At 64.0% G+C, this 137,851-nt stretch overlaps 2 protein-coding genes across 7 annotated transcripts; one reads left to right on the forward strand and one right to left on the reverse strand.

The window, feature by feature from the left end:
• The first annotated feature begins 1,830 nt into the window (after positions 1–1,830).
• LOC148109402 (maestro heat-like repeat family member 5) lies at positions 1,831–26,360 on the forward strand. The gene is given in 26 exon segments (XM_087864889.1): positions 1,831–1,918; positions 3,837–3,985; positions 5,072–5,155; positions 6,058–6,174; positions 6,398–6,501; positions 6,942–7,122; positions 7,285–7,407; positions 7,525–7,601; positions 8,488–8,623; positions 9,680–9,775; positions 10,353–10,457; positions 10,936–11,071; positions 11,151–11,245; positions 12,885–13,034; positions 13,627–13,781; positions 14,852–14,996; positions 16,126–16,310; positions 16,669–16,806; positions 16,992–17,103; positions 17,336–17,479; positions 18,010–18,186; positions 19,038–19,193; positions 20,545–20,667; positions 25,435–25,537; positions 25,717–25,791; positions 26,260–26,360. Coding segments are annotated over 26 exon segments (3,255 nt in total).
• Positions 26,361–40,773: 14,413 nt separating this feature from the next.
• On the reverse strand, positions 40,774–120,758 carry ADGRB1 (adhesion G protein-coupled receptor B1). Of its 6 annotated transcripts, none has more exons than XM_087864551.1 (31): positions 120,547–120,758; positions 107,083–108,085; positions 96,046–96,207; positions 94,598–94,708; positions 93,975–94,139; positions 93,713–93,877; positions 93,072–93,236; positions 92,659–92,823; positions 92,326–92,427; positions 91,037–91,143; positions 90,625–90,819; positions 90,076–90,144; positions 89,357–89,465; positions 87,825–87,968; positions 87,236–87,311; positions 86,988–87,090; positions 85,943–85,986; positions 69,200–69,341; positions 63,096–63,199; positions 60,661–60,763; positions 59,827–59,977; positions 59,099–59,150; positions 57,708–57,774; positions 55,454–55,539; positions 50,993–51,164; positions 47,961–48,056; positions 46,189–46,243; positions 43,358–44,025; positions 42,283–42,318; positions 42,053–42,157; positions 40,774–41,586 (listed from the first exon to the last, which is right to left on the reverse strand). In XM_087864551.1, exons 2-31 carry the CDS (start codon positions 107,876–107,878, stop codon positions 41,386–41,388), a joined length of 4,716 nt encoding a protein of 1,571 aa, XP_087720677.1. In that variant the 5' UTR covers positions 107,879–108,085; positions 120,547–120,758; the 3' UTR covers positions 40,774–41,385. The 6 variants fall into 6 exon arrangements, with proteins under 6 accessions (XP_087720677.1, XP_087720676.1, XP_087720675.1 ...); XM_087864550.1 differs by having other exon boundaries at positions 46,204–46,243; positions 59,081–59,150; XM_087864549.1 differs by having other exon boundaries at positions 40,774–41,583; positions 59,081–59,150.
• Between the last annotated feature and the right edge of the window lie 17,093 nt (positions 120,759–137,851).

Below are 137,851 nucleotides of genomic sequence, written 5' to 3' on the forward strand. Positions count from 1 at the left end.
CTGACTTTGGGGTCTCACCTCACCTTCTCCAGGAAGCCCACCCAGGCTTGTGGCCACTGTCACTGCCAGCAGCCTGGCCCCATCCCAGACTGTGGCCTTTGTCTTAATCATGAAAAGGGTTTTGGAGACCAATTTGCAGAAGGGGGTTCAACCTCCAGGGAAAACTGTCTTTCGTAAACACATCAGCATCCTCCCAGCCAGAGCCCATAGCCGGAGCGCAGTTCATGAGGGTCTCTGTGCAGGCTGCACAGTGTGTTGGGGGAACTCTCAGGAGTGTATCAGCAAGAGTGGGGCCTGCTGGGGTCGGGAAGGAGTTGCAAGGGCCCCACATGCGGGCACGGCCAGGTCAGCCTGGGACGGGGAGGGAAGGGGCAGACGTGGCCCCTGAAGGGACAGTGTGCTGGAGGGTCTGGGCAAGAAGGGTGGGTTCGATGCTGGGATTCGGGGGACGCCTGACCATGGCTGGCCCTGTGACTGATGGCAGTCCTGGGCTGTGGTCGTCAGCTGTCACATCCTCCAAGCCTGGGGCAGAAGGACCCTGGACATCTGTCGAGTGAGGCAGAAGGTGGCATGAAGCAAGGAGCAGGGAGACTTGGGGCATGAGGTCCCGAGACACAAGTCTGGCTGGGGAGGGCGGGCTTGTGGGTACCAGACTGGCGCACACGTCTTCGCTGGCCCTGTGCCGGTGGGTGTAAGAGGCCAGGTGCCCAGGGCCACTGCCTGGGGAGAGGCTGGGCGCTTCCTCGGCTCACCGTCGGTGAATCCACTAGTGGGCACGTACTCGTGGGCCTGCTTCTCTTCGTTTATCCCTGTACACTTTGGGGCCTTGGGGTGCAGACTCCTGCCTCCAGAGAGGAGGGAACCGGATTGGGGGTGGTGGGGAAGAGCCAGGACAGCCCACCGGAGACCCTGCTCTCTGGGAGGACTGGAGCAGAGGCTGGGAGGAGAGGCCAGGGCTCGGGAGACATGTGAGGGGCCTTTGGGGGCGTGACTGGTGAGTGGACAGTTTTGGGGAGCCCCTGGGAGTTAAGGTGGGGGCGGGATCAAAGAGAGGCCAGAGCCCGAGGGTGGCTGATGGTCTCAGAGGCGCCCTTTCCTGGAGGAAGAGCCCCCAGGTCAGGCCCTGGGGGAGGCGCATGTGCGAGCGTCTGCAGCGCGGCCGGCGTCCAGCGCAGAGAGGGGTCTGCACGGCAGCGTCGGGGTCACCGGGAGGCTTCCAAGAAATGCAGACTTGGCCTGTCCTGGGCCCTCTGAACCAGAAGGTGCCCCAGAACCAGGCCCCTCGCCATCTTCTCATGCATGGGAGTGTGGTGGAAGGGTGCGTGTGCGTGGACGGTCTGGGAGAGGTGAGGCCAGAGGAGGGCTCAGGCTGCCATGGGGCCGCAAGGCCTCTCAGAGCACATGACCCCTCCACCCAGGCCCAGGCCACGGAGGTAGAGCTCCTTCGGTGCCTCTGCCATGTCCCTGAGCTGTGCTGTGTGGACAGTGGGAAGCCAGCGTGGTTACTGCCACGCAGACTCAGGATACAGAACCCTAGAGCCTCTAGGGAAGGGAGCCTGGGGCCTGGTAAGGACAGGAGGGCCTTGAAAGTCAGCTCCAGGTAGGAACCTAACGTTTCCCTCTTTCCCTAGGTGCCCTAGAGCTCACGGAGCTGCATGACCAAGGGGCCCCCGGTAAGGCTGAGGTGACTGAGGTGGGGGCCCCAGTAGGGTTGGGGTGACCGACTGAGGCGGGGGGCTCCAATGTGGTCTGGCCTCTCTTGAGCAGGGCTGCCTGGTCCTGCCCTCTCTCCCCACCCCAGGACCTGGGCTCCTAGAAGTGCCGCTGTCCATGGTGGCTGCACCCAGCGATGACCCCCACGGTCCTCAGTGGAGGTCCAACCGCCTGTCGCCCACAGAGGAGCAGGAGCTGGGTGTTGGTGAGCAGGGCGGGCATGGGGCTGTGGGGAGCGGGCGTCCGGGGACTTCAAGGGCCCGCTGGGCTGTCTCTGGTCGGCACTGTCCTGGTCCCCCCAGGCTGGGAACGTACCCCTTCCCCGGGCCCTTGTTTCGGGTCCCTCAGTGTCCACTTTCTGAGTGTCCGCTCTGTGCAGGGTGTGGGAACAGTGCCCAGGGCAGCACAGAGGGTGCCAGGGTCTCATGTCTTCTGGGGGTGGAGGACAGCTCCATTCGCTTTGACAGAAACTTCTGGAAAGACACGGTCTCTGGAGCCTTACGAAGCCTGCTTTGGAGCCTTGCTCTCCCCACCCACCTGTGGTGCCACGAAGGGCCACAGATGGCCCTGCACCCAAGAAAATTGGGGTCACAGCCGTGCAGGAGGCAGGGCACCTGGCGTCCCCCCTCTGCACAGGCCCCGCCTGCCCCCCGGGGGGTCTCCCGTCTGCTCTGAGGGCACAGACCCCTCAAAAGTGTTGTGATCACGAGCATTTGGGGTCGATGTGTAGTTCCAGTGCCCGGCAAGTAGCACGTTGTCAACGAGCTTCTACTGAATGAGTGAGGAGCACAAGGCTGGACGGACGGGTCCAGCGGGCAGTGGGCAGCGGGCAGCAGCACCAGTGAGGCCGCCTTACAAGCAGCCTCAAGCCTGGGCCTGGCCCTCACTTCAAGCGGTGCCCCTGGCCGTGGGTGTCATCTGGGGCGGGGGGCCCCGAGTGGGACACGCTCGGACACACCCGCAGGCCTGAGACTGTGGGGCACGCCGGGGCCGGGAGGGCCGAGCCCACGGACGACGCTGGCTCCTGGCCCGCAGAGTGGCCGGGGGCGCAGGGCCCACCCTGCCCCTGACCCCAGACCTGACTTTGTTTCCAGTCCCAGTGGGGTGCTGGCTTTGCGTCCCCCTCTTTTTCCTGATCAAAGAAGTATCGATTATCTTTGTAAAGGTTAGACAGTTTGGAAAGCTGAACTCAAGGTAATCGTAAAGCTCCCAGGCAGTATTTTGTGTATGCAACAGGAAGCCTATTGGCCGAGTGGTTTTGAACAGGATTTTTATTTACACCTGAGACCTGTTGCTAAATTACCTCTTGAAGAGAAGGAATCCCCACCCCACCCCACCCCCACCCGTGGTGGACCGGCTCTTTCTCACGCCTGTGTCTCGCTGACGCGAAAGTCGTGTCTCCTGGTGGTTTTGATTTGCTTTTCTTTCACCAGCGCTGCGCGTCTTCTCATTTCTCTACTGGCCACCAGGGTCCCATCTGGGCACCTCTCCACCCCTCTCCCGACGGAGAAGAGTTTCTCATGTAGTAACGCTGACCTGTTGTACACACGGCAGATATCTTTTCAGGGTTCCCTGCGCGGCGGGCTGTGCCGACTGCGTGGGCCCCCGGTCCAGGCCGCTAACCCTAAAACTTGTCTCCCTTTGTTTCTGTCTTTTCGTCATATTGAGAAAGCCCTTCTCTACTCTGGGATTTCTCTAATAACAAAGCCCGGTCCGCTCAGTGTGTTTACAGGTGTCCTCTGGGAATCCCAGTGTGGTAACTGCCTGCTATTTATTTCGGTGTGAGGGGTAGAGTAGGGACCCAGGTTAATTTTTTATTCCAAACGATGAGCTTTGGGACCCCATTCTCTTGGCTGGAGTTCTGTGCTCCTGTCATGAGTCGTATTCCCTTTACCGGGCTGGCTGGCTTCTACAGGAAGCTGACCTCTGGGCTGGGTCCCAGCACCCAGCCAGCGCCCTCTGTGTTCGGTGCTTTCAGTCTCCTGGCTGCTTTCCCTGCAGACAGACGCAGACACACTGCAGAGAAAGTCGCTTGGGCCGCGTGACTTAGGCGCCCAGCCAGAGCCAGAACTAGGCTTCTCTTTGGTGCCTCCAGCACAGGGCTGCCTCTCTGTGGTCTGCAGATCCCCCAGGCAGGGCGATCTTGGAGGAGCCCCTGGATGACAGACTGTGCTGGGAGGAAGCACTCCTCGGCAAAATCAGGGCCATGTCAGTCTTGCAGAAGAACGTGGTGTTGGACACCATCCACCACTGCATCAAGGAGGACACCCAGGTGGGACTCTGGGACACCCGCCTGCCCCTACAGGACACCCCCCTCTGCCGCTCCAGGGCTCCCTGGGGCCCACACTGCCCCTCAACTCCCACTGGCCTCTGCGTCCACGAAGCCCCTGACCTTCCGGGATGTGTGGCAGAAGGTACCAGAAGGCAGGAAGGAGCTGGGGCACAAGGAGAGGGGCAGGTGGGACACAGAGACCTCACCAGCTGGTGCTCAGTGCCTGGCAGCCTGGGGTGGGCCTGGAAGCCACACGGAGCCAGGCACAGCCTGCCTCCCCCTCTAGGCCTCGAGGGCTGTAGAGCACAGGGTGGTGTCCGGCCCTCCTCTGAGCCTGGGGACCTCCCAACCTGTGGGGTGCAGGAGGCTTCCCAGCTCAGGCCTCCTGCGATTGAGGGGGGCCAGGCCCTGCTGTTCCCTGATGCCCCACAAGTTCTGGCCTTCTGTCCAGTGTTAACGCCTGAGCCGCCACCAGTGGTGGCTGAGGTCCCGGGTGAGGTGGGGCTATCCTGGTCCCTGTCCTCCACATTCCTGCTCCAGGTTCTCTGGGGGCTTAGGGCTGACAGATAGGACCCAGTAGGAGGGATAACAACAGGACAGGTGCCCACAGAGGGACACGGCTCCGAGCATCCACAGAGCTCAGCTTTGGGACCTGGAATCTGGCCGATGGCCAGCCCATGCTCAGGGACCCTGGCTCAGAGGTGGGGAGGAGGGGAAATCCAGCCAGCGGGGAAGAGTCTGTGCAAAGGCCCCGAGGCCAGCAAGGTGGTGGCAGGAGAGGATTGAGGAGCATTCTCAGGAAATGCCGGCGGGGTCAGGCCATCGAGGGCTCACCAGCCTCTGTCCTACAGGTAGGGGGTGCCAGGGATCAAGCAGAAGTAGGCATGGCCAGAATCACACTTCGAGTGAGCCCCCTGGCAGGGTGCTAGAGGGTAGCACCCCCAAACCTCTCCTTACCTTTTGGGAGTAGCTTGTCTTCTCTGCTCACCCACAGGTGAGCACCATCCCGGGGGGGTTCCTAATGGATTTGCTGTCCAGCTCCCCCGGGGGGCTGGGTGGGGCCCAAGCACTGTGTTCTGCCCGCAGCTCATCTGGAAGGAGGTGGCTAACACGGGCATCCAGGAGCTCCTGGAGCCCTTGAACCTGGAACTCAAGCAGCCCTTGGAGAAGGTCAGTGTCTGGGCGGGGCAGCCCAGGGTTTCCTGTGTGTGCTCAGAGACCCCCCCGAGGCTCTGACTCTGGCGGAGCACATGGCTGCTGAGGCCCCTCCCCACTCCCCAGGTGACTGTCATGATCCGAAGCTCTGGGTACGGGGACAGTGCCAGGAAGGCATGAGGGGTGCCATGACCACAAGGGCGCGGTGGCCTGGCAGCCGCTTCATGTCTCCTGAGCACTGTTCCAGGCCCCAGGGGTGCGGCCAAGGCCAGGACGACAGTGCCTGCGCGCACGGGCCTTGCACTCTAGTGAGGGAGCCCCACTCAACATTGGCGTCGTCAGTGAAAATCGGGAATGTCCTCTGTTCAGTCGTGCTGGTCCGTGGAGAGACTACTCACTACCATCAAAAGAAAGATAAAGGGGAATTCTGGATGACCCTGAGTGCAGTCTCCTGTACCCACAGTGAGGTTGGGGTCCGGAGGGGCACAGCTCTGCCCAGGACACCTGAGGCGAGCGGGCTGAGAAGTCCAGTGTGGCCAGAGGGCTCTGTCCAGGGCAGCACTCGGGCTCAGCTTGGGTGTGCCTGGGGGCCACGGGAACAAGACGAGGCCCAGTCCGGACACAGGGTCTGGGCACTGCCCTCCAGGAGCCACAAAGCTTGGAGCTCAGTCTCCGGCTGCAGCCCCAGGCCCAGCAAGGAAGCAACGCGAGGCGGGGGTGGGGGGTGGGGAGGAGCTGTGGGGACCCCATGTGTCTGTCTCACACAGACAGTGGGAACAGCAGCCGGGGACAGGGGCCGTGCAGCTTGGGAGGGGGCTCAGGACGAGCTCCCCAACTTGATTCACCCCTCACCCAGCGGGGGGCTGCCCCATCCCCTGCTGCCAGCCCAGCACCTGCTCCGTCCCTCCTCCTCCCAGACCTTCCTCTTCCACATTTACGGGCTGATCCTCAAAGAGTGCGCCAGTGAGGAGCTGGTGAGAAGACACGTGGCCGACCTCCTGGAGCTGTCCCACCAGTCAGCCAGCCAGCGGGAGGTGCAGCCCTCAGCCCCCAGCGCGGACCTTGCTACTTGTGGGTGGACGACCCTTCCGCCCTCTACACCCCGGCTGGCGGCCCCAGTGGGGTGCAGGCCCTTCAGGGCTGGGGTGGGCTCGCCTGCCTGCATTTGTAGGGCCCTCAGGAGGAGTGGGCAGGAGACAGCAGGCACATCCCGCACGGCCGTGTGGGGACTAACTCACAGGGTCCTTCGGCCCGCAGGGCATCGCGGCAGCCATCGGCATCGTGTCTTCCTCGCACCTGCAGGCAGTGTGGACTGTGCTGGAGCACCTGGGCCGCACCAGGTTCCTGAGGACTGCCTTCATGTCCCCAGACTGCCAGGTAGAGAGGGCAGCCTGGGGGCAGGAGGGGCCAGGGGCTTGGAGATGTCATGCGGGCGCTCAGAGCTGCAGTTTGCTCATTGGAAACGGGACCGCTGCCCTGCCCACCTCCCTGAGACCATCTCGGTTCTTGCTGGGGCCTGGCAGTTGTGAGCCTGGTCCCTGGGGCCCCACACATGTGATCCAGAGCCTCTGTGGGGTCTGACGGTCAGGACCGTGGGCTTGCCCTGACCTCAGCTTCCTCACCGGGGCACCTGCCCCGCGGGTCTGTGTTGAGCACCTCTATTGTGCTAGTCCTGGGCCCCTTGCTGGGAAGAACAGGTGCGCAGCGGACGCTCCGAGGCCCCGCCCCGCCTGGAGAGGCAGCAACTCTGGCTGGAGGGGCGGGAGAGCAGAGGGCTTTCTGGAGGAGGGGCTGGCGCCAGTGCGCAGGGCTGACCCGCTCCCTGTCCGCAGCAGCCGGACCCCGACGGGCACTGGAGATGGGTCGGCAGCACCTCCCTGCTCTGCTATGGGCAGATGGCCCTGCACGCCGGGGAGCAGATTCTGCCCTGGGTGGACAACATCATCTCCAGGATGGTCTACTACTTCTCCTGCAGCTGCTACGTGAGCCCCGCCCCGGCGCGGGCCGCAGGGGGGCACGGGCCGTCCGCGTGCGTGCTCGGGAGCCTCCGGGCCTCCGGTCGGGCAGGCGCTCAGGCTGTGCGTGGGGGGGGGGGGGGGGAGCGGGGACTGCCCGCTGACGCCGCCCTGACTCTGCATGGACAGGACAATATCCTGAAAACCAGCTTCCTCTCGGCGGCCGTCAGGCTTACGAAGGCTCTCAAGCAGGAGAACAGAAGCCAGAGCTACAAATTCACTCAGATCCCAGAGCTTATCCAGTGCCTTCTGGTGAGCGACCCCCTGGGGACCTGCCGGCAGCTGCTCCCAGGGCCAGCCCCCAGGACGCAGAGGACGAGCGAACTGGGCCAGAAGTGCCCGCCAAGCACCTCTCGCTTTGACCCCCAGTGCGTCCTTCAGAAGGAGCCCAACTTCCTGGCCACCCTTCACCGGCAGAAGATCATCTTGGTCATCGTGGGCCTGAGGTAACAGTCCTTCGGGGTCCAGGAACGAAGACAGGCCAGGTCCTTTGTGTGGGGGGTGGGAGTCCATGTGTGAGGAGACGGGATGTGAAGAAGGCCACAGTGGGTGGGCTGGCCCTGCTGAAGCCGAGCCACACTCCATCCAGGACTCCCCAAGACAGGTGCTAACCTTGGCACAAGTGGAGGCCTGACCTGGTCACACTCTGAGCCCTGGTCACACTCTGAGCCCTGATCCTGGTCACACTCTGGGCCCTGACCCTGGTCACACTCTGGGCCCTGATCCTGGTCACACTCTGGGCCCCGATCCTGGTCACACTCTGGGCCCCGATCCTGGTCACACTCTGAGCCCTGATCCTGGTCACACTCTGGGCCCTGATCCTGGTCACACTCTGAGCCCTGGTCACACTCTGAGCCCTGATCCTGGTCACACTCTGAGCCCTGATCCTGGTCACACTCTGAGCCCCGACCCTGGTCACACCCTGAACCCTGGTCACACTGTGAGCCCTGACACTGGTCACACTCTGAGCCCCGACCCTGGTCACACCCTGAAGCCTGGTCACACTCTGAGCCTGAACTTTTTCACAGCTGACCCCTGATTCCATTCACAGTGCTGACACTGACCGCAGAATAATTCCTACGTTTTCTCACAAATAAATGTCTGTGAACCCAAGCGAATGAATTGGGATGGCCTCCCCCAGTCCAAATGAGCTGTTTTCCCTGACAGCATCCCCCCACCAAGCCGGAGTCTAAGGCCTGTCTGGACTCCAGACCCACTTCCGACTTTCAAGTTGTGAAAGTCCCTCCCTGCGGGCAATCTGTTCCGACCGGTCTCTCATTCCAGCACCACGGGCTCTAGGAGGAAGTCCGGAATCTTGGTATTTTTTTCTAGCAAGCTGCGGCCCAGTCTCCAACCCATGGTCAAGTCCCAGATCCTGCAGACGTGCCTGTGGAGCCTGTTCACGCTCCCACCGCTGGAGAAGCTGAAGAGCTGCTTACCTCCGCTGGACCCGGCCCCGGACGTCATGGTGACTGCCTGTGCCCGGGGCCGCTCGCCCGTCCCTGGCTACTGCGTTCTGGGTGTTGGGCTGGTTTGTGTGTCAAGCCCTTGCTACGTGTGTGAGCGAGGGGTGCAGAGGAGAGAACCCTGGTCCAGCCGGCTTTCCTCCTGGCTTTGCCACAGTCCTGTCTTGACTCTGCAAAAGCCTGAGTCTTGAGGTCTGTCCCCGCGATGGGGCTCTGGTCTCCACACTGCCGCCTGATGTTCTGAGGTTCAGATGGGACAGGGGTGCAAAAGCGCTCCCCGAACGTGTGCAGCTTCCGACGGCCAGTCCGTCAGCTGCTGTCCTAGCAAACGCTTCCCCGCCAGTCAGATGCGGCGTGCCGTCCCCCCAGAGGCGGGCAGAGACACACACCCACCCACATGCCACCAGCAGCAGGTCACAAGTGCCCAGACGGCGGGCCAGCGTGCTCTTCGTCCACGGGGAAGCGGAGTCCTGGTGACCGGCCTTCCAGCGCGCACCGGCCGGGGGCTCCTGGTCTGCCGGGGAGGGCACATTGTCATTGGCCCGCGCTGCTGCGGCTTCTCGCCGGTCCTTAGACGCTTCCCGATAGGCTGAGATGTTCTCCTGTCTCTGGTTTGCGGAGCGTGTCTATCAGGATGGATGTTGGATTGTGTCAAATGCTTTTGCTGTATCTGTGGAGAGGGTCAATTCTGACATGTTGTGTTATCGTTTTCCCTCAGTGCAAAGTACTTTCTCGTTTCAGTCTCAGTGCTGGGAGGAATACCTAGGGTGCTGCCCGAACAGCCGGCCTGGGGCGCTGTGCTCACAGGAATGTCTGCGGCTCGCTGAACTCAGCTCCCTCCTGGGGTCTCGGGGATGTGGGTGCTGTCTGTCCTCACCAGGGACAGGGGAGGACAGGGCCTGGCGTGGACGTTATAATCATCTCCCCAGGCCCTGCGGGGAGGAGGGACCGAGCCCTGGCTGGGGCCAGTTTCCTGGGTCCCTGGGGAGATGGATGAGCGTGTCAGCCACGGAGGGCCAAGCCCCGCGGTCTGCTGCAGGTCGCGGCCTGTCCCGTAGGCACTCTACAAGCACTCCATGGAGGCGCTGGACCTGCTTCTCCGGAGCTTCATCTCTGAGAACAAGAGCATGGACGAGATGTGCTTCCTCCTGCAGGTGAGGGGTGGGTGGCACAGGGTGCAGAGCTCAGGGCACCCACTGCCCACCTCGATCCTGGCCTTGGCGTCTCGAAGGTCCACTCGGGGTGGGTCCCTCGTACGCAGGAGTGGCAAGAGGGCCAGGTTGGCAGGTGTGCCCCATGCCGCTGACCCAAGTGCTCCGGGGGCTGTCCCTCTCTTATGAAGGCAGAGATGGGTCTTTCAGAGGTGCTAAGGACCCTGCAAGGATCAAGGTGACCGCTGACCTCACCTTCCAGCACCCCTGAGGGCAGGGAGGGTCAGACTCAGGGATGGTCTGCGGGCTCCTGCACAGCCTGGAGACACAGGCCCTCAAACCTCCCGGCTTTTCTCTGTTCCCCCCGTGGCAGCTGAGGCCGAGCCAGGGCTTTCTAGATCACACGGTCCCAGACCTGGCCTCACCCGAGGGAGCTGGGCTGGTGGCCGGACACGGAAGTGTGAACGGTCTGGTGGGTGGCACTGGCTATCACCCGACTGTCACTGAGCCCCAGCCGCCACGTCCAAGGCCAGGTCCACGGCGCCGACTGGGGCCCTGGGCTCTCCTCTCCCCGTCGCAGCACACGGAGCCCTGGCTGCAGTCAGACAAGAGCCACGAGCGTAAGCGGGTGGCACAGACCATCTTCCTGCTGCTCAAGTATGTGGCGGACTACGTGACGCTCACTGTGAGTGGCCTCACCCAGCATCCGCGGTGGCAGGGGGCGGGGGGGGGGGGGCGAGGGAAGGGAGGAGCAAGGAGAGCCCCCAGGGCGCTCCAGCTTTGGTGCTGGACCCACCTGGCCCTGGCTCCCGGTTCTCTCAGTCAGTATTCACCGAGCGTCCAGGCTGCTAGGCACGGTGCTGGGGGATAGGACAAAGGCCCTGCGGTGCCACAGTCCTGGGGCAGAGGTCACAGTTCAAATAGGGCGGTCGGGGAGAACCTGATGGCAAGGCTGCCTGGGAGCAAAGACTTGAAGGAAGCTGGGGAGGGAGACTGGGTGGTGGAGGGAGGGCGTTCCGGCCGAGGGCAGAATGCAGGCCAACGCCTGGACAGGTCTGGCCCACGAGATGCCGGGCCCAGGACGGACGGACAGCCGGATAGCAGGGGCACGCGGGAGAACATGTGGATGCCAGGCTGGGCTTCAGTCTGCCCGGCCTCCCCAGGAAGAGGCCACACCCTCCGTGCTGGGCCACCACCTAGGGCTGCTGGCGCTGCTGTGGCGAGACAAGGACCCGGTGACACGGAGCCACTCCCGCCAGTGCATCTACCTTCTCCTCCAGCTGCTGACCCAGCAGAGGGGTGAGCGGGGGCGGGAGCGCGGAGCCCCCGGGGCACTGGCTGCTGGTCGCCCGCCTGCTGAGGTCGTGCCCCTCCGCAGGGAGCACGGAACAATTCATGCACTTGAATAAAATGAAAACCTTTGAAGCAAAGGCCCGCAGAGAGTCGGAAATGAAGTTCTACAACGTGGTGAAGGTGGGCCTCTCAGAGCCTGAGTGGGGAGGGGTGGCACCACCCCCCACAGCCCTGGAGCGCCGCCCTCCCGGGGCTCCCATCCCTGCCCATTCTACAGCCCATGCAGGGGGCAGGGCAGCTGGAGCCAGGCCACGGACACTGCACCCTCCCACCTGTGACCTGGAGACGTGGCAGGGCCCCCCAGAGTCAGAGTCTAGGGTTCTCGTTGACATCTGCCCTCTTGGCGCCCACTCCCCTGGTGGCCTCTCCTCTGTGGCTCCTCACGGGGCGACAAGTGGGTCTGCTGGGACTGGCCCGAGCTTACCTCTCCCTCCGAGTCCCGGCCTCTGCCCTCCCTGCCCTGGGTGTGTGCTTCCCAGGCTGCCCCCCCCTTCAAGGTGGACTAGGAGTCAAGGATTAGGTTCAAGTCCGAGCTCCGTCTCCAGCAGCTGGGGGGTCTTTCAACCCTTCCTTGCTTCGGTTTCCCTGCCTTTCCAAGCGAGGGTCGCTGGGCCTGCTGGGACGGGAGCCGCAGTCCCTCACCACCTCCGTGCACGTGGACGGCCCCCGGGAGCCCCTCCCTGGGAGCTGGGCATGTGGAAGCCTGCTGTCTTGGTGGGTTCCCTGGAACGGAGCCTGGAACAGGAGCAGCAGGGCAGTTACGAGGACGAAACTGTGTGCTCAGGAGGAGGCGTGAGGAAAGCAAGATGGGCAGGGAAGAGCTGAGGGGGGCGGTCCCAGCCCGACCCATGGGAGTGTGGTAGCATGAGGTGCACCCCGCACGAAGCAGGGACTGGACCCTTGTACCCCGACTCAGTCCCTGGCTACGGGCTGCAGGTGAGGGCACCTGACCCCTGGACGGAACTGCTTGCTCACATCATCATCCCTTCCAGGGCCGTGGCAGCTGGCAGCCCATAGCAGCCACGCCTGCAGCCACTGAGCCAAGCTGGGGGGCGGGTGCGCCAACGGCCCAGTGGGGGGAGGGAGAACAGGAAGGGCCCCTTGGGGGTCCCTGCAAGTCAATGCACCTGGCATTCATCCCACCTCTGAGGAAGAGCGGTGCCCCTGCCCTGGCTCCGTCTCCGAGCCCAACGCAGGAGACCTGCACAGCTGCAGGGAGGGACGGTGCTGCAGGGAGGGACGGACAGTGCTGCAGGGAGGGACGGACAGTGCTGCAGGGAGGGACGGACGGTGCTGCAGGGAGGGATGGACGGTGCTGCAGGGAGGGACGGCGCTGCAGGGAGGGACGGCGCTGCAGGGAGGGACGGACGGTGCTGCAGGGAGGGACGGACGGTGCTGCAGGGAGGGACGGACGGTGCTGCAGGGAGGGATGGACGGTGCTGCAGGGAGGGACGGCGCTGCAGGGAGGGACGGACGGCGCTGCAGGGAGGGACGGACGGCGCTGCAGGGAGGGACGGACGGTGCTGCAGGGAGGGACGGACGGTGCTGCAGGGAGGTACGGACGGTGCTGCAGGGAGGGACGGACGGTGCTGCAGGGAGGGACGGACGGTGCTGCAGGGAGGGACAGCGCTGCAGGGAGGGATGGACGGTGCTGCAGGGAGGGACGGCGCTGCAGGGAGGGACAGCGCTGCAGGGATGGACGGCGCCGCAGAGATGGATGGTGCCCCTATGGCCCCTCAACCCCGCCCCCCTGGCACAGGCCTTTAACAGGAGCCTGACCGTGGCCCAGCGCACACAGCTCATCCTCGCGCTCCTGGAAGGGCTCTGCTCACACAGCCATCCGAAGTGCGACCTGGCCTCGCAGCTGCTCCTGATGATGTTCGAGGACCGCAGCATCAAGGCAGAGCAGGTGCGCCCGGGCCCCGCGCAGGAGTCGGGGGAGGCAGCAAGCCGGCCGCACCCCCCGGGGGTCCGCGTGTGCCTGGGTGCACATCCGGTCACAGAGAGCACTGCGCCCCGGGGGCAGTGGGTCCTGAATAGGCCGGGCCCTCAGCACTATGCAGCCCTGCCTCCTGCTGCCTCCTCAAGGCCCCAGGGCCCTGCCACAGGCAATCACGGCGACAGCCTGCCCTGCTCAGTCGGTCTTACTCTGCAGGAGAGGATTCCCTGCCCATGCCCCCCGCCCCCCCCCGGGGATTTCATCACCTTGGGCCCGGCTTGCTAGTCCCCAGCCCACACAGACACTACCGTCTCTTGGGGCTGCCAGTCCCATTAACCCTCCCGGCCCCAGGGACAAGGGGAGGTGGGGTGAGGCCGTGGCAGCGGCGGGCAGCACTAGCTATGGGTCCGGCCCGCGTGCAGATGCCTTGTCGTGGGGCGGGGACCATGTGGCGGTCAGGTACCTGCTGAGGAGCCCACGACGGACTCTAGCCCCAGCCGGGCACCGAGGGGGGGTCGGGGGCTGCTCTGAGGCCCGCTCCCCGCTGCCCTTCCATGCACAGGTGGCCGAGGTCCTGCAGGGTCTCTTCCAGGAGCTGCCCTCCATCGCGTTCCAGAGCGTCCTGCAGACCGCAATGAAGGTGGTGACCGTGCTGGGGACTCAGTACACGCAGGAGACAGTCGAGGTGATACTATCCCTGTGTCACCCTTCTGACAGGTAGGTCTCCTGCATCCACAACCCGGAGGCAGACACCTGTGCCTCGTCTGTGGTGGGCACTCCCAGGCCACACTCTCCCTAGGCAGACTCTGCTCCTGGGCAGACAGCCGTGTGCACGACGCTCGCCCGACTCTCCTCTACCTCCCAGACTCCAGAACCAAGGCTGGGGGGGGGGGGGCGCTGCTGTCTCCGGAGCTGTTCCAGGCTGAGGGGTTAAGGTGGAGGCTCCAGCAGTCCCAGGAATGGGGCTTTTCAGCATGGAAGTGTCCCTCTAACTCAGAGACTCCTTAGAAGCCACACGGTAGGGGACCCGGGGTTCAGCTGGGTGACCCCAAGATCCTAACTGACGCTGAGCAGCCCCCCCAGCTGCCCAGGGCCCCAGGCCCCCCATATGGCCCCACTGCCCCTCGGGGCTAGTGTTAGGTTTCCAAGCTGCACCTGGGGACGTCAGCTGGGCCCAGCAGCAGGAGGCTGGAGGCCGGGACAAATGCGGGGGCCCCGGGCTGCTGAGAAGCCCCGGTCTGAGCAACCCTGAGCGGTGTGTGTGCATTTGGAAGTCTGAGAGGTGCTGGGAGACCAGGGTGCCCCCAGGAGCATCTTGGGGAGCACCAGCCCATCACAAGGCCACACAGAGTCCCTTTGACTGGCAGAAGGGCTTCCAGGGGTGCAGGTCCATGAGCCCGGCTTCCCCAGGGAGACACACCCATGTGGTGCCACTTTGCAGGTCCATCTGTTTGTGGGCTGCCCGAGGGGTGAGCCCCACATCCCCAGGAAGGAAGCAAGGTGGGGAAGTCACATGGCAAGGGACTGCAGCAAAGCAGGAATGAGCACCAACGTTAGGAAAAGCCAGCTTGCGCTCCAGGCTTTAAGCAGGGGCCCCCACCTCACTGGCCATCAGGACACAGTCTCCTGGACCTCTCGAGGGAAGGGTTCCCTATTCCCAAAGGGCCTGACCATCTCCACTTCCACACGGCTGGCAGGTCATCCTGCTGTCCTGAGGGTCGCGTCCCACTGGCCCCTCCACGCTGTGGGCCAGCCAGCTGGCAGGACTGGGCTCCCTGCCTCCCCAGACAGGTCCTACCCCTGTGGAAGGCCCTGGCCGGCAATACCCGGCTGGCCCGCAAGGTCCTCACCCTGCTCTACGGGAAGCTGAAGCTGCGGCCCTCCAAGGAGCTCATCAGGCTCAGCCAGCAGGCAGAGCTCATCTCCCTGCTGGTGAGTAGCACCGCACCCCTACTCTGTCCCCCCAACACCCCCTGCAATGGCATTGTCATTTAGCGGCCCTGTGGGATGCCCGGGGTCTCAGCAGAAGCAGCCAAGGACTCTTGAGGCTGAACCCCAGAATGGGGCCAGAGCCCCTGGGACCCTCTCAGCCCCAGCCAGGCATAGGCAGCAGCGGTCCAGGCCCCGGGGGGCGGGGGTTGAGTTTGCTCCACCCAGCTGCTCCACTCCCAGCTCCTCTGCTCCCAGCTCCTCTGCTCCCAGATACTCCACTCCCAGCTGCTCTGCTCCCAGCTCCTGTGCTCCCAGCTGCTTTGCTCCCAGCTCCTGTGCTCCCAGTTCCTGTGCTCCCAGCTGCTCCACTCCCAGCTCCTCTGTTCCCAGCTCCTCTGCTCCCAGATACTCTGCTCCCAGCTGCTCTACTCCCAGCTCCTCTGTTCCCAGCTCCTCTGCTCCCAGCTGCTCTGCTCCCAGCTGCTCTGCTCCCAGCTCCTGTGCTCCCAGCTCCCGTGCTCCCAGCTGCTCTGCTCCCAGCTCCCGTGCTCCCAGCTGCTCTGCTCCCAGCTCCCGTGCTCCCAGTTCCCGTGCTCCCAGCTGCTCTGTTCCCAGATCCTCTGCTCCCAGCTCCTGTGCTCCCAGCTGCTCTGCACCCAGCTGCTCTGCACCCAGCTCCTCTACTCCCAGGTACTCCGCTCCCAGCTGCTCCGTTCCCAGCTCCTCTGTTCCCAGCTCCTCTGCTCCCAGCTGCTCTGCACCCAGCTGCTCTGCACCCAGCTCCTCTACTCCCAGGTACTCCGCTCCCAGCTGCTCCGTTCCCAGCTCCTCTGTTCCCAGCTCCTCTGCTCCCAGCTGCTCTGCTCCCAGCTCCTGTGCTCCCAGCTGCTCTGCTCCCAGCTCCTGTGCTCCCAGCTGCTCTGCTCCCAGCTGCTCTGCTCCCAAATGCTTTGCTCCCAGCTCCTGTGCTCCCAGCTGCTCTGCTCCCAGCTCCTGTGCTCCCAGCTGCTCTGCTCCCAGCTCCTGTGCTCCCAGCTGCTCTGCTCCCAGCTCCTGTGCTCCCAGCTGCTCTGCTGAGTGCTCCAGTTGGATGTCGCCCATCTGAGCCCGGCTCTGTCGCCCGCTGCAGGCCCTGGGTACCATTTATGAGCTCCTGTACACTCGGGAGTACAAGCCCACGGTGCGCTGGGCCTTCGCAGGGATCCTCATGGGCCTGCTCACACAGCTCCATTACCTGTTTGAGCTGGACGCGGTGGAGGGCATCTCAGACTACCAGGAGGACATCCTGGAAATAAAGCCCCTCGGCCCCTGCAGGTGAGCTTTCCTACTGGGCCACAGGGCGCAGCCCTCTCAGGACCTCAAGCCAGGCCCTCTTTCTGGTTCCACACACCCATGGAACCCCTGGTGGGCACCAGACCCTGGGCTAAGTGCTGGGGACCCAGAAAGGAATGAACTCTGGCCCCACCTGAAGGCTTGCAGTCCAGGGTGGGGAGCGGGGGTGCAGCAACCCAAAGGCAGCAGGAGCCGGAATCCCCAGACAGAGCTCAGAAGGTGGCGGCTCACCCAGGCCGGACGGGAGAGGGAGGGCGCAGAAGAGGACCTTGTGTTCCTGGTGGAGAACCTGGCCCTGAGCCCTGGTTCACCTCCTCTAAACACCCCCACGCGCCCCTAGGACCTGCCTGGAGGCCCTGAAGGGTCTCTTCTGGACCACCAACTACTGGGAGGTGTTTGCCTACCTCAAGCTGCGGAGAGGCTGGGAGCTCTTTGAGCACTTAGAAACCTACACAGATGGAGTGACCCTCTTGGCTAGGTGAGCGCAAGCCTGGAGGGGCCTGGCCCCAGACAGCATCCCTCATGGGGCCCCTCCTGCACCCTGTCCTGGGACCTGGACCATGTCCCTGAGTGAGCAAGGTCTGTGGGGGGGGGTGTTTGGGGGGGGAACTCCTGGCCAAGGACGAAGACCTCAGGGCCCCGTGTCTGCCTCTCGTCTGACAGGGCCATGGTCCACTACGACTGTGAGCTCAAGGCTGTCTTGGGGCAGGCAGTCATCTCCCTGAAGAGCCCCGAGGAGCGGGACAACATTGTGGCCATCCTCATCATCACAGAGGTCCGCCCCTCCTTGGCTCTGCCCTGCCCCGGCTTCTCACCACTGTCCTCTGGCCCTTATGGTCAGAGGATCGGGCTTCCTCTCGTACCCTCCAGTATAGGGGCACCCTAACTTCTGCCATCCACGTCAGACTGCTCGCTGCCTGGAAGTGCTTGCTTATGCCTAATCCCCCATCCCATGCTGTGCTACAGGCCGGTTTGCCCCGGCAGCTGACCGTGCCGACCCTACTCAGTTTCTCAACAGCCGAGAGCTCACCCAGTATGTGTCTCGGAGAGCCGTGGACAACTTCCTGAGCCTGGGCCTGAGCAACCCCAACCAGCTGGTGCGGGCCGTGAGCCTGAAGGGCCTCAGCAGCATCCTGATGCACCCCAAGAAGGTGTGAGGAGGGGCTGCTCACTCCTATGCCGGGAAGACTTCAGGGAGGAGGAGGCATTTGCGAAGAGCCTCCCCCCTTGGGTCCAACTAGAAGGGGTGGACGAGGAAGGCAAGTCAGGCCTAGGCGGGAGAGGGTGGGAGTGTTTGGGAAGCCCTCCCATACTGCATAGGGCTGGGGATCCTAGGATTTCTGGGCTGCCTCTGGGGGCCAGGACTCTGGCCTCCTTACCTGACAGCCACGCTGGCCAGGAGGCCGGTTCCTGCTCCACCTGGCACATGGAGGACTCACACCTGGCTGGATGGGGATGGCGGTCCTCTGCCTGCCCTTCAGGCCTTCCAGAACATGTCCACGCCCCACAGTGCAGGCCGAGGGCCGGGGCTAAGGCCCCTGCTGCGTGTGCCAGGGAGGCGGGGTGGGCTGGGAGCGGTGACGCGGGTGGAGCGGGGGCAGGAGGTAGACAGGCCCCTGCGGGAGCAGGAGTAGGAGAGGAGCAGGCCAGGGAGTGGCTGCGTGTCCTCCCCGCCCCGCAGGTGGTGCTTCTCCGCAATCGGCTGGCCGGGCTGCTGGACGGTTTCGTGAAGCCGGAGCCCAAGGACCTCATGGGCCTGATGGAGATCCTGGGCGACATCCTACACCGCCTGGGCACCCAGGGCATCGGGCCCGCCAGCCTCAAGATGGCCCAGCACCTGCTGCCGCTGTTCGAGGATGTGAGGGCCGGGGCGGCTGCGCAGCCAATGAGAGCAGCCGAAGCTGCCCCCCAGCCAATGAGAGCAGCCGAAGCTGCGCTGCCTGCCAATCGGAACAGCTGAAGCTGCTTTCCACCCTCCCTCCAGCCTTGGGGCTTGTGGGTCAAGTCCTCTGGAGCCCTGGGGGAACCTGGCCCACAGAATGGAAGCCCCTGGGAGGCCTCTGGGCCGCCTCGACAGTGACCTTGCCCAAGCCACGTGCTCCTCCACGTGGAGGGCGGGGGCCGAGGGTGGGGGGGCACGGGGGGTTGGGGAGCCGGGCGGGGTCCGTAGTACAGGGGTTGGGGCGCAGCGTGTGAGCTGACGGCAGGAGGGGCAGGAGGGGCGGAGGCCGCGGTCTGCGAGGCTGGACCCCAGCCCGAAGCCCCAAGAGTCCCTAGCCGGCCGGGATCGCAGAGCTAGAGAGTGGCAGGTCTGGCTGCAGGGCCTGCGCCCCAGCCCCCACCCGGCGTGTTAGGGAGTGGACGTGCGGCCGCCGCGGCCCGAGGCCCGCAGACAACCCACTGGGGAGCCAAGAAGCCAGTCCAGTAGGAGGGCTGCAGCCCCTGGAGGAGGTGGCGCGAGGAGCTGGGACTGGCCGGAGAGAAGGCAGTCCCCGCTGGTGGGACGGGCCGGAGTGTCAGCGCTGGGGGGGCGGGGGGGGGGGCACCGGGACAGCAAGGTCAGCGCGGTGCCAGGGTGCGGTCGACCGTCTGGAGAGCGGGCATGAGGGCGCCTTGGCCGCCGCGAGTCTGGGGGCCAGAGAGGAAGGGGAGAGAGGGGGCGTGGTGGGCCGGGGGCAGCTGGCGGCTGAGGGCTCCCCAACCCTGCAGGAGCAGGCTCCGGTGCGCGGAGGAGCCATCTTCCTGTTCGGAGACGTCATCTACAGCGGCGGCAAGAAGTACGGGCAGGTGCTCAAGAGCTTCGCCTTCCAGGCCCTGGTGCCACTGCTCTTCCATCTGGTGGACTCCTGCCCCAAGGTGGTCATGGTGAGCGCCCTGGCCTCGGCAGCCCCCACCCCTACCCAGGCAGCCCTGCTTGCTGCCCTGTTGCTCATGGCCGCCTCCTCCCCAGCCCCTCCCGAGCCCTTAGGAAGCTGCTTCTTTCTCTCTGCCCATACCCCAGACCATCAGACCTCAGGAGCCAGCCCTCTGGACCCTTTGCTGGTGGCCTGATCGGGCTAGGAGGCCCCCAGCCCAGGGTCTGGCACCGGGCGGCTCCTGAGGACCCATGTGGCTGAGTGAAGGGGTGAGCGGAGGGGTGGTCAGGAGACAGGATAAGGCAGCGGTGCGGCCAGGTGGGAGGTGGAGGGTACAGATGGGAGTTCAGAGGACAGCATCGAGGTAAGCCAGAGAGGCTGCCTGGGGGAGGCTGGCCAGTAAAGCCTCAGGAACTGCAGTCTTGGATAAGCTGCCCTGAGGCTGGGGCCTCCTGGTAAAGGAGGCAGCGCATTCTCGGAGCCAGACAGCGGGAACCAACAGGAAGGGGAGGCTGGCCCGGCTGGGCGTAGGTGCTGGAGGAGAGCAGTCTCGGGGGGTCAGGGGAGTGAGCACCTGGAAGGTGGACTTAGGAGGAAGCGAGGGCTTTGGAGTGAAGACCAGGGGGGCCAGTCCCCCCTCAACTCAGCAAAGCAGAGAGAGGCCCGCTTGGGAACAGACCTGTCTCAGCTCAGGCCGCTGCTGGGTTTAGGGTGGGGTAGGGCTGGTCCCCTCTGAGGTCTCTCTCCTGGGTGTGTAGACCGAGTCTTCTCCCTGTGTCCTCATGTGCTCATCCCCCTGTATGTGTGTCCAAATTTCTCCTCCTCGTAAGGACACTAGTCAGATTGCCCCAGGGCCACGCAGGAAGCTCATTACCTTAATCACCTCTGTAGAGACCCCACCCCCGGACAATCACATTCTGAGGTCGAGACTTTCGGAAGGAGTTCTGAGACTAGAGGCTGTGGTGACTGGGTGATGATGAGTGAGGGGCCAGTGTTCCTTCCCTGGGTGCCTGTCCCCCAGCCCCTGAGAGAATTCCTCAGGGTCAGGAAGGAGGCCGGGGTGGCCAGAGAGACCACTGGCCTCTCGAGTTTTCCTGTGATTAGAGCAGGATGCCCATGGGGCGTGGGAGGTTGAAGACACTATTGTGGGGGCGCCCCTTGTCCCCGTGGGTGCAGCCCCCTCGAGGGTGTGGGCAGGCTCCTGGCCTGGACATGGCTGTGCGCAGGGTCCTTGCTGGGCCCGGGGCCCTCAGTGCCTCTGGGCCAGTGCGGCTGCAGAAGGCCACTCCTCTTGGGGTGAGGCCAGGAGGGCACTGCTGACGGGGAGGGCTAAGACCTCCCTCCCTGCGTGGCACCCACAGAACACAAAGCTGACTTTCCTGCGCTGTGCCATCCTGCTTAAGTGGGAGTTCCGGAAGGAGCTGTTTGGGAAGTTGGCGTGGGGCCACGGCCTGGGCGCCGAGAACGACATTTTCATCTACATGGTAAGGCTCCAGCGGGGAGGGGACCAGGGGCCGTGCACCCTCGGGGGCCTCTGGGAATTGGCTGAGCCCCAGCACCCTCTAAGGGGCACGTGGATGGGCCGGGCTTGGTGCTGGAAGCCCTTTGGGTGGCATCCGACTCGGTCCCGAGGGTGTATCCTGCAGGCCGGCTCCGTGGGGGCCCCTGCAGCCCCTGGGAGGGAGGCAGTTCCCACGGCCAACACGGATGCCCCCAGCACAAACACGGGGAGGGCCCTGGAGCTCCCAGAACCCAGGACTACCTCCCGACATTCCTGGGTCCACATCCCCTGTGGAGGAGGGATTCGAGGAGGTGGGTGAGCAAGAGACCATAGCTCTGATTTCTAGCAGTCGGTTTATTTCTGAGTCGGCCCGGCCCGGCTGGGACCCTCCCTGCTGCTCGGGGCCTGCGGTCCCAGGCTTTTCTTGGGCTTAGTGGTGAGCAGGTCGCCACACCTGGCCCACGCTGGACCTGATGGAGGTGTGCGGGTCGGGGCCCCGCCCAGGCTGGGAGACGGTGGGCATTTCCTGAGGGGGAGGGAAGGTGCCCAGAGAGAGGGAGGCCGGGCTCCTCAGGGTCCCGAGGGCAGTGCCTCCCGTGGGTGCCGCCTCCCTGGGGGGCTGGGGGGCCGGCAGGGCCTCTGTGCTGAGTTCCCTGCCCGCCGAGCGTGGGGTTGTTGGTTTTGGGCTTCGATGCGTGTGAATGATGAATTCTCTTCGGGCTCCGGGGGCAGGGCCTTGGCCAGTTATCTGTGCGGTAACTATTTTTGCCCAGTTTGTGACTTTTTGACTTCGCTCACCGTGTCTCTGTTCGTGCAGAAGTTTTGAATTTTATGTAGGCAGACGCATTACTTTGCTGTGGTTCATACTTGAGTCTGGTTGAGAAGCCCCTCTGCGGGCGCCTGGGTGGCTCAGTCGTTTAGCATCTGCCTTCGGCTCAGGGCGTGATCCCAGAGTTCTGGGATCGAGCCCCGCATCGGGCTCCTCCGCTAGGAGCCTGCTTCTTCCTCTCCCACTCCCCTGCTTGTGTTCCCTCTCTCGCTGGCTGTCTCTCTCTGTCAAATAAATAAATAAAATCTTTAAAAAAAAAAAAAAAGCCTCTCGCCGTTCCGGGACGGCGCTGGTGCGAGGAGCTAGACCTGCAGCCGGCGGGGGGAGGGGGTTGTCCGGGTTGGTTGTGTCCCCCCATCGAGTGCCGTGCCAAGTTCCCTGCCCAGGGGACGTGGGGTGCTGGTGACCCACTGTGTGCAGCGGCTCCACGTGGCACCAAGCTCTCCCCAGAGGCGCAGGCCGTGTGAGCCCGCGGGCCGGCTGCGTCTTGACGATTTCGGCTGTGATGGGGGCTCAGCATCCGTGTCCGTCCGCATCCCTTCAGGGGAAGGCTGGCAGAAAGTGGGAGGTGGGGCGAGCTCAGAGGGACGTGGGGCAGCCGGGACAGTGCAAGTACATGGCACAGTCGCATGTGTGCGGCCCTAGCAGGAGAGGGCCGCGGCCCCTGGCTGAGAAAAGTGCCCAGGGCGACCCCCGGCCCCTGAGCTGAGGGCCGGGCCTTGTGAGAGCACAAGTGCGCCGCCCAGTGAGTCAGCTGACGCCACCTGACAATGACGACACTCGGGGGCCCAGGTTGGCTCTTACAGAGCACGCAACAAGGACGGGCCGGAGCCGAGAGAAGGCGAGCTGGGCGCCAGGGCCTCCCGCATCGTGTGTACTTGGGCTTCGCAGGCCACCACCCCCGCGAGAGGCTTACTTGCCTTCTGTCCACCTCCGCCCTCCAAGGCCGCCTCTGACCCGCCCTCGGCACCCCTGCTGGCACCGTCCTCCTGCCCCCTCCACAGCTGGCCCGCCTGGCCGTCACTCCTGTGTCTGGCTGTCTTCTCATGAGCTCCCATTGTCCCCAGACGTAATCGTCACCTGGTGGGCTGGTACCTGTACCGAGTGGCTCACTTCCCTGGAATTCTAGCATCGAGTCTTGTTACGGGTGTTTTCTGACCATGGCCCGCGGTGGGCTTCCCTCTCTTGCATCTTGTCGTTCTGGACTGTGGGTCTTTCTCTGTGTGCGCCCCATTCCAGAGTCCTTCGTGCTGCCTGCCCCAGGGGTCCCAGGTCTGTAGGAGATGGCTTTGATGTCTGGGTTCTGAGTTGTCCCAGGTGCCGGCCATGTCCGTGTTCCCCAGGTCCTCACGTGTCTCTGCGCCGTGTCGCCACTTCTCAGGGACGGTCTCTCCTCCTGTTCCTCACTCAGGCCACGGGAGAGACAGACTCCCTTTCGGTTCCCCTCTGCCCTCCCTCGGGGCCTCCCGGGTCAGACTGCCGCGGTGCGTGTGCGCCGGGTCTGCGGGCTGCTCCCCCTCCCACGGACGCGTGCCCCCCGGGGGCTCCGGCTCGGGTCTGTCCTGCTGCGCGCTCTGCCCCGCGAGCTGCTGAAGAGAGGTGGGGAGTGCGTGGAGCGTTACTATTCCTCGTCGTACGGCCCGTCCGCGTCCCTAAGTCACACTCGTGGATTTCAGAGTCCGTTTCTCTGCGCGTGTGCTCGTGTCGGGTAAAGACGTCTTGAGACGCGTGTGAGTCTTCACCACGGGCCTCAGTGTGACCGCGGGGGTCCCGGGGCTGGCTCAGGCACGGGGGGAGCGACGTGGTCCCTGCTGCCTTCCACTCCAGGGCCCGCCCTCCCTGCTCTTCCCCACGGAGACGTCCCCGGGTTTGCAGCTTTTCCCATTTTCACACCTTCCAGGAGCTCTGGAGTTTTGCCCAAGAGGAAGCGGTTGTCATCTCGGGCTGGCAGGGCCCCGGGACGCAGTTGTCTCTGGACGCGTGTGGTCGGGTGGCACGGCCAGGTTTGCTGGAGGCCAGAGCTCCATCCATGGTGACGTGTCATCAGCCACCTGCCGACTTTGAGCCACTTGCTGTCACTTACTTTTCACTTTACAAAACTCTGCGCGTTTCCCAGAACTCTTCCGTGAAGTGTCTGAGGCCACCGTTCCTGTGCTGCTGGGCCGCCGTCCCGATACTTCCACCGATCCCTGGGGGTGGGACTTCTGTCACACTTGAGACACGCGGGTGACGTGTTCCCCAGTCGTGATGCTCACGGCCCTCCACGTGGCGGCTCTCCTCCTGCGTCCCTGCGGGTGCGCTGCTGGGCCCCGTCCCGCTCAGCCTGCGGGGGTCCCTTGGCCACGGGAACTGCTCCACCAGCTGGAACCACATGTCTGTTGTCTCCTGGCTCTGGAAGCCGCGGTCCCTGGGCTCGTGCGACGTCACTGCTGCCCGCGTGGTGCTCCCCCTGCGTGGCTGTGTGGGCGCCTCCCCTCCTCCCGAGGGTACCGCATGACCCCATTTAACGGCCTCGCTTCCAGGGGCCCCATCTCCATGTACAGTCCCATTCTGAGGCCTTGGGGGTTAGGACTCAGCGTATCTTTTTGGGGGACGCCGTTCAGCCCGTCCTGCGGCTCATGACAGCCCTGCTCGTTCCAGGGAGGCATCGTTACCATCGTTAGTGGCGTTGCTTTATTGCCCCAGTTGTCACACCTGGCCCGGCCGGAACTTGAGTCCTTTCTCTCATGAGCCCTGTCCCTGGACCTTTCTTTAGGCATTCTTGTTTCTGGGAGTGTTAGAATGTTCCAGACCCTTCCTAGGGATTTTCCTCTCCAAAACACGGGATCAGCTGCCTCCAGGAGGTCCCGGTGTCTGAATGGAAAGGGGTGCGAGAGCCCAGAGTCTGGCTGAGTAGGCTCGCGGCCTTGGGGGTGGGCCCCCAGAGCGGACACGGAGCAGGAAGCCGGTTGTCTTTTTAACGTCACGAGCAGATGGCCAAATTCCCAGCACGTGGGTTTGTGACCAGAAGGGGAGTCCGGTCGTAGCGGGTCCAGGGGCTGGAGGGATGACTGGTCTGTGGGGCTGCCTTGCATCTGGACCTGGAAGTCCCAGTGGCAGTGCTGGTCTGACGCTGCCTGAGGGAAGGCGGCTCTGAGGGGGCCAGAGAGAGAGGGTGGCCAGGCCGGCCAGGGGTGGCCTGGAGTTAGCGTCCCTCGGGGAAGCCTGGCCTGGCATGCACATGGCAGGGGCCCGCGGCTCTCTGTGGGAAGTGTGGGCCACAGGGTGGCCTTGGGTGCTGAGGCGAGGGGAGGGCACGTGGCAGTGTCCCTGGTAGTGCACGTGGCAGGAGAAGCCAGTTCAAGCAGGCTTAGGCGGCAAAGCCAACTGTCTCTAAACCTGGAAAGGCTCAGAGGACGTGGCCACGGAGCAGTTGGCACGAGCAGCCGGGCGGCGCGTCCCCGCCCACCTCATCAGGGTGGGCCCCCCCCCATCCAGGGCCAGCTCTCCCCCATTCAGAAGAGCAGCCGCACGCCCCGGGGCGTTCACCGCACATGTGCGGGAGAATGCGCGAGGCGGGTGGTGAGGCCGGGCCCCAGTCCTGGTACAAAGGATCCCTGCGGGCCTCCCTGCCTTCTCTTGGCTCTGACTCTGACTGGCCCTGAGCCCATTGCTGACGGTCTGGTGGGAGGGGCACAGCGGGCTTCCTGGAGGACATTGGGACGGTGTTGGGTGTGACCATGCGGAAGGTCCCAGATCCCTTGACGCAGGCTCCCACCCGAGGGGTTGGGTGTAGGAGCTGCTGCCCCAGAGCCGGGGCTCTGCCACCCCTCTCCCCCTCTCCCCTGCAGGGGGTCAGCTCCCGGGGCCCACTGGGGGCCTCGGGCAGAGCCAGGTCACGGAGGCCCGGAGCCATGGGGTCCCGTGTCTCCCCCACCCCAGGTGGAGAGCAATTTTGGCAACTACCACCAGTTCCTCATGCAGGCGTTGATGTACCTGGCCAGCCCCCACAAAAACCTGAAGCACACGGCCATGAAGTTCATCGGTAGGTGCCGGCTCGCGCTCCTGTGCCTTCGGGTCAGCCCCACAAGGGGCAGCGGTGCTGGTCCCGTAGCGTGGACAGTTCGGTCCCATCGGCCAGGCACTGACCTCCTGTCCCTGCCAAGCTGGCCTCCCTCGGGCCACAGAGGCACCCGTACCCACTGCCCTCCCTCCCTGACCCAGGGGGCATCCTGAAGGAGTACTTTACTGACCTCTGCTTTTCCCTGAAGAAGAGTGACCTGAAAGTCCTCAGGAAATGTGAGCCCCGGGGGCCAAGGACATGGGACCTTTTTGTCTCCTGATTCCTAAGAAGGCCCCTCAATCAGCCTGTCCCAAGGGCGGGGCATCATCTTGTCCTTGAGACTACGTCCCAGGACAGGGCTGTGCCCCCCACACCCCACAGGGGCTCCCGGGACAGGGCCGTGCCCCCCACACCCCACAGGGGCTCCCGGGACAGGGCCGTGCCCCCCCATACCCCACAGGGGCTCCCGGGACAGGGCCGTGCCCCCCCATACCCCACAGGGGCTCCCGGGACAGGGCCGTGCCCCCCATACCCCACAGGGGCTCCCGGGACAGGGCCGTGCCCCCCATACCCCACAGGGGCTCCCGGGACAGGGCTGTGCCCCCCACCCCACAGGGGCTCTTCCAGCGCCCACCCCAGGCTGCCCCCCACCCCCCTCCCCACCCTGGGGGGCCGTGCGTCAGACCCTGGGGTCTCTGCTGCAGACGTGGAGGTCCTGAGGCAGGACCCAGACTCCGTGAGCCGTAGATTCTACCAGAGCTTTTTGGAAGACATCAGCGAACTGTCCCACTTTGTGACGCGCTGAGCCCCGGCCGACGCCGTGCTTGTTCCTGGCATATGCTGTGTTATTTTTCTATTAAATGTGACGGAGTTCCCTTTGGCCTCCCTGGGGTCTCCCTGCCTTGGACCCTCCCACCGCGCCTCCTCTGAGGCTAGGTGGCCTCCACTCCAGACCCGGACGTGCAGGACGCAGGGTCCTTAGCAGCTCTGCTTCTGTCCTTCAGCCACATGAGCCAAAGCCTCTCCTGCTGCTGCTGAGCCCAGAGCCTTGGGGGTCGGCCTTGACCCCACCCCCGCCTCCCAGTGCTTCCCAGATCCAGTGAGCACTACTCCCCAGAGTCTGCAATCTCCCCATGTGCCCCTCCCCGATCTAGGCCCCCCAGCCTCTCCTCCTGCAGCCTTTCCTCCTGCCCCATCCGTGACCCTGAGACACTTGGGATCTGGTCCCCACCTTCCTGTGCTGCCCAGCCCGATGCCTCCTCTTGCTCGCCAGCCCGCCTGCTCAGCCCTCTCTAGCCAGTGCCCAGGTGGGCTTTGCAAAGCCTGCCCTCCTGCTCCAGACCCCAGGGAGAGGCCCTTCAGCTGTGTCCTGTGGCCCCCTTCCTCCCTGGGGCTGTTCTGGGGATGGCATCCGCGGCTGCTCAGAAAGTTCTGGACATGTGGTAGTCGCCTGGTGAACGTGAGTCAGGCCAATGAGTGAAGACGATGCCTGGGATGCGGCTCTCGTCCTCCCGAGGTGCCGCAGGCCTGCTTGTGCAGGTGCACCCTGGCAGCTGTCCGGAGGCCCAGGACCCCCCAAGACTCCATCCAGGAAAGCGAGGGCAGCGGAAGGAGAAGGGCGAGCTGGAGGCCAGCCTGGAGGACGTTGCCAGTGAGTGGTCAGGGGTGGAAGGCACTGCGCTGGAGCCCGCCTCAGCAGGGGTGCTGCGCAAACGCAGCCAGAGCCCGCCTTGTAGCCAGCTGCCAACAGGCGAGGGCCCGAGAGGAACGGCAGGAAGGATGGGCAGGGGGCAGGCTGGGGAGCTGCAGATGCCTGCGGGTCTGGGCCTGCGTCTGCTGGAAATGTGGAGCCCGTGGGGGTGTCGGGCAGGAGAGAAGCCCGCACTGTCCCCACGGCGTTTCCCAGCAGCCGGAGGCTCTTCTTGTAGCAGTGACTGTTGGGTGCTTGGCACAGCCCTGCTCCTGCCATCTGAGCTCTGCGTGGCAGTGGTGCCAAGCGGGCAGGGCAGGAAGGCGGGGCGGGCAGGAAGGCAGGGTGGGGAGCACCAGGGCCTCTGGTGGCTGGAGGAGGGCCTGGGGTGAGGAGTAGTCCGAGCTGTGGGAAGGAGTCCGCGGCACCCCGGCAGCTGGGGTCCGGGGAGGAGAAGGAAGCTGACCCTGTGTGGTTAGATGGAAGAGGGGGTCCAGCAAAGAGTCTCTAGTGTGTGTAGTAGCCAGAGAGAGGAGGCGCGGGGGTGTGGCCTTGCAGGAGGCTGGAACATGGAGCGCCCTCGGAGAGGGGATGAGGACGGTAGGAGGGATGGCATCTTGCTCCAGGGCACTTGGGGGTCGGCTGAGGGGACACAAGCCAGCCAGAGTCTGCAGGGTGCAGCCTAGTGTTCCAAAGAAGCGTCCCGTGAAAACACAAGTAGATCTTGGATAGATGATAGTAAATGTACTTTTTAATGTACTGCTGGTGCTGAAGAACGTAAGGGAAACCTCTAAAGGCTTAAAAACAAAAAGCAAAAAAGCAGAAGTATCCAAAACTGAGCTGACAACCAGAGTGGTGGGTGGAAAGCAACTGAGACCCCAGAGGCTGGGGGGCCGGGTGGGGGCTGGAGTGGGGGGCTGGGGTCACGCCCCCCAAGCTATGGAGGAGGGAGCGCTGGACCAGATGCTCTTGGCCTGGGCTCTGGAAGGGGCTGCAGTGGCAGGAGGGAGTTTGCACCTTATGCCCTCAGCATTCAGACGGGGGGCGTGAAACTGTATTTGAGCTCCTGAGAAAAGTTTGCAGATGTGAGGAAAGAAGCCCCCGAGAGAGAGCAAGCTCCGCCGTTCAGGCTCCTGGGATCTTCAGAGACTGGAATTAACGAGTACGGTTTGCGCCAAATACTCACATGTGAAATATTTGAAGAGACAAAAAGACAACCAAAAAATGACCAAAGGTAAAGACTTACCAGAAATGGCCAAACTGATCTGCAGAAGAATCAGATGGAGTTCCAGGAACGTACAGAGGCTACATCTGAATCCCTGTGGCCTTGTGGGCGACACTCCTCTCAGACACGGGCGGGGAAAGAACCGAGGGGAGAGCTGCATCGGGAATTCCTAGGACGCGCCACGTGTCGGCGCGATGGGAGGCACACGCCTTTCCCGGAGACGCGCAGGACAGAACAGGGAAGAAGGCTGTGCTGCCGGAGGGAGGGAGGCGCAGGACCCCTGGGCTGACCGCGATCCAGCGGCCCACGGACGACTGCAGAGGGCGAGGCCCTGTTAACTGTCCCCGGAGCCGTGCATGCGGCACGGCCGACGGGCAGGTGAGGGCGTGGGATTGGCACACGCTCGGACACACACGCACTGAGGGCGTAGCTCTGGGGCGGCCCCTGGCCGTCAGCCTGCAGGAGCTGGGGGAGCCCGGGACGGAGCACAGCAGACGGAGCCCCAGGGACCAAGAGCCGCGACAGCAGTCTGGTCAGCGGGCGGAAGAGACTCCAACACACAGAAACTACTCGAATGAGCCAAACTGGGTGTGGGTGGTCAGGGAGGGATAGGATGAGCTGTAACCATCAGAAACAGAAGCACCAAAAACACAGCCTCGGGATGTAGCACGCAGCCACCCGCGGACTCTTCCCAAATGTTAGGACCTGTCAAGTCATGGCGGTCAGTTTAGGATGCGGTAACAGCAGAAAACACATTAATAAAATAAAGAGCATGTGTTGCCTTGAGAAGAGATCATCCGAGCAGCAGAGACCCCGGGGCAGTTCCATATTCACACCGCGATCAGGCGGCGGAAAGACGGCGGGACGGTCCTAGAGCAAGGGTGGGCTATTTCAGTGATCGCGTTGGAGAGAAGCTAAGCCGGTTCCCTACCAGCCCTTCCCAGAAGCCGTCTCTGGAGCTAAATATGCAGGGACAGGGGTTACTGTTAATAGAGTAAAAAAGGGAACGTCTTTAGGATCCGTGGGCGATGAGGGGCCTCGAGAACCAGCTGCAGAAGACAAAAGCGCGAGGCAGAAATGGACGTACCCGATTCCATCAGCGCGGACCTGCGAACACGGGACGGCGGCCGACGCCGAAGGGAAGGCAGTGCCCGCCCCTGGAGCGGGGCTTGTGTGCGGTGGAGGGCGCTGCGGGCAAAGTGAGGAGACCGCTGAAAGCACAGGGGACTCGCAGTAGCCGCAGCTGTTATCTAGAGCAGACAGACCCGTCAGGACGAGGCAGCGGTCCCACAGGAAGACAGGCCCCAGATAGAAGCAGGAATTCACACAGGAGGGACCCCCAAAGCCAGCAGGCATTTGGAAAGAGGCAGAAATTCATCAATCATTTGGGAAACACACATTAAACAAAATGACACTTGGCTTTATGCCCTTCTGACCTACAAACACTAGCAAGCTGGTGGCTGCCCGGTGGTGGTGAGAATGTGTGCGTCCCAAGCGCGCCACCCAGGTGCGGACCTTGTGGAGAGTGCCAGGACTCTGACGGCACGCGTCCCATGACCTCGCGGTCCCCTCCTGCCTTTACGGAAGAAAGCAGTCTCTTACAGGTACAGTAGGGGCCCGTGGGAGGATGCACCCCAGAGCCCCGCTCGTGGCGATCACGTGGAAGTGGGCAAAGAAACTACGGCAGCAGAGGCCACGGGGGCCGAGAAACAGGAGGAGGAGCCGGGTCAGACCTGGTTCTGGCTCTGGGCGTCATGGGGTAAGCGTCCTCCGCTTCGCCTCTCCTCCGCTTCACTCTCCGCGGAGTGGAGCTGAGACTCGCGGACGCCGTGCGTGGAGCAGCCCCCCGCACACTTCGTAAATGCCAGCCCCCGGAGTGTAGAACGCAGAGCACCCCCGAGCTGGTGTCTCCGGGCCTGGACTCAAGACAACCCCAGGCCTGGGTGCTGAGCATGTGCAGATGGAGCCTCGAGAGAAAGACCTCTGTTCTGCCCAAGGAGCTGGAAGTGGGGGTCCTAACATGACCGGGAAGAGGGAGGGAACTCCCTTGTTTTCCTGTTTGTTTTCTGTTCTCTACTCCAGGCCCCAGCGACTCTGACAAGGAGGAGGTGGCAGCGGCCCAGCTGGTGATACAGACTCTAAGGACGAGGACGGTGGGGGGGGGGGTTTGCCGCTGCGTGTCTGTGTTTCTCCTTCTGTTGTCCTGTTACCTGGTCGGGAGACAGAAGCAGCTGGAGAAGGTGCAGAGCTGAGTGGCAAGCCACAGGCCCGACTCTGTGGCCAGAAGGCTGGGGCGGGGGGTGGAGGTCCCCTAAGAGCCAAGAAGTATTGGGAAACCACAGAGAGGAGGGAGTTTGGGAGAGCTGGCATGGGAAGTGTGTGTGCGCGCCGGGCTCACCCCGCTCTGGGCACGTTTGCCTGCAGCCCTAAACAGCACGCACGAGACGTCAGCATTGCTCTACGGGCAGACCTGCTCTGGTCCCACACTGGCCACTCGTGCCCATGCGAGACGGACCTGAATAAGGTGGGGAAGGAGTTTAAAACCCAGCTGATGTTAAGACCACTGCTCACAGAAGGTGGGACTGGCGGCACGAATCCCGCCTATCTGGTCGCCTACACAAGTCCCCAGGTCCGTACTCTTCTCGGGGTTTCAGTGGGACCCAGAGTCTCACAACCAGGTATCCACGTGCCCGGGGTGCAGTCCAAACTGGCTTGACCTGTGCAGAAACCTGATGTCTCATGTGCGGGCACAGGGGGCAAAGGTGGCTCACAGGTGGAAACCATCGGAGACTTTCCATGAGCAGCTGTCACCGTGCCTATGAGAGCGCGCGATGCGGGGAAAAGTAGAATCTTTCGGGAGCAATCGAAGACAGAAAAGGGATGAAACGTCAAGACGGGGCGGTACCTGCGAAAGAAGGCACAGATGGGTGAGGAGAACAGGACAGGGGCCCGGAAACAGACCCACCCAGTGACAGCCGACCGATGTGTCTGACGGAGAGCAAGTCCGTTCAGGGGGCGACCACGGTCTTTCCAGCAAGTGGTGCTGGAATAAGGGGACGTCATGTTCAAAAAGGAAAAGAAATCCTGACCGAGCCCTCCCACCGGTCACAGGAACTCAAGTGGATCTTAGAGCTGGACGTGAAATGCAGAACCACGAAACTCCCAGAAGACCGCCCGGGAGACAACCCAGACGGCACGGCGCACGGCGAGCGCTGGTGGGGTTGGCACCGAAAGCCCCGCGTGAAATCAAGAGGGAGCGGGTGACTTCTGTCAGGTTACAAGCTTGAGCTTTGCCAGAGCTGCTGGGGAAAGGTGAGAGGCCACAGGCAGGGGAAGGCGCCCTCAGGGCCCACGCTGACGGGGGGGGGCTCCCCGACACTGAGCAGGAAAGCCAGCGGCTCTCTGTCCCACCGCCCCGATCGCCGAGGTGCGTCCGCGGGTGTGCGGGCTCCGCAGAGCTCCTCAAACGCCCAAGGTGGGTGAGTCGTAACCACATGAATCGTACCTCAGTGACGGGGACTAAGACAGGAGATTCCGGCGCAGGTCAGTGTCAGTTACCGCGCACAGACAGGGTCGCGACGGGCCGCGTCTTGTTGCCTAGGGTATACGTTCGGGAGCATTTTTCTATCAAAATGAATCATGTGGAGAAAAAAGAAAAATGAAAACAGATCAGATACACACCTAGCAACCCAGATGGATCTTTTTTAAAAAAGTGCTTAGAGGGGAAAAAGTAAAACACAGAATGAGACATATAATTTACACACATTTAAAATCCACGCACCTTGATGAGGGTCCCGCGGCTTTAGAAGACGTTAACATGGGAGGAAGCTCGCGAAGGCGGTACAGAACCCCTGTACTATTCTTGCAACTCTTCCATATGCCTAAACTTATTTCAAAAAGTCCAAAAAAACCTACAAACTTTTTTTTTCCCCAAAAAGCACTTATAAACAAAAAAGACGCGTTACATTAGAGTGGTTGTTTATGGGCTAGTGGGAGAGTTATGGGGACAAAAGGGAAGAAAGAAACAAGACTGGGACTGTGGTGGGCCGTGGGCTGCGGGACGTGGGCTGTGGAGCAGGGGCAGCTCCGTCTTCTGCCTGTGGAAGAAGAGAGAGCATTACCGTCGACAGGACTTTGGGAGAACCTACTCCAGGGGGAAGGGAGGCATGAAATATAAGGTGGATTGGTGTGATGGGATTTAGAGGAAGCTTAGATGAAGGTCTTGGTTCTCCTGTCTGGGACAGAGCTCCTAAAACCCTTGGAATTTCCTAAGTGAGGAACACTGGAGAAGCATCTTTTGTTATGTTAATGAGACGACTCTTAGACCTCCCGTGGAGAAGGGGCTGCTGGCCCCAGGAGCCCACCCTGGGGTTAGAGGGTTGGAATTTTCAGTCCCACCTCTGACCTCTGGGGCTGGAGGTTGAATGGATCACCAATAGCCAATGATCTCATCCGTCATGCATGGAAGCCTCCATTAACACCCCGAAGGAGTGGGTTCAGAGAACATCCAGGTTGGTGAACAGGTCGGTCTTCTGGGAGAGTGGCACCCGCCCAGAGAGAGCACGGAAGCTCCGTGAACTTCCCCGCACTGGCCCCGCGCATCGCTGCCGTCTGGCTACTCGCGTTACACCCTCTTACAATCAACCAGGGACCCAGTGAGTGACGCGTCCTGAGTCTGTGAGCCGCTCGAGCAAATGAATCAAACCCGTGGTGGGGGTGGGGGTAGGCCGTGGGAACCTCCGGTCTGTCGCTGGTTGGTCAGAAGCACAGGTCACCAGATGGACTGGCAGGTGGCCTCTGAAGGGGGGCATCTGGTGGGACGGAGCCCTCTCGCTGTGGGTCTGATGCCATCTCCAGGCCCTGTCGGAGTTGGGACGATACCAGTCAGGGTCCGCTGAGAACTGGAGAGCCGCTTGGTGGTGGGACCCCCACCCCAACGCACACCCACAAATCAGAACTAAGTGCAGAACCCTCTTAAGTGGTGAGAAAAATAACTGCTCAACACATAAGTAAACGCAACCAAATATTGTCTGTTTTTTAAAAATAATAATGTCTAATTTATGGAGTTCAAAAATACAGAGCTAAAATAATAGACCATGTAAATCTAAAGAGAATGAGTAAAATGTTCTGAGGTCCTTGTATTGTTTAAAAAGGGTGTTCATATTTTGATAAATTTTAGACCCTATCAAGTTAAATAACTGGTCACATTTCAGAGGTAAGCTGCAAAGCAATAGAGCCTGTATGGTTTCTGGACCAATAAAAGGTAAGGATGGGTTAAAGATTATAAAAGTGCAAGTATTTCAGAAATCAAGAAAGACGATTTTTGAAGGGCCGTCAGAGCAGGACGAGTGTGGAGGCTCGATGAGACCGAGGAGCGGGCAGGTGCACACACAGCTGGGGCTATGCCCAGCGTGGTTACAAACCAGCTCGAGACAGAGCTTCTCTGGTGGGATTTTAAACACTGTTCAATAAAAGATAGGGTATTGATACTAGCATCAAACAAGATAGACTATATGCCAAAAGATAAAGACATTATTACGTAGAGGGATGGTCACTTCAGAACAATGGAAGACTTGATTTGCTGGGACGATGGATCAGTTCTGAACTGTGTTCCCATATAAAGGGACATATGAACAAAGCAAACTCGGCTAGACTCCAAAAAGAAAAACAGTCCGCTGTCATATAGTGAGGATTTTCAATACATCTTTCTCAGCTCTCGGTAGGTCACGCAGAGACAAAGTGCTTGGCCACAGGCACATTGGAGCAATGGGGCGGATGGGCTTCATGGAAGGACCACAGACATGATCCTGTGCTCAGCAACTAGAAAATATGTGTGGAAGATGTTTTTTAATTGGTACATACCAGCAGGTCTCCCCCGGACTACCTTCCATGACAGCATTATAATGACAGTGGAAATCACAAAAACGCAGATTTACCAAGTTCCGTGATTCAGGGCTTCCAAATCATATAAAATAACACATCAAAGAAAGTCACCATAATGGAAATTTAAAAACCATTTAAACTGGGGGCGCCTGGGTGGCTCATTTGGTTAAGCATCCGACTGTTGATTTTGGCTCAGGTCGTGGTCTCAGGGTCGTGAGATCGAGCTCCATGTTGGGCTCCACGCTGGGCATGGAGCCTCCTTAAGACCCTCCCTCTCTCTCTACCCCTCCCCCCACTCACAAGCCCGCCCCCCTCTCAATAAAATAAGTAAATAAATAAGAACCATTGAAACTGAATGATGATGGAAATGATGCATACGGACCTTGTCAGGCGGAGCTAAAGCAACACCGTGAGGGAAATGTGTAGCCCAAAGACTTATACTAGATAAATGTTGAAAGCTAAAAGTTCATGTGGTAAGCGGCTAGCTTAAGGAATTATTTTTGTTCATGAAAACCCAAAAAAGAAGAGATAACAAAGATGAGAGCGGAAATTAATGAGAGAGGAGAGTCGTGGGCCCACAAAGCGAAAAGTCCGTTCTTTGCAGCAACAGCTGATAGGACGCTGAATGAGCGAAACGTTGCACAGACCGAAAGGCTGGGTGCGAAGGGGACCCAACTAGAGACACTTCAGAAACCAAAAAGGTGGTAAGAGAATATTACGAGCAATTTCGTTCCAATATATTTGAAAACTTAGTTGAAATAGATGGATTTCTAAAAACAGATAACACGCCAGGAGTGAAGAAGTAGAAAGCCTGCGTGTTTGAGTAAGGAAATGAAGGCCCAGACGAGGGCGACGTGGCCCCGGCTGGAGAGACGAGAACCCTGGACTCGGGGGGCCTGCAGAGAGAGGGGTGGAGGCAGGGGGTGGGCCAGGAGACTGCACCTTGCTGGGGAGAGCGGATGTCCGCGCCCCGGGCCCAGGGGAAGGGAGAGGTAAATCTGTGCAGAGAGAGGTGGATGCCGCCCCGCTGCCCACGGTGGTGTCGGGCCTGCTACGGGTGCAGACGCGTTTACCTCCGGTGGGCGCTTGAGAAGAGCCCAGGCCGCGGAACAAGTATGCCAGCGTGGATCCCACTTCGCGCTTTGCTCTCAGTGACGCAGCGGAAACAACCGTGTGTTTTCCTGACGATACTCCGTCAGTACAGCCCAGCGGGCGGTGTGGTGTCTCCGACCAGAGTGCAGCTGCTGCCGCCTGGGCCCCTCCGCAGCCCTGGGCAAGCCGCTCACCCTCTCTGTGTCTCAGTCTTCTCTTCGGGGAAGGGGGGTAGAAATACCACCCCGTGGGGGTCCGGCAGGCTGTGACCGACGCCCGCCATCACCGCGCCTCTGCCATTCACCAGTGCCAGCACTTGTCCGGTGGTCCTGTGCTTCTCGGGTCCTGTGTCAGCCCCGCCAGGAGTGCCTCTCCCATGGTCTCTGCGAGCCTGGTGGCTCGCTGCCCTTGGTATATGCTTCCCCTCCTCGGCCTGGACCACGGCCTAGCTCCGCTGTCCCCCTCTCTGCCCTGCCCGCTCCGCTCACTCCACTGTCCCCCTTGTCCACCCACGGCCCCATGCCTTGCCTTGCTCCCGGGGTGGGTGAGGGCGGTCTGCACACCGTCCCCAGCATGGTGTGGTAGGGCTCCTTCCCCGTGAGCCCTCTCAGCTGTCAGAGGAACAGATCTCTCATGCATGCCGGGGTTTGGGGTGGACCAGACCCCCACCCAGAACCTGATGCAGGATGCATGGTGACTCTAGAGAAACTCAGAGCCAAAGGCGGGGCGGGGACGGAAGGCTTCAGGAAGGTGACACCAGGGAAGCAGCTGGCAGCCATGGGCAGAGACTGCTAGGGACTGATGGGGGCCTGGGTTGGGGCTGGGACAGGGGGAGTGGGGTCCTAGGGCTGGCCATGTGGCAGTCCAGGCCCCAGCTGTGGCACCCTGGCCATGCCTCCCTCCTCGTGACTTGTTGGTGACCTGGGTGGGCCAGAGCCCACTCTGGCCCCCAGAATCCCCCCAGGGGTGGGGCCTGAGCATGGAGCCTCCCTCTCCAGAGCAGGTAGGCCCCTGCTGGGCTCTCCAGCCTTCTGCAGCCTCAAGGCTGGGTTCAGACGCCCACCTGGGTGCCCATGTGCCAGGCCACTGATCTCCAGGTTCAGCCTGGCCCCGCCCTCTGGGAAGCCTGGGCCGGGGGGGTGGGTGGTCATACCCCTGCTCTCAGGGCACCATCACCAGGCCGTGTTCCCTCCTCTGCTCCAGTGAAGTGGTCCCCCCTCCACCACAACTCCATCTCTTCTTTTTCCTGTTCTGCCACCTGCTCCCCCCAAAACCCACTCTCCTCCGTCCAGGAGGTTTAGAGGGACTGGGGTGGAGCCCGAGCCTGGAAAGAGTCTGGGAGGCATAGAGGCGGACAGGAGGCCGGGGCGGTGGGGGGGGCACAGGCTGGTAGAGGAGGAAAACCATCGAGGGGACAGGCCCGCTGAGGTCACAGGCAGGGGCACCGTCCTGGAACCCTGACTTCCAGGCCACCCCATCTGCCACCTGCCCCCCAGGGAACTCCCTGTGCTGGAGAGGGGAGGATGCAACGGTGGGGGTGCCGCGTCTTGCCTCCTCCCGACTCCCTTCCTGGGCCGGATCCATATGGTGTTCCCAGAGAGCCATACTGAGTCCAGCAACGCCGCCTCTGCCTTCCTGGGACAGCTGGGGACGCCCGCGCCCTGCACCTGGTCTGAGCAGGGCTCCAAGCTGCCCCCCGTTGCCAGTTGGGGTACCCGCTCCCTGGGACGCCCAGGGGTGCCAGAAGGGAGCACGCGAAAGCCCACCCTACCTGCTTCAAGGGGGCCCCGCACGTCCGTCTTCTGGGATTTGGGGGAAGGGGTCTGAATTGGATTGTCCTAAGATCTCACACGTGTAAATGAAGTTTCTAGACAAGTAAACCTTAGAGTCCATAACTGTAACTTCTTTACTCTTTGTCCAAAGGGCTGTGGTGCAAGGGGGCTCCCAGGACCCCCGCCCCATGCCCAGCCCCTGGGCTGACTGCTCTCTGGGGGAGACCCTTGGGGCTGGGCTGAGGGCTGGCCGGGGTGGGAGGGAAGGTTCCGGAGCAGCGCGCAGCTGGGAGGCTGACGTGAGCAGTGACTGTCTCAGGGCTTCCGGCTCTGCCAGAGCCTTATTTGGAGGCATTTCCGATTGGGGCACTGACTGGTACATTCCTGAGCTATTCAGAGACACCCTTCCCCTCCTGGTTATTTTTAGGCCTTAAAAAAATACTTGGGGGAGCCCGCTGCTCCCCATGCCTCAAGAAGCCGCGGGGCCACCGACTGCTGGCCTTGGAAGGGATCTGTCACCCAGTCCTGCTGCCACAGTGCCAGAGGGGAAACCGAGGCCCAGAGGGGCGGGGCTTGCCCAAGGTCAAGGCCTTCCGCCCCCAGCCTGCCCACCTTTGGCCCCCACCATGGGCCACCCCGAGCAGACCTGGCCAGTGTCGTGGGACACCCCAGTGGGGGGAGAGGTGCACCAGGTGGGGACCCCCACTCTGCAGGAGGCCTGAGAACTCCCTTGGTCATCGGCAGTAGGGGGCAGAGCAGTAACGTAGGGGGAGGCCAGTGCGGCCCCTCCCGTCCCTGACCAGTGTGCCAGGCCTTCCCCACAGGGCCTTGGCGCCCTTCCCAGGCCTGGGGGTGAAGGCTCCTCAGGGTTAGGAGCCGAGACACCTACAGGGATGGGGGTGGGGACAATAGCTAGGGACCCCGGGGTTGTTTTTTTAAGATCTTATTTATGAGAGAGACAGAGAGAGAGAGGGAGAGAGAGAGACGGGGCGCAGGAGCTGCTTGCCTGGGTGACAGGGGTGTGGCTGCCTGCAGCGTGCCCCGCCCCCCAGGAGACGCAGGCCCTCGTCATTGTCCTTACGCACCCTTCCTTCTACCTTCCGTCTGTCCTGTCCGTCAGGCCCCCCTCTGTGGGGACACCCCCTTGCCATCCCAGAGGCACCACCACCACCCCGAGCTCCAGCTCCAGCCACGAAAGTGTCCCCACCAGTTTTGGCTGCCCACGTTCCTGCCCACCACGGTGACCACCGCCATGGCCAGCCCCATCCTCAGGCCATGGTGGTCCTCCTGACGGCAGGGGAAGGGCGGCCCGGGAGGCAGTCTCGGAGTGCCGAGGAGGACCGCACGGGTACAAAGGTGCCCGGACGATGCAGAAAACAAGGGCCAGGGAAAGGAGTGGCTTGTGGTGGAAGGAACAGCAGAGAGAGGCCCGCAGCTGCCCTTGGGTGACCTCCCCACTGAGGGGAGCATCCAGGATTAGGGCCGGGGAGCTGGCTCACAACCTGTGCCCCCCCCGCCCCCAGGGAAGCATCACTCAGACACCCGAGTCTGGAGAGGGCATCAGTCAGGACCGTGGCTTGTCCAGCCCCCAGAACACAGCTGTCAGAACAGCGGGATGAACACAGAGGGCCACCCAGAGACCAGCTCTGGGCATCTGGTGGCCTCTGGCCCGGAGCCCTGCCCAGTGTGGGGCTCGCCATAGAAGGGGGTGGAGGCAGACCCAAGCAGGGCCCTGCGGTTTCAACAAATCCAGTGGGAACGCCCCTAGCGGGCTTCCTGTGCCACAGGCGGGAGAGAGAACAGTGATTTCTGGGCGCTGTCCCCATGCCAGGTGGCTGTGGAGCACTGAACAGCTGTGAATGCGGGGCCCGGGCAGGACCGAGGATGTGGCCGCTCCTGGAAGGACACGGCCCTCTTGGCGGGAGCTAGGATGGAGAGGAGGCCGAGGCCACTCGAAGGCTGACCCTGAAAGCGCGGTTCACACCACCCAAGCTCCTTCCACCGCATGCAGGGAGCACGTGGCCTGGGGCCACCAGGATCTGGTCCTTCCAGCTTTCTCGTAGCTCCTGTGGGCAGGGTGGGGGGGGGTGAGCTCACTCCACAAGGGCAGTGGGAGCCCTGCGCTTGGCGCTGCCCTCACAGGGACTTTGCGCACCTGGACCCCTGTCCCGGGACCTTCCCGCTCCCTTCGGGGGCAGCGGCATATGCGGGGGATGAGGGAGCCGGCACAGGCCCCCGCCCTCATCTGCACCCCCAGGCTAGTGGGGCTGGGAGTCCGAGGCATCTCTGGGGGGAGGGCACATCAGTAGGTGGGGAAGACGCGGGCCAGCGTCCGGGGTGCATCTCGCACTCAGATGAACTTGAACAAGCCTCGGTTAGCGTTAGGTTTTTGCCTCCCAATCTCACCAACAAAGCTGGTTTGAAGTGTTCAGGACCGTGGCTGAGAGGCGGGTTTCTGCGTGCCCGTTCCATCCCCTCCCGGCTGTCCACCTCCCCCAGGTGCTTGTGGTCACTCAGTCCCCAGCAGCCACGCCTGGTCACCAGTGGTCCCTCTCCAGCCTTAGTCACTTGTGGTCCTGACCCGAGGCGGTCAAGGCGAGTGGTGGGCCGGTCGCCAAGGGAACCGGCGTCAGGCAGCTCCCCCACTTTTCAGCAGGCTTGGCGTTGTGTTCATCTGGAACGCTGTGGTTGGGGGGCCGTAATCTCAGGGTGCTGGGGGGGCTTGCAAACAGCCCACCTGTGCACCCCCTCTTTGGGCCAGCGGCCTCTGCTGCCCGCGGTGGGAAGCGCAGCCTGGGGGAGGAGCCTGCCTCACCTCTCCTCCCAGCCTCAGCGCCGCCCCCCCCCCAGCCTCGCAGCGCCCAGCTGGGCTCTCTGCGCGGGCTCAGGCTGCCTCCTGCTGGAAACATAAAGGAGAGGCAGGCATTTCAGCTCGCGGGGATGGGCATCTCCAAGTTCAGGCTCAGAAACTGGGCAAGCTGTGGGCCTCGGGCCAAGGTGGGAGGGGGCAGAGGGCAGGGCTCTGGGCGTGTCCACATGTGTTCCTCGCGCCTGCCCCAGGGTCAAGATGGGGGTGTGTGGGACAGGGGTGAAGCAGAGGGCGGGAGTCCTGGAGGAGATCCTGGGCACACCAAGGCCAGCTGGAAGAAGGGGGGCCCTGACACCCAAGGCTCCCTCCCTCCCTCCACATCCTCTGCCTCAGTCCCCAAATGTTCCCCCAGCAACGGCTCCGGGCACAGGGAAGTCGCACACCAACAGTCCCCGTGGGTCTAAAAGGCTGGGGGCGGGGGAGAAAGGGAGCCCGGCATCCGAGGGTCCCCATCAGTTCCCTCAAAGCACCCCTGGGGGCCACACCACTGCGGGCCTGGGGGCCAAGGTCCACACATTATGGGCTCCTGATACCCAGGCAGGGTGCAGGGGTGGAGCCCCATTGCCCACCAGGCCTCCCCAGCCCTTTGGAACCAGGTGGAAAGACCAAGGCCGCTCAGCAGAAGCCACCCCAGCGGGCCGGAGCTGTGGCTTGGGCTGCGCAGAGGGAGGCCACACAGACGCAACATGGGTTTTTAATTCTTTTTATTGAAGAAAAGAAAAGGAGAGAAAAAATAGATTCCCCACCCCTGCTCTTCCCGGAGTGGGCTTCTAGTCCTGCCCCTGGGGTCGGCGCAGGTGAGAGAGAGGGCTGTGCTCTCCACCTGGGTCTGGGGAGGGGCCCCGGGCCCCCGGGCCCTGGAAAGGTGGGGGGGGGGCTGGCTGCTTCCCGAGGGGTAGGGGTGTCTAAAAAATGGTGCCAGGCCAGCTGGGCCAAGCAGGCTGGCCCTGTGCTGCGGCAGCTCAGGGAGGCATCCTGGGGGTGCCGGCCGCATCTGGCCCGGCCACTGTCCGCGGCGGCCCGCCCGCCTGCCCGCCGGCGCTGGGCTGGAGGAGGGCAGAGTCTGAGGCACCTTCCGGCCTCTGGAGCCCTGTGCCCACCCGGGCCGCCGGTGCCTCCTGTCCCTTCTGGCTCTGGTCCCAGCACTGCGGGCCTCCGCCTGGCCGCCGTCCGAGCGCCCTGAGGCCAGGACGCGGGCCCGGCCTGCAGCCCGAGAGCATGTCTGTACCCGTCCCGTGGCAGGAGCGGGCAGAGCAGCGTCCCTCCTCGTGGCCCGGTGCGTGGCCGCCGCCCACCTGCTCAGACCTCAGTCTGGAGATCGATGATGTCCTGACCCACCAGCGGGATCGTGGCGCCCGACTTCTCCCACTCCACGCTCCGCAGCTCCAGAGGGGACGGCGGCAGCGGCTCCAGTTCCTTCTTCACCCACGCGGGCGTCCCGTGGGCTTTCCGAAGGCTCTCCCAGGGCCGCTTGTTCGGCGTCTGCGGCTTTTCTGGCTGCTGGCCGGTGGGCGGTGGATGAACGGAGGGACCACGAGGGAGGCCACAGAGCAAAATCAGACGGGGAGCGGGGAAAGACAAGAGTCAGAACAGAGGGGAAGGGGCCTCAGAGCGGAGAGGTGGGGAATGGGGGAGACCCAGGAGCAGAGCACCTCCCGCTGTGGGGTCGGCACAAGGGGACGGCCTGCAGTGGGGGCAGCTGCCCGGCACCGCTCCCTCGGCCGTGGCCTTCCGTGGGAGGCAGCCAGTGTACCACCTCTCCCTCCAGACAGCCTCCCCCCTGCCCAGGAAGGCCCGTTGGCTTGCCCTGCCCTCCAGGGTCTAGCATGGGCCAGGTGAGGCCAGTCTCCGGGAAAGGTGGCAGGAAAGAACGAATGAATGAGGGGGGCGGAGAAGGGCTCTCCGGGAGCAGCCCCCCGCGCACCGCCACCCCACCCAGCGCCCCAAGGCCCCGCCCGCTCCAGACCTTGCTGTCCGAGCCCAGCGCGTCCTTGTCCTTCTCCGCGTGCTGCAGCTTCCGGCTCAGGTCCTGGAACATGTCCTGGTGCCGCTTCCGCGTGTGCATGATTTTCTGCGGGGCGGGAGGGGCGGCGGAGCCTGAGCCCGGAGGGGAGCTGCCCTGCCCCTCCCTGCCTGCTGGAGGGGCACAGAGCCCCTCCGGCCCGGCCATGTGGGGGAGGGGACGCCAGGACCCACCTCGAAGTCCAGCTCTGCGTACCGCGATTTCCGCCGCTGTGGGGAGAAGGGGTTTGTGCGCATTTGCAAGCGGTTCCCTAAAACCTCCCGGGCCACAGATCCAGGCCTCTCCTTGCCTGAGGATGGGGCGGACCAGGGAGCCCCTGGCCCCATGCCTTTGGGGTCTCGGCCAAGCCCTGGGGGACACGCCTCTGACAGCCCTGAAGCTGTGGTTCTCAGAGCCCAGGCCCCTTGCAGGCCACCGCGGCCTGAGACGGTGGGGGCCCAGCATGAGCGCTCAGCAGGAAGAGGGTGGACAGGAGGTGGGGGGCCCAGAGGGCAGGGACAGTCACAGGCAGCTCTGGTATTCCACCCTAGAGTGGGAGTGAACCTAGGAAGATCTTCATCACCTTCTGTCCCCGCTTAATGAGCCAGACAGTGCCCTGGGCCATCCCTGTAGGGCCGGTGCCAGCGCTGGGCCAGGGCATCGGGCTTAGCCTGCCCAGGACGTGCTCCTGGGGACAAGGGGAGTTGGATGCAGGCCAGCGGCACAGCTGGGGGGCCACGGAGGCAGGGAGCCAGGAAGGGGGAGCAGGGCCCCGGGGAGGGCGGGGCTCCCTGAGGGTGCTCGGCCATGCTCCCCCCACCCGGTCTCTGAGCCCCATGTTGCACAGGCTGGGTGGGCTGGGGGTCAAGTCTAGGCTTCAGGTTGGTCTAAGGAGGGACTTGCTGCCCTGACCCCAACCACGGAAGGGGCTGGATTCAAGCCAGCTCAAGTCCAGCTCCATGGGCCTCTCTGCAATGGGAGAGACCCCCGTTGTGGCACAGGCCAGAAGCTCCGGGTCACCAGGGCCCAGCAGGGCCAGGGGAAGCGTGGCTAGAGAACAGAAGGAGGACGGTGGGCTGGCTGTCCTAGGGCGTGCCCTGTTGCGAACCAGCTCCCCAGCACGTTCCCCTTCTTGTCGAGGGGCTCCTTCCAGCAGCGGGGAGGCGGGACGCCGGCCCCAGCATTCCCAGCCCGGACTTGCTAAGCCGCAGCCCAAACCAGCAGCGCCCACCGCACGCCCTGCCCCCGGGGCCCCTGGGCTGCCCTCACCTCCAACGAGCTCGCGGACAAGGTGGAGACATTCTCGTTCCTGGTCCCGGCCCCCGAGCTGGGCCCCGGGTGGGCCGCGGGCTCTCCGGGCTCCCCCAGGCTGGGGGGCGCTGGCTCCAGGGTGGGTGGTGGGGGTGGTGGGGGTGGGGGAGGTGGGGGCTGGGCCGGGGGGGCCTCCGGGGGCTGGCGGGTGGGGGGGCTGCGGGCAGGGAGGCCGGCGTCGGGGGCCATGTTGAGGTGGATGAGGCGGGTCTGGGGCATCTGGTCGATGTGGATGCTGTGCTTGGCCTCCTCCTGGGGCTTGGGCCGCAGCGTGGCTGTGGCCGTTGGCAGGATGACGTAGCTGGTGTCCAGGGCCTTCTCCTGGGCCCGGCTCAGCTCCGAGTCCAGCTTCTTGAAGATGTCCCCATCACCGGCGAAGGAGGATTTGGGTGCCCGGTCCTTCTTGAGGGTCAGCGAGTGGTTGGGGAAGTCGGGCAGGGGGCCGCCCGGGCAGCGGGGCGAGCCGTGCAGGTGCAGCTTGGACACGTTGGCTGGCAGGCTGTTGAAGTTGGTGGGGGGCGCCTTGGCGTGGGCGAGCTTCAGCTTCTCCTCCTCGGGCAGCGACGGCCGCTTGAGTGTGCCCGTGATCGTGGCTGTGCGGCAGGCCGCGATGTCCTTGTTCAGCACTGTGGGGACAGGCGAGGGGGTCAGGGCCGCCTCGGGGGTGCCCCGGCCAGGTCCTGCTCGGGCACGCCCCCTCCGACGGCCCTGAAGCTGTGGTCCCCGGTGCCCAGGTCCCTCGCGGGCCGCCCCTGCCCTGGTCAGCGGGGGTCCACTGTGTGGGGTCTGGTGCTGCGGCAGCTGGGTTTCCTTCGCCTTTTCTAACAAGGCTGGAACATGGGGTGCTTCTGTGTGCCCCCGTAGACAGGACAAATGACCACCACCCGCACACCGCTCTCCCCGGCAGCTGGGGGTCCTGTCGGCCCTGGAGCCAGCCCCTGCTCCTTGGAAGAGCGGGGACACAGCTCCTCACGGGGCGTTGGGGTGGGGCAGCCCGCTCCTGGGGAGCCGGGCCCCGTATGCCTCGCTGCCCCACTTCTGTTCGGCTGCAGGGGCATGGGACCACATGACCCCTGACCCAGACTCCTGCTGGCCCACCACCCGCCCCGCTCCTACCAGTCACTGCAGCCTCACTGGCCCATGGAGAGCACACAGCTGCCAGGCCGAGCTGCCCACCCGCGCCCCACTCAGGGCCCGTCCTCGGAAGCCTGCGGTGACCGCAGGGCCCTCTCCTTGCTGGCCAGGTGGACAGGCATCCTGCCACACCCTTGCCCAGCCCTCGAACACCCGCAGCTGCCCCATGAGCACACACCCTCCCAGCGAACGGCCACTCGCCATCCCCTCGGAAGCTCCGGGCCCCCTCTCATCTCCAGCCTCTAGACGCCGACCTCCTCTGGGCACCCCAGTGGGGGACCTGCCATTTTACCGCCAAACCTGCGCCCTTCCAGGGTCCCTCCTGAGTGAGCGCTAAGCCCCACAGACGCAGGGTGCACCCCACCCCGCACAAACCCAGCTGCAGGTCTCCCGCCTACTCAGCCCCACATCTGACTCCTCTAGGCCCCCACACCCCCAGCTCGTGTGCCCCCTCACCCCCACCCCCAGCCACTAACTGCTTGAGAGGCCGCAGGCCCCACTGGGCCAGCTTACTGATGAGGAACAAATCGGAAGCTCAGAGAAGCCAGGACCACCCGAATGGGGCTGGGCCCCAGCCTCTGAAGGCCCTTGAGTTTTGGGGTCACCTCTCAAGAAGGCTGCCTAGACTACGTAAGACCAAGACGGGAGGTGGAAGACCATTCTGTCCAATTCCCCAGTCAGCCCAACCAGAGGCCACCTCCTCCAGAAAGCCCTCCTGGGTCCACCTGGCAGCAGCTGACACTGCCAACTTGGGGCTGTCCCAGCACCTGCCCCCACGGTTGTCTCTAGAGAAGATGCTTCCCAAATATCGGACAGACGCAAGGCAGGGTGGCCAGCTGGCTTTCCACAGCTCTGGAAGATCCTGCCTGTCACTGCCTCAGAGGCCTGGCTCACAGAACAATGGCCCTTGAGGGGCTCCCTTTCTTTGGGCAATTGAGTTCCTTTTTCCACCTGCTTCCGGGAAGCTCAGCCTTAGCCCAGAGCTTGGTGGTAGCTCCTTCTCCCTGCTCTCCCCCCGCTGCCACTGCCGTCTCCCGTTCCGAAAGCGTGACCCACCCTCCTCGGTGGCTGGACTGGGGATGAAGACATGAAGACAACACAGAGCGCGGGCCCTGAGGGAGGGCAGGCAGGGGTGGGTGGCGAGGTGGGCGACAGGGTGGAGGCGGGCAGCTCCCGTCTCACACAGCTCGTCCAGCCTCACTGCCCCAACGAAGAGCGTGGAAAGCAAAGAACAGAAGTGTGGGTGTGGCTGCTGAGGCAGGGGGCATGGCGGGGAGAGGACAGGGCCAGGCCCAGCGCACGGGGCCCAGGGTCTGCCCCAGGGCTGAGAGCTCCGCCCGCACAGCACGGGCCTCACCCCTGCTGAGCCTGAGCTCCAGCACAGTTTTCCCCAGACCCTGGCCGCAGCCTCAGGGCTGCGGGCGGGGAGGCAGGAAGTGGCTGGTGCGGGCCCAGGCTGGGGGCGGGGGCGCAGGCCCGGTGCAGACCAGGCCTTCCGGGCAGCATCCCCACCATCTGGGAGGATCTGATCCAACCTCACCGTGTGGGCTGTGGCAGGCAGAGGTGGGATGAGGACAGACGAATGAACAGACAGACACACAGAGAAAAGAAAAAGAAGAAAGTGGACCCAGGCGAGGACCACCTGTCGCTCTCACCTGGCAGGCGCTCACCTGATCTACAGGCCAGATCCACGTCCTTCTCGAAGTCAGTCTGCAAGACAGAGGCGGGGTGGGGTGAGGGCCTGCCAGCCAGCAAGCGGGGCTGGGCTGCTGCCCGCACCGCGCTGCCTCTGGGCTGGCGGGACACAGTGAGCGGTGCTGTACCTCGAAGGGGCGTGTGCGTGCACATGTGCGTGCACGCCGCTGAGTGCTAACGGGGTCTACGAGCTCAAGGGTGCCCGTGTGCTCATGTGTTCCAGCAGACCCTGCTGGGGGGCCCCGCCCCTGCACACTCTTGCTCCTGCGTGCACGCGCGTGTGTGCGTGTGTGTACGTGCGTGCCTGGCAGTTCCTGCCCAGGCGTCTGTGGCTCCGCAGGGAAGTGGGAGTCTGGTCCCACCACAGTGCACTCACGCTCTTGCGCCTGGCTCAGTCTCCCCCAACCGCCGGCCCCCTGGGACTCGAGTACGAGAACCCCTCACTCTGTCCCTCACATCCCCCGATGGGGCAGGGGGCACAAAGGGTCTCGCACCAGAGCCCCCTGCTGCCCAGGCCGCCCCCTGCTGGTGTGCAGGGTGTGGGGGGCTTGCCCCATGGCACCTGTAGTCCTCACCACAGCCCTGGGGACGAGGAAACGGAGGACGGCCAGCCAGGCAGAGCGGGGTTCGGACACGGATATCCGTGCCAGGGTGAGACCAGCCATCCCTTGAGCAGCCACCGAGGCCCCTGCTAAAGCGCCGGCCCCACCGCAGCCTTGGAGCTGGGGCAGGCAAGAGGGGGCCACGCAGCCCCGCGCAGAGACCCCCCCAGTGGGCGGGGCAAGCCAGCGAGGCCGCTGCCAGCGGGGGCGTGGCTTTCTCCAGGGGCTGTGGCGCTGGGTCCTCATCTCAAACCTGGAGGTTCCCTCTCCGCAAATGCAGAGGCTGGCTTGTGAGAAGGTCAGAGGTCAGGCCAGGAGCAGTGCCTGGGGGTCTGGGACCCCTGCCCTCGCCCCTGAGGATCCAAGAAGCCTCCTCAGGTCTGACGGCCGGCATCTGCGGAGCCCTGCCTGTGACGCTCACGACCTCATGGAGGAGGCTGGGCACCCCAGGACTGAGTGAGCACCTCCTGCCTGCCAGGCTCACCGCGCCGGGGGCACCCAGCGGAGCAGGCAGCAGCACCCAGCAACAGCGCGGGGGATTCAGCCAGGGCGCCGCCAGGACCTGAATAGGAGGCCTGATGGCAGGAATGGGGGCGGGGGATCAGGGAGGGCTCCCTGGAGGGGGCATCTTAGCAGACACCTGTGAGGCCGGCAGCAGGGTGGGAGGGGCTTGTCGCACCTCAGGCTGAACAGCGTGATGCCAGAGTGCCCAAGGGGACCTGGCTGGGGACAAGGCCAGGGCGGGGTGGAAGGTGCATGGACAGGCCAGGGCTGGTCCCCCGATGGAGACCAAGTGAGCCCAGTCCCATCCTGGCCAGGCTGGAGGGCAATGAGGGGGTGTGGGAAGTGCAGAGAAGGGGGAGGGCAGCAGCTGAGGCGACGGCCCCCAGAGGCTGGCATCTGGGCAAGAGCACTGTGGCAGTGGGGGTGGGGTGCGTTGATGCCAGCCCCAGCCAGACTCTCACCATCTGGGTCCTGCCCGCCCCCAGACCGGGGATGTCACCTTGGTGAGCCTCAGTGTCCCCAGCCTCAAGCTGGGCTCGGAGCTCTTCCCAAGGGCTGCTGGAGCCCAGAGCAGCTCTAAGTGGCGTGAGGCTGCACCGTGGGGGGCACCAAGCTCTGAGCCCTACCATGAGCTGGGCATGGCCGTTCTGGAAGGAGCCCCCCGAGTCCCCGTTGCCCTCCTCCTGGCGGTCCACCACGCGACACTTCACGGCGTCCTGGACCTGGGGAGAGAGAGCAGAGCGGTCCCCAGCAGCCCTGGACTGCATCCTCGCAGGGTGGCGGGAAGGCAAGGGCAAGCAGCACAGAGGGGCATCTCTGCGAGGGCGGCCTCTGTGCGGGGCCTCGCCCCCCTTCCCTCTCGGAGATTCTCTCTGTGCCCTTCATGGGTGTGAAAATTCCAAAGTCGAGGAGCTCCGGACCCCCTGCGAGCATGCTGCAGCCCTCCTGGCTGGATGTGTCCGTACAGACCCCCGTCAGGCTGCAGAAGGCACCGGAGTCCGCACCATCCGGGCCAGCCGGGGGCCCCGCCCTCGCTCCCCTGGAGACCCGCCCCCTGAGCGTCCACAGGGCCTTGGGGGGGACAGCATGTCTGTGGGGCACATCCATCGATGGAGGTCTCCCACAGACTCTTCAGGAAGGGGTGATGGTGGCTCCGCGTCCGGGGCCACCCAAGTAGCCAGCACAAAGCTCATCCACGGAGGACGGACAGAGCTGGCCGCGTGAGCAAGGAGCAAAGGCTGGCACCTTCTCCGCACTGCCTGCTCTGGGCCCTGAGCACAGCAGTGAGCGGTGCCCACCCTCAAGGAGCGGACGCCTCAAGGCCACGACAGGCAAAGGGAATAACGGAAGGCACAGGGGTGGTGAAAGCATGGAGGGCTTCCTGGAGGAGGCATCCTGAGTGGGGGGGGCTCTGGGAGGAGGGTGCGCCGGGGTTCCTGGCTCCAAGACCCAGACACTGCACAGACCTGGGGACCTGTCCCCCTTCCCTGCAGCCACACAGCTACTCAGAGGCGGTGCTGGAGTCCTGCTGGCCTCAGGGCCGGGGACAGCAATCAAGCCTTCGGGCCGCCTGTGCAGGTGCGCCTTCCTCCCATCCTTGCACTCACGCCCGCCTAGCAAACATCTCGAAGCGCCTACTGCTGCCCAGTGGAGGCAGGCCACGGTCCAGGAGATGGCAGATGGGAAACCACTTTCTCCACTGGCATGAACACCAAATGGTCTCCCCAAGTGCCTCATAGCCTCCTCCTCCAGGAAGGCCACCTGGCCAGCCTCACCCCCTCGGTTCCCTCCCCAGGAGACTCAGATGACCACCTTACTCGTCTACCTGCCAAATGTTCCACACCCATCGCACTGGCTGGAGCTGCCTGGCATCGCCCCTGTCTGCCCCCTGCTGGCCTGTCTTCCTCAGCACAGCCCCCTGGAGCCCTCCCTGCAGAGACCAGAGGATGGGGGCCCTTTCCCAACCTTCCCCTGGCCGCAGGGTCCCTGTAGCACAGACCCCACCTGTGGGACCCCAGGAGGTCACAGAGGCTGATGGGGAAGTCCAGCCTTCCTGGGAAACCATGTCTCCGGGGCACCTGACTCTCCTCGGGGGTGGGCCCACGCTCCGGGTATTCCCGCTTCTGCCTCCGGGTCCGAATTCCTACAAAGCTCCCTCCTGGTCTCTGCATGCCCCTTCTTGGTAGCCTGCTGTTCTCGTTTCCCAGAAGCCAGCAGCCAGCAGCCGAGGGTCATGAGCGGGGCCTTACAGCCGGGCAGGAGTGTGACATCCGGCCACAGCCCACCGAAGCGAGGAGGCCTGTGCTGGCCCGTGTGTGGAAGACGAGCAGTAGGCGGCCCGCAGCGAGAACCGCGGATGCGAGTAAACACGGCCAGGACCAGAAACCTGCAGGTGCGGGGCTGGGGAGCGGGGGCGGTCTCTCTCTCTGGGGACGCCAGCTCGGGTCTGTGTCTGGGGCCCGCGGCTGCTCAGCTCTGTAACTTTTCAGGCACAGGCTCTCCGGGTGCTCAGGATTTCAGAGAGAATGCTCATGACCCACCAGGACATTTCCACGCAGTGGGAGGAGGGGCTGTGGGCTGGAATTTGTCAATGGGGCCGTCCCAACACCAGAAACGTGGGCTTCTTGTCCTCCCATCTTTCGGCGCTCACCTGTCCGCCAGCTGGGGGCCTCAGGCGACGCGGTGCCCAAGCGCCAGCACATAGGCTCACGCATCCCCGTCTCAGCATGCTTTCAGCTGTGCCGGGCGCCCCCAGTCCAGGGCCCCACGGGGGACGGTGGGGCCGCAGGTGGGGGAGGCCGGGTGGGGGCAGCACTGCCAGCCCAGGAGGGGTCCATGCTGCTACCGAAACGGACCGCCAGTCGTCCGCTACAGACCTTCCCTGGGCGTCCCGAGGGCCCGGGAGTCCCACTTCTAGAAGCGCTCTGGCTTGGGCTGTGAAGCAGTTGCTGCTGGGCCACCCCCACTGCCGGCTGCGGACCGAGCTTCCTCGGCTGGGCTGAGCTCATGACCCCTTGTTCTTCTCTCCCCAAAAGCCCAGGGTTTGCGGCAAAACGCTTCTTTTCATCCTTTTGAATCTAAGTGCTTTAAAATCACTTTGTTATCTTTCTAGGAGGTTCCGAGGGGAAGGGGAGGTCATTCCACGTGTCTGTCCACCCATTCGTGCCCCTTCAGCTTCCGAGGCCACCTGGCCTCATCCAGCCTCGCGATGGCACCTCGTGCATCCACGCCAAGAGCACTGTTACCCACATTTCGAGCCTCCTGAGATCAGAGCAGGTCCCCTAACTGTTGCTCCTGGGCAGCTGGCACGGGTGGGTGACTGCCCTCTCTTGCTCCCTCCGAGACAGACCCAGAGCGCTCCAGGACAGGAGTCTCAGTGGTGCTAAAAGCCACCTACGTCTCCAGTGGCTTTGGGTCCCAAACACCCCAGGGGAGAGAGCCGCCCTCCCAGTCCGAGCCAGCATGGGGCGCGTGGGGGGCGTTCTTGGGAGGAAGCGCTTTCACTAAGGAGCCACCGCTCTGGCAGCCCCGCCTTGCAGAAGTGAGGGGCCTGGAAGCTGCGCCCCCACCTCCCGCCCGGTCCCAGGATCTGCCCGCAGGGCCGCTGCAGGTGTCGGCCGCGCAGAGGGCCTGGCAGGGGCGTGCCCGCGAGGCCCACCTCTCTGCGTAGAATGCAGTGCACCATCACTATGACGAAGCCCTCCAGTGAGTCAAAGACGGCGAACAGGATCTGGAAGAGGGCGGAGCGGCGGTCGGTGACGGCGAGCACGGCCGACATCCAGGTCAGTGCCAGCAGCGGCAGCACGACGCAGGAGCTCCACAGCGAGGCCCTGTGGACAGTGCAGCGGGCGGCTGTGTCAGCACTGCCCCGGGCGCCCTCCCCACCCTCCCCGCCCGGGGGCGCCCCCCTCCCCCGCTGGGCTTCACCTCCTCTCCCGCCTCTCCCCTCTGGGCCCACCAGCCTCGTGGCCCCTCCTAGGGAGCAGAGTTCTGCCCCAACCCGCCCAGCGGCCTGAGGGCTCCTGGCAGAGGAGACTGGAGATTCCGAGGGTGGTCCCCGGGGGCTGGGCAGCAGGGAGGGAGGGACCTCTCTGGGAGACCCAGGTTCCTAACTGTCCAGGAGGGCACAGGTGAGGAGGCACACTGGAGGCAGGAGCTGGGGGCCACCTGCTGGTTCCAGCTCCCAGGGCCCTCAGGTCCCCCTGCCAGGGGTCCGGGGTCCCAACCATAAGGCGGCCATGGAGGGAGGTGTTTGGCCAGGCCTCTGAGCTCTGGACAGAGACGGGAAGAGAAAGAGAGAGAACCAGAGAGCTGCTCCAAGAGGAGAGAGATGACAGACAAACATGGCAGGGGGAGGGGGGAGGCAGAGACAAGAACAGAGACCCACAGGCACTTCATCCTCTTGGCAGGCCTTGCTCTGCTGGTCCCCAGGGGAGGGGCTGCCCAGAGGCACTGCCCTCTGCCCCCGGCACCTTCTGTGCCACCACGGGCTATGCCGTGGCCGCTCTGAGCCTGCCTCTTCCGGACAGTGCCGTCACTGTGCCATGTCCTCAAGGTGTGGTGAGGGCAGACAGTGCCAGCGCGACGGCTGGTGTGCAGTGGGGTGTCTGGGAAATGTACCTGACCCCGCCCTCACCACCATGATGACCTCCAGCGCTCTGCCCCCATGGGCAGGTGACTGCCATGCAGGGGCTCCAAGGAGCCGCTGGGGCCACTGTCCTCGCCGCGGTCGGGGCTGAGGTCAGGACCACCTGCTCCCCTCCTTACAGGACATCCTTGTCAAAAGGATGAGGCAGGAGCAGGTGGGGCAGGAGAAGTGGGGAGTGGGCGGGGGGAGGGGCACAAGGAACATCAGGCAGGGGCCAGGGCCACCGGGAAGGAGCTGGGGGCATGGAGCTGGTGGGAGAGAGGATGGAAGGACCTGAAGTCCGGCCTGGAGAAGGACCCCCAAACCAGCAGGACCTTGGTCAGGGGACGGGGGCAGAAGCTCTCCCCAGAGCTGTGCCCTCTGCTTCTGCACCCTTTGTGCCCTGTCTGGGCGCCGGTGCAGAAGACAGGCCCGCCTCCATACCCCCTCCCCCCGCTCCAGAACCCAGGTCCCCAGCCTCGCCCCAGCCCCATTTCTTCTTCAGGACGGCTCCAGCCGGAGCCGGGAGGTGCTTTGAAGCCCCCACACCTCTTCTCTTCTGGCCGCTGCACGAGCTTCCGAACCAAACGTCACAGACCCTCCTCACCTCCTTCCAGGGCGGAGGCCCCAGCAGGGGTACTGGCACCCAGGCTTGCCTCCCCCCGCACCTGCTGGATGCCCGGAGAAGGGGGCCCTCCATGACTACGCGCACTGCCCTCCCCGACCCCAAACCTCTGTGTCTCCCCATGGAGGGTGGGGCTCCCTCGTCTGTCTCCTCCCTTCCGGAAACAGACCTTCTCTGGCCGCGTTCTGAGCAGGAGGAGGGCGGGGCACAGCTCTCCCAGGGAAGTCTCGTCCTGCTCTGAGTCATCCTCCCCCGGGCCTGGGGCCTGACGTCTGCGGCCTGAGGCGGGGAGCAGACAGCTGGGGCTTGGAGACCCGTGAATTACTCCAATTCCCGCAGCCCAGCCTCTGCAGGGTTCTGCGGAGGGCAGAGGGCCACGTGGAGGAGTGGGTGCCAGCTGGGGGGTGATGGGTGGGGAGCAGGGGAGCTGGCGGGGAGGCCAGGGGGCAGTGGGACCACCCGGCCCTTTGGAAAGTCCAATGCCCCTGTGGTGGGGTGGGGGAGGGGCGGGAGCAGGGACCCAGGTGGGCGGGGCCCCTGCCTCCAACCTGCCACTTGACCTCTCAGGGACTGTCCCCCAAGGCTCTCGTGACAGGCCTATCAGGGCACAGCCTGGCGTGTGAAGCAAACAGCGCGTACTCCCAGAGCCTTGTCCCCGCCCGGCCCTCCCAACACAGCTTTCCGCTTCAGCGGACCCGTCCCATCCTGATCCCGCGGCCGCCATGGTGCACGACTGTCCACACACCCACGCAGGCTCACACATGTACACACTCGCACGCACACGCTCACACATACACACTCACACAGAGCGCACCCCAGCCCCCAGCACGACCGCAGGCCAATGACCAACCAGCCGAGCGCGTTCTCACGCTGAACCGGCCCCATCCCCTCCGGCCGCACTGGCCCTTGGGTCCACCTTGTCCCAAGGCCCCTGGATGGGGACGAGTCTGGCGAAGGGCTGGCTAGGGGAGGACCCCTAGAGCGGACGGCAGAGGTGACAGGACAGGAAAAGCTTAAAACAGAGTGTAACTCAGAGGAGAGTGGAGCCCGGCGGGCGCGCCGGCAGCGAGAGGCACTAACGTGGCATTACTGGCGGCTGGAGAGAGGGTTCCACACTAGGCACGTTTGAGGGCTCACCCGAGGGGGCCCCGGGGCAGCTGACCGGAAGTGAAATTCAAAGTCTGAGACAAGAGCCGACACTGTTCTCGCAAGGACGGGGGCAGAGTGCTCACTGACTGCAGCGATCCCACCCGCGCCTCCCTAGGCTAGTCCTGGGTGGGGGACCCGGGGTGGGGGGGCTCCCAGGGGAAGCAGGGAGCCTCAGGGAGATGGTGGTGGTCCGGGTCTGGCACCCGTGCGTGCCCGCGCAGAGCAGAGGGGGAGCCGATCTGCCCATGTTTGCACGAAGAAGCAGAAATATCAGGGGGAGGCCACGGCCACTTCCCTCTGGTCTCTGTGAATCTGTCCTGACCACGCACCGGCCCAGCCAGGGGGCGAGGGCTCCGCCTGCCAGTGCGCTGGGGTTTGGGGAGCTAGCTGGGCAGCGCCCTGCCACGGGCCCTGCGTGTGTGCGTGTGTGTGCCAGTAAGAGCTCAGCGGCGAGCAGGGTGCCTCCTGTCCGTGTGGGGAGCAGGGCTCTGCACGGCCCCGCGGGCATAGCCGGAAGCGCTTCCGAGCCAGGGCACCCGCTGCACACCCAGGACGGGCCCGAGGAGGCATCCAGCCACACGGACACGCTGGGCTCCAGCGCCTGCCTGACTGGCTCAAAGCCACACCACCAGCCGCTCACCCCGCCTCAACCTCGGTCCACTGGGCTGTACAAATGGGAACGGAACACAAGAGCCGACCTCGGGGGTTATTGTGGGAAGCAAACCAGACAGTGCCGCGCCGAGCGGGAGCTGCGTGTGAACTGCTCCAGCGCTCCGACCCCGTGCGCGGCCCGGGGCCTCCCAGGAACACGTGTGGGCGGGCGGGGGCCGTCAAGCCCCACTGCCAGGGACGCCACCCAGGGAGTGGGGCACCCAGGCCCACAGACGGCGAGGCCCGCCTGTCCAGATCGCACGCATCCCCCAAAGCCGCGCAGCAGGCTTCTGAGCACGAGTAGAAGCCATCAGGGACCCAAGGGGATGGTGTCCTGAAGCGAGGGTAAGCAGGAGGCGCAGGAAGAGGAGGGAGACAGACACAGAGACAGACATCGAGGACGGGCACAGAGGGCAGTGGAGCGGGGCGGGACCCCCATGCAGACACCAGCCAGGGCAGAGGGACGAACAGAGCAACAGGCAGAGGTGAGGTGGGGAGGGCTCAGAGGGCTGGGGCAGGACGGAGAGAGGGGTCTGTCTCAGCCCGATGTGGCCCCCGTCCGTGGCCTCATGGCTCCCATTCTCTGGGGGGCTGGAGGAGCAGCACTGTCCCAAGCCCACTTGGCCTTCCCTGCTGGGCACCGCCCAGCTGCTCGGGACCGTGTGCCCTCTGGCCACGCACTGCCCTCTCGGCTCAGCCTCCCCACGCGGGAGGAACACCCTATTTGCCCCGTGTGCTCTCCTCCTGTTGCTCAAGGCACCATAAGGGTGGGCAGGTGTATCCTTGTTCGGGGTCACCCGACCCCAGGGTAGGGAAGGGGGAGGCCAGGGGCTCCCTCCCACCGCCCCAGTGGTCCCTGCGGGGGCAGGGCCTCTGAAAACAACCAGCTTCATGGTTTCTGAGGACCTGCCAGAGGCCAGACAGAGACACTGAGGCACAGAGGAAGGCCAGGACTGGCCGTGAGCCTCCAGACTCCCGTGCCTCAGTTTCTGCGCCTGCTTGGGGCCTGGTGGGGACGAGCGGGCTGAGTTTTCAGTTCAATGCAGGTGAGGTGGGCCCCGTCCTACCCTGCCCGCTCCTTCAGCTTCTTGTCGGTGATGCCGTCCTTGGACACCAGCTTGTTGAACACCAGGATCCCGATGACCATGTTCACCTGTCAGGCAGAGGGAGTGGGTGTGGGGGCGGGGCACGGCCGTGGGGGCGGGGCACGGGGCGGGCACTCGGCGCTCCACACCAGGGCTCCCACCCGCAGCAGCACCCGGTCTGCGGCACCGCTCCCCAGGCCAGCAGGTGGGGCTTCCAGGACAGCCACCGGCATAGGCTCGCCAGCCCCCCAGCACCGTCTCCCGGGCCTGGCCGGCTCCCCCCAGAGCCCTGGCTCTCAGGTGGGGTTCTCCTGCCACAGGACCCCACCCAGGGCAAGGTGCTCCAGGTCAAGCCCCCCATGTGACCCTCCCGTGGGACCTGCTCCACGAGGAGCTGGAAGCCCTGCCCGGCGGGGCTGTACACGAAAAGGGGCCAGCATGACCCAGTGGGGGCGCCGAGGGTGATGTGAGGGGCTCTCTCTACAGGCTGGACCCCCCAGGGTGGCCTGCACTGAATAGCCCAGAGGCCCATCTGCCATCCCCACCATGGTCAGCAGCAGTTCGTGGAGCTGGGCTGACATCTGTCCAGAGGTCAGAGGTCAGCCTGGCCCCAGCACACTCCCCTGCTCCGACCACAGAAGAGACCTCAGATGATCTAGCTGCCATCCACCCTTAGGCGTGCCCTGTGGCCGCCCCCCCACCTCTCAGCACCCCTGCTCCTTATATCCCTCCCATGACAGGGAGCTCACCCCTCACTAGGGCCCCCCTTAAGGGCCGTCTCGGGGGCATCCTGGCTCTACCTGGGGGCACACTGCTCTTGCGCTCTCTGCCACAGCATCTTTCCTGACCCCTTCCTGCCGGGCACCTGTCCCCTAACAAGTGCTCCTTGGCGTTCGCGGCCCGCAAGCCGCTACCTGCGGCAAACAGCAGCTGTCCCCAGGGGCTGGCCCTGGAGTGGCCCTGGAGACCTCGGGGCTTCCCCTCTCCGGCCTTCCTCCTGGGTGGGGAGGCTCCCGGCTCATTCCTTTGCCCCCTTCCCCCCGAGTGCCCTCCCCTGGGCTCCCACTGTGCAGAGGCTGCCTGAGGTCCAAGGCCTGGCCCCAGGCCCCCCGGATAAGAGGCAGGAGGAGGCCGCCTCCCTGCGGCCCCACGGCTCTGAGCGCCCCTGACTCCGCACACGACAGTGGTCAGGCCCTGCCTTTCATCCCCGTGCGAACGGAAAGTTCCCAGACGCGGGCACCAGTGCCGGAGGGCCTGACTGGGGTGGAGGCGTCTTTCCTGGGTGACCTCATTTTCTGACAAGGCCAGGGCCAGAAGGGGACAGGACACCAGCCGTCACCGCCCTGCCCGCAGCAGGCGCTGTACGGTCTTTACCTGCGTGTCCCCATGTTACTGAGGGGGCCCTGGGCTGGGGGCCACAGCAGATCGGCCCCAGCCCTGCCCTCCAGACACCCTGGGAGGGGACGTGGGGGCTGGGGTCTCCTGCTTCCATCATCTGAGCCTCCCCTGCTCCTGGGTCGCCTCTTTAAAATGGCGAGCTGGCCTGCTCTCTGAAGGGCCACATTGACATGCAGGGCACGGAGGCCTCTCCCTTCGAGGAATAAAGGAGCCAGGACCCTCGGGCTAGGCCCGCTGCCCACCGGGGGCCGTCCAGCCTCCCCATGCCTGTGCCTGTGCCGGGGGGCCCCCACCACATGGCGGTGCGTGACCCTGCGTGAGGGGCAGAGGGCTGGACAGGGACGGGCTCAGGCTGGGCAGGTACAGGCCCCCAGCCGTGCCCGGCTCCCCCTGCCCAGCCTGAACTCCGGGACAGGAACCCTGTGTGCCCCATGGCACTGTTTCGCATCCCACCCTGAAGGCGTTTGGGAATTCGTGGTGAGAGAGAACAGGCAGCCGCTTCCTTCTCCAGAGCGTGATGGCCGGTAGCAGCAAGGGTCCCGCCCCAGCCCCCCAGCCTCAGGCTCTGCTAGCAGGCATGCCCTGCTGCCCTCGTCAGCCACCTGTCCACTCGAGCCCCTCCCCCGGCCACTCACCCCGTGAACCCACATGGATCTCCTGGCAGGTCCTCACAGAAATAGAAGGCCCCCACTGTGGCCCAGTCTCTGCACCCTGTACCCTGAGGGCAGGTCAGGGGGGCCAGGAACACCATCCACCCCTCATTGACCATGGTCACCCTGAAGGGGCAATGGGTACAGCCCAAGGCCCCAGCCTGGGCCAGCGGGGAGGGGGTCAGTACCAGCACGACAGCGGCGGCCGGTCCCACGAAGGCGTACAACAGTCCCCCCTCCAGGGAGAGCCAGCAGCTGGGGAGGGAGACAGGCTGGTCAGCGGCCAGGCGTGACGCCCCCACCCCCCCGGGAAGGCAGGTGAGACGCTGGGGAGCAGAAGGAGCTCAACACCAGCAGGCCCTCCCACGCACGGCACACCGCAGCTCGCTCTGGCCTCTGAGCCCTCGGGAGCGCCCCCCGCGCGGCCCCGTGGACCCCGGTTTATAGAGGGGGAAGCAAGCACAGGGCAGACATGAGGGTGTCCTGACCGCCCCAAGCTGGCTCCCCAACTCTCCTCCTGCACCCTCCCCCATCTCATGCACAGACCCTTCTGGACACGATGCCAAAATTCTAGGTTGGGTCCCTGGTCTGGCCCTCCACCTGTCCACTCAACCCAGGCCCCACGGCCCGGTCACCCAGGCCTCTGCTCACACGTCTGACCGACCCCTCCACACGCCACATGTGCTCACTGGCTCCGCACTTCCCCAAATCTCCTGGACCCTACGCATGGCGGCCTGCGGGAGCCCCGGACCCAGTGAAGACACTGCAGTCTTCACGTGCTGTTTCCCCTGCCCCGAGCCTTCCACCGCATGCCATCGGACGAACTCCTCTTCAGCCTTCAGAATCCCTGGCGTTCCCCTGATCCACCCCTGACCCTCTCAGCTCTGCGGCAGTGCCCACAGTTACCTCCTGGCACTCTCCCTCCTGTGGGTTCCAGTAACTGGACCGTCATTCATGTCCACTGGCCCTGCTGCCCAAGTGGGGCACTGCTCCAGGGCCCAGCCATGGCCTGTCCCCCTGGGGCTCCACGGTGAGCCAAGCCCGCACCGGCCCCTTCTCCTGCCTCTGGCTCCTCTCCCCCTACCCTGGGAAGTCACACTGGTTTTAGGGTGACCCCAAGCTTCCTGGCTTGGCATTCAAGGCCCCTGGACCTGCCTGGCCCAGCTGACCCTTCAGAGCCTCACCGACTTCATCTGTGAAATAGGCCCCTCACCACCTGCCTTGCCCTCCTTGGGGCCACACAGCCCCCTTGTCACCATAGTCATGCAGGGTGGACACAGCGGTGCAGAGGGGAAACCGAGGCTAACAGACCTGTCCAAGGATACCTAAGGAGGAGGGGAAAAGCTCTAGCAGCCCTGAGCCCCCATTTCCTCCATCCTGCGGCCCACTGCCAGGGAGGAGCCGGGGAGGGAGAGAGCCTCCAGCCCCGGGGCCCCCAGCTCTCCCAGCCTTGGCTCTCCTCTGCGAGGCGGGCACCAGGCAGCTGTCACCTTCTAGAGAAGTGGGAGGGGCTGGGGGAGCCGAGCGGCCTCCACCCCATCCCCGCCCTGCCCCGACTCACTAGTTCATGGTGCTGTACCCTTTGGCCTTGGTGAATCCCACAGAAATGGCTACGACCAGCGCGGGGAGCCCTGTGGAAGGACCAGAAACAAAGGCAGCGAGTCCCCCCACCATCCAAGCCCCTGTCCGCCCTCTGCCTCCTTCCAGCCCTGAGGATGGGGCGAGGTGGGAGCGAACCCTGAACAGGGTCCCCCGAGCACGGGAGAGAGGGGCAGGGGCTGGATGAGGGTGGGGGCCTACAGGACTGCAGGCATGGCGGCCAGGTCAGCAAACGAGACACGGGACGCCGCGTCACGCTTGAATTTCAGATACAAAAGAACTCATTTTTATTGTAAGTGTGTCCCAAACATTGAAGAGGATATCCTTAAAAAATAACTCATTATCTGAAATTCAAATAGAACTTGGCGTCATATTTTACCTGGCAACCCCATGGAGGCACCAGGAGGACAAGGGCAAGGCAGGGGGTGGGGGACAGGGCCACAAGGGGCAGGGGCTGCAAGGGGCAGGGACAGCGGGCAGAGACCGGGGAGGGGGGACGGGGCCGTGGGCAGAGACCAGGGAGGGGGGGAATGGGACCATAAGGGGCAGAGACAGAGGGCAGGGGCTGCGGGGGGCTGCGATGGGACCGCAAAGGGGTGGGGACAGTGGGCAGGGGCTGCGGGGGGGGGCGGGGGACAGGGCCGCAAGGGGCGGGGACAGCGGGCAGGGGCGGGGGGGGTCCACCACCCCCTGCCCGGCACCACTCACCCCAGCCCAGGCAGAGGAAGCGTTTGCGGATGAGGCGGTTCCTGAGGCGGCCTGTCACGGCCATGTAGGACTGCCAGGCCTCGGTGAGCACCCAGCAGAAGGACGACAGGAAGAAGAAATGCAGGAAGGCGGCCACCAGCGTGCACACCACCTGGACAGGGCAGCTGGGTGGGTTAGGCGGGGCGGGTGCCCGGTCACCCGTTCCCAGGCCTGCCCCGGGGGAGGGGCTCGGTGAGGCTAGGAGAGGTCCAAGCCCGGGGTCCGCAGTGGTCATGTGGTCAGAGCCCCTGGCACAAAGCCACTGAAGGGTCACCTGGTCTACTGCCTCGAGGTGGCCTGTGGAACATCCGGTGTCCCTGCCCCCCCGGGGGGGGTGTGCCACTGGGTCCACAGACTGCCAAGGACAGAGACCTTCCTGGCCCCCTCATCCTCACCCATCTGGAGACACAGCACGTGCCCGCAGGAGCCCGCCCGAAGGCACTGCTGTGAGCCCATCTGCCCAGCAGGTGGTGAACTCAACCCCCAGGGAGGGCAAGTCACCCCCAAGGACGCATGGCTATACACAGACAAGACGACAGTCCAGGCCTCAGTGGCAGGCCGGGGGCGGCTCGAACCAGCCCATCTAGAAGTGCCAGTCCAGCCGGAGAACTCCAGACACCATGTCCCCACGCCGAGGCCAGGGTCCAGCCGCAGTCAGAGGAGGAGAATGAAGGACTCCATGCGGCTCTAGAACTCTCCTCCCTAAGCTTCCCTGGGATCCTTTTGGGGTCCTCACCATCACCCCATCCCGCCTGGGTGCACTGGGATGTGCAGAGAAGGGCAGAGATCACATACCTTATTGCGGGTCTGGGTCTGCCCGATGAGGATGAGGGCATTGGAGGAGATGATAGACAAGCAAAAATTGATGAGGATGACGGACCGCTCCGAGCGGATGTACCTATGGGACAGAGCGGGCTCAGTGCCCAACGGGGCCTCATCTCCACAGGCACTGGGGTCCTGTGGCCGTATCAAGACTAGAGCACTACCTTATCCCTGCAGACATTGCTGCTACTGCTACCATCACCTCCACCATCACCATTGCCTCCACCACCACATCACCATCATTGTCACCACTATTATCACCACCACCATCACCATAATCACCACCATCACCACCGCCACCATCACCACCACTACCAACACCATCACCACCACCATCACCACCATCACCACCATCACCACAATCACCATCACCACCACCACCATCACCATAATCACCACCATCACCACCACCACCACCATCACCATAATCACCATCACCACCACCACCACCATAATCACCACCATCACCACCATCACCACCACCACCACCACCATAATCACCATCACCACCACCATCACCACCACTACCATCACCACCATCACCATCACCACCACTACCATCACCACCATCACCACCATCACCATCACCACCATCACCATCATCACCACCATCACCACCACTACCACCGCCAACATCACCACCATGATCGTCACCACCATCACCAACACCACCTGTTCCACTCCACCACATACTAAATTCTGGCACACAGTCAGGTGCCAGGGAGGGCCATGGGAAAACGCCAAGCACAGCCACCTGTTCCTTGTAGGGGTGGCTTATCCTTAGAACTGCTTCTCCTTTTTGTGCAAGATGCTCTCCCTGTCTTTGGATCTCTTGAACACAGCTCATTTCCAGGGTCTCAGTCTCTGCCTGCTCCTGGCTTTCACCCCAGCTGTCCCCCTAGCCCCCAGCCTTCCCACCCTGTCTGATCCCGACTTTGACACAGGAAGACAAAGTGGTTCTGAGGGTGGGCCTCAGAGCCTATGCCTGCACCAGCTCAGCCACATCCTGGCTGTGTAACACCAGGCAGGTGGCCCAACCCCTCTGTGCCTCAGTCTTCACGTCTGTGAGATGGATGGAGGGAACAGCACCTGCTGCTCGGAGCTGTGGCTCAGATTAAAGGGGCAGGATGCAGGAAGCATTAGCCACCATCCCTTTGGCTCCCGTTTCCCAGTGCAGCATCCCAGTGGCCTTGGGGGCTGAGATCCCACCAGGTGGTGAGCAGAGAGTACAGGGCTGCGCCTCAGGGGCCATGATGTGACCTTGGGCAGGTCACTTTTCCTCTGTGGGTCTCCATTTTCTCATGGGGACCATTGGGATGGGGTCCTGACTGTGGCTCACGGGGCAGGGACTTGGCCAGCAGAGCTCGGGAAGGAGGTGCTTCGAAAGCCATGGGCAAACCCCTCAGAACCGCAGCAGGCAGGGCTGGAGGGGCTGTCCCAGACCCCCTGCCCCAGAGGTCTCCAGAAACAGAAGCCTCCGGGGAGGGGCTGGGCAGGTGGGGGGCTGGGCGGTTTGGATCGGCTTCTGCCCTTGGGCAGGATGAGGAGGGGGAGCTGGGGAACACAGGCCGCCTGCCCCCACTGACACATCGATCCCTCCTTGCTGGCCTCGGGGAGCAACATCAGTTCCACTGCCATGGGTGGGTGACCTTGATGCAGACTCCCTGTGCTAAACTTCTGCTCCGAGCAGCTGAAGGCAGGGCTCTGGGGGCAGGGAGGGGAGGCCCGTCCCGCAGGCACACACTCGCCCTCACACACCCCGACGCTGAGCCCATCCTGGCCGCGCGGGCCGGGCTCAGGCCTGCACGTGTACATACACGTCCCTCCCCCCAAGAGCAGGACACCGCTGCCTCACCCCAACCGGGCCTGGTGAGGCGGTCCGGGGGTCCTGTGATGAGGCCCTGTGGCCTGGGGGAGGGGAGTGAGGGGCAGGGGTGCGAGTAGAGGTTCTTGCCCTGAGATGCGACCCTGGGCTCAGAGAAGGCTGTGGCCTTGCACGCCCCCGTGGCAGGACACAGAAGGTGGGGCTCTGAGGTCCCAGGGTGGGGTGCTGGGCGGGGAGCCCACTCAGAGGGTAGGAGAAAGCGTGGCCACCTTCTGTGGGCAGCAGTGCAGGGCAGGAGCAGAAGGGCGCCCGTGCCCCACCCCGTCACTACCGTTCGGCGTCCAGGGAGCGGCACTCGGGCAGCGGCTGGGGGCTGTCGGAGAGGCAGGGGACAGAGGGGAGAGGGGGGCGGCGGCGCAGTCCGTCCGCGACAGCGGTGGGCAGGGGAAGATGGGCGGATGGCGCTGCTGACTGGGCGGGAGCTCTGGGCCAGCCCAGCCCCGTGGCCGCCCTCAGGGGAGAAGGGACGAGACCGGACCCCCCCCCCCCCCGGCCCGCGCGTGGCCCCAGCACCCGGCCCCACCTCCACACGGACACGTAGATGATGATGAGCATGAGCAGGGTGAGGGACGACACGCCGCAGCCCACGATGAGCGTCACCGACGGCGCCGCCACCTTCTCCATGTTCTGAGGGTTCCGGGGCAGAGAGACGGGAGTGAGGCCGGGGCGGTGCCGGGGGGGGGGGGGGAGCCCGCCCTCTCCACCGCGCCCCGCCCCGTGCCCCCTGCGGGCCTGTGCTTCTGGGGGGGCTGGGTCTGTGTGCACCCCCCGCCCGGTCACTGGTCTAATTAATCAGAGCCCCTGCCAAGCCGGGCGACGAACACCTTGTCTGCACTTCACGGACGCCCCCAATTCCAGGGGAGGACCATCTCCCCGTGTCACAGACAGGTCATGGGGTGCCAGCCCCACCTCAGGGACAGCTCTCCCAGGCTGCGTGCTTCCGGAATACCCGCCGAGAGCAGGACACGGGGCTTCCTGGAAGGGCCCTTCCGAGCCAGCTGCATCCGTCCGGCCTCCACTGCCTCAAAGCCAGTTCCCACTCCGAGCACCTGCTGCCCCACAGCCCCGCCAAGCACCCCTGTTCTCCACTCCTCCCTCGCCCTCCCTTCTGTTCCGCCAGATCCCTGCGCTGCACCCCTGCCCCCCGACCGGGCCCAGCCCCTCACGGCTCTTCTCCAGGCTTGGCCGGAGAATTCTGTAAAACGGCATTAGAGATCGCACCCCTGCTCTGCTCTGAGTGCCCCCTGCCCGTCCACCCCCTCCCCAACCCTCTGAACGCTCCAAAGGCCACTGGGCCCGGCCTGGCCCCCTTTCGCCTCCGTCGGGTGAGACGCCCTCCGGCGCTGCCGCCTCCTTGCTCCCGCCACTGCAGAGGTGGTCCCTCCACCCAGAACACCCTTCCCAGCTGCCATGCGGTGGTGCCTCTGGGTGGGGGGGCTCGGGCTGGACGATGGGCCCAGCCGCTCCCCACCATGTAGCCCTGAGCGCCAGCTGATCCCCGCTCACGCGTGCGTCACGTGCTCAGGCCCTGCCGCTGCCTGACCCCCGCAGTCCACGCCGGGGGCCGCTGCACGGTGGGCAGGGCACGAGCACGAGGACAGCACGCACCTGCTGAGGAGGGAGCAAGGCTCCTGTGCAACGAAACCAAGGACACTCGGAGGGACTGATGGCGGTCTCTGCAGCCCCTCCCCAGCCTGCGGCCTCTGCGCTTGAGGGAGGAGGTGCTCTGCTGGGGACACGGGGCTTTCCAGGGGCTCCCTCACCCTAAAGGGGGCACTCCTGTCCCTGCTCCAAGTCTGACTAGGCTGACACCCTTCAGAGCAGCTCTCTGACCCCTGCTGATCCCGGCAGGCTGCCCAGGGAGACCCTCCCACTTCACTGGCTTCTGGAAGGCCCGGCCCAACTATCCTGCCCCGAACTGGCGCCTTCTACCTTCCTTAGGCCCCTAGAGTCAGGGCTCCTGAACGGGGTGCTCCACGGCCGTCCCACCTGCGCTGCTGCCCCCACCCACTGCCAGCGCGGTGCGCCAGCCATGCTGTGCCCTCCACCCACGTGCATGCTGTTCCTGTGGCATGGACTGCCCTTCCCTGCGCTGGAAACGCCCCCTCCTGGCCCCCAAGCCCTTCTGGGTGTTGCTGGGTTCCAGCCCGGGGCCCGCTGCTGGGGGCGACTTCCCGTCCCTGCGGCCCGGTGTCCTCCCATTCCTGAGCCCCCTCGGGCTCGGACACAGTCAGTGCAGTGCTAGATGAATGGAGGAGACAGGGAAGGCAGGCTCCGGGAGAAGGGAGAAAGTCAGCCAAGGTCGCCAAGCAGTCAGCGGTCCCTGGAGGCACGGCCCAGGGTGCGGCTCGGGCGCAAACTTGTGTTTCCACGCAGGGAGCTGGAGGACCTGGGGAAGCGGGGGCTCTGGGCTGCGGCCCGCACCCTTGAACTTGCTGGGTAACCTCGAAGCCCGGCTGGCCACGTGGGTCATGGGAGGCCGAGCAAGTGGCTCGCACCCGCTCTGTGGCTGGCTCTGGCCCCGACCTCTGTGGCCATCTGCCTCCATGTGCCCTCATTCGGCCTGGCAGCCACATGCCCGCCAGCTTGCCCACCTGCCCGCCCACTCTCTCCTCCTCTCCACCTGGCTCATCCGTCACTCCTGACAGCCCCGGCCCCGCAGGTTCTAGATGATGTGGGGAAGGGAGGGAAGACAGAATGAGTGGGCAGGGGTGCCAAGGAACGCTAGCTCTTGTTGGGAAGGTTGGAGTGGGGACCTCCAGGGCAAGAGATTGGCCCCAACCCACACAGAGCGAGAGGGCAGAAGCCAGCCGGCCTCCTGCCGGAGACCGGTTCCCTAGCCAAGTTTGGTGCCACCCCAGGGCCTTTGCACATGCTCCCCTCACTGCCCAGTGCTCTTCCTCTGACCTTCACACGGCTGGCTCTGGCTTCAGCTTAGATGTCAGCACCTCACAGAGACCCTCACGGAAGGTTCAATCTGAACCAGCCCCTCATCTCTCTGCCCCATCATCTTGCCTGGAGACTCCCCAGGGTACTGCCCCCCCCCCCGCCCCACACCCAGGGATCCTCTCTGGTTGTCTCTACGGTTACCGTTAGTTTCTACTACCTAAACTCCCCACTTTCAATCCTCTCTTAAGCCCTCTACACATCCGATGCGTCCTAAACACAGATCTCCTCCTCCCCACGTCTGCTCTCCCGTTACTGCTCCAGCACCACCCATGGCTCACAGCTCCCAGGCAAACTGCCCTGACTCCCAGTCACACGCTGAGCCCTGACCCTGGTGAGGCTGGGGCTGCCCTTTCAGGTCCATCACAGCCACGCACACAGCAGCAGCAGCCGTGCCTCTCGGGCGCCACTACCCGCCAGGCTGTGCGCAGTGCTGTCATCACTCGCTGAGTTCAGTCCCACTGCAGCATGGACGCAGGCAGCATCGCCCCCTCACAGATGTGACTCAGAGCCATTACTCAACCTTCCAGCGGTCAGTGGCACAGCTGGGATCTGACACTCCGGGTCCACGCACAGCTCGGGCGGCAGTGAAGGGGGGACGCCTGGGTCCATGCCCCTGCCTGGGATCTCATACCTCCCTGGCTCCTGGGGTGCGGCCACAGCACCCCATCTTCACCATCAACTCTTGGCCCTTGTCCTGGACTCCAGTCCCCTGTGGCCACTCCAGTCCCCAGGATTCCCGATGCCCCCACTTGCTCAGACCCAAATCCCCACCCCCATCCAACCTCAGCCAGGGAAGAGGCAGGTGGCACCCCGTCTCGCCCCAGGCCCAGCCCACCTCTACCACCACCCCACTGCCGGCTGGGGTACTCTGCCCTCACTCCTGCTGGGATCCCTCCGAGACCCCAATCCCACTACCATCCTCTGTCACCGCCCCCCCAGCCACCCCACTCCCCACCGCTTTCGGGATGCAGCTCCATCTCTCCCTGGCACTGGCCTTGCACCCCGCCCTGCCCTCTGAGCCCCACCTTGTCTCCCACTTGCTTTGTGCCTTCCTCACCTTCCCTGGCATGACTGTCACTCCTCTCTACTAAGCTCAGCCGGTGAACTCCTGTTCACCCCTCAGGGCCCCACTGTACAAGTCCTGCTCACGCTCCCCTCCTAAACCGCCCCCAGGGCAGGAAGGAAGCTGTCAGGGTGCCCCCAGAGCATCGGTCCCTCCACCCCGGGCTGCCGCCGGCCTGTCTGGATGCAGACCCCGTGCTCCTCCCGGGCAGCCCCTCACAGACTGCATGACAGCGGTCTCACCGTCGTGCTTGGGCCCTCCCACTCAGTGCCCCTGGGGTCAGCCCCAGAGCCGGCCAGGAAAGGAGAGGGCGGTGTGCACTTCGACGGCAGGCTGGCCGGCTGGCCCGCACCAGGTGGTCTTTCTGGCACTCTGGCTCTGAGCTCGCACCCGTGCCCGCAGAGGGGTCCCGGAATTCGGCCGGCCGACGACTATACCATCCCATGGATGAGGAGACCAAGGCTCCCAGCGGCCGGGCAGCTTGACTCTGGCCTCAGCTCCCCTTCTGGGATACGGGGAGGGGGTCCCACCTTCACGTACACCGACAGGGTGCAGGGGCCGACACCAGAAGCCCCCCAACTGCAGCTGCCGACCCCCCTACAAAACAAGACCTCAAACTCCTCACAGACTGAGACCTGCCCACCCTGGCACAGCGGCCTCCGAATGCTCAGCCCTGGCGGCACCCGGTGCAGGCCAGTCTCCTGGGAGAGGCCCTGGGCCCCAGGCCTCAGCTCCTGGTTTCACCAGCATCAGCCACCCGGCGCTCACCAAGCCCGGCCTCCGTGCCGGAGCTGACCTGGAGCTAAGCCCCTGACCGGGGGGCCACCTTCTCGGGAAGGCATGGCCTGCAGCACGCAGTGGCCCCCATGCTGCAGACCCTGGTTCAGCAGGGCCCCCTCACCTGGTCCGCCCCTCAGGCCCACCCTGAGTAACACACGACCACTGCTGTCCGACGGGGGAGGAGGCGGAAGTTCGGAGGGATGGAGCCCCAGGCTGGAGTCACGGTGTGTGTGGGACAAGCCTGCGTGTCAACCCTTGGCCACACTAACCCTGGGCACACACCCCACTCGGGAACACTCCCCTGCCCCTCGTCCTTCCTCCACACTCTGAAGGATGAGCACCCACCCGGGGACCCAGGCTGGGCCCTGCTCTGCTGGCTCTGGCCTCGCAGGGACTCAGGAAGCCCCCAGCCCCATTGGCTGCTCCCCTGTGCAGAAGAAGCCGGCTACTTTAGCACTGATGACCACCTATGCAGAAAGCCACCTCCTCCAGGGAGCCCCCAGGATGGCCCTGGCTGCTGCCTTCAGGGCCCTCCCCCAGAACCGACAACACCGATAGCCCTGTCACGGGGACAGTGGGATGAGGAAGAGTGCACTGGAGTCAGGGCCAAGAGCACAGACCCCTGTCCATCGACTTGCCCAAGACCTTGAGCAAGTCACCCTCCCCATGGCTCAGTTTCCCTACCTGTCAATGGAAAGTTTCAGTGGCAATGACCTCTAAGGTCCTGTTCAGCTCTGCCCCCATGGGGGACCCTGGTTGACAACACTGCCCTCCCTACCCATGTTCCACTGGGCAAAGAAATGGTGGGCAGAACGTTCTCAGAAAGGCTTGGAGCCATTTTTCACATCAAACCCAGGATTCCCTGAACGCAGAGCTGTGCTGCCCCCATTCAATGAGGGCCAGCTACCCCAACCATCCAGGAAAGCTGCATCCCCTTCCCCAGTCTGTCTTCCACATCTGCTGCTCAATGATCCTTCTATGCTGGGCCTGGACCCAGGGTCTCAGTGAGCGAAGACCCCAGCCCCTTTCCTTCCTGGGTGGGGGGAAAGGCGCTCAGTGGCTTGTGGGGGGGCTTCCTAGGACCCGTGAGTGGAGCTCAGCCCTGGACGAGACAGCCCATCAGTCCCAGCGGGCCAAGCCCAGCACCCAGGGCCCCAGCCCAGGAGCTGGCCCCAGATGCCGTCGCCATAGAAACCAGCAGCCCCCACAAGAATCACGGGAACAAAAAGGAGGCCCCTGAGATGATGGGGCCTTCCCCAGCAGAGCTGTGGACCTGGGCCAGATCCAGCACCCTCAGCCACCCCAGGACACAGACCTGGGGACATGGCTGCCTCCAAAGACCAGGTTCCACTTGGGGAGGGTGGGAAAGGTCTCCCAGCAAGGTGGCAGCTCCTTCCCCTCCCTCTGCTTGGCAGGCCAGGGTCCTGTCCTCCAGCTCAGGGGAGCACGGACCAAGTGAAGGGGTATGCCAGCTCTGCCAGGCCAAGCCCTCCCCCAGTCCTCAAAAGACTGGGCCCAGCCTGCCTGGCTCCCCTGAGGATCCGTTCCCTCCAAGGTCCCAAGCCCCCAAGAAGAGTGGGGGAGACTCACCCATCGGTCCCTGGGGGAGGGGGGTGCACAGTCCCGGGGGTGGGGGCAGTCCCCAACTCCACACTGCCACCCGCCCAGCTCCCACCCATCCTCTCTAGCGGCCGGCCGGCCGCCAGGCCACGGGGGCGGCCAGGCGCACCGACCCGGGCAGGGGTGGGTCCAGCCCCTCCCGCGCCGGTCCTGCGCCGGAAGCGCCCACCCCGCGCCCCCCGCGTCCCCCGCGCGCGTCCCGGCCGGGGTCTCACCGCGTCGGCGCTGAGCTGGGCTAAGATGGCGAAGGTGGAGAGCCGGTCACAGAGGCAGCGCGTCCGGAGGGCGTCGAGGGGCACCGTGCGGCAGCCGCGCCACGACCAGGGCCCGAGCTGCGGGGGGGCGGGGGAGGAGGGCCTGGGGGGCGGGACACACGGGGTTGGTGGGGGGGACAGGGGCGGCGTGAGCGGCGGGCTGCCGGCCGCCAGGCCCCCTGTCCCCGCCGGCCCGCGCCCGCACCTGCGCCCGCAGCCGCGCACCCGCCCCGCCGCCGGCCCCCGGAGCCCCGCGCCCCATGGCCGCCGCCGAGCCACGGGAGAGCGAGTCGCGGGAGCGCGGGGCGCCAAGCCCTGGCCCCGCGCCCGCCGAGCGCCCCGCCCGCCGCGCCCCCCAGCGCCGGAGCCCGAGCGGGAGCCGGAGCCGGAGCCCGCGCCGGAGCCGAGCCGAGCGGAGCCGGGGGCGGCGGGCGGGGCGGGGGCGCGCCGGGAGGGGTGCGGGGGGGGGGGTGCCGCCTCCGCCCCGGAGCCGGGCGCCGCGCGGGTGACCTTGGGACCGCCCCCGCCCCCGCATCCACCTCCGCGGGCTGGTCGCCCCTGGCGTCCGCCTCCCCAGGCGGGGGACAGAACAGCCTTCCCCGCTGTCTAGAGAGCCATGATTGCGCCTTTCCATTTCAACGCCAGGACTGGAAGACTCCGCCGCTCCGCAAACCGGTGCCCGTGGATCCAAGTCCCCCACCCTGCACGGCCGACCGGCCTGTCCAGGAACTGAGGGGTGTCCAGCCACGCACATGGCCCTGCGCTGGGCCTGCCTCGTCTCAGCCTGCAGAGGGTGCCCATGGAGGGCCGCGAGGGGGGGTGCTGGGCCTGGGGGCTACTGGCTAGGGGTGTGGGGACGGGGCTCCAGGAGGTCTAAAGAGGCCAGATGGAAATCCTGCAGTTCGGCATCCACAGCTGGGAGTGGTCTTGTGAATCCAGGGCCACAAAAGGCCTGCCCTCTCCCCCAGATAACTCAGACCCCACGCCTCCTCTCGGGACTTCAGGGGAAAACTCCAGGTCTCTGCAGTAAGGGTCTTGCCAGGACCTGCCCTAGAATCAAGCTGCAGCTTCATGGCCTCTCAGCCCCAGCACAAGGAGGCTGCCGAGTGCCTTCCAGGGCCGGCACCAGGACTGCTTCACCCTAGCCCTTCTGCAGGCTTGGCAGATGGGGGCTGAGCAGCTCCCTGCCCAGTGCTCTCCCCACAGGAGCCCTGACCCGGCGCGCGCGTGCACACACACACACACACACACACACCTGGGAGTGGCACTTCTGCTCAACACCTGGGTTTGCAAACGACCAGCTTTGGCCACCTCCTCACTGTGTCACCTCGGGAAGTCCCCTACCCTCACCGCTAGCTCCTGCTTCTTGAGTTCTGATGGGGAGGATGAAGTGAGCACACACCCGTGCGGCACCCTGCACGGTGCTTGTGTGCACGTGTGAGCATCTCCAGGAATGTTCAGGATCACCAGCTGCAGGGATCTGAGAGCCCCAGACGGGTTCTGTTGCATTGGAGATGTTACACAACCCCCGCTCTGAGCTTCAGGCCCCCGGGGAGAAGGGATATATTCTGGGCTGGGCCGGAAGCCCGGACATCCTTGCTCTTTTGATTCCCTTCCCTCAGGGAAGGACCTGCCCCCTTTATACAGAGGAGAAAAACTGGGGCCCAAGGGGGCTAGCCGAGGTCACAGTGGCAGCAAGGCAGAATTTCAAGGCCCAGGAGCCAGCCGTAGGCTCTGCAGGGTGCAGGCTCTGCGGGGTGCATCGGGGCTCTGTGGCCCTGGAACTACCCCCCACCCCGTGCTCCAGCTGGCCTGCTCTGTCTCTAGAGTTCAGGGGAAGAGAGCATGTCCCTCTCACAGGCACTGTGGCCTGATCGGGGCCCAAAGCTCCCTGATCGGGGAGCTCAAAGCTCCGTGTCAGGGGCCTTCCATAAATAAATGCGGAGGTAGCCAGGAGTCACAAAGGGGCACGGAGCGGAACCACAGTCAAAGCCTGGTAAGGTTCCACCAGAGACCCCTTCTCCTCTTCCTTCCTCCGGAGAAGGAAAGACCACTAACCACAAACCAGAACCAGGACCAGGACCACGGAAGGAACTCAAAGGGAGTGTGGGGTCCTGGAGAGTCCTGAAACTGCAGGGATACCCCAGGTCCAGCCTGGTCCTCCCCACACCGTTGGCCAGAGGTTTATCAGGGCCTCGCTGGGGTGCCCTGGCGCACCCCAGCTCTCTCTCTCTCCATCCCCCAGCACCACGCAGGACAGGGACACAGAGCGCTAAGCCCTGGCCGACCCCAGTCCCCGCCACTGCCCTGTGTCCCCCCTCCCACCAGGAGTGCCCTGTCCTCATGCCCGGAGCTGTGTATGCGGCCACCGCCCCACCTGCACAAGCTGCTGACCAGACGCTGAGCCAGCCAACGCGGCACAGACCAGAATATGCCGACAGCGCCCGCCCCGAGAAAGAGTCCTACAGACCACTCCTCTCTCAAGCTGACAGCTCGCCGGGGACATCAGCCCTGGAGCTGCTTGTAAGAGCAGGAGTCCGTGGCCAGCCAGTCCTGGGTTCAAATCACAGCTATGCTTCTCACCACTCAGGCATGGCCGCTGCCTCTGCTCCCTTCCTCTGAGCAAAGCAGGGGGTGGGGGCATCCGGAACCCGGCTCTCCTGCCTGGGAGGACAGGAGGGGACGGCACCCTGAGGCCTGGGGGGAGGGGAGCCAGGCTGGCCAGGGCCGGCAGCCTGGTCGGTTTCCAGCCAGCGTTGGCGGGTCTGCAGGGCGCCAGGCTGAGAGCTGCAGGCCACCTCCTGGGAGAATGCCAGCCCAGGCAGGTGGCCGGCCCCGCAGGGCTCCTGAGGAGGACGCTAATCAGCTTATTGACCTCCCAGAGCAGGGGATGGACAGGGGGGCTGCTGCCCAATTTGCCTGCCCTGCAGCCTCAGGCCACAAAGGGCACAGGAAAGCGTCCACCCCTGGGCCAGAGAACTGGCTGCTCGGGCTGGCAGTCCCAGAGGCAGGCAGCTGGTGGTCACTCTGGAAGGTGCCTGCCTGGACCTGCACCGAGGGGGCGGGGGCTCACCGTGACCCTGCAGGACTGCAGTGCGGGCGCCCTTGGCCCCACCTCTCCCTGACTCCCACAGGCTGCTGTCGCCCGTGTCAGGGGAGCACGCTCGGGCGCCGGACACGCAGCACAGGGACCGGGACCCTCTCCTTGCTCCCTCCCACACCTCAGTGATAACGGCTTCCGGCTTCTGGTGCATTTTGTCACTGAAGCTTGGCAATAGCCCTCAGCTCCACTGTTGTAGATAAAGCAACGGAGGCTCAGAGAGGGGGTTACTCTTGCCCAAGGCCACACAGCAAGACAGCAGCAGGGCCAGCAGATAAGCACCCGTCCTTATCTGACACCTGCTCCCGGCTTACAACCTCTGGACCACTGGATTCTGAAGAACAGACCTGAAAGGGATCCGCAAGGATAACCTGAGACACGGAGCAGAGAGAGGTGACCTGCCTGAGCGTCCCTCCCCACCCTCCACCCCCCAGGGCCAGGGAAAGAGCTCAGTCCATGCAGGGGGCTCAGGTGGTTAGCCAAGCCTCCCGGCTGTGCTGCACATCAGCCAAGGACTGACGGGCTGCAGGACAGGCGGACGGGTGGGCCCTGACCCGAGCACGCCCGTTGGCATCTTACGCACCCCCTGAGCTGGGAAAGGCCAGGGAAGTCTCAGTCCTTTCAGGAAAACCTCTAGGATGCATCCTCTTATACCCCAACATCTGGAAGTTTCCCCACATCTGACCGAAGTCCTCCCTGCTCCAGGGACACCGGTCCCCATCTCTGCAACACAGACAGGTCACTCTCTCCTCTTGTGCATAGCATTTGCTGCCTCTCGTCTGAGCTTCCGAAACTTGGAATATCTGGGTCATGGAGCCAGCCCCCCACCTCCCCGAGCCCAGGCCTGAGGAATCTGGGTCATGACACCTGCTCTTCCTCCCTCACTAGGTCCAGGGCGAGAGAAGGAGCCCGGCCAGGGGCACCTGCCAGGACCAGGAGGGCAGGGGGACCCAGGGGTTAGAGCGGGAGTCCCGCCCTGCCGAAGTTGAGGGGAGGCTGAGGGGGCCCCTGGACCCCCCAGATCAGGGCTCCCATAAAAGGGCCGGGCCTCCCCCATCAGACCAGGGCTCCCAGGGCAGAGCCATGCCTCACTGACCACACCACCTGACCTGCTGGGAGTCCAGGCTGGCTCGCCTCCAGGCCACCACGGGCTCCCCAGTGAGGCCGTCCCTGACCCACAGCCTCCATCTTTGGGGTCCTCCCACCGTACATTCTGCTCTGCTCACGGCTTCAGGGTCCTCTCCTGCACCCTCCTCTGGAAGGGCAGGACCAGGCCCAGCCTGCTCGCCTTGGTGCCAGCACACCAGTGGGGCACTAGCCCAGACTGGGCAGCCAGCCCCTCTGCCCCTCTAAACTTCCACCACGATCGGAACCTCGACACCTCCGCCCTTGCTCCCCCCCACACCTACAGCCGACCAGGCAGCAGCTCCTTGCATAAGGCTGACTGCTGCTCACCCCTCTATGGCACTAACCTGCTGGGACCCCCACCAAGTCTGCTGCCCCACCAGCCTACACCCGTCCTCCCAGGAGGTGCCAGGAAACGTGCCAGGACTTGTCGTCCTCTGCTCAGACTTCCCACGGCCCCCTCCTCACGGAGAGACCCCCAGGGCCCCAGGAACCCGTCCAGCCTCCCTGACCTGACCTCACCACTCTGCCCCTCAAGGGCTCCCCTTTGGCCACATTCAGGCTGCGGACCCCAGCTCCCAGTACAAACCCCCACCTTATCTCCCACTTTGCACTCAGTGTAGGGCCGCTGCCTGTCCCCATGTCCCAGGCAAGAGCAGCTCAGAGAAGACAAGCTGGCTGCCATCAGCCATGGGCCTGGTCCCCAGCCTGGCTCAGGCAGTGCCACCAAGGCACCTCCCTGCGGCCCAGGGTGGGTGGGAGCCACGGAGCTTCAGAGACCCTGGGAGGAGGCTCAGCCCGTGGCACCCCTGCCCCCCACGACCTGGCCAGTGCCCAGCCCAAGAAGGGGGAACTGGTTCCATTCCGGGCAGATTCCTTCCCAGCCGCTGGGCGCTGCCTCCCCTGTGATGTGGGCACAAATCCTCAGCCGGCACACTGTTGAGGGGGACATGGGGACGCACTGCCCATGGGCCCGGCACGCTCGTGGTATATCAGGGGACAGTAGCACAGAGGGTGCATTGAGCGCCGCCCCCCCGTCCACCCGTCCACCCACCGAACCAGGGCATTCGCTGCACTCACGATGCCTCCTGCCGGCCCACGAAGCGGCTCTATTACGGGACCAGAACCGTCAGGGTCCCCGGGGTTTGATGGGCTACTTCCCACTGGAGTGTGAATGACTCATAGGTAGCCTCCCACGCAACAGAAAAAAGCCGGAGTGGGCACAGCACACCCCAATGGGGAACCGGGAGCGGGCAGAGTGTCTCTGCAGGCAGGGTTTCTAGAGGCCCCTCAAAACTTTCCAGCCTGGTCTTCAAGATCCTCAATGGGCTGGCCTCCGCTTGTGCTCCCCAAATCCATCACCCTAGGCAGAGGCCCTGCTAAACCACACTTCGTCCGTCAGGAGGCCCACCTCCCACCTCCGCCTATTGACTTCTGAGCCATAAATCAAGGTTTGTGCTGAGTCTCCTCTTCCAGGGAGCCTGCCTGGATAGCCTGTCAATTCCTGAGCATTGCACCAGGCCCCTCCATCAGGTCCTGCCCTGCTTCTGTGCTGGGACCCCTCTCCCTGGGTCCTACCTCACCCAGCAGCCAGAGCTCATCAGAACTCCCAGGCTCCCTTGGCCCTGCTGGACCCGCCTGCACACGCCAGCCCAGATGGAACCACTGGTGACCCAGAACACAGGCGCCGTGTTCTGCTTCCAGGCCTTGATCTTGGCCAGTGCCTCTGACCACATGCCCTCCTGTCCCCTGGCTGACTCACCTGGTCCTTCAGGGTTCCCCAGAACCACTGCCACCCCTGGGAAGCTTCCCTGAGCTCCCCTCTGTGCCCAGACCTCAGCTGGCCACCAGGTCGTGAGACCCCCCGCAGGGCAGGTCGTGTCTGCTTCCCCACGGCTTGGCCCAGGTCAGCTCCACCCTATCTTGGTTCAGGGCCTGGGGGCAACACCTGTCGTCCCGAGGGGACCCTGATGTCTGTGACCTGTGGACCTTGGGGGTGGGACACCTGCCTGACTCGGGTCTTGCTAAGTGAGCTGCCTGGTGGGCCCCGCGCCCCTTCAGGCCTGCGTTCCTGCTCGTGGGGCTGGCTCTCCCGGTGTGGACAGGGTCTGAGCGTCGTGACTCCATGCCTGGAGGCTCCGTGGCTCCTCGCGTTGCTCACCGTGCCTACAGCCAGCCTCCTCGCTCCCACCTGGCGCCAGCCACACTCTGAGTCAGTGCTTCCAGCCACAGGCCTGTCCCCGCCTGGAAACCTGGCCCTCCCCGTGGTCCGGGCTCTTGTCCTCACCCCCTCCACCCCCCTGGGCAGACCAGGGCCCCCGGGGAGAGGGTGGGACCTGGGCCCCCCCAGCCCTGCAAGAAAGTGATCTGACGTGGGAGGGCCGGGATCCTGCTGACCCCGCTCCACCCGCTAACCCCTCCCAGCTCAGAGGCCTGCACCCTTGGGACCCTACCTGAGCCCATCACCCCACTTGGAACTTCCCGCGGTACCCCTCCGGCCAACTCTGCCCATCCTGTCACCCACCCCTGCCGACTGGGGGGCCACTGCCTCGACGCCCTCACACCCTCCGCGGGTGCGCTCACTGATCCGCTCAGGAAGCACCTCCCCGGCCTGCCTCCGTCCCCTGACTCTAACTGATCCCAAACCTGGCCACCCGCCACAGCCAGCCCAGCCCGTTCACCTCCAAGAGGCCCTCCCAGTTGCCACAGCCTTCCCGGCCTCACTCTGCTCTCCCACTCCGTCTTCTCCGCTCTGGGGGGCATCTGACGCTGACTGCTGTGGTCTGGCTCACCGCCCGCGCCGTGGCTGTGTTCCCTCGGAGCTCAGCCCGCCACCACACCGCCTCCCCTGTCGCCACTACCTGCACCCTCACAGCCGCCCCTGAAGCCACCAAGGTCAAGACAATGTCACCACCGACAATACCATCGACGCCCCAACAACGTACCCATTGCTGCCACCGCCATGACGTTATCAGCAACGCCACTACCAGCGCCACCGCGCTACTCCATCCATGTCACCGCCACCACCAGCACCCCCATAAGAATGACGTAATCACGTAATCGCACCAGCACCGACCGGCAGCACCCTCACCACATCCGCGCCGTCAGTCACACACCCGGTGCCACTGCCATCACCACTGTCACACCCGTCACGGCGCCAACACCATCCACTGCACGATCGCCGCCACAGCATCGACAGCACCGTCCCATCATCGCGGTGCCTTCACGGTCACTGGCGTCACCGCCACCGTGAGTGTCCTGACCGTGGCCACCTCACCTGCTCAGAACCAGCACCGTGACCATCGCCAGGACTGATGCCGGCTTTCACCAGCGAGCACTCCTCAGTGCCCGCCGTGCCTGGGGCGCTGTGTAGACGGAACCTGTCTTACAGAAGGTCCCGCGTCACCCATGACAGAATGCACGCAGGTAGCCACACCGTCACCACTGCCTGCCACACCCCTGACCGCCACCCCACCTTCCAGACATCTCACAGTTCGCCTGACTCCTAGAGGCCCAGAGATTCGGGGACCCTCCAGGTCATCCCACCATGCCCTGCTTCCTGCCGCCTCGGTACTGAGGCTTAGAGGGGAGGATGGGCAGCCGCAGTCCCTCTGGCCTCACTGACCCCTGGGGAGTCCTTCCTGCGTCTGCTCCACGTCGCGCCCTCCCACAAGCCACATCACCTCCCTGCAGATGAGCGTCACTGGTCCCCAGTGCCACCTGCAGGGGCACAAGGCCCCCGGCTGCCTGGGGAGTGGGATGAAGGCCTTCTGCCTCAGAAAATGAGTAGTCGCACCCGCAGCAGAGGGAAGCAAGCGTCTCAAGGGAGGACATCACCACACGCCCCTCAAGTCCAGCCCTCGGACCCCTGCCTCAGCCCCTTTGCACGTGCTGCGCTTGGGCCCAGAGGGCCTCTGCTGCCTGCCTCCCAGTGGGCTCCAGCTGGGGAACCAGGAAGCCTCTCCCCAGCCCGTGTTGGCCCCTCACCCTGGGCCCCGAGGCAGGTGCTTTCCCCACCGGGCACGGTGCAGGCCAGCGAGGGGACTTCTCCCACAAGCTTCCTGGAGGAGGGGCAAGGATGGCGCCTACTTGCTGACCATTGCCCACTCCATGGCCTGTACTCGACACCCATCACCTCATTTCAGCACTGCAGCAACCTAGTTTTACAGATGTGGAAACTGAGTCTCAAGAAGGCAAAAGGGCTCGCCCACAGTGACCCTGTTAGTAAGGAACGGGGCCAAGATTTGAGGCCAGGCCGGCTGCAGGTAGAGCCCTGCACCTCCCACCTGCTCAGCCACCGGCTCATGGCAAGGCCCGGGGCGGGCACTCCGGACATGCAGGCCTGGCCTTGGAGAGAGAGGGGTGGACGACAATTCCAGGATCGCGTGGGCAAAGGCCCAGCAGCCTGTGGTGTGGGCTGGGCCTGGGAGGCAGTGGGCAGCGAGGCTCCCGGGAGAACGGGGACAGAGGCAGGACAGGGTCTGAGCGGGCGGGCCGGGCAGGGCTGTCCCTGCAGGAACAGATGTCCGTGCACAGCTCAGCCCTCCTCCTAGGGGGATGAAGTGGAGCCGAAGTGCTGGTGGGGTGAGCACGCCCTATGGGTGGGCACCACGACGAATGCAGAGTGCCGGCACGGTGCCCATGGAAGGACAGACGGACGGGTGAATGGGACCCCTGCCGGCATCCTAAAGCAACTCTGTGTGCTGCCCAGACAGACCCTGCTGTGCCCCCGTGCACCCCTTCCTGCACTAACACAGCCCAACAAAACCGCTGCTCCCCCTTCACCCCGGGGCAGCCCCCTAGCCCCTCCTCCCCCTCCCCCATTTCCTGGCACCGCCCAGCGTCCTAGCGCCCAGCACTGGTTTCCCTGTGGGTCCACCCCCTCCTCCCTGAGGGCAACTCCAGGCTCCTCTTCCTTGCCTGCCCCCCTCCCCAAGCCAGAGCCTGGCACAGGCTCACGCGGCAGAGCCCGTGGGCTGGGGGTGCTGCCGGTGGGGTGCGGGTGCTGATGGCCCCGGCCCAGCCCAGTCCAAGCCCCTCTTCCAAGGCCTCTGGCCGCTCGGCCCCATGACCAAGGACAAGCAACACAGCTGACTCAGTCTGCACCCACAGCCACCCTGTCCATCTCCCACCCCACGGGCGTCCCCTGACACCGAGCCGGTCCCACGCCACCCGGCGCCCGTCCCACTCTGCCAGCGGATCTTGAGAGCTCAGGGGCCTCCCCTCCCTGACCCTAGTGTCTCTGTGGACGCCACGCTCCCAGGGCCACATCCCCGCCCACCTGCGGGTGTGGAGATGCCAGAGGACAGACGCAGGGGCACCTGCTCACAGCTGGACACACAGCACCAGGAGGCCCGTGTGCCCCGACGCTCCACCCAGGGAAGGCCCCCACCCCCAGATGCGCCCTCCGCACCAACACGCCCAGGCCCTGTGCACATCTCTGACACCCCACCGTGCTCTTGGCCAGACCACCCCCCTTCCTCTGCCGAAGCCCCCTCTCCAGACCTGCCCCCCAGGCCTGTCACCGGCCAGGAGCGGCTGGCGTGCTTTTCCAGCAGAGTAAGAGGGGAGAGCAGGGGAGAGGGTCAGGGGAGGGGTGGGCGGTGGGGCCGGGGCCAGCTCTGGGCCACAACTGGCAGTGCCATCCTCTGCCTGGGAGGAGCCCGGTGGGGGCTGGGGGGCTGGTGACACCTTCCCAGACTGGGTGCTGGTGGGCACTTGTCCATTGTACAGTCAGGGAGACTGAGGCCAGGGCTTGCACGGCCAGCGTGAGCAGAGCCAGGGATTCCTGACCTGGAGCGAGGGGCTCTCCTAACCAGCCAAGTGTGGCTAGAGGACCCACACAGACATATCTCCCCCCCCCCCAGCCTGGGGACACACCAGGCCAAGCGGGCACTCCAGTGAGGACAACTTGGAGCCATGTCCAGGGCAGACTCACCTTCCTTGGCCCCCACCCTCCTGGGGAACCCCTCCCATCCCAAATGTGAGTGGTGAGGGGGTGAGCTCACCCTGGTGGATACCCTGCTGGGTGGGTGGCATGGGGGCACCTCAACAGTGGGACCCTGTCACCGAGTTCAGACCCCACTGGGCAGACTGGATGCAGGGAAGGAGTGAACGGGTAAATCCCCAGTCCCCTGAGGATGAGGGGCCCCCTCAAATGGGACATAGTCCAGTGGTCTCTGTTCACCTCCTGGGGGCTCACTGTGTGTCCCTGTCAGGGGAGATGCATGGACAGTGGACAAGACCCACGCCCTGCCCTGGGGCCCCCATTCTGCAGGGGGAGGGGCACACAGGAGGCAGGAAACACACGAATGCACAGACTTCTTGCTCATTGGGGTCTGAGCTGGAAGGAGGGGACAGAACTGTGGGTGCAGGAAAGCGGGCTGGAAGGCCTCTCAGAGCAGGTGGTATTTGAGGCCTCCGCAGAATTGGGCACAGGGGACAGGCACAGATGGGCCAAGAGCCCCGCTGTCCTGAGGGGGGCGGCAGCGAGGGGGACTATGGGGTGGAGGCAGTGGCTGGGGGAGCCGGGCTGTCAGCCAGGAAGCGGGGGGGAGGGGGGGTGCCATGACCTCGTGACCTGTCTGCCCTCTCCAGCTCCCAGCCTTGCCAGGAGACGGGCAGGCCTGGGCTCAGCAGCCCCTGCAGGAGAAGGCAGTCTCCAGCGGGGCTGCGCCAGCCCCCTGCCCCCCCCAACGACAAAGTAGAGGGAGACTCAGAGAAGGGAAGGGCACTGGGGAAGGGCCTGGGGCAGAGTCTAGGGCTGCGGAGCAGGGGTGGTCTGGCCATTCTCCCCCATCTCCCTTTTGCCCGCCTCCTCTGCCCCCATCAGAAACCAGCCTTCGTGGGAGGACGCCGCCTGGGAACCAGCCGCTGACAGGGACCTAGGGACCCTGCCAACTCTCCCTTCCGCTCCCCCCCCCCCCACCGCCTGCCCCTCACTGCCCTCTCCAAGGAAACCAAGGATGGGGGCAAGGCTCTTAAAGGGACCGGGACACACACTCGGGCGGGGGCCCCAGGGGAGGGCCCGGCCTGGGTCCCAAGCGTCCCTGTGTGGCAGGGCTGGGGTCAGCAGCACAGACCCGAGGGCGACCCTGGCTGGCGAGGCGGCATTCTGGGCCTGTCTCCTCTGCAGATGCAAGCCTGTGTGAGTCAGCCAGGAAGCATGTCTGAAGAGCCTGGGGTAGGGTCAGGCTTCAAGAGTGTGCAGGACCCCACCCCTCCGCCGGCCTGTCCCAGCGTCCACCCTGCGGGCTCCGCTTCAGAGAGGAAGGGCGCAAAGAGCCACCAAGTGAGAGACCCCCCACCCGGGGCACTTCCAGAGGCTGCGCGGCCGATGTGCGTGTGGGCCCGGGAGCACGGAGACCTGCCCTTCCCAGGGCCCTCACAGGGCTGGCCCCCAGCACGCACCCCCAAAACGCTGGTGTCGCAGGAGGAGCACAGGTGGGGAGTCCCTGCCCCCGCCCTGCACGCGGGGCCCCAGCTCCCCACTTGCAAGTCAGCGGAGTGGACGGTCTCCCAGAATCTTACCAGCTCTGCCTTCTACGCTCTAACTCGGCAGCCGCCGTGGGGGAGACGCCAGGAGCTGGCTTCTCGGGACCACGGGACCCGGGCCCAGGATGTGCTCTGGGCCCTCATCAGCTCTGTCACCACCAGTCTGTCCTTTCTGCTCCCCATCCTCCACCGTCCTCCCGAACGGCTGGGAGCTCTGCAGGGACCCCCCCTTCCCCTCCCTAACACCCCCGCTCCTGGGCCTCACTGCCAGGGCCAGGCTGCTGTAGTGCTGCGGGGGAAGGGCACCGAGCCATGCTGCCAGCTGGGGTTCCGGAGCTGGTGATTGGGGTCTTTGGCTGGGAGGGGGAATTCGACCATTTGACGCGGGCATCTGGGGCAAGCGGGGCTCCAGGGAGCTGCAAGGGCCCGGTGTTGACAGAGCTGTCAAGTGTGGGTGTGGAGGCTTCGTGTGGAAATGTGTGTGTAACTGGGGCGAGGCAGGTGGAGGGTCTGTGCTGTGGGTGGAAGCCTCTGACTCAGTTTTTCTAAGACGAGCATGTCACATGGTCAACTGTCGCATGTGTCTAGAAGAGGAGGTGGCCCTGCAAGCATATGACACACGTATAATTATATGTGAACATGCTCAACGGATTCCAGAAAAGACACACAGTCAGGGCCCAGAGTGGCACCGGGGTCAGGGCTCAGAGTGTGACCAGGGTCAGGGCCCAGAGTGGGACTGGGGTCAGGGCTCGGAGTGGACCGGGATCAGGGCCCGGAGTGGACCGGGGTCAGGGCCTGGAGTGGGACCAGGGTCAGGGCTCAGAATGGGACCAGGGTCAGGGCTCAGAGTGGACCGGGGTCAGGGCCCGGAGTGGGACCGGGGTCAGGGCTCAAAGTGGGACCGGGGTCAGGGCTCAGTGTGGGACCGGGGTCAGTGACCAGGATCAGGTCCCGGAGTGGACCAGGGTCAGGGCCCAGAGTGGGACCAGGGTCAGTGCTCAGTGTGGGACCGGGGTCAGGGCTCAGAGTGTGACCGGGGTCAGAGCTCAGTGTGGGACTGGGGTCAGGGCTCAGAGTGGGACCGGGGTCAGGGCTCAGAGTGGGACCGGGGTCAGTGACCAGGGTCAGGGCTCAGAGTGGGACCGGGGTCAGGGCTCAGTGTGGGACCGGGGTCAGGGCTCAGAGTGGGACCGGGGTCAGGGCTCAGAGTGGGACCGGGGTCAGGGCCTAGCATGTGACCAGGGTTAGGGCTCAGAGTGGGACCGGGGTCAGGGCTCAGAGTGGGACCGGGGTCAGGGCCTAGCATGTGACCAGGGTTAGGGCTCAGAGTGGGACCGGGGTCAGGGCTCAGAGTGGGACCGGGATCAGAGTTCAGTGTGTGACCGGGATCAGAGCTCAGAGGGTGACCAGGGTCAGGGTTCAGTGTGTGACCAGGGTCAGGGCTGAGTATTTTGTAAAGATCAGGGCTCAGTGTGTGACTGGGATCAGGGCTCAGTATGTGACCAGGGATCAGGGCTCAGCAGGTGACCTGTGCCAAGGCTCCTTCTGAGATCAGGACAGGGTTCTGTTAGGGATCACAGTCATGGATGGAAAAATCACTATTTCTCAGCGGATGGTCACTGGTTCCCTCTCCCCCAAGCCTCCACCCACAGTCCTGCACATATGTGACAATCTTTCTCATCCCCTCCCCCCTCCACACACACAGGTCCATGCCAACACAGACGCAGGTCCTGGGTCACAGGTGGAAGCAGACTTGGGGCCCTGTCCCTGGACCCTATGTCAGGTCACCTAGGAAACCCTGGGCTCCTCTGAGCCCATTCATGGGGTGAGGAGCTCCCCCCCCCAGCCATGGAAGGAGGTGTCCAGGGCAGAACAGGGGTGGGTGTGGGGGGCAGAGCCAGCTCCCTCCACCACAGCAACGCAGCCTCCGATCTTCCCCCGTGGGTCCCAGGCTGCCCAGTCATGGGTCAGGTGCCTCAGTCCCCACTCTCGAGCGGTCCGCTGAGTCACAGGCCTTTAGGAGGCGCAGCTTTCTCAGAGGCGGCAGACACAGGGCCACTGGGCTCCCAGGGCCATGCCCAGACCCAACAGGGGGCTTGTGTGCGAATGCTGCCGGGGCGCACCTCAAACACAGCACAGCTACTGGCGCTTTCCCTCTGTCCTCGGGGCCCTGGGCCCCCAGGTACGGAAACCTTAACAATCCCGCACATCCAGAGGTGACCAGGGGTGGGTGGGGCACGCTGGGACTGTGGGCAGGCCTCCCGCAGCTAAGAGAGGAAGGACAGGTGGAGTTCACGGCCAGAGGTGAGAAGTGGGGACCTGGTTGCAGGATGGGGAGTGGAGGCTCCTGGAGCACAGGGTCGGCCATGTGGTCCTCCTCGGCCACACGAGGGCCCCCAGGACAGTGAGCTGGACCTACGGGGCTGGCCAGAGCTCCCACAGCTGCTGCCCAGGGAGGCCAAAGGGGATGAATCCCACCTCTCAGGAAAGCAATTTACTTCCAAGAGCTTAAATTGTGCTGGGATGGGGCGTCAAGGAAGCAATCAGAAATGTGGGCGGAGCTGGCGGAGCAAGGGTGCTGGTGTTTGTCAGGAGAAAGGGGAGGCCCCTCCAGTCGGGGTGAACCGTGTGCCCGGGCTGCAGGCAGCCTTTGGACAGCCCCTGGGGGGAGGGGGTTTTAGTCCACGGGGAAGGGCCCGATGGCCGGACCAGAAGCCACAGCACAGCCCGGCGGACTGGGAATGCAGACTCCGAGGGGCTGGCTGGGCCACGGCAAGCATGTGGGCCTGCTTCCTTGCTTTTTCTTTCATTTGTCTTTCAGACACCCCATTTTATACCAAGAGGCCATGACACCTGTAAAACCCAGAGAAAAGCAGGGCAACGACCTAAGCCAGAGGACCACCTGCCAGGGCTGCAGGTCGCCCAGCCCTCCCCCAGCCCAGCTGCCGCCCCAGGCCCAGAGCGAGAAAGGCCAGTGGACCCCGACGAAAGGCCCCGCGTGCCCTCAGAACAGGGCCCTGGCACCGCCAGTCTCTTTTGCCAAAATGCTTGTCTCCAGACACCCACGTGCACGGTGCTAGGTCAGGCCTCTGCTCAAACATCATCTCCTCAGGGAGGCTCCCATGAACCTGCTTTAAAAGGCACTTCACCCCACCTGCCACCAGGTCCATCTAGCTCCACTTCTTGGCATGTGGCATGACCTGACATTTTCATAGGAATCTATATAGTCCTGCTTTACTGCCCCTCCTCACTGGAGACAGGACAAGGTTGAGGACAAAACCTGATAGAGAAGTGCCTTGTCTGTGATCGGTAATCACTGGAGAATGAGTGGGTGGATGGATGGGTGGGTGGGTGGGGATGGATGGGGGTGGATGGGTGGGTGGGTGGGGATGGGTGGGGGTGGACGGGGATGGATGGGTGGGTGGATGGGGGTTGATGGGTGGGTGGGTGGGTATGGGTGGGGGATGGATGGATGGATGGATGGGTGGGTGGGGATGGGTGGGGGATGGATGGATGGATGGGTGGATGGGGATGGGTGGGGGTGGACGGGGGTGGATGGGTGGGTGGGTGGGTATGGGTGGGGGATGGATGGATGGATGGATGGGTGGGTGGGGATGGGTGGGGGATGGATGGATGGATGGATGGATGGGTGGGAGTGGACGGGAGTGGATGGGGTGGGTGGATGGGGATGGATGGGGGTGGATGGGTGTGTGGGTGGGTGGGGGATGGATGGATGGATGGGTGGATGGGGATGGGTGGGGGATGGATGGATGGGAGTGGACAGGGATGGATGGGTGGGTGGATGGGGATGGATGGGGGTGGATGGGTGGGTGGGTGGGGGATGGATGGATGGATGGATGGATGGATGGGTGGGGGCGGACGGGGGTGGACGGGGATGGATGGGGATGGATGGGGGTGGATGGGTGGGTGGGTGGGGGTGGATGTATGGATGGATGGATGGATGGGTGGGGGCGGACGGGGGTAGATGGGGATGGATGGGGGTGGATGGGTGGGTGGGTGGGGGTGGATGGGGATGGGGTGGATGGGTGATGGGTGGGTGGATGGGTGGGGATGGATGGGTGGCTGGGGATGCATGGGGGTGGATGGGTGGGTGGGGTTGGATGGATGGATGGATGGGATGGATGGGTGGACGGGGGTGGACAGGGATGGGATGGGGTGGATGGGGTGGGTGGGGGTGGATGGGGATGGATGGGGGATGCATGGGGGGTGGGTAGATGATGATCCCATCCCAACAACTTCCATAGTTCCTGACACAACAGCCCCCACAAACTAGCCCCATCTTGCCTGTCCCCCGGCCACCCGCTCTTCCTGGCCACACCTCACATCCCAGTTGTACTCCCCAAATTCCATGATTTTGCTCAAACTGTGCTTCTTCTGCCTCAACCCCCTTCTCTGAGTGTCAGCCGTGGTAGGAGCCTTCCTGACCTCCCAGGACACACACTCATCCCTGCCCTGCGCAGAGCGCAAGGATTGCTGCGTGTCCCCCGGCTCAGGGGGCCAGGCTGTGCACACTCACACTCCCGGCCGGCCCGGGGAAGGGGTGCAGGGAGGTCTAAGGGATAGACCTGACGCCGGCGCTGACAGCGACGGGTGGTGACAATGACGCCCAACCTCCCAACCACACCCTCCCCAATGGGGAAGGCCTAGCTCCCACCAGGCTTACCTGACCCAGCAGGATCCAGCGCCAAGCTCTTTCCCGCCCCACGTCCCCAAATTCTGACCCCCCTCCTCTGGAGGCCGCTCCCACTTTGGGCCCTTCGCATAGCTCTTTTCTGGGAGGGGTGGGAGGCGGGCTGGGTGGGCTCCAAGCTGCCTCAGAGCCAGATGTGGCAGGGAGGGATCACGCGAGACACGGATGGACGGGAAGACACGGCCTCAAACCTGAAACTGCACCCTCCCCATGGGCCAGCCTCCCCTGAGCCCACCCTGGAGGCCCCGAGGCCACAAAGTCCATGTGAACTTACACATCCGACTCATCCCACAGGATACAGGTCTGGTTGGTGGTGCCCTGGGAGAGAGCGGGGGGGGGGGGGGTTAGGATCACGTGCCCTCCCTACAGGCCCGCCCAAGGGTCACTGCGGGAGGCCACCCGTAGGCGTGCTAGGTGGGCATTCTGGTTGTGCTGTCATCCCCAGAGATGGAGCTTGATGAGGAGGAAACTGGCCCGGAGCGGGGAAGGCACTGGCCCAGCCCTCAAGCCACTCTCGTCCCTCCCCACGTGGGGCTGGGCAACGATGGCCGAAGCCCATCTCGGGTGCCCAGGCAGCCAGTCTGGCGTAATACAAACTGGCATACCAGGGAGACCTCCCGCGGGGCCCTGCAGGTAGGCCCAGGCTGGGCCTCAGCAGACAGCTCTGTCCTGGGCGGGAGGGAGAGCGGCAGGGTCCGGGGCACTCTTGGACACTGGTGGGAATGAGTTAGTTCTCCACCAAGCCTACAGATCCCATCTGACAAGGAAGAGAGCCCAGGCACAGAGAGGCCGAGCAACTCGCCCAAGGCCACACGGTGGGAAAGAGCAGGGCCAGCTCTCGTCACGGCCCTGGCCTGGCGTTCGCGGCCTGGCGTTGCTATGTCCGGGCTAGGTAGCTGCATCCGCTCACACCCGGGGCTTCCAGGCTCTCAACGGGTCCAAAGGACATGTTGGCCCTGGCTTCTCTGAGGCCCGATGGACAGCCCCGAGGAGAAGGGCACGGCAGGACTCTGAGGCCCGGGACAGACTCATTTCTCAGAAGGGGATGGCTCTTCCGAGGAAACCAGGCCGACCAGGGCCGGGCACAGCCGCTGGAGCTTGGGCCGTGGCTGCACGGTGGGTTGAATTTTGCCTCCCACGTCCACCGCTGTGTGAGCCTGGGCAGATGACCACACCTCTCTGAGCCTGTTTCCCCTCTATCGTTCAGCGATGCGAGTGGCAGGCGAAAGTGAGACCCCAGAAGGCTGCGGGATCCACGCGGGATCAGGTGGGAGGAGTCAAGCACACACGCACAGCCGTGCGCACGTGGGGGCACTCACGTTGTACACGTGGGCAAACTCGATCTCCAAGGGTGTGAGCAGGGAGCGGGGCGGGGGCTTCACGGTCACCGAGATGACCTTGGAGTTCAGCACGGTCGTGTTCCTGGGGCAGAGCCAGCAGGCCGTGTCAGGGGGCCGCAGGGGCGAGGCTTCCCCTGGGCCCAGGCCCAACTCCCGGCCCCTCCCCTGAACACCTCCCACCGGCCCATGCTGTGCCCGCATCCCTTCCCGGACGGCTGGTCTCCCACCTCTGCAGGGCCAGGAAGCTGCCCAGGTTTCTGTAGAGCACGGTGCCCACCACGAACACAGACGAGTCGTCAGCCTCTGGAAGAGGGCACGGCGGTCACCCTCTCCCGCCCGCTGCAGCCTGCGCCTCGCTCCAGTGCGGGAAGTGCATGTCCCCGGGGAGGAGGCCCAGGCTCCTTGGTCGTGTCCACCCCCATCATACACACAGCACCACAGTCGGAGAGCTGGGGTGGCTGCCTAGGTCCCCCTAAGTGACCCCTGAGGGCTGGGGGCCAGGCAGGGCACGCTTCCCTTCCCGGGAACCAGAATTGGCTCCTGTGTGCTCCTGGGCCTACCCCTTCCCTCCCTGCCAGGACCAGGTCCATTGGTGCATTCAGCAAAGGTTGCCTAGGAGCCTCCAAAAGCAGGAAGGGCAGGGAGGGCTTCCTGGAGGAGAGGGCGACCTCAGGAACACGGAGAAGAAATGAAGGCTGCCCTGGCCCTTGAGGCAGCAGGCCAAACTCCAGAAGGAAACTTCTGGGGGGGTGGGCCCTCAGACCCCAGGGCCTGAGTGTCCTGTGAGGGCCCCTCCCGCAGTTTGGGGCCCCTCACCTGCCAGCCCCGTGGAGAAGACACTCTTAGACACGGTGACCCTGTCCTCCGGCACCTTGGCCCAGTCGCCCGTGGCCCGCCAGCCCTTCATGGGGAAGCTGATATCCGTGGCTCCGCTGGCCGGGAGCTTATGGATGCTGAGGACTGGGGCAGAGGGACCGGTCCAGAGACAACAGGGACAGAGACACATAGACAGCTGTTGTGTAACCAGGAGCCTTGGCCCTGGGAGCTCGTGGCTCAGAAGGGACCCCCGACTGGGCAATCTTCTGGCCTTTTCCAAGTCCTCAAAGGACCCCCACCCCCAGCCCCAGCAGGAGCTCCCTGCCACGGTGAGGACCCAGGCTTTGACTCAGCCCCCGTGGCCCCACAGGGGTCAAAGGCAGCTTCTGGGGTCAGGTCTGTGGCCATGCAGGGGTCCCCAGGGAGAGCAGTGTCCCCTTGATGGCCCCCCTTCCTCCCTGGGGTGCTGGGGCCCAGCCCCCCTCCCTGCCTGCTCTACAAAAGGGAATACACCCCACCTCCCAGGGCATCCCTGGGGGCAAAGTGGCAGACACGGGCTTGAGAGCACAGGACTCGGGGTGGGGGGTCCCAGTGTCTCCAAGTCCCCCTCCCCCCAGCCCACGAATGTCAGGCAGACCCCATGTGGTCCACTCTGGAGACCAGGGCACCATCCCTATAGGAGGACCTAGGGACAGAGATGGGGCCCATCTCTCTGAGTGCCCGGTATACGGGCTATGGGGGACGTGGGCTGTTGGCGTGTAGACATACGGGGTGTGTAGGTATATGAAGTGTGCGTGCTGTGTGTGCATACACGTGGGGCGTGAGAGGTGTGGGGTATGTAGGTGTCTGTGGGGCAAGGATGTGTGGGTGTGTAGGGCATGGGGGTGTGGGGTGGGGTATAGAGGATGGTGTTTAGGTGTGGGTGTGTGCGGTGTGAGTGTGGGGTGCGGGGAGTGTGGGGTGTCGAGTGTGTGGTGGATGGGGTGTGGGTCTGGGGTGTGAGGTAAGTGGGGGTGTGTGGGGTGACGACCACCACCGAATCCGTTAGCTGCAGGTGTGTGGCAGGATGGGTGGGGTGATCGGGGCTCTCCGCATCCCCAGGAGGCAAGCACTGGTGGCTGTCCCATCTCAGAGACTGGTCAGTGCTCTTGCGCAGGGTGGCGCCGGAGACCCGCTAACGAGACACTTGGGGGTGGAGAGCACGGATGTGCTGGCTGCAAGGTCCTGCCTTGGACCCTCCGGGCAGTCCCAGTGCAAGGAGAGCACTGCAGGTGCCAGCAAGGGCCGGCTCTGGCCCGGGGCTCCTGCTGTGTCCCAGGCGTCAGGGCTGCAGGACCTTGTTTGGGTTGAGACACCCTGTGGTCCCTCTCCGGGGTCCCATCGGGCCATAGTCCACACGGGGTTTGGGGCCGCGTCTGTGCGAAGGCGCAGGGAGGGCCCAAGGAGGGCGTCTGGTCAAGGAAACCGAGGTGGGAGGGCCGCCCAGGGCTATGGGGAGGGCCGGGGGGTCAGCGGAGCGGGCAGGGGCTCACCCAGGTTGTCTGTGACCTGGTACGCGTCTCGCAGGTCCTTCATACGGAAGCCGATGACACCCACGAAGTCCTCCACCAGCCTGAAGAGCTCCTTGGCATTGGGACCCATCTGGAGACAGGGTGGGGTTGGGGGTCAGGGAGCCTCAGAGCCAGTGGGGACCACAGAGGGAAATGAGCGTGTCATTGAAGCCGCCCACCCAGCCTGGGACCGCCCTCCCGTTCCTCTGCTCCTGCACCTGTCGCCCATCCCCTAGCACCAAGAGGCTCCGGGCCCAACTCGGGGAGCAGGGTTGGACCTCTGAGATCCACCGCCATTGTGCGGGGCAGAACCTTGACCTCAGAGAGGCTGCCGTGCTCGTGGGGGGGTGTCCAGCCTGGGGACAAGGCAGGGGTCTCTGGATACCCACGGTCCTTACGCTGACTATTGTCCTGGGGTCAGGAATGGTGACAGGTTCTAGATCAGTCCAGGAGGAAGGGAGTCTGACCACGTCCCAGAGAACCCGACACATACCACGTGGCCAACACCTTTTCCCACACCCACCACTGAGCCCCCAGGTGAGCTACCGTCCTCTGGTGGATGGGGAGTCACACCAGCTCAGAGGTCCTGCTGGGATTCGAACCCAGGGCCCCACCTGGGCTAGCCGGGGCCCCAGGGAGGAAGCAGGCACGCCTGTGCCCACCCTGCTGCGATGACCACGGCCCCAAACTGCTGTCCGTACCAGCTGGGCCTCCTCCCACTTGTCCCGGTTCTCTTCTGCCAGCAGGTTGCTGACGATCTGCACAAAGTTCTGCAAAGAATAGGAGAAAGGGCCAGTGAGCAGAGAATAAGGCCCTAGAATTACGGCTTAGTGTGCTCTGGGGTCAGAGCTCAGTAATGAGGGGTCAGGGCTCAGCAGGCATCCCGGTCAGGGCTCAGTAACAGGGGTCAGGGCTCAGCAGGCATCCCGGTCAGGGCTCAGTAACAGGGGTCAGGGCTCAGTAACAGGGGTCAGGGCTCAGCAGGCGGCCAGGTCAGGGCTCAGTAGCAGGGGTCAGGGCTCAGCAGGCGGCCAGGTCAGGGCTCAGTAACAGAGGTCAGGGCTCAGCAGGCGTCCCGGTCAGGGCTCAGTAACAGGGGTCAGGGCTCAGCAGGCGTCCCGGTCAGGGCTCAGTAACAGGGGTCAGGGCTCAGCAGGCGGCCAGGTCAGGGCTTAGTGTGAGGCTGGAGTCGGGGACTCCCTACTCACTTTCCCAGACACCCTCCCCAGGGCTGCCCTTTGGGAGCAGACCTGCGCATCCCCAGGGGTGGGGCTGTAGTACGCCCTGCGAAAGATCTCTGTCATATTCCTCAGGACATCGATGGTGGAGAGAAGGTCCCCGCTGTAGCTGGTTCCATCCTGGGAGATCTCCACCAGCGTCTGGATCACCTCGGAGACTCCCTCCCCAGGCAGCCCACGCTGAGCCTTCGCCAGGTGTTCCCGGGTCTGGGGAGATGGGGGGGTTGCATACCATGATTCTGCAGGACGCAGCAAGGCAGGTCCCAAGGACCCCCTCCCTTGGGCCTCCTGACACCCCCAGCCAGTGGCCATAGCTGGCTTGTGTCCACAGGCCACACCATGGGGGCCGGCCAGCGGGCCGGGCCTGAGGTTACAGAGCAGAGGAGTGGCGGGTAGGGCGGGACTCCCCATAGCCCCGTCTCACCATCATCTGGATGTTCCGGTAGTCGATGGAGACACAACGGATGTAGGTGGGGGGCTCCCAGTAGGCGATGCCCTCCTCGTCCAGCTCACAGCGCCGCAGGATGAGGCCTGGGGAGACAGCGGGTCATCTCTGCCTCCAGCGCAGAAATCCCACCCACCGCTCCTAGGCACAAACCCTCCAGCCCCCAGAAGCGGGGCCTGGCCGGCGGCCTCCCACGGAGAGCAGAGCCCGCACGGGGCCTGGCCTTCGTGTTTCTTCCCTTCAGCACATTTAGCGGCAGCGTCCGCAAGGCAGCTGCTGGGCCAGGGGCCCAGGACCCCACCTGTGTGGAGGTGGAGGCCTCGGCCGGGTCGGGGGGCCTCTCCTGCAGCTCCTCTCAAGCCAGAGCCCCTGGGAGAGCCAACAGCGGGGGGCCTGCCCAGCTCCACCCACAGCACAGCAGGGGCGCTGACCACAGAGAACTGCCCCCCACGAGCCACCGGGTGGGAAGGGACACCTGTTCCACAGCGTGGCACAGGATCACAGTAAGGGGGAACGTGGTCATACTTGCAGACCAAAGGCCAGAGATCACGCCATCGTGTGACCAGCGTTTGTTAACCTGCGTTTTCTTAACTTTGCTTCTCTGCGTTTGCAGGATGCTCCCAGGAAGGCGTAAACAAAACGGGGCGGGGCTCAGGAATACACAACCCCACTATGGGCCCCACCGCTGGGCCCACCCTGTGTGTACCACCCCACCCCTTCCTAGGGACAGCCCTGTCAGGAGAGCCCCGAACACCTTCCTCTTACAGAGAGAAAGTGGAGGCTCAGAGAGAGCGAGTCACTTCCTGAACGGCACACAGTAATAAGGGTCCACAAATTGCTGGCATTCCTTCAAATAAGAGGGACAAAGAAGACCGAGCCCTCAGGGCAGCTAAGCCCCTTCCCCTAGGGGCACATCCCGCTTTTCCACACCCCCCAAAACCCTCCACAGGGCTGCTGGGAATTAAGGCTACGGGCACTCAGAGTCAGCTTCCTACCTACTGGCCCTGCAAGCCCAGCGCAAGTGTGTCAACTTCTTTGTGCAGCAGTTCTCCCCCTATAACTGGACACCCCTCGCCATGGGCTTTGTGCGGATGCTGGCCCCCGGTGAGCGTTCAGGACTCTGGGTCTGGGTGTGTGGGGCACAGCCACGCTGCCCTGGCACCCACGGGCACGAGCTGACAGCTCTTTGGGGCCGGCCCGGAGCGTGTGTCAGTGCCTGTCTGTGAGGTGGGACAGGAGCCCCGAGCCACCTGCCCCCCGGCCCTCACCTGTGGCATTGCGAGGACACCGGACAGCAGCCACCTCTCCTGCCGGAGTCTCCTTCCACACCACGGTCCCGAAGTTGTCCTCGTCACAGATCTCATGGGGCTCTGCCCAGGGGCCAGAGGCGGTGGGTGGGGCAGGGTATGGGAAGGTGGGGCAGGGTATGGGAGGGGGGACCGTGAGCGGGCAGCAGGCTCGAGAAGGCCACGACCCTTCCAGAACATCTACTGTCCCAAGGCAGAGCCCTTCCCAGCAAAGCTAAGCCCCAAGCCCACCCAGTTGCTCAGGGTGCCCCTCCCCAGAGCCCGGCCAGGGAGATGGGAGGGGACGACACTCACCAGGGCATCGCTGGGCGCTACACTGCCGATACTCATCCTGGGGGCCCTGACAGGCTGCTCCCCCGAAGAACGGACCGGAGCAGACACGTTCCCGTCGCTGTGTGCCACCCCCACACGTGACACTGCAGCCGCCCCACGATGCCCAGGACTGCCACTTGCCATCCACTGCAGGGCACAGCCAGCAAGGGGGCACACAGGTGGGGACGCAGCACAGGGACCCAGGATGTAGCAGCAGGAAGCCATGAGGAGAAAAGAAATTGAGACCCGGGGAGCAGAAGCAGAGCTCAACTTGGAGCGAAAGAAAACAAGAGCCCCCCCCCACCGCCCCTGCAACAACCTCCACTGTCCCACTGACCCCCCCACATGCCCACCAGGTGCCCCCTCCCCCGCAGGCCCCAGGGCACGGTGCTGACCTGGGCACTGCTGGAGAAAGCAGTCTCGAGTCTCCACCCAGTGGCCCTGGCATTCGGCGCCCCCGTATGAAGGCCCGTTGCACTCGCGAGTGCGCTGCTGCCGGCCCTGGGAGCAGCTGGCGGAGCAGGTGCTCCAGCTTGACCACTCGTTCCAGTTTCCATCCACTGCCCGGCCCGGGGGAGAAAGGGGACAGGAAGCCAGCGTGAGTACCCAGCCTGGGTTACGGTGTGAGCGCCTCCAGGGGCCCCCCACCGCACCATCCAGCCTGGGCCACGGGGGAGAACTGAATACCCCCAGGGTCTCACCACCCAACTCTGTGAGGGTGGGACAGGAGCCTGGGTCACAAGTGTGCACACCTGCAGGGGGCTGCCACTCCACCATGCATCCTGGGTCATAGGTGTGAACACCTCTAGGGGCCTGCCACTCCACCACGAAGCCTGGGACATGGGTGTGACCACCTGGGGGGGGTGCCACCCCAACACCCGTGACACATGAGCTGAACGCCCGAGGCTCTCCAACCTCTAAGCACCCCGGCAAGCTGGTCCTGGACTCCTGGGACTGGCCAGTGACCCACTGGCCCTTCCCCCTTTCCTTCCTTGGCCTGCCCATCCCCCAGCCCAGCTCCCTCCCTCTCACCTACCAGGACACAGGGCAATGTTGCAGAACTTAGTTTGCTTCTCAGGGCCCTCACAGGGGTTGCCTCCAAACTGGGGGGGCCTGCAGGTGCGCGTGCGGTCTCGGAAGCCACGGCCGCAGGTGCTGGAGCAGAGGCTCCAAGGCGACCACTCGTCCCAAGCGCCGTGCACTGCGGAGGGGACCGGAGGTCGCGGCTGGGCTCAGCAACCCCGGGTGGGACGCGTCCGCCCCGCCCCCGGGCGCCGGCCCGGCCCTCCCCGACCCACCTGGACACACGGCTGAATTGTTGCACAGCCGCTGCTCGCGCAGAGGCCCGCTGCACTGCGTGCTGTAGGAAGAGGACACGCAGAAGCGCGTGCGGGTCTGCCAGCCCTCACCGCAGGTGCTGGAGCACACGCTCCACGGGGACCACTCCTCAGCCGCCGGGTCACCTGCGGGCCCAGACCAACAGCATCGCAGGCCTGCCACTGCCTGGGTGCCGAGGCTGTGGTCAGACTCCCAGGAGGGCCACCGTGCTGGGCAGCAGGCCGGCGGTTAGGATCTTAAGCCCCGGAGGTTCCAACCCGGGCTGACCTTCAGGACCTGCCATTTCCCCTACAAGGCTGAGAGCCCCTGTGGGTGGCCTTGTGCCACCGCTGGGTCCCTGGGTCTAGCCCCGAACAGGCCCCCTCGCCCCACACCAATCCCCTAAAGCTAGTCTGCTTGGAGACTAGCGCTTGGCACCTGAGAGGTGAGTCTAAACGTAGGTTATTAAGGTTATTACCTAGAATTAGCAGGAACTAATGACATATATTTGGCCAAAGACCCTGTTCCCTGAAACCAACCTTTCCCACTTTGCAGTGTGTTGTCCAGTTGCAGGCATGCCAGCCCTGCCCACCCCGTGGCTCACCTGTCTGTGGGGACGGGAACCCAAACTGCTGCAGCTCGTCCCCCGGCTCCTCGCGCCGCCGGGCATCCGTGGACCGCAGGGACTGGCTTCGGGAGTTGGTGCGGCTGGCCGCTGCAGGACGGGCTCAGGTCAGTGTCCTTGCCACCGCCTGCAGCACCACCCCGGAATTCGGGAGGGGTGCTCTGGGCCCTGTGTCCCTCAGTCCCCGGCCAGGCTGGGGTCAGGCTTGTCACACCCAGGGTTATTTGGCCCCACTGGATAGTTGGGAAACCTGGAACCAGGACACCCTGGCCTGACACCAGCCCCTGTGTGGTCACCATGAGACCCCTCCCCCGCGGGTCCCCTCTCCCCTGCCCTGTGCCCCTTCCCTCTCTTCCTCCAGAGTCTGCAGGCATCACCCACAGGACCATGTCTGACTGGCCGCTGTCCTCTCCTGCTCAGCGTCCCACCAGCGCTTCTATCTCCCATGGCCTGGCCTCCCGACACCCCAGAGCCCTCCCCAGGTTCCTGAGATGAGCTCCTCTCCCCAGGAAAGGTTCTTCAGGGAATAAACCACTCGAAGAATGAGTCTCATTATAACTTGATTTAACAGTATGGAAACGGCTAAAATATGCATAACGACATTAGAGACTTATTAGAGAAATACATTCTGGAGTCAGGATCAGGCTGGGGCCAGCAGGTCTGACCAGGGCTCCCCGGGTGGAGGAGAAAGGGGCAACCCCACCATCGGCCCTCTGCGAGCACCCCAAAATTCCCAATCCGGAAGGGGAGAAGAAAGCTCCTCCTCCTAGTTCCGCCTAACTCCGGGCGGGGCGGGGAGGGGCGGGAGTCCGGGAGGGGCGGGGAGGAAGGATCCGGGGGAGGGGAGGCCTCCCCGGGGGAGGGGAGGGGAGGGGAGGGTCCCACGCCCACCCCCACCCCCACCCCCACCCCCACCCCTCCTCCTGTGTCCTCACCCACCGGTCCTTGCCCCACCTGGACCAGGCCTCGGCCCCGCCCCTGGCTAGGCCCCACCCTCTGGCCCCGCCCCACACCAGGCCCCACCCCGCCAAGCCCGGTCCCCGCCCTGCCTCTTTCGGGCCAAGGCCCCTCCCCACCTGACCTTGCCCTCGAGGTTTCCTTTCCCCTCTACGCCGTCCCACCGCGCCCCGGGCCCCTCTCTCCTCTGGCCCCTCACCGGGTCCCTTCCTCCCTCCCCTGGCCCCGCCCCGGGCCTCCTCCCTCCTCCACCTGACCTTGCCCTGGAGCTTTCCTTTCCCTTCTACCCGGTCCCACCCCGCCCCAGGTCCCTCCCTCCCGCCCCTCCCTGGCCCCGGCCCTCCCCTGGCCCCGCCCCGTCTCCCCTGGCCCCGCCCCGGGCCCCTCCCCCGCTCCCCTGGCCTCTTGGACCCCGGCCCTCCAACCTGTCCACCAGGCCCAACCCGCCCGCGCGTCATCCGCGCACTCACGGCCGCAGGCCTTGCGGTTGCACAGGCGGCCCTCCTCCAGCACCCCCTCGCAGCCGCCGCCCTGGGTGCCGGGAGCCGGCAGGCAGGTGCGCGTCCGCGTCTGTAGGCCTCCCCCGCAGTCCCGCGTGCACTCGCCCCACAAGGACCACAGCTTCCAGCCACCTGGGAGGAATCAGAGGGCGGGGTTCAGGGCCAGGGGCGGGGCAAACGGTTGGGGTGTCTTTCCGGGAGTGACCTCCGGGAGTCTCCTGGGCAGGGTCGTAGTGCACGGGTCCCTACCCCGAGACCCGCTGGTATGAAGCCTGCGAGTTGCGGGCTGTGAAGCAGAACAGCACTGTGGGGGGGTGGGCTGCGAGACGAGTGCGGGCCTGAACAGCCCGTCCTGGGCCTGTGAAGCAGAGCCGGCAGAGGCAGAGAGGGGCAGAGGTGCTGGGGAAAGGATCTGCCTTGGGCGATGGCCCGAGGAGCCTGGTGCCTACCCCACTGCCCCGGGTGTCCCTCTGGGGTACAGGCCACAGTGCTCTCCAGCTCTCCGTCTACAAGTACCCGTGCCAAGGTCTCTACCGGCTTTGAACCCAGGTCCCTAGTGTAGGAGCTGGACACAGAGCTGGAGTCCCAGGGCTGTCTGAAGAATGAATGAAAGAAAGAAAGACAGCCCTGCCCCCCTCCCCAATGGCTGCCTCTTGTAAGGTTCTGGTGATAGGCTTCAGGGCAGAGGGGGCCCTCATTCCCGAACACAGATCCTCAAACCCTGCTGGGCCCCTCCCCATGGTCCGCAGTCCAGGGTTCTCTGATGTCCCCAACTCTTGGCCATGACCTGTGTGCTCTTTCCCTCACTCCAGAAAGGGACACCACGGTCTCACACTTGGTGGCCGCGCTGGGACAAGCCCCCCCCAGACCTGGTGGAGCTGTTGCCTGGCTGCTGAGGGAGCTTGGGGATGAAGGCCTCCTGCTACCCCCTTTCAGCCCCTGTCATGAGTCTCCTCCATCCTGGCCCTGTCGCCCCCAAAATCCAGACCTAACATCCCTGAGGGTCTGAGCCCCTGGGTAGCCCGAGTCCACTAAGTGTGCTGAGGGCGCTAAGTATTGGGGGGCCCCCGAGGGCCGAGGCGCAGGGGGGCTGCTCATCTATAGCCTCATCTATAGAGTGTGAAGGCCACGCTGACGGGCTGAGGAAGGCTGCTTCTGCCCAAAGGCCATGCTTCCGGGGCCTGAACCACGGTGCTCCGCTGGACTCTGGCCACTGCCACCCTGTGTGTCCTCGGGGACACCAGGGCCTCTACACTCCAGGTGAAGTGGGATCGGAGCACACTGAGTCAGGGTAAGCAGCTTCACCAAGCACCTACTATGGGCGGGGCACCCAGACATGGCACCTGCTTCCGAGGTGGCCCGGGGCCCAGCGCTGGAACCTGCACTCCAGCTAGGCCACTACCCCATGCGGCCTGCTCGCCTGAGGCTGGAGCAGGGCAGTGGCTCGGGCCAAGGGCAGGCCACATGTGGCCTGTGAGAAGGGCCCCAGGTGCCTCCTGGAGTTTGGCTTTTATCTGTGGCTTGGGGAACCCCAAGACCCCACCACGTGGGAGAGAACGAGGGCTGCCAGAGCTCCCCAAGGGTGGGCCCAGGACAGGGGCAGAGGGCGGGGCTGGAGCCAGAAGACCAGGTTCCCATGCTGCTCCCCCACCCCCGCCCACCGGCAGTGGGATGGTCAAGTCCATCCCTCCCTGGCCTCATGCCTCTTATCTGAGGATATGGGGAACTACGTCCCAGACTGATGGTGTGGAGATAAACAGCCAAAAAGGGCTGGGGGAGGATGGGTGTGGGCAGTCACTGGGGTCAGAGTTGATGGAGAACCCACTCGGTGTCCAGGTGACTCAGGGGGGTACTGATCTGGTCTGGGGAGGGCCACTTTGGAAGGCACCAGCCCCTCCTCATTGCCTGCGGGCCTGTGCTGGGCAGCGACCAGCAGGGGGAGCCAGGGGCAGCTGCAGGGGAGGCACAGGCCTGCAGGTGCCACCACCCTCCAGAGCGCCTCTGCCGAGGACACACAGTGGTCAGTCTCTTGTCCCGCATGGTCGGCTGGTGCTGGGTGGATGGGGAAGGCAGGTCGGCTAAGGCATCCAGACCACAGGGAACGTGCAGGAGGGGTGGGCTCACTGCGCTCATTGCCCCTCCGTGGGTGGGCGTGGACCCTGCTCTCTGGGGCTCACGCACGGTAACACGGGGCTCCCAGATGTGCTGTAGGGCCTGGGAAGAGCCTGCCAGGGCCACGCAGTGGGAGCAGGGCTGCATTTTGCATGGTTCCTTGCTGGGGGGAGGGGAGGGGGGCGGAGGGACCTGGTTTGAGCCCCTTACTGGATCTGAGTCAGATGCCCTCCTTGGTCACCGAGTTCCCATGAGGGACTCCTTGTGGCTGCCACTGTTCATATGAGAAGACCAAGGCCCGCTGAAGGGGAGGGGTGCCTGTGCCGCCAGCTAGGAAGAGGCCAAAGGACAATCGAGCTAGGCTGTCGGACCCTCCAAGAAAGGATGCTCCTTCCCCGGCCACCGTGGCCAGCTCCCCCAGGGGACCTCCTATGCAGGGAAACCCTGTCCCTGCCCGTCTCTGCCCCAAGGGGCCCTACTCTGTGACAGGCGCCTCGGCACAAGGGCCTTGAAGCCCAGCCTGTCCAGGAGGCCAGTTCCACCCCGTTTACATCAGGAGAAAGTGAGGCTTAAAGAATGGTGGTCAGGACAGCCAGGGGCTAGGGCCGGGCCACCATGAGGGTCTGCCTGGGGAGCTGGCCCTGAGGAAGCCCGAGCCGCAGGGTGTGCGGAGCCAGGGTCTCAAGGGCTGAGCAGGAACTCTAGGTATGGAGGGCCCCATGTCACCGCTGCTTCATCGTAAACCGCCAGCGTCCTGCAAGGACTCCAGGGAGCTGGGCTGGGTGCTTGAGCAGGTGTGTGGACTGGGAGCCCTGGGAGAGGGGTGGGGAGCCCCCAGAGGCCACGGGCCAGGGCAGGTGGGTGGCTTGGGCAGCGTGGCAGCAGCCTCGTGCCCACGCCGCCAGGAGGGTGCAGGCAGGGAGGCCGAGTTACCTCCCTGCTGACGAGGAGAGGAGCCAGCCCTGAGCCCGTAATCAACTTCCGAACGCCCCCCGTGCCTCCACACTAAGGCCGCCTGCCAGGACTGCCCACAAGCCCCTGCCCCGGGCTCCAGGCCTCCATGGTGTCGCCTGCCAAAGCCGTGCCATCCGTCACGCAGACCCAAAGGATCAGAGGTGGCTGGAGTCCAGGGAGACGGGCCAGGTTGCAGGGTCGGGGTCATGTTCTGCCTGTCCTTCCTGGCTGCCCCAGCCCAGCCCCCACACGGAAGCCTGAGTGACGTGGAAACTGGCAGCGGGTGGGAGAGAGAGGGTGTCCAAGCCAGGCTAATTGGAGGATGCCACTTGGTTCCCATGGCAACTGCTGCAGAGCTCAGAGTTTCAGGATAGACTCAGGTTAGGCCTCAGCTGCCAAAACACCCACTATTTCGGGGCTGGTTACCTTGGTGACCCAGGTGGGGGGGGCGGGGGTGAGGAGGAGGGGGCGCATCAGGGGAGGCTGGGGAGGGGGGCCACGGCCCAGAGCACAGGCTGGCCCCTAGGTCTAGCTCTGAGTCTGGTCACACTCGGAGCCTTGATCCTCATGACGGACTAACTTGGGATCCTGGCCGGAGGATCCCTGCTCCCCATTCACATACTGAGGCCTGATCCCCTGTCACATACTGATCCCCAGCCTCGGCCATGCTCTGGCCACTGATGAGCACTCCGGAGTTGGAAGCTGCTATTTTTGTTACCGTCTTTATTTTTAACGTGCGTTCCCACACATGGCTGCCACCGGATCAGCGTTTGCTGAGCGAACGCGTCCATGACCGGAGGGGTCCCCCTGGAAGCTCTCCTCGCCCCGCAGCGCCCAGCGGGCTTCCCGGGGCAGAGCAGTGGGCAAGGCTGGGGGGCGGGCCGCCCATCCAGGCGTGGAAAGAAGCGCATTCTTCCCTACTCAATGCCCCTCTGTCTCAGCGCCTCATTTCCATCTCATTAATGGATGAATAGAGCCGATTAAGGCCGCCCAGGAGAGAACCGGCGAGGGGGCTCCAGGGCCGCCTTCCCACCCCGGCACCCCAGCCTGGAGGCTGTGCTGCCCCCAGTCTATGGCAGCCAGGGGCACGCTGGGCCCCCTGCCCCCTCCCTGGGCCTCCCTGCGGCAGCGGTCCCTTCGGAGGAGGGCTGTGCACTTCCCGTCTCCTCCAGCAGAGGTCTCCCCAGCCCCGCAGGTGGGGGCGGCTCCGGGGGTTTTTGTCGCCACCGCAGCCCTGGCTCCCCAGGGACCTGCTTGCAAGGTCCAGCCTGGGAAGACCCCTGCCCCCTACCAAGCTGGGGCCTGTCCAGGGGGAACCCAGGCTCCTCCTCTCCCACGCTCACATGAATGTGCAAACGGGCACTAGACAGCTCCCTGACACCCCTCCCCAGCCCAACCCCTGTCCACAGGCCCCTCAGCCTGCAGGTGTCCACACGTAGCTGATCCGGCACCAGGCGCCCACAGCTCCCACTATTAGGGCCCGAGTGGCCAGCAGCTCCCCCAGCCACAGCAGCTGCCGTCAGATCTCAGGACGGGGCCGAGAGCCGTGCCCACTGGCCATGGGCCATGTCTCAGGTAGGAGGACAAGGAGAGCTCCAAGCCCAGTGCTAGGGGCTCCATCTCCTCAGGCAGACCCTGGGACCAAGTCTGTCCCGTCCCCATTTCACAGAAGGGAAACTGAGGCTCGCATATGTGGCTGGCTTGGCCTCGTCTGCAGGGTTATATGCTTGCTTGCTGCCTCTCTTCCTCGGTCAGGCAGGTATCTATCCCCTGTCCTGGGAAGGGTGTCCTGTTAAAAGCCTGGTGGCCGGGTCCCATGCCAGCTCTGCTCCGTGGCGTTGTGACCTGGACACGTTGCTTCCCCACCTTGGGCCTTGGCTGTTCAACTGACATCCCTTCTCGCCATCGTTCTGGGATGTGGAAGCCAAACAGGGCCGCAACGCTCCGCGTCCCTGGCAGCCTGGGTCAGGGGCTGGGCTGAGCTTGGGCCTCGGGTGGGAATTCCCCTGTGGCTTCCATGAGCTTCTCACTTTCATGGAGTCGCATCCTCTTTCATCTGAATCGGACATTGTCTACAGTGAGCCTGGACCTTGTTTTCTGGGTCCTTGTGCAAAAAAGAGCAGGATCCCTGGCCGAGATGATAAGCCTCAGTCCCTGCCAGGAAGGCCCTAAGCCTTCCTACACCCCATCCCACTCCCCCTGTCAACCCCAAACTCCAGAGACGCGGCTCTTCCACCCGGATCCCCAGCTTCCCTCCACAGCCCAAGCCCAGCCTCTTTCTGTACCCCGTCGACCCTGGAGAGGGGCTCCAGACCCTCCTTTCAGAGGGGAGTCGGGGGGAACTTAGGGTTGGGACACCCCCGAAGTCCTGCAGGGGCCTGTGTGTCATGGCAGGGGCACCCCAGCTGAGTGGAGACAGGCCTGGAGCCAGGCCTCATCACAGCCCCTGGGACCCACACGCCTGCATGTCACCCCCACTGCAGCCCAGCACCCCCACCCTGTGCAAGCACGTGATGGTGGGGGCACATGTGCGCACACACACACACAGACATCTATACGCACAAGCACATGGCCACACACAGGACCACACACAGGGACACGGGCACACACACAGGACACACACGTGCACACACATGGAGACACACGTGGACATGGACACACAGACACACGGGGACATGGGCACACACACGGGACACACACGTGCACACACATGGATACACACATGGACACACAGACACACACGGGGACACGGGCACACACACAGGACACACACGTGCACACACATGGAGACACACGTGGACATGGACACGTACGGGGACATGGACACACACGTGCACACACATGGAGACATACGCGGACATGGACACACATGGGGATATGGACACACACGGGACACACACATGCACACACATGGATACACACATGGACATGGACACACAGACACACACGGGGACACGGGCACACACAAGGACATCGACAGGGACACGGACACACATGGGGACACACATGGGACACACAGAGACATGGGGACACACATGAGGACACACAGGAAGACACAGACGGGGACACGGACACACAGGAACACACACGGGACACACATAGACACACGCGAGGACACGAACAGGGACACACACACGTGCACACACACGCGTTTGCTCCCAGCCCCCAGGATGCTGCTTTTTCATTATCTTATGTGTGGCTTCTGCAATAAAATTCTTTAATTAAAACATGAATATTTAAAACAACCCTTGAGAGTAACGGCCCCATCTCACCAGAGGCAGAAAAACGCAGAGAGGGACTGTGGGAAAGAGACGGGGAGATGAGCCGAGGGACTGGCCCCAAGAGAACCCAGCGTGGGGCGGCCAGGCGGGTGGCAGGGAGGACAGGGAACAGTTGCTGTGGCCTGAGGAGCTCTGGCCAGGTCGGAGGCGTGACGCGGCCATGTGGCGTTTGGACAGGCCGGGCAGGGGGAGGACGGAAAATGGGCCACGAGCTGGCCAGGCCGCCTGCCTGTTCCCGGAGCCGCCATGCGTGGCCTTCTTGGGGTGCAGATGGAGGCCCGTGCCTGCCTCGGCCTCCCCTGGCCAGCGGGAAGGGGTGGAGCTCCCGGGGCCCCGGGCTCAGCGGCTGAGATCTGGGGTCTGGCGCCTGCCTAGCTCGGCCATGTGTCTTTTGAAGGGTTGCTGTACCTCCCTGGTCCATGTGCCACCCACACGGGCGCGCAGGAGTGCGAGCTTCCCAGCAAAGCTTGTAGGAGAAGCCCCCAGGCAGACCACCGGGAGCCGGGAGCTGGCCCTACAGGCGGCCCTCCCCTGACAGGCTGTGTGACCCTGGCTGTTGCTGTCACATCTCTGTGCCTTATCCCAGTGAGCCAGGCGCTGTCCCGGGAGCTGGGGCTAGGCGGGGAGCGGGGCCCACACCCTGCCCCACGGCGCTTACACCCACGCAGAGACAGAGCGTGCGGCAGGGGCCCCACAAAATCAGGAAGTTAGCTGTGTGTTCACAGGCGATACGTGCTGTGGAAAGAGAAAAAGAGACAGAGGGTGGGGGCGGAGAGTGGGGCTCGGGCTGCTGCCACTGACACAGCTCGGTCAGAGTCCACTGAGAAGGCATGTCTCAGCAAGGACTTGAGATAGGGAGCCCTGCAGGTATCGGGGGGGGGGATTCCAGGTGGAGGGAACAGCCAGAGCCAAGGCCCGGGGGCAGGAGGGTGCTTTGCTGGGCCTCTCTCATGGGCCGCTAGAAAGAGTAAACTCGTTAACATGTGGACGCTTCGGGCACAAAGGAAACCCTGACGACAGGGCTGCTGTTGATACTACCACGTGGGGCCAGGGACACGCCTGGAGGTGTGAGCCGTCCCTGCCCGGGTGACTGCCATCTGGCCCACCTTGCCCGGCGCGGGCTAGCCTCCTCCCCATGGCGGGCAGTCCCAGCCCACACACTCTCCTAGCCGTCTTCCTACGAGAGTGCCAGCCCCGGCCACGCAGCCTCGGCACTGCCCTCTGTTAGGAGCGCGGGCATCGGCCCTGCACGGAGCCCAGCCTCAGAACGCACACATGCTCGACACGCATAAGTACCACGAGTGCTCACACATGCTCAACACGCATACCTACCGTGAGTGCTCACACACGAGCTGTGTATGCTTGGTGTACTGTGCACACCAGCCACACACATGTGCACACACACGCTTGAACATGCATACATACCATGAGTGCTCACACACACATGCTTGCACATGAGCACAATGTACACACGGTGTACCGTGCACACACCCACACACGTGTGCACACACGCTCGAACATGCATACATACCATGAGTGCTCCCATACATGTACACATGTGCGCACATGTGTGCACACGCATGCTTGAACATGTGTATATACCATGAGTGCTCACATGCACGTGCACACCAGCTATGCACACGTGTGTACACATGCATGCTTGAACGTGTATATACTGTGAGTGCTCACACACAAGCACAGTGTACTCACAGTGTACTGTACACACCAACCTTGCACACGTGTACACACACGCTTGAACACGCATACATACAGTGAGTGCTCACATGCATATGTCCACACCAGCCGTGCACACGTGTGTACACATGCACGTGTATGCACCGTGCCTGCTCACACATAAGCTGTGTACTCACGGTGTACTGTGCACACCAGCCACGCACACGTGTGCACACACACGCAGGTGTAAAGTGCACCTAGGCATGCTCAATATCCTGCGTGTACGCACGGGCACGCCATGCACACGCAATGCGCAACTGACGCGAAGCCTGTGTGAACGCACATGCACGCACTCACATATGTGCACACACTTGTATCCATGGATGCACAAACATTTAGTGCCCGCACAATGCACGGCACTCACGCACGCACGGTGCAGTGCACACATCCTTGCACTCGTGCACGTGGAGGTGTGAACACAAGTACATGCACACACACCTTCCCGTCCTCTTCTGAGCACCACTTGCACACATTCCCTTCCTCAGAATCTCTTGGCGAGCCCCGATGGCCCAACCTCCGTCCCCAAGCGCCCCTCGTCCGGCAGCCTGCCCCCCGAGCTCTGTCTCCCACCTAATGATGACACAGGCATTAGTATTTCGTTGCTGGCATCGTCTTTGCTTAGAATCGCTTCCACCGGGTCCTCATTCCTCACGCAATCAAGGAAAGATTATTTTTGCTCTTTCCATTTTAAAGGCAAGCGGCCTGAGGGGCCACCGGCGCTACTGGGATTGGCCCAGGACTCCCAGCGTGCGGGTCAGGCTGACCTGGTCCTGTCCTGGTGCTCCGGCTCCCAGAGCGCCCCGCTCAAATGACGGTCCCACCTGGGGGACCCCCGGGCGTCCCTCACTGAAGTCCCACTCTCCCCTCCGGATCTTCTTCCCCAATCCGTCCCCACGCCGTGCTTCCCCAGCTTCCGCCTGGCAATCTGGGGGTGGTCTAGCCATCTCCTTCCCCATGTCCTGCATACCAGCACATCCGTCAGCTCCTATCCCCCCAGGCCCTCCTCCTCCTGCCCTGACCAGGCTGGCAACAGCTCCCTCTGGGAGCCTGCCGTGGCCACCTCCCTGTCCCCACCTTGCGCTCTGAGCTCCAGCGCCCTTCTGCATTGACAGCCCAAGGACCGCCAGCGCGTGTCACTCTTCTGCTTAAAGCCCCGTGATGCTAGCACAGACCAGCTCTTACGCATGGCTGCCACGGTGGGCCGGGCCCTGGGGCCGTCAAATCAGATGTGGCACCACAGTCCTTCCTTGCAGATAAAGAAATCAAGGCTCAGTGGGTAAGTGACCACTGGGGAGTGGCAGAGCACTCCTCCCTGCATTGTCCTCACACCTCCCAAAACAGCCACTCCCCTCTGCTCTGCTTCCCCTTGTCCCCCAAGGACCGCTTCCGTCCTGCCTCGCCTCGGAAGCTGCCCAAGCCAAGGTCACAGTGACCTATCTCTTGCCCAACCCAAAGGTCAGCCCTTCTAGCCTCCTACCTTGCTGCCCACCCCCCATCTACTATCCTCAGGGCATTTGTGCTGGTTTCTTGGACACCCTGTCTGCCCTCACCTCCTGAGGGTTCTGCCTGCCTCCTCCTGAGACCACGGGAGAGGCAGTGGCCTCCCCCCTTTCCCCTGTTTCTTTCCAGCTCTGCTCACTGCCTCCCAGACGTTCTGGGATCTACAGCCAGGGGCCCTGATTGGAACCATGTTCCCGGGTAACTGGCTTCCTTTGTAACCTCTTGTAGCTTATTTTCTGCCTTTAAAGACTTGGTTCTGAGCAGTCCATTGACCTCCTTGGCTGAGGGCCCTGACAATGTTACCTGGCCCCTCAGTGACCCGCCCAGCATGGAGCCCCGAGCCAGGCCTGGCCCCTGGACACCCGGAGCCTGTACTCAGCTGCCTGGCCGGCAGGTTGCTCAGCATTCTGAGGGGAGCTGTCACCTGCTGCCTTCCCATTCCGGCCACAACTCCAGGCTCCCGGATGCTCCCACGAAACCCCGGGCATCCTGCCAGGGGGCTTCCACCACCAAACCCGCCCAGGACTGCCCACCGAGCCCCACTGGCACTCTGTCTCCCAGCCACGTCCTCCCACATGGGCTCCCGTCCCTCCAAGGAGAAGCCAAAGTGCTCCAAAGGCCGAGAACCGCACAAGACCTGCCAGCCCCTCTGCTAGGATGCCTGGCACACGTTCACCTCGTCCACGGCCTGCAATGCCCTTCGACACCCCCGGGGCTCACTGCACCCCTCCCAGTATCTTGAACACGGCCCCCTGGTCCAGGCGACCCCTGACCTCCAGGTGAAACAGAGGCCTCAGCCCACCAGGGACCCTTCCCTGGCATTGTTTCCCGTGCGCTCCCGCGGCTGTTAGCACCTTCCTCTGCCCCGAATGCAGCCTCACACAACAGTTCTGTGTTGTTATTTTCACTGCGGCAGGGGCCTGGAGCACCTTGCACGTGCGGTAACCAGCTGCTGGCTACGTGATCGGTGTGGCGAACCACACACAATCCCCAAATTTCCGCTCCTGACCACATCTCCTAACAGGCCACTCGGCTCACTGTTCCTCCACGCAGCCTGAGTCCCCGCAGGCCCCACAGACCCCGCCGCAGCCCACAGTAGCCCACTGCCCCTTAGCACGTCTGCCTGCAAAGATGGAAGGAGCCTGTCCCTTCCTCCGGGGAGAAATCCATCGTTCATCCCTTCACTCAGCGGGCCGCTCCCAGGCGCCAGGTGCCAGGCATGCGGCCCCGGGGCCCATGACACACAGCTCAGGCCGCCCGACCTCCGCACAGGCGCGTGCGCAGCAACCTTATCTCTCTGCATTTGGCTTCCCCGGTGGTGGGCTCCGGGGCCAGTGACCAGGGCAGCCCTGCAGAGATGACCCCCTCCCCGCCCACCCTCCGCGCAGGGAGCCAGCTAGAGGTCCTCTCCCTGCCGGGCACTCACCTGCTGCACTGTCCCCGCCCCGATCCTGGGCCAGGCTGGTGAGGCAGTTCTCAGGGCCGCCAGCCACGCCGTCCCTCAGGCAGACGTCCCCGCGGGGGGCCAGGGAGCCGGAGGCAGGGTCGCCAGGGTCCCCGCCCACGCAGGCACAGGGGGTCTGCATGATGCCGCAGGGGTGCGAGCTGCGGCTGCCTGCCAGACAGGCGTCCAGCCAGCGGCACAGCATCTGGCAGGCGGCCCGGCTGGGGTTGCGGTTGCCCACGACCAGGTACTCCACGGAGAAGTCGTCGCTGGGGCCCGGGGGCCCTCCCGGCAGCCGGGGGCCTCGGTCGGGGGGTGGCTGCTGGCGCAGCATCTGCAGGAACTGCTTGCTGGCCTGCAGGAAGGCCAGGGGCGCCGAGGGGTCGCAGAGCTGCAGCACCTCGTCGAAGCTTTCCACGCCCAGGTAGGTGCGCGTGGACTCCAGGAAGGAGTCGAACTGGTATGTGCGGACGCGGCCGGGGCCGTCGCAGGGCGCGGGCGCCTTGGCCACCTTCATGTAGAGTGTGTAGCGTCGCGGGTCAGGGTTGCGCAGGGTCCAGGAGCAGCGCGAGGCGTTGGCGGGGAACACGGCGGCGGCAGAGAAGTAGCCGAAGAACTTGCCCTGCACCAGTGTGGCGCACTGCTCGGCCCCGGGCCCCGCGTCTGCCCCCGCAGCCGCCCGCGCCCGGCGCCCCAGCAGCAGCCCCAGCAGCAGCAGCAGCAGCAGCGGCGGGCAGACGATCCGGAGGGGGCCCGGGGCGGCGGCCTGGCCCCTCATCCTAGCTCGCGGGGCCGCCGGGGTTCCGCGGGCTGGGCAGGCAGGCGCGGGCCAGGCCTTGACATGCCAGAGTCCGGCGACGGCGGGGCCGGGAGGGGCAGGAGCGGGGAGGAGGGGGCAGGGGCTCCGAGCAGGGGGGGCAGGAGGAGGAGAACGCTTCCGACGACCTCGAGGGCCCCGACGCGGGCCTGTGACCTTCAGCAGCAGCTGGAAGAAGAGCAGAAGAGGGGATGGGGTGAGCTCCCGGGGAGACTGGGACTCTGTGCATGCTGTGGCTCTGCCCCACTGCCCACCCGGGCTTTGGGCGGCTGACATAGGCCCTGGCGTGGCTCCCAGGCACCTGCTCTGCCACCCGTGTCTGTCTCCTGCCAGTGTGTCCACCTGCAAGGGGACAGGGGGCCTCTTCCTCCAGCCAGGCTGGAGCAGGGAGGGGTAGGCAGCACCGGTCGAGGGCAGGGTGCCACAGAGGCCTTCGCTGGGCCTGTCTGACTGAGCAGCCTGGCGTGGCTCCCGTGGGCTCCGGGCCTGCCTGCCTGTTTCTGTCATGGCCATAGCCACCATTCCCTCCCCTCCTCCAGGCCTCTGTGGCTCTCTCTGGCCCTCTGGTGGGGGGCCTGGCTCTCTCTTCTGGCTCGCTGGCTTGTGTGTCTTTGTCCTCTCTGCCCTTCCTTCTCCTAATCCCCTGTCTTTCAGGGAAAAATCCACAAACCTCACCAGAAGGAAGTGGGGTGAGGGGCTGGAGAGGGGGGAAGTCATTCCCTCCATCCCCTGGGGGGTGGGAGTGCCTGCCCCTCGCCCCTTGCCTCCTCACAGCAGGAGCAGCCCAGGCCCCTGGCTATGACTGTGACATTGCGATAGGGTCACTGCAGCATCCCAGGCTGCCTCCTCCCACCCGGGGCGCCCACTGGCCCCGGGGCCCTGAGCTCTGCGCAGGGAGGCTAGGAATGGAGTCACCCAGAACCACATACATCCCTGCTTCAGCCGACACTAAGCCCTTGCCTCACGCCTTCTTTGCCAGGCCGGCACTGTGACACCCCCGCCGGCTTCAGGATGGGGAGACCGAGGGTAAGAGAGTAAGTGACCCACCGGAGGTCATAGGAAGGTCAGAGAACCCACCGTGACCCTCCCCCACTGGCCCCAGCCTTGTGCCACAGCTCACTGGGGTCCCCTCCCTGCTCTGGGAGAAGGTGCTGGCCAGGTGCTGGGGCAGGGGGAGGCGGCTGCCAGCGCATTAGCACAGGGACACAGTGGAGCCACTCTGGGCTTAGAAACGGGAGATGCCCCTCCTGGACTTGCCACCATATGGACCGTGGTAAGTTCCTTCTGCCTCCAGACCTCAGTTTCCCCACTGTCGCCAAGGCCCCTCGCTGGGCCAGCTGTCCATCCCACGCAGCAGCTGAGCCAGTGGGTGAGGAAGGAGAGCTGCAGCCGGCCCCCCAGGCGGCCTGGCCTCCCTCTGCTGACCTTGCACATGCCGGCCGCCTGCCCATAGGGATCGCCGCACCCTGCTGCCCAGGCCCAGCTGGCCAGCATCCTTCCTACACAGGCTGTTGGCAGAGCGGGGAGTTGGGCGCAGGCGGCCCTGGGCCCTGAGCAGACCGGAGCAGGGATGCCTGTACTTGGGCTGCCCCCTCCTGGCTGTGTGGCCTCGGGCCAGCCTCGCTTCCCCATCTGTAAAACGGGGCAGGGTGAAGCCTCACTCTCTAGGCGAGACGGTAAGAGCTAGACCTGGGGTTTACTCGTGTTCGGGGCAAGAGGTGACTCTAGAGGGGACAGGAGGTGAGAGTGGGGCTCTGGATCAGCAGGGTAGCTGGGCCAAACCCGGTCCTCTGGGCGCTCTTTCGTGACAGACATTTAGATGCCCTGAGAAAAGAATTAGCAAACTTCTCATCTGGGCATCTCTGGGCAGAGCTGAGCGACTCTGCATTTGGCCCTCACCTTGGGAAGCGCCCCACCCCCCGCCTCTAGACCCCTTGGGGCCGGCCTTGGATGTGGACACAGCAGAGCCTGTGGCCCTGGCCCCCTGCCCTCACATTATGGGGATGGAGAGGCCACGGCCAGGGCCCTACGGCAGGTCCCAGGCTTGGTAAGGCCTCTGCAGTCTGGTTGCAGAGAGGTGGCAGTGTGTTCCCAACCTCACCTCAGCCTTAGCCCCCCTGCTGCAGCACTGCCCCCCCCATGCCAAGCCCCAGGCCGGGACCTATGTGGAAGCCAGCCCCCAGCCCTGCGGCAGACTCTTCCTAATGCCCCAGTCCCAGGAGGATGTTGGCAAAGCCCAGTAGAAACGGACCCCCACACGTCTGCCCACCTTGCCATGCCCCATCACTGACCCCAGTGGGACTACAGTCTGAAATGACCCAGGCCAGGGCCCCCCTCGGCCACAGCCCCTCTCCTGCCCGTACACTCCCCCCTCATCCCAGCCCCTGGCAGCCCATCCCATAGCCTTCCCCTGGAGGGGGGCTGGTTCTGGGGGTCCAGGAGCAGGTGCAGGAGGCGGCATGAGGGCCTGACGCACGGGGTCCTCTAGGGCCTCCAGCAGCCCATCCCGAAGAAGCAGGTGCTCAGCCACGTGGCACTGGGGATGAGGGCGTGGCCTCTGCCCTCCACGCCTCTGTGGATCCGGCAGGCCTGGGCTGGCGGGGGCATTGTGTCGAGCTCCGTCCTGTGCCCCCACGTCGTGCTCACAGCAGCAAGCTGTAACCTGGGGCAGCTGGTAGGGCTCCATGTTGCTGACGGCACACTTGGGACCCAGAGGAGCCGTGCCTCAGTGGGGCTCGTCGGTGCTGGGCACCTGAGCCAGGATCCACGCCCCGCTCTGCCAGTCAGAGCTGGCATCCTCTGTAACCCCAGCACTGCCCCAGGGCAGGTGGAACCAGACCTTACCCGACGCCTGTCCAGGGCCCGTGGGAGCCAGGCCGAGCCGAGGTCCTGGCATCCCCACCACCAGCCCTCATCGTCACTGGCTCACTGCGCTCTCTGAGCACCTGTCGGGCGGGGGGGGGGGGGGGGGGTGCGGCCCATCTGCTGTGTCCTGCACACCAGGAAAGAGGTGGTAGGGACGGTTACAGGCAGGGTAGTGTCCCTAAGAAGGGCAGCCCTGCAGTCTGTGGCGGGGAGTAGCCTCAGGGGAAGGGCAGGGGTGGGGGACTAAGCAAGGGGAGGGTGCTCGGAAGGGAGAAGACAGAAGTCCCAGCGGCCAGCGGGGCTGTGCGGGCGGGACATTCCCGTCCTGGACCCTGAGGGGGGTCCTGCAGGGGTGAGGGTTTGCTAAGGGGCAGGTCAGGCAGAGCTCAGAGCCCCCTCAGGCAGCTGCAGCCCAGGACCGAGGCTCAGGAGCAAGGCTTCACAGACTCCTGGGGCCAGGAGATAGCCTAGAAGGGCCCAGCCATGGGTTCTCAAACAGCGTGCCTGGGAGCTCTGGGGTTCGCCACAAGGCCACCAGGGAGCCAGGGTCCAGAGGGAAGCAACAGGGCTCAGGTCACATCTTGGACTTGAACTGCTCCACAGCCTGGACGTTGGGGAAGGCTCTGCAGGCCGGAAGGCTGTCCCAGCTGCGAGTCTGAGAGCCATAGCACCGACCCGGCCTGGCTTCTGCTGGCTGGGTCACAGGGCGGAGCTGGGCAGGAGGCCCCTGACCTGCCAATGGGCACTCACCTCCTACCTCCCAGGCCCTTCCAGCGAGACGAGGCCTCCTCCATCCCCATTAGCCACCTACCTGACCCCCCAACAAGACCGTGGATCAACGGCCCAGAGGCCCCTCTGAGCCTTCCTGCGCCAAGGCGGCCTCAGGCAGGCAGAGAGCTGGGCAGGCTTGGGGCACACGGGTGTCAGGCCCCAGCTCATACGGCCGCGGGGGAGGCTAAGTGGAGTCTATCCGAGGCCAGCGGGAATGGTGCTGAGACAGGGTGGGGGCACACAGGGGTGCTCCTGACCGCCCTGGTGCTCGGGGTGGCGTCCTGGAGGGAACAGTGTCCAGGTCGGGTCCCAGGATGAGTGGGGGCAGGGCTGAACCGATCTTCATGCTGGGATCTCTCTGACGGCTGGGGGCAGGTGCCAGCAGGGAGAGCGAGGAAGTGGCCTGCGTGGGATCTGGGCCGCGGGGAACCGGGGTCACAGAGACGACGATGGGTGATGGGGCCTCACAGAGGTGGGGGGTAGATGTGTACGCACATATGTGTCGGAATACGCCTATGTGTGGGCACAGACGTGTGTGTATGTGTGTGTGTGTGCGTGTACACACACAGATCTGTGCACACACGCACACATGCCGCATGCTTGCACAAGGTCACACAGCAAGAGGAGAGCCGGGCTCAGCATGTGCTCCCTGGGATGTGAAGGTCAGCCTGATGCACACCAGGGCTGGGACAGGAGGGGACCTGGAGGGGACCGCTTAGGGAGAGACCAATGGCCAGGCCAGAGCCCTGAGGAGCGGGAGGGCCGGGCCCGGTGTAAGGCCGGCTCCATGCCAGGTGCAGGGCCAGTCGGCAGCTCCCGCAGCACCTGCCCCGGGGCGCCCCGAGCCGGCTCAGGCCCCTCCCTCGGCCACATCCAGCACGCAGGCCTCCACAGCTGTCAGAGCTCTCTGAGCCTGCCGGCCCAGGGTGAGGGGCTGGAGGGGGCTCCGCTCTGCCCCTGGTGCTGGGCTCCAGTGTGGCCACCGTCAGTCCTTTCCACGAGCCCTCACAGGGGACTGTCTCCTGCCCACACACAGGTCACTGGTCTGGTCATTGGTCCTCCAGATCCCGGACTGGGTCACTGCAGCTTTTGTCACCCACTGTCCCTCTTGGGCTCCTAAGGACGGTGACCATTAGCACCCGAGCCTCTTTGGGTGCTGACCTCTCCATCACCCTCTCAGGGCCAAACTGCCTGTGCTATCAGGAAGGTCTTCCTGGTGTCCAGCCCCGAGGCCCCCAGCCAGCTTCAGCCCCACCTCTGCTGCAAGGCCTCCCAGAGCCTACGCGGTGGCTTGGGGGGAGGGCAAGGGAGCCCTGCAAGTGTCTGAGCGGGGTCGCAGGGCAGAGGCCACTGGAATGGGACGGGGGACCGAGAGAACTGGCCATGCCAGGCCGGGATAGGAAGCTGGGAGTCAGGGTGGGAGGACTGGTGAGAGTGACTGTCATTTCCTGAGCACCACGGGGACCCCCTTGTTCAATCTCACGACACCCCCGTGAGGTAGGAGCAGAATCAAGCCTGCAGCGAGGCTCCCAGGGCCACCGTCAGCCCCACCTTCCACACTGTCCCAGAGGCATCCATGCACGTGTAGGCCATCTGTGCCCCCACCCTGACATCAGAAGCCCCGGGTGCCTCGGTTTCCCCGCCATATGAGGGCCTGGGCTGGACGCTGCCCCTGCGGGCTCCATGATCCTCCAGCCTCACTTGGTCTGTCCGACCCTCCTCCCCAGACTCAGCACCCTCCCCCGCCAGGCCAAGTGCACACGCATAGACCCACCTCAGGCCCGCCTCCGCATCCCCTCCCCACCCACCCCAGGCCGCCAATGGCATCCCCAGATGCCAGCCACAAAAGGCACTCTGTTGTCCTGCCCGGCTCCCTGAACAGTGCCTGCCTGTGTGTCCTGGGAAGAGGCTGCACGGGGGGGAGGGGTGGCGTGGGCACCCTCAGCACCAACGATAGCCCAGGGGCTGGCGGGTGGGCAGGGACCGGGAGAGCAAGCAGGAGAGGCCGTCCAGGGACGCACAACCACCCCCGCTAACGGCAGCTTGTCCTCCCTGCCCGGGGGGGTCCTATGAGCCCCCACACATCCCTCCTGGGCCGTGCCAGTTCAGGCAGCCCAGTCCTGGGGAGGCAGTGTCTGGTCTGGTGGGGGCAGAGGGGAGCTGCTGATGCCGAGCCAGGACAACCCAGGACGAGGAGGGGCCAGGAGAGGTCAGGCAGGCCTCTCTCCATGAGCACAGAAGCAGGTGGTGTGTGAGAACTTGCCCCCCACCCCACAGCCACCAGCTGCTCCCACTCCCAGCCTGTGCGAACCAGGCTCCCGGTGAACCCCCCAGCTGACCTGTGGGGTATCCCAAGCCTGCCCTGAGGAGCCTCCAGGCCGGGCCCCTGAGAGGCCCACCACATCACCATGCCTGCCAGCCCCAGCCCCTCAGGAAGCCTCCTTCCCTTGCCCACCCGCCTGGGCACAGGGGCCGTGGGAGGGGGGTACTGGCTGGAAGCCAGGCAGAACTGTGCAAGAGAGGACAGGAAGCCCCCTTCCCCACCCGAAGGTCCGCTTCTGGAAGGGGCCCATCCTGTGCTGGCTCTGCTCCGGGCCACCCCATACAGACCCTTACCTGCATCCCCACCCACAGAGGGCAAGGTGGCCTTCACCTCTATTTCACAAAGAAGGTGACAGACCCCCCGCCTCAGTAGTCAGGAGAGAGAGACTATCACCCTGCATCCCACCCCACTGCCCCAGGTCCCCCAGCCCGGAGCCAGGGGCCAGCTCTCCGATGGGCCTCACAACACCTCCACTTGCCCAGAATCCCATCACCCCAAACCACTCGCAGGCCTCGAAGACACGCCGTGCACTCAAGCTCCTGGCTTTGCTTCCACTCTGCCCCTCCTGGGCTGTCCCCGCTGCTCCTGCCTGGCAAACACTTTCTTGTCCTTCAGGGCACGGGACAAGGGCCTGCCCCAGGAAGCCGTACCTGCGCCCGCCAGGCCCTCCCAGCAGCGGAGGTGTCCTGCATCCCCACACATGCACGTGGCCTCGCACACATGCACACGCGTGCACTTGTGTGTGCATGCACACATGCACGTGTGGGGTCACGCACACCCGGTGCCTGTGTGCACACATGCACACGCGTGCGCACAGACTGGCTCTCTGCGGAGCATCCTAAGTGGGGACAGGGACAGCATCTGTCCCAGGGCTAGGGGACGGAGGACAGGGACTCTCATGAGTGTGACAGATGTCACTGTGCTCTCTCCTCTCTGTGTTGGCCAGCTCAGTGCCTGGAGTGAGCCCCTGAACTCCGAGATGGACACAGGCTCTGCTGCCCTGTCCACCCAGCTGCTGGCTTGTGAGTGGTGCCCATATCCATATGCCCACACCAGGATCTGTGTTCCCCAGGTCCCCAGGAGAATGGGCTTGTCCAAGGTCACTTGCCCAAGGTCTCATGGAGAGGGCCAGGGGACAGCAGAAAGGTCAGAAGAAGTGGTCAGGAAGGGGCCGGGGACAGGCTCAGGTTGTGGGGCTGTCCTAGGCAGAATGTGCTAAGGTCCCAGTGGCACCCCGGGCAGGCCTGGCTGGGTAGAGATGGCAGAGGTCCTGACAGCGTGTGGCAGGGGTGAGTAGAGACTGGCACTTAGCCGGCAACTGCTTCATGGAATCGAGGTCCTCTGGCTCCCAGAGTCCCCTGCACCTCCTCCAGCAGCACCCCCAACTGCAGCAAGACTGACCTCCCCCCCAAGAGATGCAGGGCAGGCGTCCTGACCCAGTGCTCGGAGGCGCAAAGGCTCCCCCAGCTGGAGGCTGCACCCAGGGCCTCCACTGTCACCCACAGGGTGACCTCTGCCCTCTGTGGGAGGCAGCCTAAGAGAAGGACAGACAGAGCGACAGGGGTGTGGGCTCCAGGCTACAACCACTGCTCCCTTCCCCCAGCTCTGGAGGGAGACAGGGACAAGCAGACCCGGCGCCCCAGAGCAGGACCATGGGGGCCACAGATGGACAGGCTGGGATGATGAGGAGGGCGTGTGGGCGCAGGGCACGCATGTACACACGTGTGCGTGCAGTGTATGAGGGAGTGTGTGCCCTAGGACGAGCGTGTATGGGGCTTTGTGCAGGGGAGGGAGCGTGTACACTTGCAGTTTGAGTGAGTTGCTGGGGGGCAGGCGTGCGAGTGTGCGTGCACACGTATGGGTGTGCCAGTGCGCGTGCTCTTCTCCAGAGGAAGGCTTCCGGACGTGCCCCCTGCGAGGCGGGGCCCAGGGACAGGTCAAGGCTCGTCTGGGCCCAGGCTGGGAGCAGGGGCAGCGGGCAGCAGAGGGCACTCTCTCCCGCCTACTGATTCCCTCTCCTTCCATGCGTTCCCCAGGGCACTGGATGTCACCCCCCCAGCCAGATCAGGACCTTACCAAGACCTGCCCTTGGCAGCCCCAACCTCAGCCATGCCCTTTGCAGGTCCCGGCACTCTGGGGCAGAGGGCGGCAGGGCTCCTGGCCCTGAGTCACCGAGTCTTGGAGAAGCGGCAGGTCCAAAGTCACCTTGCCAGCAGGAGGGATCTTGGGGCCATCAACTCCCATGCAGGCTCGGGGCTTAACAGGGGACCCCAAGCTGGGGGAGGCTCCTCAAGGACCCGAGCCCAGGGCTCTGCATGCAGCCGCTTCTGCCGGTCTTGGGGCTCCTGGCTGAGACCAGCCTCTGGGGGGAGGGGCTCAAGTTCCTGCCCCTGCAGCTGTGCCCACGGAGATACTCCCATCTGAGACCCCTTCCCAGCCTCAAGCAACACCTCACCCTGGGACGTGTGCGTGCACAGCGGGGCCCAGGCCCCAGGGCAGTGGTATTCTCTGGGCTTCTTTTCTTTATGGGACACGCACACTGTATTGTGCGTCCGCCCTGCTGCACGAGGATCTCGGGTAGGTCAGGGAGGGGGCATTTCGTCCTGATGAATGGAGTCTGCAGTGCAGCACGGCTGTGGGCATGGCAGCCCCGGTCACTAGCTGTGTGTTCCGTCTCCTGTGACCCGCGGTCTGCAGGGGCGCCCGCCATTGCTTTGGCGTGTCCATCAAGCCAAATCCCCAGCCCCATCTAAGATCCCCTTGGTCCTCCCCCAGCTCCCAGGAAGCAGCCCAAAGCCTCCAGGGCTCAGGTCGTGCCCCACTCTCTCTGAAGCCCCTGCCTGCCGTTCATCCTCCTTTCCAAGTCCTGTCCATTCCTCACAGCTGTCCTGTCGTCTGCCACAGGGCCTTTGCACGGCCGTTCCCCTCCCTTCACCACACCCACCCACCCCTTCTGTGGGCAGCCGTCCCTTCCTGGAGGAAGCCTCCGTGGGAGCCCCATATCTGGACCCCTGCAGGCTGGCCGCTATCCTCCACCTCTCCATTCACAGAGCTTGTCAGAGTGTCAAGTCCCATCCTCCCGTCAGCCTTCACACTGGAGACGTGGGGGTGCGACCACGCTCTCCCCATGGCCTTCACTGCGCCCCCAGTGCGAGTGTATACACGTGGGCACTCCCAGGTTTAGTGTGTGTGTGCCGCGGACTGTGCACAGGGGACCCGGCCGTGTGTTTACCCGGAAGTCACCGCTCTGTCCCGTGGCGCAGCTGCCGCCAAGGCGGCCAGAGGCGGGAGGACTCCAGAGGACAATGGGCGAGTGTGGGTTCGCTGGCACAAACGGGGTTAACAAAACCCTCCAGGCTCGGGGTCTTCACGGGGCTCAGAGACAGCTTGAGTCCCAGGGTCCACCTCCTGCACACCGTGCAGACACAGGACCTGCCCAAGGGTAAAACGCGGCTCAACTCAACCGCCATCCGGGGCGCACACTCCCAGGAGACCCGCACCGCGCCACGCACACGGATGTGACAGTGTGCGTGCCTGCACACACATGCCGGCAGCGTGCGTGCCACACACGTACACAAACACGCGCGCTCACGCCTGTCACAGTGCACAAGGCCCCGAGGGCCAGGCGGGCCGACAGACAGGTGACGGGGCCTGGCTGAGACGCCAGCGACCGGCCCGGCCGGCAGCAGAGGCCCTGGCGGGAGGGCGGGGCGGCCGGGGGCTGCCCAGGATGGGGCGGGCGCGGGCGGGCGCGGAGGAGACGGAAGGGGCGGGCAGGCCGGCGGGCGGGCGCGGGCGCCCTCTCCCGGCCGCCCGGGGCAGCGCGCCGCCCTCTGCCACTGCCACTGCCACCGCCACCGCAGCCCCGCGCCGGCCGCCGGGGCCCCAGCCCCGCGGTGTCCCCAGGGGGCGGACTCGGGTCCTCGGACCCGCTCTGGGAGGCGGGGCCAGGCGGGCGGGCCAGGGGGGCGAGGGCGCCACGCGAGGCTCCCCGCGTTCGGCCGCCCGCCCGGGCCTGCCGGGGCTGCCCGTGGCCAGGCCTCGCAGCCGAGTGTCTGCAGGCGCGCAGCTGCTTCGGGACCTGGCCGGCCCGGACGCCGCAGACCCAGCATGCTGCGGGCCCAGCACGTTGGATCGCGGGACGAGCACCGAGGCCTGGGCTGGAAGGGCTCCGAGAGCATAACCCGCTCTCCCATTGCATGGACGCAGCCACCGAGGCCCGAGGGGGGCCGGAGCCTGCGGCCGAGGGAAGGGACTTCGAGGGCTCGGCAACTTAGCTGGGTTCCTCCCCGCCCGGGGTCCGCGGTGTCCGGCGTGAGGCCGAGGGCGATGAATCGCCTTGTGTCCGCCCCCGCGCGGGAGCGCGGCTGGGACAAGAGCCCTTCTCCCGGATCGGAGGCAGCAAACTCCCGGTTCGAGCCCCGCGCGCCGTGCCCGTCCGCAGAGTCGCGCGCCGCCGGGGCGCATTCCCGCCGGCCTACGGCTCGGCCCCCAGCCGCCGGGGCTCCCGGGCTCCCGGGCCGTCCCCCGCCCCCCAGATCCAGGCGCAACAAGTCTGAAAGCAGCGCCGAGAAGCAGCGAGCGAGCCGGGAAGGAAGGCGCCGGGCTCCGCGCGGGGCGCTCCGGGATTCCCGAATGCGCGCAACGTCCGCCTCCAGGGACCGGGCGCGGGTGGCGGGTGCTCGGGTGACTCGGCGGGCGGCCCACATCCCCTCCCTAGGCTGCGACTTTGCGCGGGCGGGGGCGCGCCCAAGAGCCCCCGCCCCCTCCGCCTGCTTGACCTTGCCAGGGTACTCAAAGCCGGACCCGGCGGCACCCGGCGCCCGGACGCAGAGTTTCTCTGTCGCCTGCGGTCGGGGAGGGAGCGGCTCCCTCCCTCGACCTCCCTCTTTGCCTCCGCGGCTGCGGGGGTCGTCGGGGAATGGAAGGCTTCAGGGTTCTAGGAGACGCCATGACCGCTTCTCCAGACCCCAAACCCATATACCACCTCCCGGACACGAAAAGGGACCCCAGCCTCCGGTTCCCCCCACTCCACCGCCCGCGCGGCCGGTGCTTGGAGGGGGCGTGTGTTTGTGTCTGTGGGGGAGGGCACCAAGGGTCTCCTTGGGTCCCGAGGGTGGGGTGGGAGCGCAGCCCTCCCAGCCACCTCCCCAACACGTACGCCAAAAGGCTCCTCTAGGGCGGGGGTGCGCGCCCCCTGCCCACCCACGCGCCTTCACGCCTTTCAACTCCTCCCGAGTTGCCGCTAAGGAATCCCTGCCCCAGACCCGGGGGAATGGGACGTGATGGGGAGCGCGCCGAGCGGAAGGGTGCTAAGGAGGGGTGGGTTAAGGCTCGTCAGGTCCCAGCCTGGGTCCTTGCGCTCCAAGAAACTTGGAAGCCCAAAATGAAAGTGGGAAGGGTAAGGTGCCCAGCTGGCTGGGGCCTGGCTGCCAGGCTGGGCGCTCTCTCGGAGCTGCCTGGGAAGTGACCCAGCAGGAGCCGGCGAGGCTCGGCGGAGGGACCGGGGCTCGGAGCTGCAGCCCCGGACTAGCTCTCCCGGCCGCCTGGCTCCGCGGCGGTTCTCCTCTGCGCCGCCCGCTCCGAGGCAGGCCCGAGGCGCTCTCTGCCCTGCCTAGGGGGTCACGGGGACCCGGGGACCCGGGGAGAGGGCTCCTGGCTGGGCCCAGAGCCCCAGACTCCTCGGGAGGGGGACAATGCTCATTCCTCGAGGCAGCTACGCGCGGCTCCCAGAGAGCGCAGCGGCGGCGAAGGGCCGGCGGCCTCTGCCCGCTGGGGATGGGGACCGAGGAGTGCCCGGCGCCTGGCCTCGATGCTTCGCGCGGAGAGGGCTCAGGGCCGACCCAAAGTTCGGAGCGGCTTATCCGCGCGGCCTGTCCGAGCAAGTGGAAAAGAAGACGAGAATGCAACGAGCCAGGTCGTTTGTGTGTGGGGGTGGTGGGGGAGCCCTAGGGTGGCCCTCCGCCGATTCGGGGGAAGAGAACCTCCGGCGGTCACCAAAGCCAGTGCCGGGTCTATGGGTGAGGGCTGAGGGGGGGGACCGGAGGTTTCTCGTGCCCGCCCAGGGGCTCTGCGTGGGGGGGAGGACATCTCCGGCCCCTACAATGTCTGTAGGGGGCTCTGAGTGTGATGAAGGGAAGGGGAACACACTGGGGTGTCTCTCCTCAACCTACCTGGGTCTATGTGTGGCTGTAGGGGTCACATCTGGGGCTCCCAAAGACCCCTGCCAGCATCTGTGTGTGTTGGGGACACAACGGGAACGCCTTCTCCAGCCTGCCCTGGGTCTGTGCATGTGATGGGGAGGGGATGCCTTCCACAGCCCAGCCTGCCAGCCTGGCCGGGCTGCGTGTGTGGACTGGGGGGAGGTGAGCAGTGCCGAGGAGCCTCTACCATACCACGTCCAGGGTCGCCCCCTCCTCAGTTCGCCCGGTGCGGGCGCTCAGAGACCTGCCGGATTCCGCGGCTGCCGCCGGAGGAGGCAGGGGGCTGGGTGGGGGGGTGGGGGGGGTCCAAACTCCCGAGCTCCGAGCGCAAACCTCGGAGCTGCGAAGCCCCAAACGGCGAAGTTAGGAAGTCCGGGCGCCCGCCCCTCCCCCGACCCCCTCCCACCCTCGCTGCGCCCCTCTCGTCGCGCCCCCAGCCCCCAGTTCCCGGCCAGAGCCTTCCTTACCTTCCCCAGCAGCGGCGGCCCCGCCGGCGAAGACTTGATCCGGCGAGTTGCAAATCCCCAGGAGCGCCCCGCGTCGCCGGCGGCCAAGCCGGGCGCCCGACCCGAGGGGGGGGGGGCTCCTCCTGCCGCCGCCGCCCCCGGCCCGCTCCAGGCCAAGCCGGACGCACCCCGGGGTGCCCCAGCCGGCTCACGCAGGCCCCCTCCCCTCCCCCCGCCTGCTGGAGCCCCCCAGGCGCCGGGGGGTCCGGATGCCCGGGCTGCAGGCGATGCGGGGCGCGCGGGCCCGGGCCCGGCCAGGACGCGGCGCGGCCGCCTGTGCTCCCGGCTCGCCGGCTCCGCGCTCGCTCCGCCGGGGCCGCCGCCAACGCCGCGCCCGCCGCCGCCGCCTGCGCCCGCCGCTCCCTCTCCGGCCGCCGCCGCTCCGCTCCTCTCGCCTGCCCCGCTCTTCTCGCCTTTTTTCCCCTTCCTGAGGGGGGGGGCGAGCCGAGCCGAGCCGGGGGCGGGGCGGCGAGGGGAGGAGGAGGAGGAGGCCGAGGACGGGGAGAAGGAGGAGGAGAGAGGCGAGCTGCTTCCCCCCACCGGGCTGCCGGCGCTCCCCAATCTCTCGCTCTCTGAAACTGGATCCCGAATCGGGAGCCAGAGACTGCATTACGGATTACATCAGGCTTTATAGAGCTTCCAGATCACACATTAGAGGGGAGCGCGAGCGGGGGGCGGGGTATGGGGGAGGGGAGAGAGATAAGGGGGGGTATGGATAAAATGCATACGCGCACACCAAGGAAAGCCCAGCTCCTGCCCCATGCAGCACGAAAGCCAAGAGTTGGGTCTCTGCTCTCTGTCTCTTCCAGGAGCCTGGGAGTAGCTGCCCACTGGCTGGTTGGTGGATGGATGGATGGATGGATGGATGGATGGATGGATGGATGGATGGTTGGATGGATGGATGGATGGATGGATGGTTGGATGGATGGATGGATGGATGGATGAATGGATGGATGGGTGGGTGGATGGGTGGATGGACAGAGGACAGATGGATGGAGGGAAGGAAGTTATAGGGTGTTGTACATAGAGAATAGAGACACATAGGAGGATGGGACAGGTGGAAGGATGGGTGACGCAAGTGGTGTAGAGGAAGGAGGTGGGCCGGGGGATGGATGGATGGACCTGAAGTCAGAGAGGGGGGTGAGATGTTGAATGGAAGAGTGGAGGGTAGATGGATGGATGGAGGAAAGAGGCCGGTGAGGACGGACAGGACAGATGGGTGCATAAACAGATGAATGTGAGGTGAAGGCTGAAGAGGTGGTGGCCTGTGGGGAGGGGGGCAGGATGTGTGGACAGGTGGATGAGAGTGGATGACGGGTTGGGTGGAAGGAGAGGTGAGTTATGGGCAGGAGGTAGAGTCAGAGGCACAGACTCTGGACCCCATCCAAGAGGGTCAGGGGGCAGGGTGAGGGCCGACTTGTACTGTCCAGGTTGGGTTTGTCCAGTCTTTTCTTGGGGGGACTCCTAAGAAAGGCTGAGGGAGGGGCTTAGGAGAAGAGCCAAAAGGAGATGGGTTTGAAAGTAGGGGTGTAACCCACATCACTCTTGTGTGGCTGTCTTCACTCGTCCCTCTCTGTTCTCATCCCCCATCCATCCTCCTTTGACTTGGTGACAGTGGGGACATCCTGGTTCCATATTTGGATTTTGTTTTCCATAAACGGATGGCGACAGCCCCTTCAGCTACTTTATCTCCCATTGTAAAGTGTCCGTAATCCCTCTTCTTCTGAGACCTTTAGCCGGATACCCACAGGGGGCGTCTCTAGAATGAAATCCAGAGTCTTGGAGGAATGACCTCAGGGAAATTACTTCAGGGTTCTTCTCTACTAGGATGCCACTGCCTCCTAGCTCCTTGCTCCTTTTGCACAACTTGTGGTCCACTCTGAATGCAAGATCCTCTTTGGCTCTGCCTGAATCCCCAATACATTACGCACTTATCACCGTAGTAGTCCACTTGCACGTTCGCTGTTCCAGGCCAGCATCTGGTCCAACTGTCTGCTTGTCTCAGCAGACGCAGCAGGAGAGTCTGTGTGGGTACCATCACCGTCACCATCACACGTTGATGCACCGTCCTCGTCACCATCCACCCCTGTGCTGTTCTCCCCGTGATCGTCACCATAACCCTGACCCAGGGCGCTGATATCCCCATCGCAGGCAACAGCATCACCAGTCACAGTCAGCACCCCCACCACAGGCACCAGCCCCCGGGGGTGGGGGGACAACTGAACTCAGCCTCGTGCCTCTCTCGCTGCTCACTGCTCGTCTCAGCAGATGGAGCTCTGGCCAAACCAGTCCCTCTTGCAAGGCCAGCCTGGGGCCTAGAGCTCTAAGGGCGTCCTGAGGGGCTGGTCCGATGGGCTGGTGGAGACAAAGACCATGAGGCAGGGGAGGGCCCTCCCCAGGACAAGCTTCAGGCACCCTTAATGTTCCCTTCCCTCCTGAGGGACAGAGCCTTCTTCCCCACAGCTCTGAACTGGGGGAAGAGATGGAGGGGGTGCTGGGGCGGGGCTACCTCCGAGGCCCCAAGCTGCGCCTGCCCACCCTTCCCACCGCGGGGTCCTGCTGCTGCCGCCTGGCCTTACTATCCTTCCGCACCAGCAGCCTGTGGCCACCAGGGGGCCTCTGGTATTCGGGGAGACAGCACCAGGGTGCCGGCCGCTCTGAGTCAGGATTTGGGCGGCTGCTTTCCCACCAGCCCTTCTCCCTGCTGCTGGGGGAGGGGGCAGCCATCCCCACTCTTCAGCTCTGGGTGGTGGCTTGAGGTTCCCAGGGCGAGGCGGTGTCCCCTCGGATTGGGGCTTCTCAGCAGGGCCAGGCCTTCCCCCTCCCTGCATGGGGACTCCTTGCTCCCTTCCCTGACCCACCCCTTTTAGAAAATTGACCCCTTGTCCCAGTTCCTGATCCAGACTCCAGACAGTTCTCCCACCTGGATGCAGAGAGGACCCGGGCCCTCTCGTGCTCCTCCCTGAGGGGGAGGAAGAGTCAGCTTGGAGCCTGAAGATCAGATGTCGGTAATTCTGCCCGTTGCCCGACAACCCCCCCCCCAACCTCAGCTGGAAGACCTGAAATAAGGAGACTCACCTTCACTCCGCTGCAGCCTCAGTTTCCCTGTTAGTGCATGAGTATCTCGAATGAATGGTTTGAAAGGTTTCTTACGGCCCAGACACTCCCGGATTCCAGACCTCTGAACTGATAGCCACTTTCCCAGAGATTTGCTACCAGTTTATATCTAGCCACCTCTCCACCCTGACTTGACCCTCACTACTGACACCCGAAACTGGAGGCCTGGCCACAGCTTGGAGAAACCCAGGGTGGGCTCAGTATGGCAGGTTGAAATTGATGGTCTTCTGCTGGGCCAACCTTGTCCGGCTGGAAACCAGGTTCTAGAATGTCCTCATCCAGTCCCACAGGGAGTATGACACTGGGCACCTTAAAGCTCTGTTCATGGTTATTAACATTGGATCAGCTGTGACTTCTAAACGACTTTGAGCTCACTGATCACTGACCTTGGTCATACACTGAACCCTAACCAACATCACATACTGAGCCCTGACTCTGGTCCCACACTGAGCCTGTTTCCATGTCAGGCTTTTTAGCTCCGAGGCTGAGCATAAACTCGAAGGCATCCCCGAGGGACGGCAAACAGGAAGGTTCCAGGGCTAGGGGGACCCCCAGGGCAGAGCAGCAGAAACACACCTTAAAGTCCTGTCTATTTCCAAGCATTTTCACATAGGACTGTCCCATTTCAGAGGGCAAGTGAGGGCTCAGGGAAGGGGGTGTTTGAGGTCACGTTGGGAGTTGGTCTAGAGCCAATGGTCTCCCGGGCCTTCAGTCACAGAGGTGGAATGAGGGCCCTTAGCCACAGGGAGCCTTTCCCAGGGTCTTCAGAGGTCGCTGGGTGCAGGGGAGGAGCGGATAGCATGGGATTTCCGGCCCAGGGCGTCCTGGGGTCATCTCCAACTCCTGAGTGAACTTCGCAAGCCCGAGGCAGAAGGGTGAGGGGTAGGGGCTGAGCGTGGTGAGTAATTAGCTGATTCACACGCACGATAATTAATTGTGGATGCAACAAGCCGCAATTAGACTCCCAGTCAGGACAGACGGAGCCTGCAGCGCCATTCAGCAGAAACGAGGCCCCGCCCCGTGCCCTCGGGCACCCCCACCTTTCCCACCTCCCACCTGGCCCTCAATCCTTCCAGGCTGTGAAATTGGGAGGAACAGTCGGGGAGAGAGGACGGTGGGGGAGGGGTCTCCGGGTTCCCCTGGGCAGGCACAGGTTCCTCCTCCTCCCGGAAGCCCTCACCTCCCTGTCAGCAGGCCAGGCCCCTTCCAGGCACAGGACTGACACGACTGGGGACCTCCCTGGTCCCTCTGCCCGCAGGCCCCTCCTCTTGTCCGGTGAGCAGACCCTCCACTGAAGAAAGCCAGTGCAGCCCTGGGGTGACAGGGAATCACCCCATGGGTGATTGTGAAGTGCAGCCAGCTCGATTCTGTAAGGTTCCAGGGTCCTCTGCACACGCCTAGGCCAGGTCTGGATGCACACGTGCTTTGGGCTGGAGGCTCCCCCCTGGCAGGGCTTCGGGGCCAAGAGACCTGTCATTATTTGGCTCTAGCGAGCACCCCCCTGTGGTTCCAGGCCCTGCCACAGAGCAGGGGGCTGCCCAGCTCCTCTCCCTCCTGGCACTGGAGGCTCCAGGCGGGAGTGGGGCGTCCTCCTGGCCTGTTGCCGCCGTCGCTGCGGCCCGACTCAACAGGGCTGTCTGCTGACTGCTCCATTTTCTCACTGTGCAACCTCAGGCGAGTTACTTGCCCCTCTGTGCCTGCTTCATCTGTAAATTGGGGATGATAATAGTACTCACCCGTGTGGTCTCTGGCAGTTTTAAGTGAGTAAACGGCCTCACGCAGCCTGCCACAGATGGAGAATACCCAGGGAGGGGTGCTCCGAGTCAGAGCCCCATTCTCCTCTTCTTTGGTGCCGACTTTCCTGGCCAGGGCCCAGCTCTGCCCACCCCCTCCCCCCCCCCGCCTCACCTGCACTGACTCATCCCAGCCCACAGGATGGGACCCCCTTCCTCCAGCCCCCCTGGGTCAGCAAGCATGACTGCTGCTCCTGGCGTCATCCCCTCTCTGGCCACAGCCCCTGCCTCGCCCCACTCCAGCGCTGCAGAAGGAGTTTCTGGGGGCCTGCTGAGGGCGTGCGCAGTGGGAAGTGAGCCCGCGTCCACGCTGGTGGGCTGGCTACACGCCGGCACCCAGGCTGGCAGGGCGGGAACGCAGGAGGGGGCGCCCCTCACAATTCAGGGTGTTAGAGCCCCTGCCCCTTAGAAGTCCCTCCTACCCCTGACCTGAAGCCTCTTGCTAGAACCTTGCCCCCGGCCCTATGTCTGACCCTCTCACCGTCTGGGTGGGGCCCCAGGGAAGGTCAGGTGTGCCTGCCACTGCAGCCCCCACCTCACAGATTTGAGGGCTTACTCGGGGGGATACCAGGCCTGGAAAGACTAAGGTCCCTTCAACCAGACGTCGTGCTCGCTCCCATGGATGGTGTCAAACCCCTGGGGCACTGGGACATGGGCACTCAGAAGCGACACCTGCTTCCTGGGAGTTGGCCCCACAGGCTGGAGAGAGGCAGCAGACAGGGCGGAGGTGAGGAGAGAAGGGCTAGGGGTGGCAGGGGGAGTGGCCAGTCCACTTTGCTGAGCTCACCTGTGTGGCCACGTCTGCCCATGTCTGGGCTGGGCAGTGTTATTTCTCTGTGTTCCACAGGAAAGGCTCCAAGATGTGAAGGCTCTGGCCAAGGCCACACGGCGAGTCCCCATCGGACTGGACCCAGGGCAGGCTGCGGGAGGGGGCTCAGGACCAAGTGCTTTGCAGCGTGTCTGTACCCAGCCCCAGAAAAGCCTGTCCGGGCCACAGACAAACGGCCCGGAGGCTGGGACCCCGGCTTCTCCCTGCACCAGGCCAGACTGCGGTGCTCCCCTGGCCATGATGCTGACTCTGGGTCCTCGGTCTTTTCCAGAGGAGGTGTGCAGTGGGCCGTGGGCCAGCCTCTGGATGCCCAGTGGCCCCGCGCTTTCCTTGGGCACCCCTTCCCTGCCCCAGGCCTCCTGGGGGAGGGGGCGGCAGGGAGTTTTAGGCTATTTTCAGCTACTGGTTCTCACAACTCTCAGCGAGAACCAGGTGCAAATGGCGGGTTTTCCTAACACCCTGCAGGGGTGGGCAGAGTAAATGCGGGTCAGGGAGAGGTGCGGGGGCACCAGCCGCACAACCAGCCCCTGCTGCTGCTGCTGCTGCTGCTGCTGTACTGTGGGCTCCCTGGGGCAGGAGACCAGCAGGGGAACCCCTGGGGCCATCGAGGCCCCTGCAGATGGTGAGGCCTGGCTGTCCATCCTCCTGGAAACTGCTCGGCAGCTGTGCTCGAGGAAGACTGTCCCTGTCTCTATCGGCCCTCAGGGCGGCTGCTAGGGGCCACCAGGCGAGGTACCATTCCAAAGCTGGAAAAACTGCGGCTCGGAGAGGTGATGTGACTGGCCCAAGGTTGCATGGCCAGGGACGAGGACTTGCCCCTGAAGCCTTCACTCTGACCAAGGTGGGCCCCCGAGTCAAAGACTTGTTCTTTAAAGGGGGTCTTCAAGACTGACAGGTAGAAAGGGAAGGAGAGGGAGTGGCCCCAGGCCAGGAACCACCCTGGACCCTTCCCAAGCACGGTTTCCAGTCCTCACAGCGCCCTGACTGAGAGCTGCCCTGGTCCCACGATGGCCCAGATGCCTCATCGCAGACTGAGCCCTGGTCTTGGTCCGATGCTGATCCTGATCCCTGATCACAGACTGAGCCCTGACTCTGAGCACATACTGATCTCTCATCACTGGTGAGCCCTGATCCTGGGCACACACTGATCCCTGATCCATAATCACAGACTGAGTCCTGACCCTCTAATGCCCTGGTCACTTGCTGAGGATAAGCATCACCTGCGGTCATTGGACGCATTTTCCCCAAGCCCCTCTTGTGCACCCGGGGCCCTGCCCACACCAGGCCCCTCCCCCTCCCCCCAACCTTGGTTCCCAAAGCAGAGGCTGGTGGACTGCAGGGCCTGAGCTCACAGCGTCCCTCCAGGCCCTCTCTCTGGGCTTAGCAGGCTCAGGGAATGTGGGAGACCAAGCGAGCTCTGGGAAACGTTCAGTGGTAGGAGATTAAGCATTTAATAAATAGTGCAGTGAAAATCAGAGCAATCAGAGGGATCGGGGAGCCAACAGGAGCGGAGGCTGGAGGCGGCCATGCTGGCTCTGCACTCCATTGGCCACACTCAGCACGCAGCAGGCTCTGAGCTGCACAGACGGTCCATGGGCCCCCTCGCTCCTCTCGGGGGCTGGCCAACATCTCCCTCACCTACCCTTGGTGCCCACCCAGCGCCCCCACTAAGATAGCACGCTCCCACGTATTCACAGCTCACAAGGGTCTCTGCGTGGGTCTTCCCCATTCCTCAGGCCCCGATGTCCTATGCCCATGGCCCTACTGAGCGGTCTCACTGTCTCCAGCTGTCACTGGAGGTGGGTCTGATCTGGGCACCCCAGGGCACAGTCTGGCCCGGGAAGTGGGTGGACAGACATACTGATCCTGATTCCTGATCGCAGACTGAGCCCTGGCTCTGAGCGCAGAGGACAGTAGATACATAACTTCACACCAGGGTTTCTCAAAGGCTGGACTTGGACACCTGGGGGCCCATGGGATTGATACCCTGGGGGTGGGTCCTGGAGTCCTCAGAGCCTGGAAGTCTGAGATCTGTCTGGGGGACAGTGAGGGCTGGGCCTAGGTCAGAAGCCTGACTCCCGCTGTGAGCCGAGTCTCCCAGGCCATCGTCACAAGGCTGGAGGTCGTCTCTCCCAGTCTGCCCTGCCCCAGCAAGGCCTCAGCGCAGGCACTCTTGTGTGGTGGATGGGCCCCTTGGGGTACTCACGACGCTGACACTGAACTGCCCACTTGTATGCAGGCAACGGCCCGTAAGGTGCCCTCACTTCCCAGCTGCCAAGAGAGATTCCAATGCCTTGGAAACCCTAGTGTCCCATGCAGGGGGGAGGGAAGCCATCCCAGTAGGGCCTGCTGGCTGCCTCAGGACAGGGGGGTCCTCCCAAGCAGATTAACGTTGTTCATAAGGGGAGCAAGGTAGGACTTGATGCAGATCCCACGACAGGCACCTGTGGGATGGCTTCCCTCCCCCCTGCATGGGACACTAGGGTTTCCAAGGCATTGGAATCTCTCTTGGCAGCCCAGCACAAGGACAGCGCTGGCCCAGGGCTGGTGAGAGCCACCTCCATGGGCCTCCCTCACCCACAGGCAGAGTCCGGGCTCCTCCATCGGGCTAGCGTGATCACCACGGTGACCGGGGAGCCCTCTTTGGGGCTCAGGTGACAATGTGGGGCCAGCTTTGGCTTCTTTCCTCCTGTGCCAGCCACAGCAGGCAGGACGAAGCTCAGGGCCTGGGCCTGGGGCGTACACACCAAACTCTACCCCAGCAGGACACAGAGCTGGTGGCCAGCTCGCGGGAGGCATGGGGGCCCCTTGCAAATGTCTCTCTGTAGGATGAGCCCCCACGGTGCAGCCCACCTGCCCACTTGCAGGGAGCACCCTCTACCTTGGGGAGGGGCAAAGAACATGTGTGGGATTTGACCCCATGGGCCAGGCCCCTCCTCACCCGCGCCTCCGTATTTCAGCAGGCTCAAGGAAAGTCAGATCAAATATCAGGGCTGTTGAGGTGGACTCTGGCCCTCCCACTGCCTGCCCTCCACCGGCAGCCGAGAGCTTCTGAAGGCCAGCATGACCCCCAACTGTCATGGGCTTCAAAGCCTTAAGTGGCTCTCCATTTCCTGCCAAAGAAGCCCCAAACCGAGCCCGGTCCGAGACCTATCCTGGTCCACCCGCTGTCCCTCTTGTCTCATCCTGAGCATTTCCCGGTCCAGCCCTCCTGTCCTGCCCCTCCCTGTCTGAGCCGGCTCCTCCTTGCTCTCCTAAGTCCCTTCCCAATATGTCTTCTGTCTGGGACACCCTCTCCCTTTGGATCATGTTACCCTCGGCGGGACCTCTTCCTTTCCCTGAGGTGAGGGTGGGTCGCTGCCTCAGTGTTCCCGGATCCCTCTGCATACTGAGCCACGGGATGGGGGGGGGGGCTGTGGGGTAGAACGGGGGGGGGGGGGTCACCTCTTGTTTGTCTCTGTCCCCGAAGCCCAACTGCCCTTGCAGGAGACTGAATCCAGGGCCTGCACGGGTGCCCAGGGAGAGTTGGAGGAAGGGAGGAGAGGAGGGAGTGGCCTGGACACAGGGGACAGACGCTGGCATCTGAGACAATGAGGGGAAGACTGCGTCTCTGTAAAGACATGTTGATGTTCTGTGGAGCCGAACCTTGGCAAGAACGGGGGCCAGCGAGTTCTCAGTGCAGTGCTGGCCTGTCTGAGTCTTCCCTCCTCCAGCCCCCACAGCCTCCCCCCTCCCCCACTTTCTGAACTGGAGGCGGGAGGCGGCCCACCCCACACCAGGCTGGGATCTCCAAAAGGAGCAGAGGGAGTTCTATGTTCATTTGTATATTGTTTGAATTCCAGTCAAATATGGAAGCAATCTTGCAGCTCCTGGGGCTGGTTTTTGGGACTGTGGTGTTCCCAAGACCTGGCAGTGTGTGCTGCTGGGAGGGGGCTGAGAGGGGAGCATGCCTGGAACTGGACTTTGCACGGTGATAATAATGCATAACATTTTCTCAGCCCTTAAAATTTATATGACACCTTCAAATATTTCTAATTATTTCACTGTCAAAACAACATTGAAAAGTAGAGAGGTCAGGGAGCATAATTTCCTTCTTAAAGCTGGGGAAACTGAGCTCAGAGATAGCAAGTCAATTGTGTAAGGTCACATGACAAGTGAGTAAACTGGCAAGGACACGAGACCTGCCAATCCTTGCTGTTCTTCTTCATCGCTTCCTGCCTCCACCTGACTTGTACAGTCCTCTGCCCAGAACCTAATGGGGGAAGATGGTAGTGATGGTGGTGGTGGTGATGGTGGTGGTGGTGGTGATGGTGGTAGTGATGGTGGTGATGGTGGTGATGGTGGTGGTGATGGTGGAGATGGTGGTGTTAGTGATGGTGGTGGTGATGGTGGAGATGGTGATGGTGGTGATGATGGTGATGATGGTGATGGTGATGATGACGGCGACGGAGGTGAAGGTGGTGGAGGTAGTGGTGATAATGACAATGATATTTGTGATGTTGAAGAGCATGTTGTGATGTTGAAGAACATGGGTCTTCAGTGCTGTCCCTACACCCTGTCATCCCAGGCAGCCCATTTCTGGTATGCCGTCTGTCTCCCAGTACTCAGGTAGTGTGGCCTGGGCATCGTTATTTCTGCATCTATCCCACACCTAGCTGAGGGCTAGGCCATGGGGCTTCCTTTCTTGGTCACTGTCTGGTGAATGAAGGCTGAAATGAGTCCAGATGTGGAGACACAGTAAGGCAAGGGGAAGAGCTCCCTAGACCCCAAAGAATCCTCCATTGCTCTGTGGCCCTCTTCCCCACCCCTGCCTATCCCCACATCCTGGGGTCAGGCGTTCACCTACCACTGCCATCCTCTGCCCCCAAACTAGAGCCTGGATCTGCAGGGCCCTCAGAGCTCTGTCCCATGTTCACTGCTGGGTTGTGATTCCCACACGGTCTCAGTTCCAGGGTGTGTCTACATGTGTATACACACACGGGCACAAACACATGCACATACCAAACCCACTGACATACAGATAATCACACACACTCATACATGCACACAACTGGGTCCACAGGACCCAGAGCACACAGCCAGGCAGAGTGGAGCCATTCTGAGTATCTGTTCTCCTGAACCTAGGATCCTGCTCCCACTAGGCCTTTAATGTCACCTGAGCTTCTGCAGGGACCCTGCATGGATGTCACCCAGCTGGCGATTTTACACTCCTAGCAGCCCACTCAGTTCTGTGTGAGGTGGAGCTGTGCTGACAGTGCAGCTCTGTGCATCCTTACCCTCTGTCTGTGCTTAACCTCACTGTGTGCGTCCTTGCCATCCTGTGTGCGTCCTTGCCCTCACTGTGTGCGTCCTTGCCATCCTGTGTGCGTCCTTCCCTCACACTGTGTGCGTCCTTGCCCTCCTGTGTGCGTCCTTCCCTCACACTGTGTGCGTCCTTGCCCTCCTGTGTGCGTCCTTCCCTCACACTGTGTGCGTCCTTACCCTCTCGTGTGTGTCCGTATCCTCACACTGTGTGCATCCTTGCCCTCTCATGTGTGTCCGTATCCTCACACTGTGTGCATCCTTGCCCTCTCGTGTGTGTCCTTCCCTCACACTGTGTGCATCCTTGCCCTCTCGTGTGTGTCCGTATCCTCACACTGTGTGCATCCTTGCCCTCTCGTGTGTGTCCTTCCCTCACACTGTGTGCATCCTTGCCCTCTCGTGTGTGTCCGTATCCTCACACTGTGTGCGTCCTTACCCTCCTGTGTGCGTCCGTATCCTCACACTGTGTGCGTCCTTACCCTCCTGTGTGCGTCCGTATCCTCACACTGTGTGCGTCCTTACCCTCCTGTGTGTGTCCTTCCCTCACACTGTGTGCATCCTTGCCCTCCCGTGTGTGTCCGTATCCTCACACTGTGTGCATCCTTGCCCTCCCGTGTGTGTCCGTATCCTCACACTGTGTGCATCCTTGCCCTCTCGTGTGTGTCCTTCCCTCACACTGTGTGCATCCTTGCCCTCTCGTGTGTGTCCGTATCCTCACACTGTGTGCATCCTTGCCCTCCCGTGTGTAATACCCCATCGGGGACAGGCCACAGTGCCTTCATCCGTTCTTCCGTCCTGACCCCACCCCCGATCCCGAGGTGTCACCTACATCAGAGGAGGCGTCACCTCGACTGAGAGCAATGGCTGGCATGTGTAGGCAAGGTTCACTTGCTCTCTCCACACCAAGCCGCACATAACAACCACCTGTGACCTCGTAGGCACGTGGGGTGGCCCTTCTAGGGTGTGCACCGGAAACAGAGACAGAGGCCAAAGGGCAGGCGCAGCTTGCTGTCCAATGCGGATGCTCCTCAGGGGTACCAGCTGCCACTATGCTTGACCTTGTAGCTGGTCCAGCCTGGGTGAGGGGAGCGAGGATGAGCATCTTGTGGTTTCCTGGTGTCTGTCCCCGTTCCTCAGATATTCCCAGTAGCCTGGGAGGCTGAGGGGGAAAGGGACAGGAGGCAGGTCCGCTGGGACAGGTCAGTGGAAAGAAGCTGGAGAGGCTGGCAGACACGTGGCACAGAGCCCCTGGAGCGGCAGAGAGGGCTGGGCCGCAGAGGCCGGGCCGCAGTCTGGGTGCAGCCCGGGTTCAGGTCTCCACCACGTGCACCAGTGGGAGTGGCAGCTAGGCCCCTAGGAGACACCCCGAGGTCTGGGGGCTTGTTTTCACTCCGCTGTCTTCAGCCCTAAGCACATTGAGCCTTCCTGAGGCCAGAACCCCATCCCCCAGCACACCTCATTTCTCAATCCCTGGATTCCAAATCTCGTCTCCAGCTGCCAGACACACTTGGGACACTGACCAAATGGATGGACGGATGGACGAGTGAATGAACGAAGCAGGTGGACTCCATTAGGAGGCAAGGTGCTTAGTAACTCAGGGATGTTCAAGTTGCGTCCAGTCAATGGGCTACAGGAGGTCTCCGGGTGAGCGGAGGCCTGGCCAGGGGACACAAAGTGGGGCTCTTGCTTCTCTGTCCTCGCCGGCACCCTTGCCCCAAGGAGAACTGGTGACAGGCCAGGTGCAGCCCTCACCTCTTGACCCTGGCCCACCTATGGAGTGCATGGCCAGGACCTGGAGCTCAGAGGGCAGGGGAGGAAGCAGACCCCAGTTCAGTTGCAAGGATGGCAATATGGGGAGGGTAAGTGGTCTCCAAGGAGGTGACAGTGGCCTCTGGGTGGTCTTAGAGGGGCCCAGCAAAAGGGATACAGGGCTGGAAATTGGTACCATGCAGCCCAGGAAGGGTCAACTGTCACCTGCCTGGGGGCACCCATCCCTTCACCTGATGGCAGGCCCTCCCTTCCTACCTGACTGGCCCCTGGAGAAAAGAAGGTGTGTGAGGACCAAGGTTCCGGCCAACTGTTGTGGTCCCCATGCTCAGAGCCAGGAGCCTCCTGCGGGATTCCATGGCGGCGTCAAGTGGGCTCTCTCCAGGAAAGGATGCTGCTGGGGCCACAGCACTGCCTGCCCGCCCCGGGCCTGCCTCCCGGGCTCTCCGCACACAACCCGCTGGCAGGACGGGCGGGAGGCTGGTGCGCCGGTGGCCCAGAGGGTGACTCAGCCGGAGCTGCGTGCCAGTGAGTGGCAGAACGTTGCCTGCCAGATTAAATTAGGCGCCTCAAAATTAAAAATACATATTTATTTTAACCGGTCTGGGTGTTCGGAGAGAGATGAAAGGGAGGGGAGATGAAATATTACAAATTAGATAATTAAGGCAGCAGAGAGGAGAGCGTGCCGGAACGGGAACCAGGAGGGTGAACCGCGAATTCCCCACGCCGTGCCAATTTAGAGGAGAAAAAAGAGTGAGACGCGGAGACAAAAAATAAATAAACAGGCAACAAAAAACAAAGCCAGCCAGGGAGAGGGTTCCATTAGTGTTCGTTCAGAGAATTAGCAGAGGGGAAGGGCAGCCAGCAAGCGGGCCTGGGGCCAGGGGCCACACGGGGCTGGGGGGCAATCGGCGGAACCACACCAGGCTGGGCACTGCGGCGGGGAGGGGGAGCGAGCGGCAGCGCTGGCCCGTCACAGGGTCAGGGTCACCTGGCGCGTGGTGCAGAGGGAGAGCCCGTGATGGTGCCAGGAGGGTGAGGGCCGGGTGGCTGCTGGGCCACAGTGGTGTCGCGGAGATGCCTGGCGAAGGTTGACCTGGCTGGAGAGATGCACTGCGGGACGCATGGTGCCTGTCTGCCCGGTGCCCTGATGTGTGATGTGTCAGGACTGAGGACGCCGGCGCTGGTGCTGGGGCTGGCAGGGGTGGGGTGCCGGTCAGGAGGAGGGTGACATGCGTGAAGAGGACAGGGAAGGTGGCATTGGTGGGGAAGGTGGCATCTGGGGGTTAGGAGGATGCTGGTGTCAGGATGGGGATGGGAGCGCCCGGGCAGCCTCAGACCCCAGCGTGGGCCCTAAAAGTCGTGGGGCCTCAGGCCCATCCCTTCTCTGCTCTGCTGTCTGTGTTCCTTGAGGTCACGTCCTGCTGACAGAATATTCACCGAGGGCCTGAGGCGGATGGGAGCGTGGCAGGCGGGGCAGTGCTGCTGGTGGGGTTGAGGTGCTGGAGTTAATGAGGTGGGGAAGAACTTGGGCTGGGCCGGGGTCCCCATGGGACCTGGTGTGGAGGGGCTGTCTGTCCAGCGCCCACCGCAGCCAGGCCCATGGCCCAGAATCCCACTTCCTAGATGGGGTGCAGGGAGGGAGGGGGCCTGGGGCATGCCCCCCAGGGTGTCTGTGGAGACATCTCACTGGGGGGGGGTATGCGTGGGCAAGGAGGTGATGGTCTTAGTGCACCTCCAAGGCCACCCACACCCCCAGGACCCCAAGCCATCGGGCATTCCCACCGTGCCCTAAGTGGGAAGGGCAGGCCATGTGGGTCACAAATGGGGTCATGGCTGTGGAACTTGTCCCTCCTGGGCTGACCTCCTTAGTGCCCATGGCTGCCGGCGCCCTACTGGCCCCATATTTAGATGGCGTGAACAGTTGTTCCCCAAACCCTGAGAAGGTGGGAGAGGCTGTTTCCCAACACATAAAAGGAGGAAAGGCACAAAGACTTCTCCCCTCTCCCTCCCCCTCCCCGGCTCTGAGCAGGAGTCACATGACACACAGGCCCTTGGAGCGCAGGGCTGAGGGCAAGGCGCTCATCCTTAGCCACAGAGCCCCACAGCGCAGCTCCGTCCCCCCAGGTCTGGACCCATCTTGGCCAAGAGCAGAGTCTGGGTTTCCTGCACAGGGAGGGGCCTGGCTCGCGGCAACCTCCAGCCCTGCTTGCTCTCGCCGAGGTCCCGGGCCCTGCTCTCTCCCAGAGCCGAGATGGAGACGGGGCGGCCAAGTCAGAGCATCTCTGGGGCTTTGCGGTACCAACCACCACCCCTCCGGAGCCTCATCTGCGAAATCCAGGGGGGCAGGCGGTTCCCCAGCTTCAGGCAAGGTGGGGTTGGGCTCTCCGGACAGGAGGCTTTCTGGTGTACCCACTATCCCGTGTGCCCTTCTGCCTTCCTAAGAGCCCCAGGAGGGACGCGGACACCATCGTCCAGAAGAGCTCCCTGTGTCTGAGGCTCCGGCCTGAGCTCGGACCGCACACGAGGCTGAGGAGCAGAGAGCTGCAGTCCCAGACCGCAGCCACTGGCCGGAGCTGTATCCGGGTTGGGCGCGGTGGGGGCTGGAGGGTCAGGGCTGGGGTGCCCCTCAGGTCTGGCTGGGCCCTGGCTCACCCTGGGTCCCCACCCAAGTGCCTCTGTCACTGCTGGATCTGGAGGGAGTGTAGGCGTAGTAGCGTGTGCCTCTGTGTGCAACCCAGGTGTGCATGGACACGTGCCCAGACACATGTGTGTTCACGTGTGTCTGGGCATGTGCACATGTACATGTGTGTGCATACCAAACCCATGTGCGTGGGCATGCACCGCACACTCATGCTTGGGCATGGACATGTGTGTACGTGACAGCACAAACATGCCCGGTTTGCACGCATGGACACGTGTAAACACACGAGGTACGCAGAGACGTCATAGGATGAGTGCACATGCATGTGTGTTGTTATACGTGTGCAGGCACACCTGACCCGTGCAGCTGGTGGAGGAGAAAGGAGTGGCAGATCCCTCTGGCCTTGAAAAATCTGGGTGGTGTGAGAAGCAAACCTCCCAGACCGTATGAAGGTCAGGCTGTGCTTTTCACACTTCCAAGGAAGGCGTGAGGTGCTACCTGCGAATTTTAAATTGGGCCAAATGGAGACCGGCGAAGTGTCCTGGACTTGACAGCCAGGGCTGGCCGGGTTCTTGGTCCTAAGACTGCCATGTCTGGGGGCCGTGGCCTCTCCACGTCTGTGCAGGTGGCCAGCTCCATGGCCGGCCCCTGCATCCTAACCCTCGCCCTATCATATGGATGCTCTTCCCTCTTCCCCTCCAGCGCTCCTCCTCCTACAGGAAGCCTTCTGTGTGTTCCCCAGGCTCCTTTCCCTCCTCAGGACTCTCCTCACACAAGAAGACTGAGCCATATGCCTCTCTCACAGCACACATCTCCCCCACAGGACCTTTTGGGAGGCTTCATTGGCCTGTGACAGAAAATGCAACCCAAGCTGGCTTAAACCATAAAGGAGACGGATTGGCTCATGTAAATGAAAAGTCTGAACTTTGTGGGTTTCAGGTCAAGTGTGATCAGGGCTCCAGCTTCTCACATATTCTGTTCGTCAGAACTTAGCTCAAGCTGCAAGGCAGGCTGGGAAGTAAGGTGCTTATTTGGGCCACTTCTTACCCGGCAAGACACCCAGGCTTCCATTCATGAGGAAGAAGTGGCACTAGGTAGTGGAGTCTGGGCCACATGGCCAGAGACACCACCTCCTGGGAGTGCTGGGATATCTGGACACAGGGCCTGGCAGTCCGGGCTTCAGCTTGCGGCCAGGACTCTGTGCCTATAGGCAAGCAGAGTGGCATTTCGCTCCAGGAGCGCAGATGGGGTGGGGAGTGACTCAGACACTGTGCTCCCCTTGGTCACCCACACGCTGGTGGGGAGAAAAGCCTTAGACCCAGGCAGGGGTATCGCGGGACACAGGAGATGGTCAGACAGTTGCTGAGGAAGGGTTTCCTTTGGATGCTTTGGGCAGGGAGGAGGCAGGGCAGGCCAAGGCGGAGAGGACCCCCAGGCTCCGAGAGGTGGACCGTCCGGTGGGCTGGACTGCTGCCCGGAGAGGGGAGGGGCAAGTGCCCGTGCCCACCTGGCATCAGTGGGCTGGACACGGTGCGTGACCGGCAGAGCGGGCGGGGTCTCCTTGCCCCCTGCCTGGCGAAGCCCCAGGGCCTGACATTCCACCCCTGCCGCCCGCTTCCTGCCCTCCTTGCCTCGCCCGGATCCTCAGAGCCGGGAGGGCCGTGCCCAAAGCCACAGGGTCATGTGACTAGTTAACAAGCCCCTCCTGCAGCTGGAGAGGTTTTAGCACAACCCACGTTCAGTGCTATGAGAGGGCTGGTTGGCAGATAGGCACCCCGGTACTGGCCCCCCCCAGCACCCCCAAGCGCTAAGACC

Source organism: Ursus americanus, chromosome 9 (assembly GCF_024610735.1).
Source record: "Ursus americanus isolate L20-20 chromosome 9, mUrsAme1.1.p, whole genome shotgun sequence".
Taxonomy (NCBI): domain Eukaryota; kingdom Metazoa; phylum Chordata; class Mammalia; order Carnivora; family Ursidae; genus Ursus; species Ursus americanus.

Coding starts and splice junctions, on each gene's coding strand:
- ADGRB1 (XM_087864548.1), bottom strand. CDS start 107,878: ATGAGGGGCCAGGCCGCCGCCCCGGGCCCCCTCCGGATCGTCTGCCCG. Junction 59,978..60,660: donor AGACCCAGACCCGCAATAAG/GTATGTGATCTC, acceptor TGCCCTGTCCAG/GTGGTGTGCACGCTGGTGGC. Junction 44,026..46,188: donor ATCAGGTGAGCGCCTGCCAG/GTGAGAGCGACA, acceptor CTGTCCCCACAG/TGCTGAACAAGGACATCGCG.